Source organism: Panthera pardus, unplaced genomic scaffold (genome assembly GCF_024362965.1).
Source record: "Panthera pardus isolate Hobbes unplaced genomic scaffold, ASM2436296v1 HiC_scaffold_16, whole genome shotgun sequence".
Taxonomy (NCBI): Eukaryota; Metazoa; Chordata; class Mammalia; order Carnivora; family Felidae; genus Panthera; species Panthera pardus.
In genome coordinates, this window is record NW_026526721.1 from 3,064,306 (window position 1) to 3,203,214 (window position 138,909).

Sequence of the window (138,909 nt, forward strand, 5' to 3'; positions counted from 1 at the left end):
CAGTGAGGCTGGGCCCCCGTCTCCGCGTTGCCTGGTGCCGCATCCCTCCGCGGTCTCCAGGACTTCGGCGAGCTCTCGTCCCCCACCCCACCGCCCTCCCACGGGCGCCCGGTCCTCTGCACACCCGCCCCGCTCTCCCCGGGCCAGGCCCCAGCGCGGCGCCCCTCCAGCTCCATCCCCGCCGGCGAGGGCGGGAGAGGAGGGGTCGTCACCGAGGGCAAAGTGCGGGCAGGGAGCGCGCCTACACTTCCCGGGCTCAGCGGAACCCGCCCACGCGGTCAGGCACGCCCCGGCCCCGGCCCCGCGGCCTTCTCTCCGGCCGCCGCCAGCGCGCTCGGCTTCCCGGGGCCGGGGGGCCGAGGGGCCGAGCGCGAGGAGAGCGAGGGGTAGGGGCGACGGGCCTCGGACGGGGAAGGGGGCGACAGCGAAGAGCGCGGGCTCCCCGGCAAAGGGGACGCGGGGCCCACCGCGCGAGGAGCGCGGGCACCATCAGGGGGCGCCGGCGGGCGGCGCGCGGGCTCCCGGGGCCGAGGGGGCGGTGCCTCCCTCGCGCCAAGCCCCGCCCACGCGCAGGCAACGGCTCGCCCGATTGGGCAGCGCCGCCACGCCGTAGGGGCGGGGCGAGCGTCGTCGCGTCCGGGTGACGTCTCCCGCGGGCGTCGGGCAGGGTCGGCGGCGTCGGCAGCAGTGGCGGCGGCGGCGGCGGGTGGGAAATGGCGGAGTACTTGGCCTCCATCTTCGGCACCGAGAAAGACAAGTGAGTGAGAGGCGCCCCCCGGGGCTCCGGGCCGGGAAGGCCGGCGGGGCGCGCGCGGGCGCGGCGGCGGGGCGCAGGCGGCGGCTGGAGGCCCGGGCGGGCAGGCGGGGGGAGGGGCGCGGCGGCCCTTCCGGCCTCCGGAGCCGCGCGCCGCCGCCTCGTGGGCGCTGGGGCGGGCGATGGGCGCCCCGGCGGGCGGCGGGCTTCCGCTCGGGTGGCGCGGCCTCCCTCGCCTGGGGCTGCTGGGCGGCCCGCGGGCCGTCTGTTGGCGACCCGGACCCCGCGCCCCCCGCCTCTTGGAGCCGTCTTGAGTTGTGCTGAAGTTGTCAACGTTTTAGCCTATTTCCTCTACTTCAGCCTTTAATGTGGTGTCGGGCAAGTAGCATAAAGCCCGCCCGTGTTAAATCGTTAGATAACTTCGGGTCCCGAGTGTTGGGGTTGCACCCACTTAAAAAGCCTCTCGGCGTGTTTAAGCGACCGATCGGGCGGGTCGTGAGGACATTGGATTCGAAGAACTGTTACGACGAACTGGGTTATCATAAACGACAGCATAACCTGATTTTAACGTACTCGGAGATGTAATTCCAATATAAAAAACGTGGGGTCCCCCACCCCCCTTTTCACAGTTGCATGCCTTCCCTACCCAGTTGTTACGTTAAAAGCAAAAAAATTTAATTTTGATTTCGATTGCCCCCTTGGGACGTTTTCATTCCCAGTGCGTTGACTGAAGGTGAGAGTAAAGGGAAATGCCTTTCATTTAGGAGGTTAATTCTTACTTTGAGAACCTAAAGATTGAGCTCTGGCTTAATCTACTTTTTGGATAAGTAGTTACCATGTTAGGATTCTTTTGGCCTGTACAGGCTTATGTTAGTATGCATTCTTAATGATAAATCCGAGTTTGGCATAGATAATGTTTTAATACCACTTTTTCAAACACTGTATTTATTTATTTTTTTTAAAGATTTTGTTTTTAAGTAATCTCTACACCCAACGTGGGGCTCAGACTCACAACCCCAAGATCCAGAGTCCAACGCTCCACTGACTCAGCCAGCCAGGCGCCCCTCAAACGCTGTTTAAATCGTTTCTGTTTTCCAGGATGAGGTCCATCTTGTAAAATGTGTTGTTTAGAAGAGGGGGTTATATTTTTTAATAGCAAAACTGTAAGACAATCATCAGTCATTGTCACTCCGGAAACATTTCTTTGAGTGTCAACCCTAAAATCTGTATCTGTCGACTTAAAGATGAATAAAATTTGGATCTTGTTGCCAAGGAACTTGAGGGGAAGGGGTTGCTTGTCATTCAAAGGGTAAAATTAACGTAAATGCTCTGAAATTTCTTAAGTGCTGTGGAAGAGGCAGGCTGCCCGAATGCTTTGGGCTCGCAGAGGAGGCACCTTGGGGAACTTTGCCTGTAAGCACGATCCCAAATGAATGGGCCAGCTTCGCTGGAAACAGCCTTCTCCGAGTGTAGGCCAGGAAAACACATCGTTAGTTTCATTCTCAAGCTTAGAAATGTGGGCCATGACTTCTGTTCCATGAAGTTTTTATTCCTTATTCTTGTATAAAGCTGTATTGGGTGGGGTTTCCATTGTACTCTACAAAACTTTTAGTTTAGAGGTTTATTCCAATAAGTTTTTATATTCCTGCTATTAAATAGCCACATTTCAGCCTTTGAGAGCTGCATCATAAAAGGTGCATGGCTTTAATTCAGCAAACTTGATTATTTGATCTAGGTTACTCATAGGCTCATTTCAGGCAGACTTGTGAGGTTTTAGTTTCCAGGAGACCATATCAACTCCTAAAAAATGAAGACGATGATTCCTGCTAACTTTTTTTTTTTCCTCAAGCTAGAAGTGAAATGTAGGTGTGTGCCAATTAAAAAACTTTAGCTAGTTGTACATTTGAAGTTTTGGACGTTTTCTAAATCCAAACAAAGGTTAGTCTTCTAATATCTTCTCTGTGATAGTAAATCACACTTTTTGTCTTCTGTCTTGTTATTTCAGTAGTTTAAGTAGATCACTGAAAGTTTATCACTAGGAAAGTTTTGACTGATTAGTACTAAACTATAATTGAGTGGTATGAACCGAAAGCCATCTCTGAAGGTACAAGAACAAAGATTATTTTCGTTATATAGAAGAGTTGGGTATTGTTTGGGCAGGGTTTACCCATTCTGAGGCATTCTTGAAACGAGCTCTTCATTTGGGTGACTTTCTGAAGATGGAAGTCATATATTCAAGTCAGATCATATAAAGTGAGGCCTGTAAGATAAATTTGCAAATATGTGTAGTGATCATTTTCCTCCCCCGATAAATTCAGAGTTTACCATTTGTATTGCTACCTGAACTGCCAGTGGCCAATCGATCTTTGCGAACTATCAAATTTTGTTGAAGCCCTTTGATTCTAACTCTGGATTGGCTGTCTGAACTTGCTAAAAAAAACTGAATCTGCAGGGTAACCCTCCCACCTCTGCAGCTCTAAATCTGAATGGGGCCCATCAAGTAAGATTTCATACTTCATCACAAATCTAAGCCACCTGACATTGCTGTCACGATGGCTGGATTGCTAGTTTGATTTGATCTGGATCAAACTGGATCATCCAACTATTTGAACAGTAGTTAAGGGAGGACTTTGCGATAGGGACAGAAGGTGGCCTTATGTGGGAACACACCGCTGAGTTCCCCAAGAGCTTATTTTCGGTGCATTGAAACCAGGAGACTGCCTTACTTCAGACCTGTGTTTGGAAATTTCGTGGTGGTCTGGTGTCGTGGACAAAAGAGCATGGTCTTTGTTTTCTGTTTTGCTTAGATAACGATTGTGCTTAAGGAGCACTGTGTAGGAAGCACGCACGCACGGTATCTGACTCTTGGAACAATGCCAGCTTGGCATTTTCCTCATTTTACAGGTGGCTCCTGGGACCAGGAGAGGTGGGGTAACTTGCCCAAGCCCAGGTAGCTAGTGGCAGAGTCAGATCTTAAGTCTCACTGTGCTATATTGGTGTCCTCAGGAGAGAATTTCATCGCGGAACACTAAGAAACAGATATGTTTTAAGTTAAATTTAGTTTTAAACTAGATACTCCATTTAAGAAAAAACAGGAGAGCAGAGAACATAATGGGAAGTGGAGTGGATTTGGATGAGGGGGACCTGGGTGGAACTGAAGCCCTCTTCCTTGAAAGAGGGGCATGCTTGTCAGGCGGCAGGTTGAAGCTTAGTAGTCCTGAAGTACTACCAGGAAGGGGAGGTACCTGCTACCAAAGAAAACCACACGGCTGTGTTCTTGTGATGCGGAAGAAAAGTAGTTTGGTAGCGTATGTCGCGGTGTTGATGTAGTTCCGTTTGTCTGATCTGCCCAGCAAAATAATCCGCTTTTGTTTTCCCTTACAGAGTCAACTGTTCATTTTATTTCAAAATTGGAGCATGTCGTCATGGAGACAGATGCTCTCGGTTGCACAATAAACCGACCTTTAGCCAGGTTTGTTTGTTTCTTCTTTCTTTTTTCCGTTTTCATGTAAATTATCAGAATTTTAATACTTTACAGAGGCAGTTAATAATCTCCGTGTATCACCTAGAGTTTTTTTTCTCCAGTAGTTTCATTCTCTGTGTTCATAACTGAGTGTGTTCTTTTGTTTCAATGAGAGTGAGGCAGGGGAACCACCCCCAGGGGGAGGTCTACGAGCACAGGTCCCTCCTCTTACCGTTAGAGAAGCTTTGTACAAAGAAGTGAGTGATGTTTGCTGCCTCACCCCCTCTCTGCCCCTCTAATAGACACGGGTCCAGAGGGGGCGGCCATGCCAGCTTGGAGTCAGCTTGTTTCCCGGCACCAGGAGATGCAAAGTGGGTTTTCTGCTCTTTGCTCCCTCCAGGCAGCGGAGATGGCCAGAGCCACCTACAGGATGCAGTGGCACAGTTCTCAGCAGGCCCGTCTTGCCACATATGCTCAGGGTTCTCCAGGAGTCCTGAGTGTGCCCCCTCTGTTAGACCCCTGGCCCCGGGGTTAGCCATGACACTGTGTCATAGACACATTAAAAATGAAACTTACGTTAGAAGATGGGTGTTTACCTTCAGCTATTTGTAGCCAGTCTGTTCGGTTAGTTAAGGGGCACCTGTTACCTTGGGCTTAGGTCCACCATGAGTTCAGATCAGTCAGAAATTATGATTTTTGGAGTTGTTTTGTTTTCACTGAGGAACAGGAAAGGGTTTGCACCCTACAAGTGATCACTGATGAATTAAAGGGAGAAAGCACCTGTTGTAGGAACAGAAAACTTCCACCGTGTTTATCTGAACATGTGGAATTTGAAAAACTGTAGTCTTTCCGGACCGAGGGCTTTTGAGGTCCTTCGAACTGACCACAAAGTCTGAGTAAGCATCCTCTAAGTATTTAGGAAAATCAGCCAATTGCTGTAAGAGTCGTTAGTATTTTCTAATTTAAGCCTGTAGAAAACCCCATAATTTAATGTGTTTTTAGAAGGGAGGTGATGGCTTCCTCTCACCCATTATTCCACTGATACAGCGTGGTCAGTTTAACAAGAATCTGTCTTAATAACTTACAAACATGTCTCTTTTTCAAATTTCAGAATATTGGAGAACTTGCTTTAAATATTCTGTTTAGTGCAGTTTGCGGGGGGGGGGGGGGTTGGTTGGTTTGTTTGGGTTTTTTTGTTTTGCTTTTTGACCAGCAGGCAGAAGTTTATTAGATCAGAAAAGAAGAATAGTAGGAAAACTGTCTTTACAGAGAAGGGGACACTCGAAAGTGAAGGCCCCCTACTGCATTTAGATGAACTAAATCTCCTCAACTAAGCCAGTGGTCATAGATTGGGCAATAACCAAACGTCTTAAGTGTCCACTGAGTTTTTTTATTTTAGAGGGTTCCTTATAGATGTACCAAGTGTGGGGCTGAGAGACGTTACCCCGCTACAGAGTTTTCTCTAAGTTATCCAGGGACACTTGGCTCATTTTCTTTCTGAAGCATTGATGACCTCAGAATGTTAACATGAAGTGAATTTGAGCACCGTACGTCAGAAAGAGGCAACGATTCCATTAACATTCAGTGGGGTCGGTCGTGTGTATTAACTTGAGCATCTTGTTTTGATTTGCTTGGTTGGTTGGTCGGTCTTAGGTGATCCTGACCTCCCCTGATTTTAATGGAACTGCATTGCCCCCTTTGAGTTCTCTTTCACTAAACAGCCACTGCCAGCCAGATGACCTGAGTGAGACCGAAAATGAATTTCTTGTTGAGTATTTGGGCTCAGTATAGCTTTCTGTCAGAGTTGGAAACTGAGTCGGGACAGCTTTGGGAACTATCCAAGGCCAAGACCTGCTGGCTTGGGGAAGATACCAGGCCCTGAGAGGAGGGTCTGCGTGTGTTCGCATGTGTGGTCTGGCTATCGGATGTTTCTCCCATATGGGTTCCCCCCAGCAGGCCCTTTGGAAGCACCCACACAGCTGCTTCCTTTCAGTGTAGCTAGACATGAACTGGCGGGTTTGTAAAACCACTCACAAAACTGCTTTGGACCTATGTTGTTTTGAGACTGAACATTTAGTTTTCTAAATCCTGCAGTGTATTGGTTCAGCTTGTAAAGCTCAGTGTGGGTTTCTTTTTAAGCTTCTTGCAGTGATGTGGACGTTAAGATTCATGTAATATATTAGCCTACTAACTTAAACATGGTTTGTTTTTTCAGACAACTTGATTTTAAGAAGAACGGTACAATGTAAGGTTTCAAGTCTGCCTGATCCAGTTTAAAGCACAAGGGCTAAAAGGATTTTTTTCCCTTAAAGGAAGGATCGGAAAAGAACAAACGTTTAAGCTATTGTATTATGTAAACAGAGGTCCCACCGAGCAAACCTAAACGTGTGCTAGGTGACCGTGACAGTCAGGAAACCCCTGTGGTGCGCCTGTTTCCCGGGAGACCAGACAGCTTGATGGACTGCATACAGTTGACTTACGCGTTTGGTTTAAAAACGATAATAACTTTGTGTGGGGAATGTGATCCTGTGAATTTTTCCACACCTCGGTGTCTGCCAGCTTAAAGTATGAGAAGATGTTCACGTTCTGTTACGTGTTTTGCATCCCAGCACTTTAATAACGTGGGGCTACTGAAAATAACCAGTATCGTTCCTTGTTGGTCGCTGGCTGACGTGACCCACGTCACCGCTCAAACTCTGTTTCCATAATATGATGGTTTGGGTGTGCTCTTCCGAGGACAGGCGTCTGGCTTGTGGGAAGCAAACAAGGTTGAGCCATTTGCAAACAGGTTGTCTCTTTGCAATTGTCTGATACATGCACAGCAGCCAGTAGAATTCCCCTTTTTATTTTTTTTTCCCCGCAGACCATCTTGATTCAAAACATCTATCGTAATCCCCAAAACAGTGCACAGACGGCTGACGGCTCACACTGTAAGTCCCACAGTTGGAGAAATTTTTTTAAAACAATGGTGTTAAAGAGCCCACTCTTAATTGAGACAAATAATGTTGGCTTCTGAGCTGCTGACATAGGGCTGTTGCAAACAGGACAAGGTGATGGAGGTCCTTGGCGCCCACGGCAAGAACCTGGTACTTAGCCACGTTCAGGAGGCTGGCCTAGGCGAGGCCGCTGGGGAGGCCTCCTCCCTCGGTTGACGTTTGTTAACGAGAGGGAGGGGGTCTGCCCATGTGACGTTTGAAAGTTAGCCAGCCAATCACTGGTCTTTACAGTGACTGAACCCCCGGCATTTATTAAGTTCTTTCTGTAAAATTAAAAAGCTTAGGCGTATTTAGGAATCAATAAGGTAAGTTGCCCAATAAGTGTGGGTTTTATTTCACCATGACGATTTTTCCTCTAGGAAGTGGAGATCTCATGATATGTAATTATTGTATTTCTCTACCGCTGTGGCTTTTGTCGTCGGCTCACGCACGCGCTTCCTCAGTTCGTTACGTTCTTCTGGAACGTCTGAGCCCCCTTTGGCAGAAACCTGCCAGGTTGCCTGCACTCTTGGCTGGAACTTTGGGACGGAGAATCTTCGCGTTCCGCGAGCAGAAATACAATATCAGCATATCACGGGATCTCTGTCACGTCGCAGTGTTAGGGTGCTCCGAGACAGCCACCAGCTAAGAACGCGTCTCTGCTTCGAAAGGAAATAACTTGCTCTTTTTGCAGCACTGAGTCTTGACCGAAGCGATCGCCACAGGAAACCGGTGAAGTGTTTAAATTTAATTTTCCATAATATAAAGTTGTTGCGTTTTGTATTTCAGACCATTGCCCTCTTGAACATTTACCGTAACCCTCAAAACTCTTCCCAGTCTGCTGACGGTTTGCGCTGTAAGTTCATACAAGTTCCTTCCCTGGTTCCCTGGGCTTGCGTGTCAGAGCTCAGTGTCCACTCCACCTGGTCTGCCGCTGTAGGGTCAAGGACGGCCTTTCGCTAGACGTGTCGAGAGCTTTTGTCCCCCCACCCCCCCGGCCCCACGGATACCTCTGAGACGTGAACTCCTGCCCGCTGCCTCGCAAGAGAAGCAGTGACCGGAAAGGACGCCCTCCCGGCACCATAGCTGGGGGCTGCTGCTCTCCCTTTACCTAGACCGTCGTCCTCGGGGGGACACACTCGCAGTTAAGCGTGCAGTTATGTCCTTCCCCTCTCGAGAGCAGCAGCATCAGAGTTTCTCTCGCCTAAAAGAACCCAGATTGTTTGGAAATTACTTTTCAGGTTTCATTTCTTACTAGACTTCTTAAACTCTCATTCGGGAGATCATGCTTTAGTGGAGAGCATGGTTCGGAGAGTATTTCCCGAGTGGGGTCCCTCCGAGTCGCACGGACTCCGGAGTCCGCCCCAGCCCCAGCCCCAGCCCCAGCCCCAGCCCCATGCCAACTCAGTCGTTAATCAGATACTGTACGTAGCTGTCTCCAACCTCAGGAGTTAGTGTACCACATTTGGAAGATGAAAGGTGTGCTTGGTGGGGAAATAGGTCTGAACGGGGCATTTTGTAGACATTACGATTTCTTCCTGTACTGGGAAACATTAAAGTTAACTTCACGAACGTTGTATTTACTGAGGGGTAGTCTTTCAAGAACACGATACATAGCAGTACCCCTGGGAATTTCAGAAAGCTAAAGCGTATATTTTCTGGCCATTGGGCTGTGGAATCAATTCAGTCATCCGTAGATAAATTGAAACATATCCTAGACTCCTGTTAAAATCAAGGGGTCCGACCCCGACGCCTTGCCATTCGTTCACCAGGTGGTTTTAGAGCTACAGGTCAGTAGGGGGCGCTGTGTACATGTAACCCCTGCATAGCCACAGGCCTCAGGCAAATCCCCCTCTGGCCCGGGGCCCCTCAGTGTACAGGGCGGTCCACAGAGCGGAGCGGGCCCCGCAGCACCCCCTCCCCCTCGGGCCGGCCCCAGATGGGGAGGCCTCGCCTCTGCGCGCCTGTGGGTGCACAGTGCACGCGCCCGGGGAGGGGGCTCGTGAGGCTCTCCTGCCCACACGCTGTGCTTCCCGGTGCCGTGCTGACCCGGTAGCAGATCGTGTGTTTCCCTGAATCTGCCGGTGGCGGGATTGGCTTGGTAGCCCTTGTTTCAAAATACTTGGTTTTGCTTTGTTTTTTAAAGAACCCAGATGAGCAGGCGGAGGGAAATGCTTATATACGGACTTACTAGTTTTTGTAAGAACCCTGCCCTGGGGTAAAAGGATGGGAAGCTGACGGTTGAGTAACAGCAGTTAATCACTCTTTGCCCTGACTCCGTACTTGGGCACTGCGGGTGGGGGAGAGGGGGGCGGGGGGCTTCGCTGACAAAACAGTGTCTTAGTATTCTTCGTGTCTTTATCTGCGATCCACAGTACTCTTGTTTTGCGTATGCTACCCAAGGTTTAGCTGCACCAGATATTCCCGTCATGGGGCCCACATTCTACAAATGAAGTGAAATTCCGATTCTTCGATTTAGGAAGAAAATCAGTTTAAGCTGATGAACCTGCCGCAGAGCCTCCGAGTAAATTTCATCCAGCCAGGTTCATCCGGGTCCTAGATTCACAACCCTTGTTAGCATACCCTTCCATCTGTAGAAGTACAGATCCCAGTTTAGGAGTGCTTCCGTAAGAAAACTGGTATTTGGGGGACACGTTAGTTAAAATATATTGAGTCGTGGGGATGACTCTTCAGGTGACCAATTTCTTAATTGGTCATCTCTGTTCTTCTAGTCATTTGGTTGACTGAAAAATTTGAAGCAGAGTATAGAAGATAAAGTATGCCCATTATCAAGCATTGTCCAGTCGGACTTTCCAGGAGTTATTAAAATAAATGCTGTTCTATAGTAAGAGACTAACAGTAATTTAACCAGCACTGAGTCTCAACACTGCTGGCACTTACAGCGTGCAAATACCTTTTCTCATTTTTTTCCAACGTGGAGAGGGGAATGTAAACATTAAAATCTGCCCTTTGGAATGGCCTTCTCTTCTCCTGACTAGTTGTTCTGTTGTTTACAACCTGATTTCAACTCAGGGAAGGACGTTAAGTTCACGATAGCCACCTAGAGGAGTAGTTGTCGCCCGGTGCATTTGCTCACTTTGGGCTTCTAAAGCAAGCTGGGTTCCTGAAATACAAAAATAACTAAAAGGCAGGAATTCGCCCCTCCCCCGTGAATGAGAAAAATTGAAGCCATTCTCAGAATCAAAAGACTCAAGTGCTTGTCCTTAAAGATCAGGTTTTCCTGGGCCCTAGGAGACTGCTCCAAGGCGTAGCCTGGGCCCCCTGGCCTTCAGTGGGTGTGGCAGGTGAGGCCGCCAGTCCAAGGAGTGTGGCCTTGGAAGGTGACGACCGAAGGTTAAACTGGCCCAGCTTTGAAGCCACCCGCCTCTGTAGGCTGCCCCCACCTAGCTGTGTGCAACATTGGTTTAACTGACATGCCCGCTTTGTGATTTCTCAGATTTAGGGCAAGAGAATTCTAGAATCTGAACGGTAAAATTTTGTAGAGAGAATGATTTGGGGGATAGAATGTAAATTCGAAAAATCTACCCACACAATGGACATGATTTCGCTTAGTGCATGTGAATTATGAAGAATAAACTTGAAAATAGTCCTGGAATATAAAACAAGAATGCTTTCTTCAACAAAGCATTGTAACCATCCCTCTATCCAGAGGCATTCGAGGTACTGTGATTGAACTTGGTAATTATCCTACTGAGTATTTATGGTCATTTGGGTTTTAATCGCATCAGAAAGAATTCGGTAATAGTGTGTGGCTGATACTCTGTAAAAGAAATTAGGAACATTAGCCCTTAATCACTTAATCCTGATTTCTACTGTTACTTTAACGTAACGAAGAGGAAGAACATACCAGTGTGATTCCTTGGCCGCTATTTTAAACCGTAAAAGGAAGAAGACTTTCATTTAGAAGTATGTTGAGAGGAAACGATTTCCTTACATTTTCTGAAAGTGTGGCCCTTTGATGCTGATTAAAACTTGTCATTTTCATAGCCAGAATGGAGATGGTCATAAGGGGGCACTTAAAGACCTCAGCACACTTTAAAATTGTAACCACTGGCTGTCACGCCGCACCTCCGTGCTCCGGGAGAGTGCAGCTGTCGCGGCTCCTCTAGATAACTAACGTGTCACGGTGGCAGTTGGGGTGAACGCAGAGCCCTGCGGGCGGGGGCCCCGCTCTAACCAGCAAGGTGTCTGTCGTCCGCAGGCGCGGTGAGTGACGTGGAGATGCAGGAGCACTACGATGAGTTTTTTGAGGTGAGCGACTGGCACTTGGCAGGGGGGGGGGGGGGGGGGCGCGTCTCCCGTGGGTCGGGACCCTCAAGCCGCCATCCTCCTCTCCCCGCAGGAGGTTTTTACAGAAATGGAGGAGAAGTACGGCGAGGTGGAGGAGATGAACGTCTGTGACAACCTGGGAGACCACCTCGTCGGGAACGTGTACGTCAAGGTAGGAAGGGCGTGCCCCGTGGGCGTGCTCCCTCCCGACTGGCAGGAGGAGGAGGCTGGGGCCTTGGGATCTTAGCGGGAACTGGAACTGGAGTGCGCCGGCCGGCTTGCCCGGGCGCGGCAGCCGCCCACCCTTCAGGGTTGGGATCTTCGGAGGCTGCTGCTGACGGGCTGTCTAGACGCGGGAGAAGTCAGTCGATTTATACCTGTGGTTCTCTCCACCCCCCCCCCCCTCGCCCTTTTTTTTTTTTTTTTTTTTTTTTTAACTTCCCGGTCTAAACAAATCCTTGCGAATCCTTGCGTTTGCTCTTGTTAACCAACTGAGTTTGAAAACCAAGGCAGCGTTGGTACGATCTCGGATCATCGCGAAATTCAGTGATCCAGTTGCAAGTAAAGGACGATCTGTGTTTGACATGATCTAAAACGTCCTTCCCCCTCATTTGAGCCGCGTGAACGCGCATCCGTGGCTCGGTAGCCGGAGACCTTCCCGTCGGGTGGGGGCGGCAAGCCCTTTCGATCTGTCTTTCCAGTTCCGCCGCGAAGAAGACGCGGAGAAGGCCGTGATTGACTTGAACAACCGTTGGTTTAACGGGCAGCCGATCCACGCCGAGCTGTCCCCGGTGACCGACTTCAGAGAGGCGTGCTGCCGCCAGTACGAGATGGGGTAGGTGACGGGGGGCCCGCGGGGGCCGGGACGGCGGGGGCGTGGGGTGGGGGGCGGCCCGCGGCATGGCGGCCTCGTCTCCCCCGCAGGGAGTGCACGCGGGGCGGCTTCTGCAACTTCATGCACCTGAAGCCCATCTCCAGAGAGCTGCGGCGGGAGCTGTACGGGCGCCGGCGCAAGAAGTGAGTACTGCGGCGGGCTGGCTGCCGCTGGCGGCGCCGTCCGTTCTCGCGAAGCGTTTCCCGAGGAGAGCTCGGCCCGGGTGTGAAGGTCACCGTTGAGGACGTAGTGTGTGTCTTAAGGTCTGAGGACGTGCCCTTAAAAGGATGTCCCGCCCGCACAGTCCCGAATGAGGGAACGGGTGAGTGGGGAACCCTCGAAATTGGGTTCATGTGCGCAGCGTCTTTTGCCCGCAGGTGGAGTGACTTCCTTTACGTACTGCGGCTGTCCGTGGGTTTGGGCAGGTTTCTTTGGTTGGCTTGCGGCCACGGGCAGAAGGGGGAGCACGGTCCTGCCCGCTCCCGGTGTTTTGAGTGCAGACCGTGCTGTCCCGGCACAGAGAGAAACCCAAGGCGTCGGGAGACCGTCCCTTTCCCTGCTCGGATGGAGTTCTGACCCGGGGGGTTCTCACCCGTCCCCTGGTAAACACGTGCCCGGAGGTGCAGACGTTAGTGATTCCGTCTCATTGTCGACAAGAAGCATCGGGCACAGGAGGAGGGCGGTGCGTGTCCGGGCCGCCGCGGCAGGAGACCGTCCCCAAGCCCCTGAGCCGGCGCTCTGGAAGCACGGGACACGGAGGACGTTGTGCCCGTTTCCCTGACACGGGGCGTGTCTACACGGGACGTGCGGTGTGGCGGGCGCGACGGTCCTCCTTGATTGTGCCGTCCGTTCCGCGGGGTCCGCCCAGAAGCGTCCGCCCGCGTGGGGGCTTTGTTGTGTGCTTTGCTTTGGATGCCACAGCTTTGTTTCTTTTCCTTGGTTGCAGGCATAGATCGAGGTCCCGGTCTCGGGAGCGTCGCTCTCGGTCTAGAGACCGCGGTCGCGGCGGCGGCGGTGGCGGCGGCGGCGGCGGTGGGGGACGGGAGCGTGACAGGAGGCGGTCGAGAGACCGTGAAAGATCGGGGCGATTCTGAGCCACGCCGTTTTTACCGTATGTCTGCTAGGCAGTGTTGTAGTTGATTGACCAAACCAGTTCATAACGGGAATTTTTTTTAAAAAACAACAAAAAAACACAAAGATGGGTTTCTGAATAAAATTTGTAGTGATACAGTACTCGGTGTAGTCATTTCTCGCGGGCCGCCTCGGTCTCCTCCTTTGCAGCACTCGCCGTCCGTCCTGGGGGGGGAGGGTCTTGGGTAATAGACAGAACCACAGTGTTAAACTCATAGGGTGTGAGATGAAGCGCCCCGTCCGTTAAAGGAAAGAAAATTCACGCGAGCAACGGTCGTGCCCGTTCCCAGTGCCCGACGTGCGAGCGAGTAACGTGGCGTTTCTCCGCCGAGGCTGCCGGAGACCCTGCTGCGGGGAACCCGGGGTCCGCGCCCAGGACTTCCCGCAGGGTCAGTGAGTGACACTTGGACGGGACGGTGGCCGCTCCGGCGTCCGTAGGAGAGAGGGCTTTCAATCCGGTGCCGCCAGTGGCCCCGTCCGTGTCCCGTTTCTCTCACCCAGGAATCTTCTAGTCTCGTTCAAAGAGCCTCCGTGCTGTCCTGAAGCACAGGGCCTGTCCTGAAATGGGGCCTATACGTGGATGTGCCCAGAGCTGCACGTGAGCCGCCGGCCCCGTTCCCGTGTTCCACCCCAGCCACCTGCTCGTCACCAGCCTGCCAGAGTGGCTTGGGCACGGCCGCCCTCTGGTGCAGGGCTGCGCCCACGTCGCTGTCCCTGAACTGTAGTCACGATGCCAGCCGGCCGCCCGCATGCCGCATTTGACGTTGAGCGCCATCCGCTTGGTCTGGGTCCACCCACGCTGTGTCCTCCGAGGAGGTCGCCTCTCTGGCGCACCGCAGCTTGCTTCTCAGTGACTGTCGCCACCCCTGGGCGCCCGCGCACTGGGCTGGGAACCCGGCAGGGAGTGCGGGATGGGCGGCGTGCACGTGTCCACCTGCTCGGTCCGCGTGCCGGTCCGTCCGCCAGCTTGGTCTCCAGTTGCTGGGAGTGGCAGTTCGGGGAGCGAGGGACCGTCTCAGCCCTGCCCTTGGCCTAGGAGGAGACATCTTGCCACCGTGACGGCGCACGAGTATCGGAAGGAAATAGTTGACCAGCGTGGGCTTTTTTGTTTTGTTTCCCTTTTTCACGAAAGCCACTTTTTTTGTGATCAAATTTTTAATAGTGATTTTAATGATTAAACCCTAGTCTTGTTTAGGTTTGGTGTGAGTTTTCCTATTTTTTGCGTGGTAGTGAGCAGATGATTTGGGACGAATTCATGGCGGTTTTGAGTCGGCAATCCGGGAAGTTTTGTGTAAGTTCTCTCATTCTCCATCCTTCCAGGCATCGGTACCAGCACTATAGTTTTTCTGTCCAAATTTGGTCAATTTGTGAAGATTGTGGAATAATTTCCACTGTATCTGAAGGTGAAAATTTTTTACTTTGTATTTCTTAAATGTCAGAGAGACACCACATGAGTGGGGAGGGACAGAGAGAGGGAGAGAGAAAATCCCAAGCAGGCTCCTGGCTGTCAGCACGGAGCCTGACGCGGGGCTTGGTCTCATGACGTGTGATTTCGTGACCTGAGCCGAAATCAAGAGTCTGATGGTTAACCGAGCCACCAAGGTGCCCCTACTTTATAGTTCTTAACTGAGATTAGAATTCTCTTTTCCTGTGAAAGTGTCTATTAAAAACATACAGGAAAATCCCACCAAAGGAGCCTTTCAGTGTTGCCACTGACGTGAGAAAGCTGAAGTGACGGTGACCGGGAAGCCTGTACCTGTCCTTCCTCCGTGCCTGAGACTGGTCTGCAGTGGAGGGACATGGGGGGCTTCTGGTCCCGAACCCGCCGGTTCGGGTGTGCTGGGGCCGCGGTGGGCCGGGGGCAGCCCGGCACAGAGGCCTGAGCGGTCTCCCCGTGGCAGACCGCAGGTCCGTGGAGGTTTACGTGGGAAGAGTCATTGAAGCCCTTGTGATTTGTGATGAGCCCGGGCCCAGCACAGCATCACCGAGATGTTTCTTGTCCTCAACGGTCGATGCCGGATCTTCAGGCTGAAGCCAGACGGGAAGCAAGAATGTAGGTGAGATAAGGTCTCACGAAAGGTGTCCACACCCCTAACTCGGCAGCTGATGGTCCTGGGGTCTGCTTGCTGTTTTGACACAGTGGGCCTAACAGACGAGGTGACTGTGCGCCCGTGTTACGGTAGATAAAAATCACTGTAAACATTTCTGACATTGGCGGCTGGGGGCAGCCGTGCCTGGTTAACTGGTGATGGTTCACTTTTCGTTTTCACACGATTCTTTGTTTCTTGTTTTGTTTTAAGTTTATTTGAGAGAGAGTGAGTAGGGGAGGGGCAGAGAATCTCAAGCAGGCTCGGCACGGCAGAGCCCGACGCAGGTCTCGAACTCACCAACTGTGAGACCGTGACCTGAGCCAAAGTCGGACGCTTGATCGACTGAGCCCCCCCGGGCACCCCGAGAGTTCACTTCTTTTGAACGAGCTCTTATTGGAGAAATGATGGGTAACGTGGTAATTGAGGCAGCGTCCAAACTGAGTGATTAATTGTCCCTTTCTCACCTTCAGTTTGGGATTCCTTACAAAAAGGGGCTAAAACTCCCGAGTGAGTTCTAAAAATTGGAAAAAGTCTCGATTTACAGCACACAACAATGGTATTCAAGTTGGTTTCTAGAGCCTTTGCAGCGGACAGCCTCTCGCCTGGGTGGTGCCAGGCTGTCGCTTGGTGCGCGGCTGACCCTGGTGAGGCTTCCTCGGGTCCGGGGCCCCCCGCACGTGTGGCTCCCCCCCCAAGAAACAAACCCGATCTGCGGTCTCCACTGCTGATCTGCCAGGCGGGACTTGGACCGTCATTTCACAAGAGAGCATTTTCATTTTTTATTATGGAAAATTTTAAACACGCAGAGAAGCCGAGACTGTCGTGAGGCCCCAGGTACTTTAACCGCATATGCCTTAAAGTCTGCGTCCCTGACGTGTGGACTTGGCCACACTCCAGTTTCCGGAAAGGACGGCCCTTGGATAAGCTCACCTCTGGACAAGTCCCCCGGGGCCTTGTTTCTCGTGTTTGCTCGGGCCTGGGGTTTGGCAGCCACGGGCTTGGCCAGCACCATCTGGGTGTGCGGGCCAACGTGAGCGAACCGGGATGGGTGCCTGGCACTGGGGAGACGGCTCTGGGCGGGAGGTAAATGGGCCAGGCTGGCCCGGTGGGAGCGGTGGGTGCCGTTCACAACTGGGAACGACGGATGGGCTGTGGAGTCAGGTGTGACCAGGCTCCTCCGGCCTCCGCCCCGCGTGGGTTCGCATCGGGCAGAGAGCGAGGCGGCAGCCTTGAGTTGGCCGTGAAGGACCCCGCTCCCCCCAGAACACCCAAGTGTCTGATGCCCCGGTGACCGGATCTGGTGCGACTTCTTTTCCTTTTTTTTTCTTGTCACGTTTCTTGGGGATGGGCCGCAGGATGCGTACGGCAAAGCGCCAAAAACAAGGAGCACGTGCCAGCCAAGTGAGCTCCCCGCCAGCTCCCTGTCCCCCATGGGCCCTCACGCACAAAGCTCTTCTCTTCCTAGAGGAAACCGCTCTCGGTTTTGTCGTTCACGATCTCCGTAAGCTTCCTCAAACATTGCTGTTTTGCCAGTTTTAAAATTTTTCGTAAATGGAATCTTTATTATTTTTTTTTTTAATGTTTATTTTTGAGACAGAGACCGAGACAGAGCATGAGCAGGGGAGGGGCAGAGAGGGGGGGGGACCCAGAATCCGAAGCAGGCTCCAGGCTCCCAGCCGTCCGCGCGGAGCCCGACGCGGGGCCCGAACTCACGGACCGCGAGATCATGACCTGAGCCCAAGTCGGACTCTTAGCTGACTGAGCCCCCAGGTGCCCCATGGACGGAATCTTTCTGTGTAACTTGTCCTGCCCCTGCGCGGCTCGTGTGCAGCGCTCCGTGTGTTTGGGACACAGCCGACCTGCAATTTGCAGCTTCAGATGTCACCGCGGCGAGGAAGGAATAAAGTGGGGGTACCTCCGCCCACTTTACTGGCTGGGAGAGCAGGAGGAGGAAGGAGGGCGGTGGGAACAGCGCTTCCGCGCAGAGGGAACGGGGGGGGGCGGGTGCCCCCGAGGATGCTCCGGGGTCCCGTAGGCTGTAGGCTGTGCTGCTGAAACACGACCCCGACCTCTCGACTCGCCCTCCGCTCACCGTCGAGTCTATCTGATAAAGCTGCCCGGAGGACACGGGTTTGGGTTTTCAAGCCCAGAGAACCTGTAACACCACCTCCCGCCATGGCGTGACCTCGGCCAGGACACCCAGTCTCCAGGATGGCCGCCTTCCGCCAGGCTGGCGAGGAGGGAAAAGAGGTCCCCAAGTTTGCACCTTTGAGACGGATCCATGTTGTGTGCGGGGCAAGTACCATCAGGTCAGGGTCAGCCCGTCACCCACCGATCAGACACCGCCACGCTTCTCCCAGCAGAGGGAGGGCACAGTGAGCACAGGGGCAGGTGCGGCGGCATCCCCGGGGTGGGTGTTACTTCCCCGGGGAAACGAGATACTGAATTTTAAGGAATGTCACTCCTCCTCCCGGGATTCCTCTGTGTTCCCTCTCAGCCCACTGAGTAGGAGCCATCGGTGGCCCAATGTGGTCTGGGGAGGGACCAGCCCTCATCCGGGCTGCCCTCGTCTCATCCACTGCTCCCGGGGCTCCTCTTGGTTCCACAGACAGGTGGCTTCTGCCCCAAGAGGGTTTTGAACAGGCGAGCCCCAGGGCCCGGTGGCCTCCAGGGCCACCCTGCAGGCAAGGCCGAGGCCACACACACACACACACACACCCAGTGTCACATGACACCCAGACCCCTGTCCAGGGGTCTTCTCTTCCCGGAGGAAGTGCCGGAGACCAAGTGAGAACAAAGCCAGGATCTAAAACTGCTGGAACCAGGAAAAGACAACTCTCCTCCCACGTCAGATCCCTCGGAGAGGAATCATCCGGAGCCCAATCACCTTCCCCCTCAAAGTTCAGACGCTGGAGCTCAAAGTCTCTTCCTCCACTACGTCTTACGCATTGGAAGCTTCTCAGCCAAAGAGCCCCCGGGCCCACCGGGGGGCTGCCTTCCCGTGCAGCCTAGGAGCAGCAGGCTGGGCCCGAAAATAGAGCCGCTGTGAATCCACGTGGCCCGGGATCCGGCAGCCCAGTCGCCCGTCCCTCGTGGTGGGTTCCGACAGGCTGGATGCCTCCTGGGCAGTGCAGGGTGCTCTTGGGGAGGGGACCCACCGTTCGTCCCCTTGGGAGTTAACGTTAGAGCACATAGAGCTCTCATCCCCAGAACCGGGCCCCGTCCCAGGACAGACGGCATTCTTTTGCTCAGAAGATTCCAGGTACGTCCAGGTATACTTGGCTGCCTCGCAGCTGGACCTTCCTTGGGGAGCACATGAGGCTCGGAACCGTCCCACCCACACCTGGGGGACAAATATTCAGGCACCTGTTTCAAATCCCACGTCTTTTTTTTTTTTTTTCCAAATCACATGAAATTGCCATTGTTTGTAGGTCAAATAAGATCAAACATCAGCGATTTCACGTGGTCCAGCCTGACACATCCCAAGGTCAGGTTGATTGCCGTCACATGGTGGGGGGGGGGGGGGGGGCGGGCAACAAGTTCATTGGGGAAAAGCAGCAGAGATGCAAGTCCAAATCCTGGCTCTGCTCGCCACTAGAGGTAGATGTTGGGTAGGTCACTCGGCCTCTCTGTGCCTCACTTTTCTCCTCTGTGAGGTGACGATTAAATTGTGAGGATTCCATTTGTCGATTCAGGCAAAGTTCTCAAACGGTGCCCGGCACGTGCTCTGTAGGTGCTCGGTAACAATTAGTCGTCGTTGGTCGCAATGCTGCCAGTAACCGAAGGTGGAACGCGGGTGAGTGGAGAGAAAGACAAGTACGTGGGCCACTAGGAACCCAACCGGGTCTGCGTTACAAAGTGAAGAGCTGACAGGTGGTGTGAAAAACAGCGAGTGTAAAACTGAGACGCTGAACGTGACAGAACCTTGTGGCAAGAAGTAAGGTAGACCTAAATAGGCATCACATGTTCATGGACCAGAAGACTTACTCCCCACATCAGAAGGAACGAAAGGATAAATTTAATCAAGGGACTACAAGAGCCGTGTACCGAAAATGACAAAACTTTGCCGAAAGGAACTAAACAAGACCCAAACGGTCTCATCCTGTGTTCACAGATTGGAATATTTAACATTGTTAAGATGGCAATACGCCCCCATGGCAGCTGCAGATCCCCCGTAATCCCTATCACAGTCCCAACAGCCTTTTTGCAGAAATAGAAAAGCTGAGCCCAAAACTCATAGGGAATTTTAACGGCCTCTAAATATCAGCCAAGAAAATCTCAAAGAACGAAGTTGGAAGACTTGTACTTCTTGATTTCAAAACTTAGTTACAGCAGTAAAAATGGTGTGGTGCTGGCACAAGGGGAGACATCGATGGATCAGAATTGAGGGCCCAGAAGGAAACCCTTACTTCTCTGGTCAGTTGATTTTGATAAGGGCACCAAGACTAGTCAACGGGAAAAGAACAGTCTTTTCAACAAGTGGTGTTGGGACCACTGGTTATCTACATGCAAAAGGAAAAAGAAGTTGGATTCTTAGCCCACGCCATCTACAAAATATTAACTCAAAATGGATCAGAAACCTACATATAAGAATTAAAATCATGGGGGCCCCCGGGTGGCTCAGTCGGTTGAGTATCCAACTCTTGGTTTCAGCTCAGGTCATGATCTCACGGTTGGTGAGTTCAAGCCCCACGTCGGACAGCGTGGAGGCCTGCTTGGGATCTCTTTCTCCGTCTCTCTCTGCCCCTCCCCTTCTCTCTCTCTCTCAAAATAAATAAACTTTAAAAAAAAATGGCTGATTTCTGGAGTGCCTGGGTGGCTCATCAGATGGAACGTCTGACTTTGGCTCAGGTCATGATTTCACGGTTCATGAATTCGAGCCCCACATCAGGCTCTGTGCTGTCAGCACATATTTTCTCTCTTCCTTCTTGCTCTGCCCCTACCCTGCTTGGGCACGCACTCACTCTCTCTCTAAATAAATAAATAAACTTTAGTATAAGTAAATAAACGAATAAATGGCTGATTTGTAAAAAAAAAAAAAAAAATCATGAAACTCCAAAGACAACTTAGGGAAGATCTTAATGACTTGAATCTGACCATGGTGTCTCACATATGACACCAAAAGCACGAGCAACAAACGAAAAAACACGTGTGTATAAATTGCAGTTTATCAAAACAGATGAATCGATGCACTTTTGTGCATCAAAACACACTATCAAGAAAGTGAAAAGACACCCCACTTAATGGGAGGAAATATTTGCAAACCCCGCCAAGGGCCCCGGAATATGTAAAGAACTCTTAACAACAAAAGACAACCCAGTTTAAAAGGGGGCAAAGGATGGGGCGCTGGGTGGCTCAGTCGGTTAAGTGTCCGACTTCAGCTCAGGTTGGGATCTCATGGTTCATAAGTTTGAGCCCCGCGTCGGGCTCTGTGCTGGCAGCTCAGAGCCTGGAGCCTGCTTCGGATTCTGTGTCTCCCCTCTCTCTGTCCCTCCTCTACTCATGCTCTAATAATAAATAAACGTTTAAAAAATTTTTTTAATTAAAAAAAAAGGGCAAAGGATGCCAATAGACATTTCTCCAAGGAAGATGCACAAGTGGCCAATAAGGGCTTCTGCCTGTGGTGATATGAATGATCTAGGATTGACCGGTGACAGCAGCTCTGTGAATGTACCAAAAGTCACCAAACAGTACGTTTTCAATGGGTGATGACACAGTATTTGAATTGTATCAATAAAACTTACAAATAAAAAGTTACTGGAACAATACATAGCATTTATTTTAATCGTTTAGATACCGTACCCTAACCTCACGCGGCTATGGTGGAGGCGGACTGCCCAAGACATGTGAAACTGGCCAAGTTTATTTTTTTTAATTTTTTAAAATATTTTTACTTATTTTTGAGACAGAGCATGAGCAGGGGAGAGGCAGAGAAAGAGAGGGAGACACAGAATCTGAAGCCAGCTCCAGGCTCCGAGCTGTCAGCACAGAGCCTGACGCGGGGCTTGAACTCACGGAGTGTGAGATCATGACCTGAGCCCAAGTCAGACGCTCAACCGACTGAGCCACCCAGGCGCCCCTGGCCAAGTTTGTTGAAAAAGCGGCTGCTTCTGTGTGAGCTCTTCCAAAATGCATGTCAGCCCCGGTGCACATGTTAGCTCACGAGCGTGTCGAAGGCAGTTCACATGACCAAATCGAGCTGTAAATTTAAGCCTTTTGGACCGTCTTGTACAATCAGCGCTGAATTACAAAATGATTACAAAATTTGAAAAAAGAAAGTACTGTCAAAAATGAAATAAAACAGGTATCATCTGAAGTTCATGACTCAAGGCAAAGAAGTGCAGGGTATTATCCACATTGTGGAGATGCACACCATAAACAAACTCAAATTTGGCTCTGAGACCTGGAACCGGGGGTGGGGAGAGGGAGCCGCTTCTGCCGCTGCCCTTTGCTTTGTCATCCTGGCGGGACGTTTTCTCCCCGCCGCCCCGGCAGGTGCCTGGAAGTCCCCGCCCCTTCTGTCCTGAATCTCCCGGAAGTGCTCACACCTTCCCTGGCGGGGCCGTCACCTGCCTCTTCCTGAGCTGCGAACCCTTCTGATGTCTTGTGGCCCTGCGGGACCCGGGAGCTTCCGCGGCAAACGCCCCCTCCGTGGACACCTATTCTCTCCCATTCTGGAAGTCTGAGGTCAAGGGTGTGGGCAGGGCTGGTTCCTCCGGAGCCTGTCTCCTGGGCGTGCAGACGCCGCCTTCTCCCTGTGTGAGCTCAGCCCTTTGTCTCTCCCACTTCTTAGAAGGACACCAGTCAGATTGGGTTCAGGCCTGCCATAGACTGAATGTTCGTGTCTCCCCCCCCACCCCTGTCCCCCAAAAACCGTGTATGTTGAAGACCTGAGCCCCACTGCGAGGGTATTAGGAGGTGACGGGACGCGTGCCCTCAGAAGAAGAGACACAAAACAGCGTGTTCCCTACCCGCCCCCCACCATGTGTAGGAGGCAGGAAAAGAGCTCCCACCAGGCCTGGGCCTTATCTTGGGCCTCCGGCCTCCAGAACTGTGAGACGTAAATGCGTGTGGTTTGAGCCAGGGCCCCCTTCTTAAAGGAAACGATTCTTCTGACACTGGATCAAATGGGAAGAAAGGTTTCTTGTTTTTAATATTCAGTAATCTCTATGCCGAACATGGGGCTTGAACTCCCACTCGCCAGACCCCAAGATCAAGAGTCACTCTACCGACTGAGCCAGCCAGACGCCCTGGTAAGGAGGACTGTTCCTTCCAGACTCTTGCAGCGGGCATATTGCAGTAGGGAGAGAGTTGGGCCCGGTTGCAAATACAAGGACGGCTGGGGGCTGACAGCCAGGGAACAGGGGGTGTCAGTGTTGGGGCATCAGGGCTGGGGAGATTCTTGCTGGAGGCAGACCAAGGACTTGCACGCGGAGGTCAGAGTGGGGGTGGCCGAGGCACCGGATCAAGTGCTGAGAGTGATTACCTGCGGGGAGGGGAGGTGTCTGTCTATAAACTGACTTAGCAGATTCCTGCTAAAACCTGGCTAGGCAGGCCCAAGCCAGGGGGCGGGGGGGTTAGTGGAGAGGAGGCCCAGAGGAGCCTGGCCAAAGGTTGGTCCCCCTAATGGCCTCATTTTTGCTTCGTCACCTTGTTAAAGACTACCTGCAAACACAGTTACGTTCTTAGGTACGGGGGTTGGGACTCCAGCAGAAGAATTTGGGGAGGGTACTGTTCAGCCTGCAAAAGGAGCCCCTGGAGAAATGTCCCATCCCAGGGCTGGGGCGAAGACTCATCGTGGGCCCGAAACGCCTCGTGGGACAGAAAATAGAGGCGATGAAAGGCCTCGGGGAAACGACGAAAAGACACAGGGTCCAGCTTGATTCCTGATCTGGGGCCATTTCAGCATCAAAGCAATGATAGTGAAAGACGAGTAGCCTGTGTGACAAGGCGAGGCTTCCTGAGCCCACCACCATTTCCCACCACAGTAGCCACCCAGTCGGTGGCTCAACCTGGGGCTGCCAGGCGGGTGCCAGGGGAGCGGCAGCCAGGGAGGGGCACAGGGTCTCTCTGGAGTGACACAAATGCGAAAACTGAATTGTGGGGGCGGCTGTACGGCTCTGAACGCCAAATATTAGTGCTTGGGTACTAAAAACGATTGGCTGTGCACTTTCAGTGGTAGAATGGACGCTTAAAAAAAAAAAAAAAGGGTCCGTGAACCCAAACTGGAACAAATGCATGAACAGGCCCATGATATGCCGTAGTGGAATGCCACACGACAGACGCAGGAAGAGTCAGGGGTTAGAATTGCCCCTTGGCGACCATTTTCATAGAAACCGATTCAGGCAGACTATGCAGGGAAGCTTAAATCAGAGAGTGCGAGTTTGAGAAGTTTACCGGGTGTTTCCAAATGATCTCCGCAGGGATTCTTACTCGTTGTGAAGGGGAAAAACCATTCGTTTACAGTGGAGAAGGCGAAGTGCACGTGGCCAGATGGGACACGCAGGCACCCACTCCGTCAGTCATGTCACTCACATCACTCGCTCTTGTCACTCCAGCGCCTTCCAGCAGGAGGCACCCCCCCCCCAACCCCCACTGGGGCCAATCCTGAGGAAACAACGTCTCACGAACCAGCGACGTTCTATAAAACGTCTGGCCTGCACACTTCAAAGACACCCACGTCTCAGTCCAACAAATGGCTCTAGGGCACGGCCACTGGGTGCGGCGAGGTCCGGGATTTTGCTGTGACAGGCAAACTGAGTGAGGTCTGCTGATTAGGTCATGGATTTGTATCAATGGTAAGTTTTTTTTTGGTTTTTGTTTTGTGGTTTTTGTTTGGTTGGTTGGTTTGGTTGTTTTTTAAAGACTTAATTTTTTTAGGGGTGCCTGGGTGGTTCAGTCGTCGGTTGAGCATCCAACTTCGGCTCAGGTCATGATCTTGTGGTTCGTGAGTTCAGGCCCCACCTCGGGCTTACTGCTATCAGCACAGAGCCTGCTTCCGATCCTCTGTCCCACCCCACCCCCCCCTGCCCCTCCCCTGCCTGCACTCTCTCTCTCTCAAAAATAAACATTTAAAAAAAAACACTCAACATTCTAAAAAGACAATTTTTTTAAAGCAGTTTTAGCTTCACGTCTTGATTTTGGCAGTTGTCCTATGGTTATGGAAAACAGTTCTTTGTTTTTCAGAAATAGACACTGAAGTCGCCAGGGGTAACGAGAAACTGTCTGCAGCTTAATCTTAACCATTCAGAAAAACCAGACAGTTAGATGGTGCATAAGTGGTACAGACTTAGATTCATATTATAGACAGACAGGGACAGAGACATAAGTATGAAGAAAATACAATAAAAGTTGAATATTTGGGGGCACCCGACTGGCTCAGTTGGTAGAGCGGGCAACTCTTTTTTTTTTTTTTTAAAGTTTATTTATTGGCGGGGGAGGGGCAGAGAGAGAGAGGAAGAGAGAGAATCCCAAGCAGACCCCCTGCCGTCAGCGCAGAGCCCGATGTAGGGCTCCACCTCACGAACCATGAGATCATGACCTGAGCCAAAATCAAGTCAGACTCTTCCGACGCTTAATCTTGGGGTCGTGAGTTCAAGCCCCATGTTGGGTATAGAGATTATTTAAAAATAAATTTTTTTAAAAAAAGTTAAAATTTTGAAAATCTGAATGAAGGGCGTCTGGGAATATTCTTGCCACTTTTCTGACAGTCTAAAATTATGTCAAAATTAAAAAAAATTTTTAATTAACTCTTTTTAATATTCTTTGAGAGAAAGAGAGAGAATGAGCAGGGAAGGGGCAGAGAGAGGGAGACATAGAATCCAAAGCAGGCTCCAGGCTCCAATCTGTCAGCACAGAGCCCGTCGCAGGGCTCGAACCCACGAAATGCAAGATCATGACCTGAGCTGAAGTCGGACGCTCAACCGACTGAGCCACCCAGGCGCCCACCCCCCAAAATTTTTAGTACTTGGACCTCATAGCAAATTACCACAAACTCAGATGGCTTAAAACAACACAAATTTCTTGTCTCTCACTCCTGGAGGCTAGAAGTCTGAAATCAAGGTGCCCGAAAGCCCACGCTCTCTCTGCAGGCTCTGGGGGAGGGTCCTTCCTGCGGCCTTCAGCTCCTGGGAGCTGCGCGGTCCCTCATCTTGTGCCAGAATGACTTTAATCTCTGCCTCTGTCTTCACAGAGCCTTCCGTCTGTGAATGTGCCCAAATTTCTCTCTTCTTACAAGGACACGGGTCATATTGGATTTAGCACGGCCCCTTCTCCTTATCCAGTACGACCTCTTAAGTTGGTTATATACTCAGAGAGCCTATTTCCAAATAAGATCATAGTTACAGATTGCAGGCATTAGTAAAAGTTTAATGTTTGGAAATCTGGGCGAGTATCTGGGAATTCTTCTTGGCACTTTTATGACAGTCAGAAATTATGCCAAGATAAAATAATTCAGAGCATGATCAAAAACTCCCTAGTTTGAAACCTTCCGAGGGCCCTGCAGCACGAGGCAGGAAGTTCCAGCAGGAAGTTCCATCCTGGCCGGCCTGCAAGCCCTGGGACTCCGCCTCCCCTTCCACCCTCTGGCCACTGCTGTCCCTTGCTCTGGCCACTGCCCTTTCCTCCAGTTTTTCTCACCCCTGACTTGTTCCTGCCCCAGGCATTTGCAGTGGTGGTTTTCATCCCAGAACATTCCTCCTTGAGAATAAGATGTGGCTCCTCAGGTCAAATGTCACCTGTCCAGAGAGACTCGACCCCCTGACCTAATGCTAGCTCCTGTTCCCATCTTTACCTGTCTTCATATTTGTTCTCACTAGTGGAAATCCTATCACAAAATGATGTCTCGTTGAGCCCCCTCCCCTAGAATAGAAACGCTCCAGGGACAGAGGCCCTATTGGAGTTTCCGGTTTTTTCCAGAGCCTGGCACAAAGGCCCGCCTGTGGCCGGGGATGGCCAAATCATTGCTGGATGAAGCGAACCCACAAGGTGCTGGGCAGAGCCACTGATGGTTCCACATCTGTCCACACCTGGTAACACGGTTGTGACCTGTCAGTCACAGTCACTACAGGCGGGGAGAAGCACAAGGGTCTGCCCCAGGGTCCTCTAGGCTCTTTAAAAGCCAGGAGCACGCAAGTTTGAAATACTGATGACTGTGGCCCTCCCGGTGGCCCCAGGGTGCCCTGCTGGCCAGCAGCCTCCAGCTCCTGGATTTGGGGAGTGGGGGGAGTGGCCTGTGCAACACCTGTGTTTCTAAGCGGCTTTTGTGACTTCTGGCCGAGAGTCAGGTCTCAGGCGAGCCCTGGTTCTTTCCCAGTCTTGTGGGAGCTGTGGCCAGGCTCCGCAGAGGGGGTGTGGGAAGGTGAGCACTGTGTCTAGGGGGCACCTGCACAATGGGGGACAGGAAGTAAATCCCAGGAAACCCCGCCGTGGGGAACCCAGAGCCAGGGTACTGGGTGCATGCTGGGTCCCCTGACCTGAGGCAGTGGGGACCAGGGCTGGCGTGGGGGTGGGGGAAGGTTGGCAGGTGGGACGTTTGTGGAGGGTCATCCTCACGGTCCTACAAGCCCTTCCCCGCTCCAGCGGGCACACTGTACAAGTCATCAACAAATATTCACTACACTCCCGCAGGGCTAGCAGTTAACCAAGTAAAACAGAATCGGGACATCAAGCACAGAGCGTCCGCACCCCTGGAGTCCGCGATCCTGGTGGGGGGTCCTTGGGGCGCAGGGGGAGAGGAGGGCAGAGGGCCAGCGGATGCATCAAAGGGGAGTGGGAGCTGGTCCCGGCCCGCGGTAGGGCAGTGGGGGCCAGGAGTTGGGGGACACGGGAACCCAGACCTGAGGCCGGGGAGTTGGACGGAGTTGGGTGGGGAGTGGGGGTGGGGGAGTGCGGGGTGCGGGCGGGGGCGGGGGGGGGGGGGGGAGAGGGTGGAGGCCCTGACCTGAAGCCAGGCAGTGAGCGAGGAGTTGGGCGGTGAGTGGAGGTGGGGGTGGGGAGGATGGAGGGCGGGCAGCACGGGAGGTGCGGGGTCCCCAGCCCGCGCACGCCACGCCGGGACAGCTAGCGCGGGGTGGGGGTGGGGGGCGGGGTGGGGGGTGGGGGGCGGGGTGGGGGGTGGAGTTGGGTGGGATGAGGGAGGGGCAGCGCGGCAGGTCCGGGGTCCCCAGCCCGCGCGCGCCGGGCAGCTAGCGCGGGGTGGGGGTGGGGGGGCGGGGGTGGGGGTGGGGGACGGGGTGGGGGGTGGGGGGCGGGGTGGGGGGTGGAGTTGGGTGGGATGAGGGAGGGGCAGCGCGGCAGGTCCGGGGTCCCCAGCCCGCGCGCGCCGGGCAGCTAGCGCGGGGGTGGGGGGTGGAGGGTGGAGGGTGGGGGAGGTGCAGCGCGGGAGGTCCGGAGTCCCCAGCCCAAGCCAAGACAGCTAGCGCGGGGGTGGAGGGTGGAGGGTGGAGGGTGGAGGGTGGGGGAGGGGCAGCGCGGGAGGTCCGGGGTCCCCAGCCCAAGCCAAGACAGCTAGCGCGGGGGTGGGGGGTGGAGGGTGGAGGGTGGAGGGTGGAGTGGGGGAGGGGCAGCGCGGGAGGAGGGCGTCCCCAGCCCGCGCCAGGGCAGCGAGCACGGAGGTGGGGACGGGTGGGATGGGGGCGGGGACAAGCGCGACGGCGGGCGGCACTCGGGATTGGCCGGGCGCCGGCCCCCCGCCCCCGCCTCTCGGCCAATCGCCTGCGCGCACTGTCGGCCGCCGGGTCCCGCAGGCCCCGCCGCTCCGGGGTTGCGGCTCCGAGTAGCAGCTGTCGGGGTCGCAGGTCGCGGCGCCCGCACGCGCGCAGCCCGCCGCTCTTTCCCGCGTCTCCGTCCAGGTGAGCGCCCGCCGGGCCGGGAACCGCCCCACCCCTGGGCGGCGGGGTCGGGCTGTGGTCGACCGCCTCCGGCGGGCCCCGGGTCGCACCCACCCCTCCGCCGGAGTTGCATCATCTGCACCTGCGCGCGGCGGAGCAGGGCCGGCGTCCCGCGCCCCCCGCGCGTCCAGGTTTTGAGGCCGGGGATTCAGCGCCCACGTGGCCCCGGGCCTCCCCCCGCACCCCCCGCGGCTGTGGAGCGGAGGGGGCGGGGGGGCGGGAGCCGGGGTGCGATCGTTGATTTTTCGATGTATTTTGGAGGGGAAACGGCTGTTTCGCAAACTGCTCTTTTCCGTCAACTATATGAGATGGGAGTAAATATTCATGTAGTTGCGCGGACGGCACGTGAGGTGGGTGCCCGTGGGGGGAGGGGCGCAGAGCACACGGGGGTCGTGCCCTGGGCACATACTCGGATGCCCGGCGACCCCCACTTCCCCGGACCCTAGGGGAGGCGGATGGTTGAGCTGGGCGGGGGGGGGGGGGGGCGGTGGAGGGGCGGGAACGCAAAAGTTTCAGCTTCGCCAGGATTACTTGGGGGTGTTTGTCCCGAACTGCGCTTCCAGGCCGGCCTCCAAATCTACTGTAGAATCTCGATAGGCCAGCTGAAAACTCACACTTTTAAAACAGGAGTTTACTACCATTCGCACCCTTGACCCTGACCATCCCCGCCCCCCACACTGGGGCCAGCTGGTGCGTGTGTCTGCAGGGTGCACGATGCCCTTGGGGGCGTCGTGACCCCAGGAGGGTCTTGCGCTTTAAGACGGGGTTTCAGGTGGAGCGGGAACCGGCAGGGCGGCGCCAGGTGAGCCCGCCTCCCCGGGACGCACGTGCTTGGCCCGCGGGGCGCGAGCTGCGTCTCGCGAGTGGGAACCCGCGGGTTCGGACCGGTTGCCAAGCGAGCGCCTGGCCCAGGGCTTTTGGGGTCCGCGGAGACTCGGTCGGCTTCGATCTTTGTACCCAGCGGCTCCTTACCTCGCCGGAGGCTATGCCAGGCTAGGCAAGTCGCAGAGAAGGAGGCGCGGGGCTGCCCGCGTCCTTAGAGGCCGCTTCCGCGAACGGTTAGCGATTCTGGCCGGTCCTGCGGCGGGCGGCGTGCCTGCCCGGCCAGAGCGCTGCGGGGCTGCCTCCCTCCGATGGGGGGGAGGGTCTGTGACCCGGGCAGGGGGGGGCGGTTCTTGCACGGTGGAAGAATTACCGCCTGAGCGGGAAAAGGTGCTGGTCTCCTTAAGGGCGGGGGGGGGGGGGGGTCCTAAAGTTAGAGAAGGGGAGGGGGGCATCCTCGAGTGGCCTCAGGGAAGACTTGAAGCTTCCAAAAGAAGCCGGTGATCCCAAGGCTTGAAAGAACCACCGCCCTAAGGCCGTTGGGCAGGACAGCTGGGAGGCTGGCTTCTCTGGAAAGGGGCCAGCCCCACCGGCCTGGTGAATTTCCAAAGGATGTGACTTGCCGAGTGTCCCCAGGTTTCTAACTCCCTGTTCGCAGGCTCCGGCCTGGGCGAATGTGGCCAGCCGCTGGGCACTGGGCTGCGTCGGGCCACCTGCACTGGGGGAAATGGACCCAGCTGGGGCTGCCTCTGCCTTTGCTGATAACCAGCCTGGTTCTGCGTGCCCTGGAGGAGAAGGTCAGCAAGGGAACGCCCCGAAACTCTGGATTTACAACCTCCATGTGAGGAGCCCTTTACACCTTCAGCCCAGTCTGCTCGGCCACTCACCTTTTCACAGCAAAACTGCCTCACGAAGGTCTTGGGGAGCACAGGAGGCGTGTGGCTGCGATCTGGGGTCCGCCTGCTTCCCAGAGGGGCTGTGGGCCATCCTGAGCCACATCACCTCCCCTACCGTGACCTTCCGGGAGGGACTTCCCAGACCCGCAGGATTCCAGAGATTTTTTTCTTTTGTTCTTTCTTCTCTTGAGAGTGCAGGCAGGGAGAGGGACAGAGAGAGAATCTTAAGCAGGCTCAGCACAGAGCCCGATCTCTGTGGGCTCAATCCCACCACCCTGGGATTATGACCTAGACCGAAATCAGTCAGACGCTCAACTGACTGAGCCACCCAGGTGCCCCAGAGCACCCCCCCCCTTTTTTTTTAAGAACTGTTTTAGTTTTAGGAAAAATTGGGAAGACGAGTTCCATATGCCTGCTTCCTAACACTTTCCCTGAGTAGCCGAGCCTGTTGCATTAGTAGGTCTTTGTTACCGTTAGTGAACGCAGCTGTTAGCTGAAGTCCCTGCTGAACTCAGGTTCCCTCAGTTTCCCCTAACCCCCTTGAGCTCTTCCGGGATTCCTTGGAGGGTATGCCTCGTTTGTGGAGTTGTACCGTCTCTTGTGGGCACTTGTCGGTCGTCAGTCTGTGGAGGGGTGGCCGTGTTGGAGCCGGGCTCTGTCGTCCTGGTCGCTGTGGAGGTGGGAGAAGGGGGCAGAAGACAGGCTGAGTTCAGTCCCAGTCTTTCCGAAGATGAGGGTGGTGCCTGTTGGTTGTCACCCCAAAGGGGCGAGGCAGGCGTCCAGCCCAGTGAGGCCTCGCCTCTGATTGAGCCGGTCCCTGTCCGTCCGTCTGTCCTTCCTTCCGTCAACTTGTCTTATCTGTTTTAAGGTTATGTGTGATTTTTATTTATTTTTTTAAACTGTTTAATTTTTAAGTTCATTTATTTTGAGAGTGAGAGTGAGCACAAGCAGGGGAGGGGCAGAGAGAGAGAGAGAGAGAGAGAGAGAGAGAGAGAGAATCCCAAGCAGGCTCCACATTGTCAGCACGGAGCCCGAGGCTCGAACTCACAAACTGCGTGATCATGACCTGAGCCCAAGTCGGATACGTAACCCACTGAGCCACCGAGGTGCTTAAATTCATGAGAAAGTTTTTGTGACGTCCTCTTTATGGTTCTACACACTCACAAGGGCACAATTCCGTAGCATTAAGTACATTCACAGGTTGTGCAACCATCACCAGGATCTGTATGCAAAACGTTCATCAGGCCAAACCAAAACTCCTCCCCGTTCACCAGCGACGCCTCATAACCTCTGTCCTACCTGGTGAGTTTCCTCTGTGAATCTGCAGATCGTAGGCTCCTCTTTCCCGCAGGTGCAGCCGTACAGGGTTTTCCCTTCGTGTGGTTTGTTCACAAAGCGCAATGTGTCCGAGGCCCCCTCACCTCGTAGCGTGTATCAAAACATCATTCCTTTTTTTTTTTTAGGATAAATACATCATTCTCTCCATTTCTGATATCCATCATATAAACGTAGTCTTTTTCAAACAACTTTGAGGTAACAAAAGCCATATATATAGTCGACCCTCGAGCAGTGTGGGGGTTAGGGGTGCCGACCCCACGCAGTCAAAAATCCATATGTCACTTTTGACTCCCCCCAAATTTAATAGCTCACTATTGCCCGGAAGCCTTACTGATAACGTAAATGGCCAGTTAACACTTGTTTTGTATACAGCATGCATTTATGCTGTACTTTCACAATAAGCTGGAGAAAAGTGTGTTAGGAAAATCGTAAGGGAGAGAAAATCCATTTACAATACTGTGTTGTATTTGTCAGAAAAAATTTTTATATAAAAAAAAAATTTTAACGTTTATTTATTATTGAGAAATAGAGACAGAGCATGAGCAGGGGAGGGGCAGAGAGAGAGGGAGACACAGAATCGCAAGCAGGCTCCAGGCTCCGAGCCGTCAGCCCAGAGCCCGACGCGGGGCTCGAACCCACGGACCACGAGATCGTGACCTGAGCCCAAGTCGGACGCTTAACCGACTGAGCCACCCAGGGGCCCCGTTTTTGTTTTTGTTTTTAATGGAGTTGTCCTTATGTGTGATACTCACAACAGAAGCCCTTTTTACAACTTGCTGTTTTCATTTCACGTCTACGTTGTGCAAAGATTCCCCACTGTCAGGTAAACAACGTACCCATCGCCTCTGCGTGGGAACTTTTTTTTTTGTACATGCTCACGTATTGAGAAAATTTGAAAACTTTATTACTTTTTTATGGCCAAGTAATATTCCGTCGTATGGCTGTGCCACGTTTTGTGTATCCTGCGTCTGTGACAGATGTCTGGTGTGTTTCCACGTTTTGCCTCTTGTGAGTCGTGTGGCTGTGAACGTGGTGCACAGATGTCTCCAGCTCTTTGGATATATGCCTAGGAGCGCCATGCTGGCTCCCGTGGTGGTTCTGTTTAACCTTTCGAGGAACCGCCACACCGTGGCCACAGCAGCTGGCCCCGACATTTTTGTGCTTGTCCTTGTGCTGTTTGAATGTGTGGACGCCCCGCCCCCTGCCCTGCCCCTGCAGAGGGACCCTGTGAGCAGGATTGCCCAGGTCCCCAGCAGCAAAGCAGAGTCCTTGGCAGGTGTTTAGAAATGGCCTGAACCAAGTCTCTCCCCCTCCCTTTGCCAGATCCCAGCATGCCTTCCGAGACACCCCAAGCAGAAACGGGGTCCGCAGGGTGCCCCCACCTCTCAGGGGCACACCTAGGGAAAGGGAGCCTGGAGAAGGGACCTCCGGGGGACAAGGAAGCCAAGGAGCGCCTGTGGATCCGTCCCGATGCCCCAAGCAAGTGTTCCTGGCAGCTGGGCAGGCCGGTCACTGACTCCCCTCATCACCACACTGTCTTGTGAGTGTCGGTTTATGATTTATTATTATTATTATTATTATTATTATTATTATTATTTTAGGAGAGAGAGCATGTGCACAAGCTGGGGAGAGGGAGAAAGGGGCAGAGAGAGAGAGGGACGGAGAGAATCCCAAGCAGGCTTCTTGCTGTCAGCCTGGAGTCCGACGCGGGGCTCGATCCCACAAACCACGAGATCATGACCTGAGCCGCAATCAAGAGTCGGGCGCTTAACCGGCTGAGCCACCCAGACACCCCTGATTATGGGATTTAAAATCAGAACTCAGGGGCGGTAGGGAGGTGCAGGCCTCACTGGGGCTGGTAGAAATGAAAAACTTACAAATCCAGAATCCCCAAGCATTAAATGTGTCTGAGCACCGAGAGCTCAGGAGGCGACGGGCCCTCGCTGCCAAAACCCAGCCGAGCAGCGGGCGAAAGGCCTGTGTGAGGCTGGGGCAGCCGCGAGGGACCAGGTTCCTGCGGGCCCCTGAGCCTGTCACGCGGGAGGCCTGGGCAGAAAGGATGCCATTTGAACCGGGTTGTAAAGCAGCGTCACCCCTGCCGCTCCCCTGCTGGCCTCGTGACCGCCTGAAAACCCTTAAGGGGTCGCCGTCCCCTCCACAGCTGGTTCGGTCGAGGCACACAGTCGTGCGGGTGTTGGGGCTCACCTGCCGGGAGGACGCAAGACCGAGGCGGCCTCGTGGTGTTCAGGGAGCCTGGTGCCGATGGCACAGGTGTGATGAGACGAGGACAGGGTGCCTCGGCCCAGCATCCGGATAGGTGCCCTGGGCCAGCGCAGGGAGAGCTGGGAAAGGGGATTTGAGATGGTTCGGATGTGGGAGGGCTTAGAAGGAGGGCCAGGGTGGGAGCGGCGGGGAGGGGGTGAGGTTTACTGTAAGATGCTGTGGGGCTGCTCCCCACCCCCCGCCCCTCCCCCCCCACCCCCCACCCTGGTAAATTCTCTCCCCAGCTCCCGCCTTGATCACCTCAGACAAGCTTCTCTGGTGGCTTTTGCCCCCCGCCAAGCTCTCCCTTCGCCCTGCCTGCTGTGAGCTGCCCCCGGCCTGGCTGGGGGCGTCCCTTCCGCTCCTTGGAAGGCTGCTGTTGGAGGCTGGATCCCAGCTCGTTCCAGCGGAGGCCTGTTTGGGCCCCCAGGGTGGACCGCAGCCTCCGGCCCCCCTGGGGAGCTGGGTGCGCTGGGCCTGAGGCCAGGAATCTGGTCTTGCCGGGTTCCTGGAACAGAGGGCTCGCTAAAGTTCGGGAACCACGGAATGTAAATTAGAAATCCGAGGGCGTAGGAAGCTAAACCCAGGTCTGTGCTGCACATCCCCGGGCGGGTGTTTGGTGAGCACGTACTTGGCACGGACAGGAAGAAGGTATGCAGTTGGCATCGGGCCCTGAGGGTGAGGAGGGAACCGCCTGTGTCGTGGCTGACACACCATCGGGCTGTCCACACCCGACTGTCACCTGTCACCAGGTGGGAGAACGGGGAGAGGAAGCCAGTCGCTAGAATGCGAAGGGAGACAGCCGGTCGGCGATGAGGAATCCCACACTGAGCCTGGACGTCCACCTGGGAGTTCATGGTGACCTTGACCCCAGGGGCACCGGTGACTCCCCAAGGTCTTTGTTTTGTTTCGAGTAGGGTGCTTCAGTCACCCGCGCCTGACATTTTCTGAGTGATGCCCGGTGGCCGGTGCACCCCTTGTGGCCACTGTCCATCCCTGGTGGACAGCCAGGCAGCCTGAGGGGGCTCAGCTCTGGAGGAGCTTTTTTCATCAAGGAAAAGCTTTTTTCCTTTTTTCATCAAGGAAAAAAGAAGGACAAGGAATCCCAGGGGTCGGGTGCCGAGAGATGGAAGGAAGTGAAGGTCCGCAGAAAAGACTTTCTGAACGGATGCACCAGGCAGGAGCTGTTGAAGTCATGTTGTCTACTCTAGCTTCCGTACTTGGAAGTAATTTTTATTTTTTTTTTCAACGTTTTTTATTTATTTTTTTTGGGGGGGACAGAGAGAGACAGACAGAGCATGAACGGGGGAGGGGCAGAGAGAGGGAGACACAGAATCGGAAACAGGCTCCAGGCTCTGAGCCATCAGCCCAGAGCCTGACGCGGGGCTCGAACTCACAGACCGCGAGATCGTGACCTGGCTGAAGTCGGACGCTCAACCGACTGCGCCACCCAGGCGCCCCTGGAAGTAATTTTTTTTTAACATTCACTTGTTTTTGAGAGAGAGAGAGAGAGAGCAAGCAGGGTAGGGCAGAGAGAGAGGGAGACACAGAATCTGAAGCAGGCTCCAGGCTCCGAGCTGTCAGCACAGAGCCCGACACGGGGCTCGAACCCACGAACCGTGAGATCATGACCTGAGCCCAAGTCGGACGCTTAACTGACAGCCACCCAGGCGCCCCTGTACTTGGAAATAATTTAACATAAAAAGTTGCAGAAATAATACAGAGGGGTCTCGTGTCCCTTCCCCAAGCTGCCCTCTGACCCCGCCCCCTGTTGCCCAGGAAACGACCTTGATGGGGCTCACCGTTAGCTACACCGCAGACGGGGTTTCTGCCATCGGCTCACCCACCGGTGTCCTCACGTGTCACGTGTGCACACGTGAGCAGGAATGTGCCTGTGGCCTTTTACCCTGCGTGTAGGTTTGTGTAAATTCCCCTCGGATCCCTCACCCAAGCCAGTTCTTGGATTTGTTTCTTGGTTTATGTAAAACAGCGTGCTGGTGTGCCAAGTCTGAGTGATCGTGGACTTCCCTGTTTCAGGACCAAATCCCCCCAAATCTTGCCAGACATCCTGAAGAAGATCGGGGACACCCCCATGGTGAGAATCAATAAGATCGGAAAGAAGTTTGGCCTCAAGTGCGAGCTCTGTGAGTACCTGGCCGCCTCCCTCTGTCCCGCGCCTGCCCCAGCAGCAGCTCGGTGGGCCTAGGGTTGTGGGCATAGACCCCTGGGGCCCTCTGGGGGGCAAGAGGGGCCAGGCAGTGAGCCGGCTAATGAATGTCTGGGACCCCATCGGGTAATAGCAGAAAGAAGGCACGGTAGGGGGACGTGCCGGGGTGGCGGGGCACAGCCGGCCGCTCTGGTCAGGGCCCGAATGAGGAGACAGAGTGTGGAGACCCGGGGAGCGTGTTCTGGGCCAACGTGGAAGGCAGGACCCAACCAGGAAGGAGCTTGACCCTCCCCAGACCTGAGGAGGAGGAGACGTCACAACGGGGTCCGTCTTTGTGATGCGGGGTCTCGGCCGTGGGCTGGCCAGGAAGCCGTTGTCTCTGTGTTCAGCTGGTTCTGTGGGGATAGACCGTCCGTTATGAGGCGGTGGGAATCGGGGGAGCCACGTCCGGCCTTGTCCTCGGTGAGCAGGGGGGCCACCCGCACGCAGAGCCCCGTGTCGCTGGGCGAGGGCCTCTCCCGGTGAGCAGGCTGATGGGAGGCAGGCGTGGAGCGCTGGGCAGGCCCCAGTTGGACGGGGCGGGCCGCCCTGCCTCACACCGGCCCCCTGCTGCGTGTCCGGCTAGCCGCTCTCGGGCCCGTGCTGCCCCAAGGGGGGGCTTTTCCTAGCCCACCCACCCAGCGGGGGGCTCCTCACTTCTCTCCTTCGCTCGGGGTTGCCACTCGGGCTGGACGGCGGGTGGCTGGGCAGGGGGGAGTTTCCCGATGGGCGAGCACGCTGCTCCGGGCGCAGGTGGGGGCGAGAACGGAGGGGGGTGGTTTACGGTCCCCACGTGCTGGGCGCGTCGCATAATAGGAGGTCGTGGGGATCAGCCAGGGGGCGGTGGGGGGAGCCTCCTCCTGTCCTGATTCGTCCTTGGCTCCCAGTGGCCAAGTGTGAGTTCTTCAACGCCGGCGGGAGCGTGAAGGACCGTATCAGCCTGCGCATGATTGAGGACGCCGAGCGGGCCGGGACCCTGAAGCCCGGGGACACCATCATTGAGCCGACGTCCGGGAACACAGGTGGGTCCCGGGCCGGGCCGGGCGGGTCCCCTGGCCTGTCCGGCCGGCCTCCTCCCTCGACTCGCTTGGGCAGCACGTAATGCGTGCATTTGGAGGGCGGTGCCCAGGGGAAGCTGGGGGCGCCGGGTTCCACGTTTTCCCGCCTGCGTCGCTTCTCAGGGGGCACATCCCCTTTGCGTTTCTACCTCGGGCGTCCTCTGCCCCGACTCCCTCATCCGAGACAGAAGGGGGTGACCTCGGGCCTTTGTGGTATCTGAGTGCCCTCTCCCTGGGCCTTCCCGGCTGTGGGCACCCAGAGCGGGGTCTGTGGGGCGCCGTGGCCCCCTCTCACCCCATGCACTGTCCCCAGGGATCGGGCTGGCCCTGGCTGCCGCCGTGAAGGGTTACCGCTGCGTCATCGTGATGCCGGAGAAGATGAGCACGGAGAAGGTGGGGGCAGGGGTGGTCCCGAGGGGCCCGGCCCCGTGCACCGGGCCCGGGGGTAGACGCGGGCCTCCGTGCTCCTCCATAGGTGGATGTGTTGCGGGCCCTGGGGGCCGAGATTGTGAGGACGCCCACCACGGCCAGATTTGACTCCCCGGAGTCCCACGTGGGGGTGGCCTGGAGGCTACGGAACGAGATCCCCAACTCTCACATCCTGGACCAGGTGAGGCCGGGGTCTGGGGGCGAGCGTGCGCTCGGGGGTGTGGACCCACATCGGGGCGCCCCGGGGGGCGTCCGTCGGGGTCGGGGGCTGCAGAGGCGGCTGGCGTGCGGTCGCCGGCCTCTCCCGGCCTGCCCGGCGCTCCGGCAGGTGGCGGCCAGGTCCGCCGAGCCTTTGGCCCCCCGCCTCCCGGGCCGGCTCTGGAGGGCTGCGCTCAGCGCCTGGGCCGGCACGGCTTTGGCGGTGCACCCGGAAGCTGTTGTACAGGTGTAAAACGCACGAAAACCTTTTCCCCGGGGCTCTCGGCCTCACCCGTCTCCCCTCTGGGTGAGTTCAGAAACCGCACCTCCTGGAGGGCTCGAGTCAACGTCTTGTGCTGGTCGAGCTTCCTAAAACCGCCCGTGCCGCTGGCCGCTGGCTCGATCTGCCGGGATCCGCTCCTGCTCGCCCCGAGCTGTCGGCCTGACGCCCCGGGGCTGTTGCCCGTTCGGCGTTCCTGAGCCCACTCGGCCCCTCCGCCGTCTCTCCACACAGTACCGCAACGCCAGCAACCCCCTCGCTCACTACGACACCACCGCCGAGGAGATCCTGCAGCAGTGTGACGGTGAGTCTTCGGGCCCGCCCCTCTGTCCGCCTCCACGGCATCTATCCCTGCTTGCCTGGGAGCGTACGGGTCACTTACCTCTCCTCGGTAAACTCCTGTCCGTCCTTCAGAACCCAGCCCAAGTGTCCCCTCTCCGCGAAGTGCTTTCCAGCGCATGTCCCCAGAGGGGTGTCCCTTTTCGGACTTTGCCTATGCGTCGCCCGGAACACCAAACGTATCGCGCGGCTCTGCTCGTGCGCCCGGCAGTAGGTCCTTCCAGACCCGTGGGAGCTCCTGCGTGCGGGGAGCGAGAGCGTGGCAGGCTGGTTGGTGCTGGAGCCCTCCCTGGGCTCCATGCCGTCGAAAGCCCTCGGCATCAGGCCCCGGTCCGAGCGCTGGATCCAACACTTGGGTTTTCTCGTCTCCCGAGCCGGATGGTGGTGCCGGGGGTCGGTTTACTTCCCGTGCGGACATGAGCGTCCCTGGAGCCTTTGCACACGTTGAGAGCCAAGCCCGTGGGGGGGAGGGGGTGTTTCCCGAAGAGGTTTCAGGGAGAAGTTGCCGGGCGATGGGCCTCGCCGCTTGGAACCTGGTGCTGGCACCGGCCCACACGCGACCTCGTTCCAGGCCTAGGAGCCAGGCGGCAAGGGTCCAAGGGTGTGCTCACCCGGGTTTTACGTGTGAGAATTCTCTCCTTTGGCAAAAACAGCCCTCTGCCTCGGCACGGGTCTCCGCACCGACTTGTCTGCAGGATGCCTGGGCCGGCCACGCGCCAGGCGGAGAGCCCAGTGACTTTCGGGCCGAGCCTGAGGGATTTATTTATTTGCTTTATAATTCAGTTCACTTAGTCCTACCTGAAGCCTGACAGTGTAAGACGGGCACGGCGAAGGGCCTCCCCGGGCCCCGTCCCCGCGGCAGCCACCGCGCGGCGGGTCCTGGCAGTGCGTCCAGACGCCCTTCACAGCTTCGCACCAGATGGGGGCTGCGGTGGCCACGTGTCATCCAGCAAAGACTAAGCAGAGCCCACTGGCTCGCTGTGGCTGCGGATGCTTCTTTAAAGCTCTAGAACTGTCACGAGAGGCTGTCGAAATGTGACAACAGCTTCTCTCTGAACTTCTTGAGAACCGGCCTGCGTTTTGGTTGCGTCTTTACTTACTGCCGAGCGTGGCGAGCCGGCTGAGCTGTGGCCGGAGGGTGGCCCCCTGACACAGCTTCTCCCATCAGGGAAGTTGGACATGCTGGTGGCTTCGGCGGGCACGGGTGGCACCATCACGGGCGTCGCCAGGAAGCTGAAGGAGAAATGCCCAGGGTGCAAAGTGAGTGAGCCAGGGGCTGCAGACGGGTGTTGGAGGCGGGTGGGCCCGGACGTGCACGCCTCTCTCACCTGCGGCCCCATCTGCGGTCGGAGGCGGGACCATCGAGCTTCTGGGCCCTGGGTCCCCAGGGTGGCCTCTGCTTTAGAGCTGCAAGTTCCCCGTCCTGACATTTCTGCTTACAGCTTGTCTTGTACCTTGTGTGTCTGCCTCTTCTTGGGAGTGACCCATGACCTAGGTGCCCCGATGCTCTGGGGGTTGGGACAGTCGACTTGGATGGCCTCCAAGGATCGTTCCAGAAGCTCTAAGCTCTTAGGGTCACGTCCCACATGTGCTGTGCTTGGCGGAGGGGAGGGGACATCTAGATTTGGAGTTAAGCGTGGACCCGGCGAGGGGCTTGTAGAAACTTCCAACTGGGGGTCCTGAGCACTTTTCTCCTTCCGGCCATTTCTCTGCCATCCATCCCCAAAGGCTCTGGCTGCCCCCACAGGGGCAGTCAGGGCTTTCCTGGGGCGCTCTGCTCACCTGGTTCTCCCCTGGGAAGCTACCTTGTCCCCCCCGGCCACATGCCGTCCCCTCGGAGTACCCCAGGTGAATGTGTACCTTGTAATGTCCCCAGCACTTGGGGCCCGAGGCCTGGGGACACGGCCACACCCCAGGGCAGGTCTTCACCGGGTGCTTGCTAGGGGTGGGATTGGCCACCCCCATAAAAAGCCAGGCACGGCCAGATGAGACTGTCGCCCAACTCGGGTCCTCATGCCGCCCCCTCTAGATCATCGGGGTGGATCCCGAGGGTTCCATCCTCGCAGAGCCCGAGGAGCTGAACCAGTCGGAGCAGACGGTCTACGAGGTGGAAGGGATCGGCTACGACTTCATCCCCACGGTGCTGGACCGGACGGTAGGCAGGGCCAGGGCACTCCCAGGCACGGTTCCAGCCCTCTGGGTACGAACGCCCTTGGCCTGTTTTCCAACGGAGGGGCCGCGGAATAGTGGGGGCTGCGTGAGCAGGCGGGCGAAGCGTGGCCTCGCCGTCAAGGGTAGGTGACATTTGGCACCGTATCGAGTGTGTGCCAGGGCCCTGGTGGGCGGAGACGCTGAGACGGCCGTAGGCACGGGCCCGGCCCCCGCAGAGGGAGAGGGTGCGGGTGGTGAGGGCAGGGAAGCAAAGTGAACGATAAGGACCCCAGCCGGACAGGGCTCTCTTTCGGGACCCTAGAGGGTAATTCTGTCGGTGGGGGGGGGGGTTGTCTAGGGTGGACCTGTGGGGACAGAGCTGTGCGGCGGGGGCTGGCGGACAGTTTCGATGCCAGGGGCAGAATGTGTTGGACCAGGAGAGGTAGAAAGTTCTAGGGTTTTAGCCCTGAGACTCCAGTCGCGGATGTGGGGCCGGGCCACGTTCCGATGAGGGTCATGGCCTCTGGCGCACCTGTGAGGTTGCAGGCGCGGGCTGTGGCCACACCCCCACCACGGAAGGGCCCGGGCCCCTCCGGAGCTTTCCGTGTGGGTCCTGTCTGCAGGTGGTGGACAAGTGGTTCAAGAGCAACGATGAGGAGGCCTTTGCCTTCGCCCGGATGCTGATTGCACAGGAGGGGCTGCTGTGCGGTGAGTGCCGGGCGGGCTCTGGGTGCACTTGCCCCCTGCCCCCCTCCAGGCCACGTGTAAAAGACACCCTCGTTCTGAAGCCGCGGGCCGCGCCTGTCAGGTGCCGTCCGTCCGTCTGTCCCTCGGCAGGGCCGTCATGCTCACAGCAGAGGTGCCCTTCCGGAACATGGCTGGAGCTCCGGGTCTGTGTTCCTGGGCCCCTGGGGTCCTTAGGCTTTGTCTCGCTGAGGACAGGCGTGGCCCGCAGATCCGAGAGGGGAAGGAGTGTGAGCTGTGAGGGGCCTGGGGACGTAGCAACCCCCCAGTAGCTCAACAGAAGAAGAAAACAGCCGCCATCTCTGCGCTCCCGGCGAAGTGGGCAGTGGGGTCCGGGTACGAGTGGGCGTCTGCCTCCTGCCGGCCCCACCTTGAGAGGCGTCCCGGCGATGCCGTCAGTGGTTTGGGGGTGAGGCCAAAGCTTTTAGGGCTCTTGGTTTTTTTTGTTTTCTTCTTTAATGTTCATTTTTATTTTTGAGGGCTAGACAGAGCATGAGCAGGGGAGGGGCAGAGAGAGAGGGAAACACAGAATCCCAAGCAGGCTCCAGGCCCCGAACTGTCATCACACAGCCCGACATGGGGCTTGAACTCACGGACCTCGAGATCGTGACCTGAGCCAAAGTCAGACACGCTTAACCGACTGAGCCACCCAGGCGCCCTGTGGACACTTGTTTTCAGTCAAGCCCAGCCCTCACCTGGGGTCTGGGGCTGGCACAGGGTGCCGGGAATGCCCTGGAGAGGCTGGGGGGCATGTGTGACACGGGCCTCCAGGGTCAGGAGGAGATGGGACCACGCTCCCGACCGGCTGTCTCCGCTCGGAGCCCCAAGGCCCCCGAGGGAAGCGCTGGATTTAGGCCCCCAGGGACTGACGGGCCGAGAGGACACGCGGCTCGCTGTGGGGTGTCTGTGCTTCCTCAGGGAGGGTTTAGCGACCAAGCCTGGGCGGACATGGAGCTCCGTGCTGCCAGAGTGGTGTGGGTGCAGTGAGAAGCGGGGTCCTCTCCCCAGAGCCAGGCCCTGCGGGTGGCTCCCCAGGCTCCCCCCAGGCTAACACGCAGGTGCTCACGCCCCCCCCGCCCCGCAGGTGGCAGTGCCGGCAGCGCCATGTCGGTGGCCGTGAAGGCCGCCCAGGAGCTGCAGGAGGGCCAGCGCTGCGTGGTGATTCTGCCGGACTCGGTGCGCAACTACATGTAAGACGCGCCCTCCCCCTCCCGCGGCTCTGTCTCTGTCCTTCCGAGTCCCCCGCCCGCGTCTCTCTGTCCTTCTGAGCCCCACACGCCCCGGGGGCTCTCGCTGCCCGGCCTCCCCGGAGATCAGACAGCAAGGAGGCGGGAGGGTGGGGGTCCACGGGACCCCTGTGAGCTCTGCCTGCACCTGCCTGGCCCCCGGGCTCCCCGTCGGGCTCCCCATTGTGTCTCAGCCTGTCTTGGGGTCCTCTAGACACGCTTATGAGTCCGCGCACCTTCAGGGCGGCCGGTGCGTCTGGCAGAGCGCCCCCTGGAGGGGGTTCCTTGCCCACTTCAGCCCCTCCTGCCCCTGTCGCCCCTCCCGCCCCTGTCGCCCCTCCCACGCGTCTCCTGTGAGCTGCCCTCCCCACTCGCCCCCTTGCGGCCTCTACCCTCTGACTGAGGAGATCCCTGGCTGGGCTCAGACGGCCCTTCAGGACCTGCCGGGAAGTGTCTGGCCGGTGGCCCCCACGGCCCCTTCCGGCCCGATGGCACTGGGCGTTCGTGTGTGTTGTGGCCCAGCTCCGAGGGCCATAGGTCCAGCCGGTGGCCCCTGGGCCTCCGGCTCTGCCTGTGCGCCAGGTTGCTCCGCAGCAGGCTTCTGGGGGACGGGGAGCTGAGGACCCCCCTGGCCCCCGCCCGCCAAACCCTCACGATTCCCTCCATAGCCTGGGTGCTGGGGGTGCCCCGAGTTGGCTTCCCAGGGGCGCGGGGGTTCACAAGGGTTCCCACCGCCGAGTTGCCCTGAGCTGGGCTGCCCGTCTCCCCGTGAGCTCGACGGGCCTGCTGTGTGGGCATGTGAGCGTGTGCACGCTGGAGGGTGTGAGAAGCAGGGCGGGTCCGTGGGAGACGCGGCGGGTGGGTGAGGGAGACACGGAGCAGGGGTGCAGGTGAGAGGGCAGGTCCGCAGGGGGTAGAGAGGGTGGTGTGGTGGGGAGAGAGATGGGCTGGGGGAGGGGGGAAAGACAGGGCCGGTGGGGGGCGGGGGACAGGGTGGGGGTATGCGGGAGGTGGGGTGAACGGGAGGGAGACGGGGCGGGTGTTGGGGGGCAGAGAGATGGGGTAGCTGTGAGCGGTAGACGGAACCGGTCATGCGAAGGACCGAGCGTGTCCTCCCGCGTGTCTTGGTCACCGGGTGGCAGGTTGGGCCGGGTCCCAGGCAGGCAGCCCCGAGCCGGGGCCAGTGTCCTCAGCCCCTGGGAGCGAGGCGCGCCCTCTGTTCCTCGGCCGGGAGGCCGCCCCGGAGCCAGGAGCGGGCTTGCCGGCTTGGGCTCCGGGACAGACGCTGTGCTCTGCACCCCCGCCGATGCGGGCCAGGCTCGCGGGTCGACCAGGTGCCCCCACGGCACTCCCTGCTGGGGTCTCCCAAGGCCCGGCTCCCCGGCCTCACCCTGCCGTCCCCGCCGGCCGCTCGGGGTCTCGGCTGGAGCCACGGTGTCCCGCGAGTGGTGCTGGGCTCTCTCAGGACCGACCGGGCCCCAGCGGTTTCTTGATGCCCGTAGGTCCAAGTTCCTGAGTGACAAATGGATGATGCAGAAGGGCTTCCTGAAGGAGGAGGACTTCACCGTGACAAAGCCGTGGTAAGGGTGTCTCTGAGCGGAGACCGTGCTCCCAAGTCCAGGCCCCTGTGCTCCGTCCCGCACCCGGCTGGCCGTCATCCCTCTGCGCTGAGCCTTGCAGTGAGTGTACTTGTCCTCCCCTCCCCCCTCCCGGTTCGCGGCCGGCCCGGCGCCCTCCCCCCAGGTGGTGGCACCTGCGAGTTCAGGAGCTGAGCCTGTCGGCCCCGCTGACGGTGCTGCCCACGGTCACCTGCGAGCACACCATCGAGATCCTCCGCGAGAAGGGCTTCGACCAGGTGCCCGTGGTCGACGAATCAGGGTCAGTGTCAGCCACCCCAACCCGGGGCTCTGCCCGGAGCCGCAGGGCCCCAAGCTCCCGGACAGGGCGGGGCAGCGGTTGGCCCGTCAGACGACTTGTCCATGCGCACCCGCCACGCAAGCTCTTACGGCCCAAGGGCCCCTCCTGCGGCGTCCCTGCACTCTGGGCACGGGCGTGGGGGGCGGCGGGAGAGGACCGGCCGTGCCGTGGCTCGTGGCCAGCACTGGAAGGCCGTGGCCAGCCAGCAGTCTCCCGAGACCGTCCCAATTCTAGAACCGAGCCCACCACCTGGGACGGTTCCCCCATGATGCTGGTCAGAATGGAGGTGCCTGAGACTCACTGGTTTGTGGTGTCCCCGCACTGGACAGGCAGCCCCCAGGGCTGGGCGTCAGTCACTGCCATACCCACGCGTAGGCACCGCACTCCCTGGTTGAATTCTCAGAGAGAGATTCCACGTCTGGCCACGGAGCACAGCCTGAGCAGAGGGTGGCTGTGGGCGTGTTCTGTCCTTGGGAGGGAAGAGAGGTGCCCGCACTGACCCCTGACCCGTTTCCCAGGGCGATCCTGGGGATGGTGACCCTGGGGAACATGCTGTCGTCCCTGCTCGCTGGGAAGGTTCAGCCGTCAGACCAAGTTCGAAAAGTCCTCTATAAGCAGTTCAAACAGGTACGAGCTCTGTTTCGCTCGAGACCCAGGCCTGCCCTCGAAGGCGGGGCTCAGTGCTCCCCGTGTGAGGGTGCCGGGGCCCCCGCTGCACCCAAGCCCATAAACCCAAGGGTTTGCCCCTGCTCTGCAGGCGGCCCTCGCTGGTGGGGGCTCACCTGGGGGTCAGCATCCCGAGGCCGTCTCAGCCAAGCCGGGCGCCCGCCAGCACGGTCGTTTCGCAACACTGGGCCTGTGCCTTCTCTGTGCACGTTCGTTAAGAATGTCCGGCAGGCTGAGAACATTCTGGGGAGTTGCCGGGGCTGGTTGGGGCCCGTGGGCGTCCTTACATGATCACGGCCCCTCGATGGGCCGGGCAGAGGCCCCAAGGTGGTGCGGTCGGGCGTCCCCTCTCCCTGGTCCCTGGCGCCGACTCCCCACCAGCTTGTCCTGCACTTGGTGAGGGAAGGCGGCCGCTGGCCGTGTTGTATTTGAGGGGCTGAGTCTAGAGCCAGGGAGGAATTTCCCACCAGGCAGCTGACATGGCCCCGGAATCTGTGTTCCTTCCACTTTCGGCCATCACCTGTCTCACAGGCCCTGCAGGGCCCCTCCCGCTAGGCCCTCTGGGAGCCGCTGCCCGGCCTGGACTGTCACCCCCTCCTCCTCGTCCCCTGTCCTTCCTCCAACCTTGACACTTCCCGCAGCTGGTGCCCCCACTGCCCCCGCGCGATGCGTTCACCCTCTGTGCCCCAGGCCCCGTCACACCCGGGAGCACCGAGTGCACGAGCGTGTTTCTTGTGCGGAAGCTCCGTGAGGTGTCACTGAGCCCGGTGTCACGTGAGAGGGGCTGGCCAGCCGGGCCGAGCGTGGTCGCCCTTCCCGCTGTTCCCTCTACTGAGGCGTAATTGCCACACGGGGTCGTATCCAACCTGGCCCATTCGATGGTTCTGACGTGAATACGCACCCGTGAAGCTGTCCCCATGGTCATGAGCGCACGTATCCCTTACCCGGAAGGCTTCCCCCGCCCCCCCCCCCGCCCCCGCCGACGCCCCTCTCGTCGCTGCAGGCGGTATGTGCTCTGCAGACCCGTGCACACAGCGTGTGCCACTCGTGTGCCTTTCCCACAGCGTAGTGTGGTGAGACCCATCCCCCGGGGTCATGCACGCTGGTCCCTTCCCGCCCCGAGTGCCGCTGGCCCGCGCCGGGGCCTTCCACGAGCTGGCCTGGTCGGGGGAGCCTTCTCTCCGGTGGGGGCTCCGCTCCGTGGGTCTGTCTTCAAGCTGGCAGAGCCGGTGGCCGCCGCCTGGCGCCCGAGTCTGTATCTTGTTCCCTCCCTGAGAGGCCACACCTTCAGCCACGCCTCCGCCCCCAGAGCGCAGCCAGGCCCTCGGCGGGGACCCCTCTGGGTCTCAGCGCAGGGACTTCAGTTCTCGCCGCTGAGCTGCCGGGCGGGGCCGGAGGAGCCGACCGCGTGGGGGGCCGCCGTGCACCTGCTCCCCTCTGCCCTGCGCTCCCAGGGGCGGGTGTGGGTGGAGGCAGGTGTCTTCCTTCAGCAGGGGCTCCAAGCCTCTGCGTTCCAGATCCTGTCTTGAGAACGCAGGGGCCGCAGTAGACAGCCTGGGTGGGACCCGACATCTGGGCACAGCCGCCCTGCCGGGTGCTGGCCCTTCCTGCTGCCCCGTGGGGGCCTGGCCACCTGGGTGCGCTGTGGCTCCCTTACTACCTGATTCTTCGTGACCCCCCGTGGCCGCCTGACCACATCCAGCGCGTGGCCTACGGAAAGCGTTTGGCGGAAGCTGGCTTCCGTGGACCGGCGCTGCTGTGAACGCTTCAGCGTGCACTGGCGCCCGGTGTGGACGTGCTGGACCCCCCCCAGACCCACCCCCAGAGGCTCTTCCCCTGGTCTCCTGAGCCGTGAGCGCTGGTCTTTTCCCACGGAACCGCCCCCAGTACCAGAGTCCAAATAGGAAGGGCGCCGGGCTAGGTTCCGGTGTGGCTGACCAGGGCTTGTCCAGCTCGCGTCTGATGAACACTCCCCTCACTGTGTCCCCAGAGAGGGTCAGCCAGCCCGTGACCCCTCCCGGGGAGCTGATGGCAGTGGAGGCCGTGGGGGACAGAGGGCTCTCCGGGTCAGACTTTCCCGGGAGCGTAAAGAGATGGCCGAGTGCCGTGGCTTACACCAGGTGACCCCTGCGGCTGGGCTGCTGACGCCCCATCCATAACTAACCTGAGAACCTTGCGGTGTGAGCAGGTGGGAAGGAGGTCCCGCGGTAGAGCCCCAGCCCGTGTAGATGCCGGAGGGGGCCAGGGGCTAGGCTCCCTCCATTCTCCGAATGCCTCACCTCACCGTGTTCGCCTCTCTCTGCGGGTCATTTAAAACTAGGAAGATCTTTCAAATGGAAGTATGGCCTCGGGTGAGTTCAACTTGTAGAGGCATCACCTGCGTTTCCCGCAAACCTGCGTTCCCAGTGCGGGGATGGGGTCTGTTCTTGGGGAGTGCGCATGAGGGTAGCAGCCCCCCGAGGGCCGGGGAGGCTGAACTCATTGAACAGCATCCTCCGCTGATTTCTCAAAGAATGTGGATACAAAGACAGGAGCCCTTCAGGCCTCTTGCTGACAGCAGACCTCTTCCCTCTGGACGTGTGGTCACCGTGACTTCCGGGTTCCAGGCGGTCAGCCAAGAGGGCGTTGGGGGTGTGCCCGAAGCCCATCTCCGGTCTCGGCGGAGGTCCGAGCCGGGCGTTGGCGATGTTGGGGGCGAGGGAACACCTGGGCGCCGGGTTGGCGGGCGGCGAGCCACGGACCGAGCGGGGCGACAGGCCTGGTGGCCGGGGGGCCACCGGGGGCCAGCCTCGCTCCCGCACAAGGGCCAGGGTCTCCGATCATGACCGCTCCTCCAGCGCCCCCATCCTGATTTTCCCTCCTGGGCCTTCCGTCCATTTTGTGTCCCCCACACTCCCTTTCCCACCTGGTGGGAGCACACTTCTCGTGAGGCACGGGTTTCAATCCTCAGAAGGTGGCCCGTTTTTACTGTAAGTTCTCAGTTTGTCTTGAACGGGCGGTGTGGGGCAAGCACCCACGTCTGCCTTCACACAGCTCGCCATCGTTACCACGTCTTGCACTGGTGTTTGTTGGGGCAGGTGCCCGGTAAGTGCTAGTTTTCATAGGGATCTGTCTGTGCCTTCCACGGGCCCGGGGGTTGTGGCAAATGTATCTGTTCCAGTATCCCACAGACCAATACTGTGTGTAAACCCCCCTTTCCCCGTATCTCCCTGAGTTTTTTTTTTTTTTTTTTTTAACGTCTACCTTTGAGAGAGACATAGTGTGAGCGGGCGAGGGGCAGAGAGAGAGGGGGGCACAGAATCCGAAGCAGGCTCCAGGCTCTGAGCTGTCAGCACAGATCCCGACGCGGGGCTCGAACTCATGCACCGCGAGATCATGCCTTGAGCCGAAAGCCAAAGTTGGAGGCTTAACGGACTCAGCCACCCCAGCACCCCTCCCTGAGCTTCTCATTAGTTTTGCCTCTTCCAGAATGTCAGAGTTGGGGTCAGACTGTGGGAAGCCTTTCTAAATGGCTCTGTCCTGTGTCTTTCCAAGGACTCATGGTTCATCTAAGCGTCTTATGTGCACTGTGTCGCCCTCTGCGTCTTGCATTCGGTTTCTGAATCGGCAGAAGACTAGAGGAGAATGTTCTGGAGCGATGCCCAGCCTTTGCTTTGCTCCTTTCACCGTCAGGCCTGGCAGGCAGTGGCCCTCAGGCTCCGCCAGCTTGAGGCCTGGCGGGACTGTCCTGGGAGCGCTGACCGACCGCACTTTTTCTTCCAGATCCGGCTGACGGACCCGCTGGGCAAGCTGTCGCACATCCTGGAAATGGACCACTTCGCCCTGGTGGTCCACGAGCAGATCCAGTGTGAGTGGGCCTGCTGTGGGCCGGGCTGGGCCGGGAGCTCCGTGGGGCAATGAGGCCCTCGTCCCTCAGAGGGTGTCGGGAGGTTGGGGGGGGTGCGGGTTGGGGGTGCTGACCTCCAGCCCCCACCAGCCTGTGACTGTGGATCTCGGCGGGAGCCCTCCGTGGGCCCTGCCAGAGAGGCCACAGGGCTTTTGAACTGCCACGCACAAAGCCCCTTCCGGGCCTCTTTGGCGGGTCCCCACAGGCCGGAGGATGCGTCCGGTCCTGGGCGGGGACGAGGGCTGGAGAAGCGAGGAGGATCGGGAGGGGCCCAGAGTGCCCACCCTCCCGGCTGGGGCTGGTCTTGGGGCCCGGTCTGCCCCGAGTCTAATGCCCGTCCCGTCCTTGGCTCCACAGCGCGGGACCTGGCCTTGACGGGCGTGGTGGGGGGGCCCTCAGGTATGTACGCCCCCCCCCACAACCACCCCCCCCCCCCCCCGCCGCCGGAAATGGCTCTGTGGTCACAGTCGGAGCCTCCGAGGGCGGAGGAGGGCGTCCAGGCCCCAGGCTCGAGTGGGAGGGTTCTTCCTCCTAGGCTGTTGACTCACGTTTGAACTTCTACCAAAAAAAGGCCAGAGTCCCAAGTTCAGAGTCCGCCTGGCAGCATTTCCCCCGGCTGCCTCCTGCGGTGTTGGCAGAGGCGAGCAGTCGTAGTGGAGACCCCATGGCCCTTTTTCCAGAAAGCCTGCACGCCGGGCTCTGGATGGGTTTCTCCTGGAGGGTCTGCAGGGCAGACTGGAGAGGCCGCTAGAGGCCGCCGTCGCCTGCGGAGGTGTGCGGCCGTCTGTCCGTCCCGGTGCCTCTTCCTCTCCCGAGGTTCTCCAAGCACGCCAGCTGGGTCCCTGCCCCCCCCCTCCCCTCGCCGGGACCTCTGCCCTCAAAGGCACGAGGGACAGCCAGCCATAGGTGTGGTGCTGGGAAAGGGGGGGCCTGGCCCTGTGTGCGTCCGTCACGGTTCTCGGAGGGAAAGCGTCACCAGGATATGTGGACGTGGGGAAAGAGCTGTGGTATAAGGAGTTGGCTGACCAACCGGGTGACCAGGCCGGTGGGTCCCCTGCAGGGTGAGGGGGCAGGCTCAGGACCCAAGAGCCAGTGTTTCAGTCTGAGTCCAAAGACAGGAACGATGTTCTCTCAGAGAGTCAGCCTTTTTGTTCTCTTCGGGCCTTTGGCTGATTAGGTGAGGCCCACCACATTAGGAAGGATCCTCTCTCTCCTCCCTGTGCTCAAATATCACGTCTCACCCAAAGACACCCAGAGTGATGTCTGACTAAATATCTGGGCACCCCGTGACTTCGTCAAGCGGACACATAAAATTAACCGTCTCAAAAACCCTCTCTGCGCTTTGCACAGCGTGGTGGGAAGGGGCTGGTGTTCATTTAGGCCTGAGAGAAAGGCAGGGGTTTGAAGAGAGGCCGGGGGTGTAGTTCACGGGTGTGGGAGACGTTGGAACTTCTCGCCAAACTCAAGCATCGGGCGCCCAGGGGGACGCTCGGATTGCTTGCTTGGTGAGACCTGGGGCGTCCAGCCGGGCAGACGCGGGGCGGAGAAGCCAGCTTCGCCCAGGCGTCTCGTGTCAGAAGACCGCACGTGGCGTTGGGCCCGCGTGGGCCTCGGGCGGCTCCAGGGCAGGGCCTCCGGGGTGTGGCCGCCTCTAACGGGCTCCGCGCGGAGACCCCTTTACACCTGCTGTCTTGTTCCTCCGCAGACCACAGCAACGGCAAGTCCAGTAAGAGGCAGACGGTGTTCGGGGTCGTCACTGCCATCGACTTGCTGAACTTCGTGGCCGCTCGGGAGCGCGACCGGAAGACCAAGTCAGGAAGCCCCTCGGAGCCCAGACCTGCCGGGGCCACGGTACAGCTCTGACCGCGCCCGCGCCTCGCCTCGCCGGGGTCCGTGCTCTACCTTTTGTAAACACGGAACCCACACGTGTGATTTTTAACTGCCTGACGCTGGGCGTTGTTGTCAGGAGCGGGCAGCGGGTGTAGGATGCTTAGCCCGGGGCCAGTGTGGACGCTAGCTTCCCTTTGATTAACACCTGGCCGCCTCGGTGAATCCGTTCACGGTCTATTGGAGTAGATGCGTGTTTCTTTACCTTTCTTCTAAAACGGCTCAGCAAGAAAATCTTATCAAACAGGATCCAGCCAGGCTGGTGAGCCCTCGTGGCAAATGACCAGAGCAGGGTGGATAAAAGTGGAGGAAAGTGCTCTTCTGGAGAAGAACCTACGATGGGGAGCAGCAGAAAGGCGGCTAGGGAAGGATGGGCCTGTTTGGAGCCCTCACACGGAGGTGGTGTCTCCTGGGTACTTCAGTGTTCGGGGTTTCTTAATTGAGGTGAAATTCGCATAACCTTAAATGAACGATTTAAAAGTGTAAGTTTTAGGGGCGCCTGGGTGGCTCAGTCGGTTGAGTGTCCCACTTCGGCTCAGGTCATGATCTCGCGGTTTGTGGGTTCGAGCCCCGCATCGGGCTGTGTGCTGACAGCTCAGAGCCTGGAGCCTGCTTCGGATTCTGTGTCTCCCTCTCTCTCTCTGCCCCTCCCCTGCTTGTGCTCTCTCAAAAATAACATTAAAAAAAAACCCTTAAAAAGTGTATGTTCTCAGTGTCGTGCAGCCACCGCCTCGGGTAGCCAAGTCCCATGCACTTCGCACCCCCCACTCCCCCCACATCCACCCCCTGGGTTTGTCTCTTGGGATGCGCCATATAAACAGAATCCTACAGTCTGGCCTCTCGTCCGTCTGTGGCTTGTTTCGCTCAGCATCTGAAGTTCACCCACGCTGCAGCAGCTGTCAGTACGTCATCCCTATTTATGACCAGACTACACCCCGTCGTGTGCACGGATCACGTTTTGTGTGTCCTTTCCACAGCTGATGGACGTTTGGGTTGTTTCCACTTCTTAGCTGTTAGGAATTGTGCTGCCATGAACATGTGTGTCCAAGTATTTTGTTTCAAGGCCCGTTTTTAATTCTTTGGGTTATATGCACACGAGTGAACTTGCTGGGTCACGTGGTCATTCTGTTTCATTTTTTGAGGAGCCCCTAAACTGTTCCACAGTGGTTGTGCCATTTCACATTCCCACCAGCTGTGCACAGAGACTCCGGTTTCTCCAGGTCCTTGTCCACACTGTTGTTCTCTGGGGGGGGGGGGGGGGGTTCTGTTTTGCTTCATGACTGTGGTGGTAGGAAGTGGTTTTGATTTGCATTTCCCTGGTGACAGTGATGTTGAGCATCTTTTTATGTGCTTTTTGGTCATTTGTGTGTCTTGTCTGGAGAAACGCCGATCCAAGTTCTTCGACCATTTTTAAATTGGGTTGTCTTCTGTTGTCCAGTTGTAGGAGTTCTTCATATTTTCTAGATCCTTATCAGATACGTGATTTTTTTCCCATTCTGTGGAGTATCTTTTCCCTTTCTTGCTAATGACTTTTAGTGCATATTTTAAGTTTTGATGAAGTTTATCTTTTTTTTTTTCTTTTGTTGTACCTTTGGTGGCACATAAGACCCCCATTACCAAATCCAAGATCATGAAGTTTTACCCCTATCTTTTCTCCTGAGACTTCTATTGGTTTTAGCTGTTATCCTGGTAAATGATGTTCAATGATCCATTTGGAGTTTTCATACATGGTGTGAGGTAGGGATCCGGCATCCTGTTTTTAAATGTGGATGCCCCGTTTGTTGAAGAGACATGGTCTCCCATTGAATGGTCTTGCGCTCTTGTTGAAGATCAGTTGTCCGTAGATATAAGTATTCATTTCTGGACTCCGTGTTACTGGTCTCTATATCTCTCCTTATGCCAGTACCACACTATTTTGATGATTATGGCTTTATAGTAAGTTTTGAAATCAGGAACTAACTGTGGAGCCCTCCAGCTTTGTTCTTTTTCAGTATTTTGGAAATCATGATATATCTTGATATAGTTTTCTTCATGGTTCTTGTGCTTGGAATTCGTTGAGCTTCTTGGATTCCAGTATTTGACTAGAAATAGTTCCAGGGAACAGGGAAGGAAATCGCCAGTGAAACAATTCACAAAGCTGTCCCAGAACAAAAGGTTGAGAGGATCCACCCACAGGGGACAGGGAAAGACCCATACGGGACATCACTGTGCAATGCTAGATCACCAAGGACAGGATCCAAAAGCAGCTTCCGGAGGTGGGTGGGGAAACCCAGCTTACCCAGAGCCTCGGGAATGAGAAAAGCGTCTGACTTGATCGCTAGCAGGTGGAGGCTGGGAGGCGAGGGGGCAGAGCCTGAAAACATCTGGAACAGGAAGGCAGGCAGGCCACGCTCTCCTGTAACAGCAAACTGGCCTCCTGGCCCCAGAAAGCACTGGAAGATGTGCTCTGCCCGACGGGATCCTGAAGGGCACCCCCAGAACGGTGGGAAGGCAGGTCCCTGGCAAAGGGCTGGGCAGCCATGGGATGCAGCAGGACAGAGGGCTCCCGGCGATGCTCAGAGGGGGAGGGGACGTCACGGGCCTATACACACTCGAGTCACAGGCCTGGTAGGTAGAAAGTGGGGTTACATTAGTACCTAGCAAACACCACAAAAAGACTGTGTGAATGAAGGCTGGACAGCTGACCCTGGAGCAGCACAGAGGTCAGGGATGCCAGCCCTTCTCCCCCTGCAGTAGAAATTCTGTCACTTTTGTTCCTCAGAAACTTAACTGTGGGCAGCCTCCTACTGCCCAGTTGGTGCCCTCCTCCTGCATCACTTGCTGGTGATGCGTTAAATACGCTGTATTCTTATGTGTATTCTGCTGGGCACACAAATACCGTAAATACTGTATTCTTACAGCAGACGAAGCTAGAGGGAAGAAGACGCTAGAACAGCAGGAGGAGAAGATACATTTACGGTATTTACGGTACTAGACTGTGGAGAAACATCCATGCGTGAGTGGCTCTGCGCAGTTTAAACCTGTGTCCACGGGTCGGCTGTGGAAGAAATTCAATCACAGTGCAGGATGCAACTAAGCTAGGAGGGAAGGCGGCTTAATTAAGGTCATGAAAGCCTGAACATCGATCTGTCCAGAAGTTACAAACTACATAGAAAGGACAGTTGTACTGGGGGCAGGGCACGTAAGCTTCACCTTCCGATGTCACCAGTTAAATGAGCAGCACCATGAAGGCTTTGGAAATCCGCGGGCAGATCCCACGAGCGGCCGCTGGAGGCACCGAACCTCTGGGTGGCCAGGAAGGCTCTGGGACCCACTCTTTTCGTTCTAAGTCATCACCTAGAACTGTTTGACTCGTATCTGTGCATAACTGGTTAAAAAAAATAATCTTTTTACACAAAGCTGGTAAATCCAGTTTCTGGACCACAGGGAAAATATCTTGCTCGTATTTCTGAAACTCAACAGTGGCCGTATTAGGCCTCTGTGGGCCAATGAGCGGGAGGAGAAGACAGCCCTGTCTGGTGGCCCGTTCTGAAGGATCACAAGATTCCCAGACGGGCCGGTTTACTTTCCCCCCAACAGTGCTGGTATTGAACGGTTTTTAACACGACCCTTTCATAGCCTGGTCCCCTACACCACGGAGTGGACCGTATGCCGATGCTCGGCGTGGAGCCCAGAGCCTCCCCTCCGCCGTCCGCCCCAGCCCGGGCCTGACTTGGGGTCTGCACCGGAAGGCTGGTGGGAATAAACGTCCCTGGGGGCCCCTCCACCTTGTCAGGAGCCCGCCTACCCCTGCTGCCTACTTGGTGGCAAAAGACTGTGGCCCCAAGGGGCCTGCTCCCTCCCTCCTTCCCAGCCCCAGGAGCAGACCCGGTGGGCAGTGCCCGTGGCCGCAGGCGGTGGTTTTGGGGTAACTTCATGAGCTTCCCAGCTGGGCAGGGCCGTGGTGTAAGCAGCAGGCGTGGGCTCAGGAGCTCCCGCCAGCATGTCCCTGGCCGTCCCCGCTGTCACCTTCAGATGCTGCTCCTCTGGGGCCGTCCCCCGTGGAGCAGCGGGCCTTCCACAACAAGCCTCCGGTTGGCTGGCATGCTTCCCCCCCCGCCCCCATCCCCACAGCCTCTGGCACAGAGCAGCCCGGGTGCCGCTGGACACAGTTCCCTTGTCGTCCACACCTTGTCTCTAAGAGGAAGGCTCCTACCTGCAACCCTGGGCCTGAGCAGGGAGGGGCCACGCTCAGCGGGGCTGTGGCAGGAAGCCCCTCGCGCCGGGCACGGCCGGCAGGGGTCAGCACAGGCGGCTGCCGTGCCGACTGGACCAGACTCGGGCACGGCCACGCCTGGCTGCAGGGAAGCTGGCGTATGGGGTCTGTAGTCGGCCGCGGGCCCAGCTTAAAATGGCAGTGGGGGCGGCTAGTCCTAAGGAGAAAGAAAAATCAAACGTGAATGCTGACCCCCCCCCCCCCCCCCCGAGGGCTCGCTTTCTGCTGGAACCCCCGAAGTGACAGACGTGCCTCGGACACTAGTGTCCCGGCGAGCGAGCCGATGGAGCTCCTCGGGTCCTAACCCGGGATCCGCCCCGCACGGCCGGCAGGCCCCTTCCTCCCACGGTCACTCCGGGCCGTGCCCAGCAGGCGTGGTTCGCCTGGTCTCTGGTGTCTCTCCCGGTGGGAGACAGAGGCCGCCTTCCGAGCTGCAGACCAGGGAGCACCGATCGCTCTCCTGTAGCCGCTTTGCCGCTACGTGTGGGCACCTGGCGAGCTCGGCATCGGACGCACCACCCGGAGCCCCTGCAGGACCTGGGCCGGTGCGTGGGGGCAGCGCAGCCACGTCCACGGGTGGGGGCGGCCGAGCGCCTTCCGCCCCCTTCCTGGTGCGACCAGCTGTGGACTGGCGGCCAGCCTGAGCCGGGTCCTCTGGCTTCGGCACCCCCGGAGTCTGGCCTTCCTGGCAGTTTCCTTCTTGCTGAATGAGCCACGACTGCGTCTCTTCCAGCAAGAAGCCCGGAGAGGGAACGTTTCCCCCACGGCCGCCTGGGGGTGGCCGTATTCTCGGCCCTTCTGTCACAGCTGGGTGCACGCTGGATTCCCGGAGCCCAGCCTGTGGGAGGAGGGGCCGGCTGTCCTCCACGATGGCCGGCAGGTGCTGGAAGTAGCCTCTTCCTGGGTTTTGTCGCCTTGGCTTAAGATACCATCAGTGACACTTCACTCCTCGGGAGGCTGGCCTGACAGCTTGCCTTCTCATGTTCTCAGGGACACAGGCCAAAAGCAAGCTTCTTCCTGATCTACTGGATTAGTGACCATCAGGGGGAGAAAAGGCCCACGGTGGGGGGTGCTGGCCACCGCTGACCCCTAAGTGGGCAGGTATCTCCCCCTGTCCCGGGCATGGGCCTCTGCCACTCCCGGCAGGGGGACGTCGGAGCAGCCTTGGGGGGGGGGGGGAGGGGGCAGCCTGACAGCACAGAGACACTAACAGCTCGTTCTGCGCCCAGCAGACGTTACCAAGCACCCCTTCACGCCAGACACGGCTCCAGGCCCAGGAATCACAAAGGCCTCCACACCGGACCCCCTGGTGGGTGGGATCAAGGGCCGACTCCTGCTGCCGAGAAATTGGCGGGTGAAACGAGTGCGGTTTATCCACGTGGCGGAATATCACCCAGCCTTAAGAGGGAAGGACCTTCTGACACACGACATGGGGACGAACCTTGAGGACATTGTGCTCCATGAAGTAAACCAGTCACGGAAGTCACACTCACAGAGGCACCTAGAAGGGTCAGACCCATAAACACGAAAAGTAGAACGGGGGCCATCAGGGGCCAAGGGAGACGGATGGCGAGCGAGTGTATTTAATGGGGACCGAGTTTCAGTTTGGGGAAAACGGAAAGTTCTGGAGATGGACGGTGGGGATGGGTTGCACAACAATGTGAACATACCTAACGCCACAGAACGGTACGCTTAAAAATTTAGTTAAGATGGTGTATTTATGTTATGTGTATTTTACTACAATGACAGAAAAGAAAAAGCAGGAAAAGGGTTGCAGAGAGCGGAGAAGCAGGCTGAGCTGATGCCCACCGAAAGGGGACATTTGAGACTAGAAAGTTGTATGAGGCTGCCTAGCAGCGGATGGCAGGGAAGAATCCTATTTAGGCTTCAGGCACAGCCAGTGCAAAGGCCCCGGGGCAGAAATGTGCCGACAAAGTCACGACAGGCCCAAGGGACCAGGATGAGCAGGGGAGAACGTTCCAGAGCCGAGCCAAGGAGCTGCCCCTCATTTTGGGCTTGGTGCCTGTCTGATGCAGGAGCACTTTTGCCTGGTCACGGACAGACCGCCTCCCCAGAGCAGCACCCTCACCAGAGGCCGGCTTTGGTTATTCGGGTCAGCTCGCTGGTCTGGAGGTCACGCGTGACAAGTCCCACCCACAGACACGTGTGCGCTAATGCTCTGCATTGGGTGAGTCCCCGGCTTCCAAGGTCCCGGAGATGGTGTCCGGGCTCCTGGCTCTTACAGCAGAGGCCACGGGGTCAGGAGAACAGAGGAGCTTTACAAACCAGCGGGCGCGGCCAGGGTGGCCTGCCGATCCCTCTTAACCCTTTACCGGAACCACCGGGAGAGCGGGGAGAGGAGGGAGGCCTGGCCCGCTGACCGGGCAGGGTGAGGCAGACGCCAGCAGACGATGCCCCATCAGGGCACCACCCACCCTGGCGCCCGCTGGGGTCCCCGAAAGCTGGCCTTACGGCGGGAGGCCCGCTCTGGCTGCGCGGCGTGTCCCCCGGCTACCCGGGCAGGGTGCTCGTGGGCGCTCCACCAGGGCACACGCTCACCGGTGAGCAGGGACCCTGCGTGCTGCCTGGTGGGCGAGCTCGGCGGGCAGTGTGTTTGCAAGCTGATGGCCTCAGGATCGTTTGAGCCGTCTAGATTTTTTAAATTTAAAATTAAGTGAGAATTTAACGTACAGTAACAAATACGTGCCAGGTATTTCTAATTTAGTGAATAAAATCAAAAGTTGCATTAAAAAATTTTTTTTTAACATTTATTCATTTTTGAGAAAGAGACAGCATGAGTGGGGGAGGGGCAGAGAGAGAGGGAGACACAGCATCCGAAACCGGCTCCAGGCTCCGAGCTGTCAGCACAGAGCCCGACGCGGGGCTCGAACCCACCATCAGTGAGATCCTGACCGGAGCCGAAGTCGGACACCTAACTGAGCCACCGAGGCGACCCAAAAGTTGCATTTCTAAACAGGTATTTACTCCGCTAAAAGCTTACACCTTTAAGCAAAGGCAAAGGCAAAGGCAGATGAACCACGTGTGACGACCCTGAGAGACCGTCCAAGGCCACTGACAAGACGGGAGGGCCGGGGGGCACAGGGACGGGAGGGCCGGGGGGCACAGGGACGGGAGGGCTGCTGGAAACCGCGGAGGCCGCGGTCAGACAACTCTGGGTGACCCAGTTCTGACGTCACGGCGGGAACAAAACCTGGCCCAGGCTCAGAAGGGTCTCACTCAACGGCCAACGGCCCGGGAGAGCACGCGGGGCTGGAAATACCGCCGAGGCCACTGGGGAAAACTAAGCAGCCACCAGGCCCCGACACTGCAGAAAACGAACACTCCCGGGCAAAGATTCAGGATCCAAACGGTTACAGGAGGTCCACTCGACGGGCAGCGAACCGTGAAACAACCTCTCCGATCCCAAGTAACGATGGTTTGCAAGCCGCGTTTTCCCCTTCCCGATCCCGGCGTTAACTGCTGGGCCTCCCGAGAGCTGGCGACGGACCACACACACACGGGGTTCGGACAAGGCCCCGCGTCCCCGGCTTGGGACGTGCGTGTCCTGACAGGCCTGCCTCTGCCTCCCCCCCCTCCCCCCCGACCTGTCTTCCAACCTCACTGTCCGTCCTGTTGCCACCCTGCTCCCACTCCAGGCGGAGAGGCCCCGAGAACGTCGGCCTGACAGCACGGGCGGCGGGTAACCCATTGCATCCTACGTCTCCTCGCGCTCGGGGCTGCGGCTGTGGGGCTACCCGGTGACTGGATCCAAAGAGGGACAAACCCCTTCGGGGCGGCCCCCCTTCAGCAGAGCACCGGGAGGGGAAAGATGAAACCCGGACGTTAGGGGCCCGCCCCCCCCCCCCACCCCGGGAGGCCGTGTTCGCTCACAGGGGTGCTGGGGGGCAGGGCGGGGCCCGGGGAGACCCCCACCCGCCAGCCAGCCCGACCCTTCCCTCACAGGGAGCAAAGGCCCTAATCCACGAGGGGAGGAGCCACCGCGCCCCCTGAAGGCCCTACTTCTGGCCCGAGGCCCCCTGCCTCCCAAGACCGTTCCCCGACGGAAGGCAACCTGCCGCAGAGGCGCGAGCGGGCAGGGCTGAGAAGGGGGGGCCCTGCGCCCCGGGACGTGCCCGCAGCAGAGGCTGAACCCGGAGGACCCGGACCTCCACCTCTGGCCTCGCCCGGGCTGGTGCTGGGGGCAGGGGCAGGGCCTCGCCGGCTGGAGGGACGTGGGGGTAAAAGGCTGCCGCGGAACTGGACTCCCCCTGCCCTGCACGGACGACCCGACAGAGGGGGAGGCCCATTCCCGGGCCCCGAGGACGACCCGCCCTGGTCCCCCTGCCCCTCCACCGCCACGCGGCCTTCCGTCCGAGTCAGGAGGCCCGACCCCCTCGTCAACCGCGCCAGACCCGAGAACACCTGCTTGCCATGCGCACCTGGCTCATCCGCCTACAGCCCTGCACCCACCACCCCTCCCCTCTCCCCGGCCCGGGCGCCCAGGATGTCTCCGCAGAGGCCCTCAGGGGACCCTGTCGCGGCCCCCCGGCCGGGCCTGTGGGACGGCGCACACCGGGAGGACCCCGCGACGACGGTCCCGGTGAGGAGGGTCCTACCCCCAGGCCACAGGCCCCCATTTCCGAGACGGAGCAGCTTCAAGCCCTAGATCCCTGACTATGGTGAGCCACCGGCGGGCTGGGCAGTGTTCACACTGGCCCTTCGGGGACCTGCCCACGACGTCCCCTGCCCTGCTCTGGGTTGCCAGGCCTCTTCGTTTTGACTTGCAGGACTCTCCCCTCAAACGTAAACGTGGACTCCCCGTTGGTTGTCGATGTTAGAAAAGAAAAACGCTTGTCTCAGATTCCCACCTGCTCAGTGCACAGCGTCCTTCCCTGACACAAACGCTTCCTCTGGATCCGGCCAAACCCACTGGGCCATTTACGTGTCTGGGGTCTTAAAAGGCTTCCCACGAGGTGAGAAAGACGCCCCTCATAATGTCCCACCGACCCAGCGCCGTCCCCCCGCGGCCCCCGGACCGCTGGCGTCGGCCCTCCCCCCACTTCTCTCCACCTGCCCTGATCAGCGACCTCCTGGGGGCCCAGCCCCTCGTCCTCCACATGCTCAACTTCTTCTAGAAACACTCCTTCCGTGGCTGCTCTGCCTCCAGCTCCAGCCGTGTCTAACAGAACTCTGGTCTCGAGAGCTCGGGTCTACACTGGCAGCGAGCGTAAACGGTTACAGGCCTCACCGCTTCTTTCTGACATGACCGCCGTGTTAGTATCAGAGGAAACTGAGGTGACGTAAAGCAAAATATTTTAAAACGTACCTGATTTCTTTCTACACGCCATTCTCTAAAAACGTCTAAGCAACTAAAGCCATCGACATCTTTAACACGTGCCTTTTCAACCACACTGCAACTTAAGAATTCCTCGTTCATATTAAAGTCACCACCGGCTTTTGCAGGCTGACGTCCTGGGTTCATTTAAATGACGATGCGGGGGGACACGGAACCACCTGTGCGAGATCCTGCCTCCTAAATGCCGTCTGCGTGGAAAAGACCGGTCGGTCCAGTGCGCCACCCCAGGCAGGCCTTAGCTGAGAGCAGGCGGGCCGCCTCCTTGGGCGGCTGGGCCTGGGCCTGGGGACAGGGGGCGGGACCAGGCCGGTGGGCGCCCCGGAAGGCAGCCCCGGGCCCGCCGCCTGCCTGGGGTCCTCTGTCTCCCGGTCCCACGTGCCTCGACGGCTCTGCTCTGCAGCTTTGCAAACTCGAGCGTAAAAACGGTTCGGAGATCCTAGGCCTTAGTGAGGACGGCAGGGCCTGTTGTAAAAGGGCAAAAGTAACTGCCGCTGAGAACTGCTTCTCAGAACGTCTAGAGCACAGCACTCGGGCCAAACACCATGCGCAGAACGTAATGACCTCTGCAGAGAATAACCGAATGCAAACATTGATCCAAACAGGTCTCTTATTTTCAGGATTCGCCACGTCATCACTCACTTACTCATCTCTCCAGACAGACGGATAGGATTTTATTAGTTACAACATTTTCGACAGGAGGGGAGGTGGGTGGGCGGAGGGGCTAGATGGGTGACGGGCGTTAAGGAGGCACCTGTTGGCACGAGCACCGGGTTTCGTATGGAAGTGAAGAACCACTGGGTTCTCTTCCTGAAGCCAAGACTGCAGAGTATGTTAACTAACTTGGATTTAAATAAAACCTCGGAGGAAAATAAATGTTAATTTTTGAGCTAGAATAAACCTTATAAACCAATCTTTTCCTTTTACCAACAAAGCCCTTGAACCCCTCAAGGCGTCAAGGACGGGGCCAAGGTCTCACCTGGTTAACAATTCATGTCCGCCTCTCACCTCTGACCTAGTGGAGCCGGAGAGAGCACACAGGGGCTCGACTTGCCATCAAATTGCTCAGAACGTTTCCTAAAACGACAGACTTCAGAGCCGGCTCGTCGAGTCACCCGCAAGGCTTGCGATGAGATGCACTTTTTAAAAATACTTGAGTCCGCTGACCTTAGCCTCTAAGCAGAAACAGTGTGGGGGGAGTTCAAACACACTGGCCTACGAAGAAGAAACCTCGCTGAAAAGGCTTTAATGTGGCGCTTCGACGTGTCCAGGAGCGGCCGTGGGTCATTCCACAACACGCGCTACGTCACCGACGAAGCATTTTCCCATTACCGTCAAAATAATTACCTTTATGATAGACCACAGCAAAAAACAAACAAAAGCTTTCCAATTCTTTCCCGGAACGCCAACAACTAATGGAAGTGAGCAGTTGAAGAAGATTCCAGAAAACGCAAATGGCCCTGAGTGCTCCAGTGCAACCCTCCTTTTCCAACAACGTGCAGGGGTCGCTACGAGCCCCGCGTCACCAGCAAAACCTGTCAACAGTTTGAATGTTTTCCTTAAAATGGAAAAACAGCTCACGGTGACCCCAGCTTTACAAAATAACACATCCACGAAGCATGTTTCTATTTTTAATTTTTCTGCTTTGATAAATCAATTGCTTCACAAAAATCCCCTTTCGAGACAACAATCCAAGAAAACATATTGTTACAGTATTCACATTTTAAAGATTGTCAGTTCGTAGACCGAACACAACTAAAACAAAGGCAGATTGCTGGGTTATTTCCGTCCCTAACCGCCGGAGGTGGGCCTTGCCCACCGTCCAGGTAGGGTCGAGTTTGTCTAAAAGGCAAGGGCCCCGAGCCGGCTCACACAGGTAAGGGCCGCACAGAAAAGGCCGCCGCGACCCGCAGGTGCGCTCTGGTACCACCTGCCGCCCCACCGTGCGTCCCGGACAGAGACTGAAACGGACGTCACTACCTGCAGCCAGAAAACGGCAAGCCGGGTCCGGCGGCGGCGGCGGCGGCGGCTCGTCTGGGGACGGCGAAGCCGCGGGACGGGTAACGACATTCTTACTCTGGGTCTGGGGACACATCCGGAGCGTCCTTCTGGCGGGAAGTCAGGATCGAATCTGCTCCGTGAAAATGAACGCTCGAGGGAGTCCCATTTTCAAAGGTTCTCCTGAAGGTCCGAGGGCTGGAAGATGGGGGTTTATAAAATGCAAACCGACGACAGACACGCCGGGCAGCGGTTTTATGAACCGAAACGGCTTGCCACGCCAAGGTCGTCTCCGAGCACCTCGGTTATTTGCGGGGAGAGTGGGGGGGAAGCTCGGGCCTGTCCACGAGCGCCCTGTCTCTGGACGGCTTATCCTAGTCCTCCGAACCCGGTAAGAACTTCGAGCCTGAGGAAACCGGCTTCAGCCGCAGGGAGCGCGGTGCGTCACCGGGCACGGAAGGCCGATCTCGGGCCAGCGAGGGCAGCGGGACCCCGCACGGCCCCCGTCTGTCTCCGGACGGGCAGTCTGTGCAGCCCTCGACTAACAGGCTCCCGCAGCTCAGTGAACGTGACCCCTGGGGCGGCGGGGGGGGGGGGGGAAGCAGTGACCTGCCTGTGAGTCCACATGCACCCAAAGAGCGGGCAACTAGAGGGACTGGGGGGGGAGGAAGGTGGCTGGCTGGTGTCCACAGCTCCTGGTTTCAAGAAGTCCAACCAAGTTCGATTTAGGTCAAGTTAAAATGATCTACGAAACTTGTGTAGGCTTACTGAAAATGTTACAAATTGTTTATAAATAAGGAACGCAACTGTTGCTTAAAAGTGTTGTTCTCACTGCAAAAGAGTTTACTCCGCTTTTTCTTTTAAAGCTCCTGAAGTATTTTTCAAAGAAAATTCTATGTATTTCTTACCGCCTCCTAAGTTACCTAGGAAATAAGTCTTCTGTGATTAACTGTAACTAACCAATTTTGGGGGGGGGGGGGGGGATCAGTTCCAGAAAAAATCTGCCCCAGCTCCAGATATCCTGCAATGTAACCTTGGTCCGTAACTAATGACGGCTGTTGAATCTCCAGAACTGGCGACCTTCCCAAACACCAAACCACCTTTTAGAAACACGAACACTGGGCGTCCCCTTTAAGACGACACAAAGGCTTGACGAGACAAGGTGGCTTGTCTTCTGAGCAAAAGCCCCACTTGCAAATAAATGAAAACAAAGGCAACAAAACCCAGTCTACTCTTTTGGTCTGCCTTGTCGCCGGGAAACGGAAGTCCTAAAATTACTCCAAACCTCATGTGATCAAGTCGGGGTTGGGGGTGGGGGTGGGGGCCCGGGAATCCCAAAGCGACGACGTACAGGGAGAAAATACTGACCCCGGGACCGACGGCAGACGCGTGTGAGCTGAGGCCGGAGAGCCCGCCCGGGGAGCTGTGTCGCTTTGGGGACGTGTTAATTGCGAACAGCGCGGGTGCCGGTTACTGGGTCTCACTCTGGGCCGGTGGCACAGAGGACATCTTATATTAGTTTATGATAAACATTCTATGCATAACATAGGGCTGACTAAAAACTTCTAAAACAATACACAGCTAACTGGCGCAGTAACCATTTAACTGTAGTCGAGTTTAAATTAGACTGACGTGTGTGGTCACAGCTTCGGACTACTGGTCACCACCTCACTTAACTCACCTAAGTCCTATTTAGCAAACACCTTTAGATACAGGTTCAGATCAAGTGTGAAAGGCAATCTGAGCTTTTACACATACACTGAAGTCTGGAGGCGTCAAAATTTCATTAGACACTCGTTTCTTCTACGGTGCTACATGCCAATCACTCCCCCGGGACGGTGGAGAACCGTGGAATGCTAGCTACCTTTGGGCAGGTTCACTAAATTTGGTCAGTTCAGAACATTCCAAATTGAAATAGTAAGCACGTGTGTTTCTTCTCTAGAAATTTTATCCTCAATATAGTCATAATCCAATTCATAGCGAATTTATAAAAATAGCTTTTTATCCAATAATTCCAGCAAGGTAAAAATAGGAGTTTCTTTTCATATATAGCAAATGAAACAGGCTCACCAAGTCCGTGGGGACCTCGGCGTATGTCCACCAGAGCACGCTCACCACGGGCCACACGCACTTTGTTGCCGTGGGCGTCTACCTCGCACTGGCAGTTTTAAGGTGCAGAAGCTTCTCTCCAATCCGTGGGCGACACAAATCAATCAGCCCACCGGGACCTGCTTCGACCACAGAACGAAATTAAAACTGCATAATTTTCTAGAAAATGGCAGCACTATTCCTTAACTAATTAGGGGCTCACGGGGGTGTCTGTCATTCATCACATTTTTAGCGTTAAACCTTTAAAGAATCTCCTTAAAAACCCGCGCACGCACACACGCACACACACGCACCCCGGAAAGTCGCCGCGCCCGCGAGGGCGCTCTCGAAGCTCACTATGAAATACAAAAGTGCATTCTTCTCCATCTACGTATAAAACATGTCAGAAATAAAAGTGTGTAAAATGTTTGCTGTGCAAACTGTAAAAAGTCAGGCCCGCCCCGCGGTTCTGGGCTGTGCCGGCCCTACTGCAGGGAGTCACTGTTCTCCAGGACCAGCCCGCTGATGTGGGTGGGGGCGAGCGCGGCCCCGCTGTCCCCCGTGCTGTCCACAGACTCGTCCTCGCTCTGCTCCGCCATCATGACCTGCTGTACCGCCAGGGTGGCGCCGTCCGAGGACAGAGACTGCAGGCTGTCCACGTTCATGCTCACGGGCGTGGTGATCGTCACGACGGCTCCTGCGGCAGAACGTTCAGATTAGCGCCCGCCCAGGGAGACGCTTCGTGACCCAGCCGGGTGCCGTTCGCTCCTCTGACCTCGTGTCGGGGCCCCCACGCGAGTCTCTGGGACGATCGCCAGGGGTTAGGAGACGTCAGACCCTCCTCCGCTAATACGCGGCGCAAGTTCCTGGTCTGCAGGCGGTCCGTAAGGGGCTATACGGACGCGGGTGTGCAGGGCAGAAGCAGGAGCCGCAAGGGAACAGGAGACCAGGACGCAGGACAAGGGACAAGACGAGGAGCAAAGAGACAAAGGCAAGGGGCCAGGGTCGCAGTCGGGGAGACCGTGTGACAAGGGGAACAAGGAGGACCCTGGGACACGCTGGTCCCCAGCAGCCCAGGGGGCTCACACGCTCGTCCCTGAAGGTCTCCAGGAGCAGCGACAAGTGACGACGGCAGCGGGAGACAGTGTCGGGCGGTAGAATGTGGGAAACGCTTTTAAAGAGATTCACTCATCCGTCCTTGCCCCCCGCACAGTACGTCACGTCATGTCACAGATGCGCTGGGAGCATATACGGGAGACTGGTGATAAGGACGCTTTCTGGAGAAGATCAGAAGCCAAGACGGGGCAGAAACTTACTGGTCACTGGCAAGTCTTGCTTGAACTTCTCCCCCAATACACAGGCACTGCCTTTTCCAAGGCCGGAAGGAGGGAGAGAAACCTAATACTAATCCTAAGTAATTTGGATTAAAAGACAAAACAAGAACTGAAAATATAAATTACTTAAACCTAAGGCCACCGCATATCAAAACCCAAACGATGAAGCTTCAAATGCACACGCCGGCCCTCAAGAAACAGAACGAAGCGCGATGCACAGCCCGCTGCGAGGGGCCCGTCCCAACCGCGAGGCCGGCACATCTGTGGACAGCCCGGCTCGTCCGTTCGGTGGAGGGAGGTCCGCACGGGCGGCAGGAGACAATCAAGCCCCGGGGAAGAACCAGCTGGAAAGATCGGAAGACGATGCCCAGGCCGGGCGGGTGGAGGGGCGTGGGGGTGGGGTGCCACCCGAGGTCCGGCCTTGGTTGCGGGGGGTCTGCCCAGGGCTGAGCACCGCTGGTCACCAAACGAGGGCCGACCACCGAGCAGGGCACGAGAGGGTCCCTTCAGGGCTGGAACAGAGCTCGGGAGCCTTGCCCCCATGCAAAAGCACCCGCCCCCAGCAAGGTGGCATCCACAAGGCCTGCCATCCAGTCCAGGATCACCAGGCAGGAAAACCACCCACAGTGAGCAGAAAACCGGGTCACCGGAAACCAGCCTGGGGCTGACAGATGTTAGAACCAGCAGAGGAGGCCATCAAAGCGGTTGTTGTGACTGTATGCTACGAAGGAGAGCCACGAGCGCCGCCAAAGACTGTCCCGAACTTCCGGAAACGCGCACTAGGATGTCTACCCTGAGACACGCCCGTGGTGGGACCGGTGGCAGCTTAACCACGGGAGAAAAGGTTAGCGAAGCCCCAACACAGACGTGGAAACTATCAAAACGGAAACGAGAGACGGAATCCCAAACCCTAGAAAGAACAGCAGGACAGACGGGGACCTGGGGGCCCGGAGGGGGCGGGGCGGGGGGGGTGGCGTCAGAAAGTGTTTGAAGACGTAAGGGCCGCGAACTTTCCTCGGGAACAGCAAACTGCTGAGAAAAACAGGAAGAACGAGACAGTGGGGACGGGCTGGGAACACCACCTACACACCGAGAACCACACACACCCAGACAGTCCACACCTGGGCAAGGCGTGCCCACGGAAAGGTGCTTATGGAGCATGCGGGGACGGGGGCCTGTGATGAGGGAGAGGGACACCGTCAGAGGGGACCAGCCACGGGGGCTCACGGGGAAAAGGGGTGAGATGCCAGGTGGTGGGGCTGGCAGAGCTCCATCCTGAGCTCCGAGCTCCCAGGGACAAGAAACACAAAAAGGGGCAAAAGGACAGAACGCACAGGACACCGGGCCTCCCAGACGCACCGCGCTCCGTACGCGATGCCTCCCTCCCGCGTCACGCGCGAAACACGGCAGCCGCCGCGACCCAAGGCTCACGGCTGCCACCGCAGTCAAGGCCGTCCCTGCCCACACCCCTGCTGCCCCCAAGCAGCCAGGCCCTCCCCCAGCCTCTGGGCCCCCCCCCCACGGCCCCCCTCCCCATCCCTGTCCCCACCGCCCCCCAGCCCCCGCGAGGCCCACCTTCCGACATGGCCAGCTCGCTGGGCGGCGGCTGTGCAGCTCCCGAGGCGATGGAGTCGGGCCAAAACCTCTGGACCGGTCTGTTCTGAGCTGTCTTCTTCTTAGTTTTTGGGGTTTCTGAGCAACTGGAATCCAACATGGGCTGAAGAATCCGTCTTCTGGCGTTGATGAACCTGGGTGCGGAGGGCGACACCAGAAGCGGTCACTGGGACAGCAAACGTCCCTACAGGGGAGGCGTCAGAGCCAGCCTGGACCTCAGGTGGCCCGCGCACCTCTCCCCCGGCCCAGCGCACGTGGATGGCAGGTGGGGCGCCGGTGTCCCCGGGGAGGGGGCCGGGGAGCGGCCACACTGCACACCCGGGGGTCCTGTCCCGCCCTGACCTCGTGGTCACCTCCAAGCACGGCTCCGGGGCCAGACCTGCGACCCTGCACGCCGCTCACGACGGGCCAGTCCCAGAGGAACTAAGTTCCTAGGTCACTAACCGCCCCCACCACGAGGCAGCTCAGAAGCGACTCACCACCCCCGCGGGGACCCGACCCCTGACCCCACACGTGCACAACCACTGCTGCGGGAGCCTGAGGTCGGCAGGGCAGGCGGCTCGTAAGCGTGTGGACGGAAAGCCTGCACCCCTGCCGGCACCCGGGAGGGGGCTCTGTCTCCCCGCGCCCCCCCACCTGCTGTGACCGCAGCCTGCGGGACGCCCACGGCCGCTGGCGAGCTCGGACCGCACGCTCCGACCGGGCCACAGCTGCACTGGCCAGGCCTCCTCCAGGAGGACAGCGACAGGGGCTCACCTCTCGCCGCAGCCCAGCCCGCTAACCCCCGCAGCGGGACCCTGACAGCAAGAGAAAGACAAGCACCAGCGGACACGCGGGCTCTACCTCTGTCCCGGTGCTGTGCCACCACACGCTGCTCTCGGTGCCCCCGACACAGAGCAGAGCTGGGCCCGGACCAGTGACAAGGTCACTTAGCGTTAAAATCCTAACGGTCCTGGGTGCCTGGCTGGCCCGCTCATGATCTCAGGTCGTGAATTCGAACCCCACGTTGGGGGCAGAGATTACTCAAATACAGTTTAAAAAATATAACCCTCGGGGCGCCTGGGTGGCTCAGTCGGTTGAGCGCCGACTTCGGCTCAGGTCACGATCTCGCGGTCCGTGAGTTCGAGCCCCGCATCGGGCCCCTGTGCTGACAGCTCAGAGCCCGGAGCCTGCTTCAGATTCTGTGTCTCCCTCTCTCTGACCCTCCCCCATTCATGCTCTGTCTCTCTCGGTCTCAAAAATGAATAAAAACGTTAAAAAAAAAATTTTTTTTTAAATAAAAAAAATATATAACCCTCGCGTTCAAAACCATCTACAATTGCAGGAAAATACGCTCTAAAAACAGAAACAAGCAGGAGCTCCTGGGTGGCTCTGTTGGTTAAGCGTCCGACGTCGGCTCAGGCCATGATCTCACGGTTCGTGGGTTCGAGCCCCGCGTCGGGCTCTGTGCTGACGGCTCGGAGCCTGGAGCCTGCTTCGGATTCTGTCTGTCTGTCTCTCTCTCTCTGCCCCTCCCCTGCTCGTGCTCTGTTTCTCTCTCAAAAACAAACATTAACCAAAATTAAAAAAAAAAAAAAAAAAGTTGAGGTCAAACCTTCTAGACAAGACAATTCTGCCAACAGAGCTCAAGGAAGTCAACCCTGAAGAAAAGTGGGAAGGCCGGGCAGCGGCAAAAGCATCACAATGTGCAAACAAGTGTCTCTAACATTCACCCCCAACGGATCGACCACTGGTAGGACCGAACCGAGACAGGACGTGTCACACGAGGGGACAGGAGGAAACGGAGCGTGTCCTAGGCCGTCACGAACGTCACAGCGACAACACGTGTGAAACCTCCGTTTCTGCTAACGGCATTTCAGGATTCCACAGGAGACAGTTCGAGGACTGTGGTCTATCACCGGCTCCCAAAACCGCAACAATGGCCCACGCAGGATACCGGAGATGTTTGGTGCCGTACCTGAGCACACGTCCCGCACAGACGACTGCGTATGCCGGGAGACCCCGTCACGTACCCCGGAGCCCACCTGACCTTCAGGTGTAAGCTCTAACGGTATTTCCGACTGATAGCACGTGTGCTCTCTTCTCTCCTACACGGGCCCGTTCTGTAAGCTGGACTCGCGTCCACACGTGCGCGCGTGAACACGAAGGACACAAGCGACAGGCGCACAGAACAGAAGCGCGCCCCTGGAGCCCAGCGCCATTGCCGACGGGAGCGGCCCTGATTTCCGGGACACGCGGTCAGGGCTCAGGCATCCACGACAGTACGCGACACCGGGGTTAGAACAGGAGGACGTGTCATCAACGAAGTCGACCTGTCCCAGGCGTGTCCCTCGTAGGGCCCCGAGGTCCCCACAGGACCCCGCTGCGGGTGGGACCACCACCTGGACCCCCACTCAGAGCTGAACGAAGTGGCACAAGGCTCCCAAAGGTGGGAGAGCCACGGGGGGTGCCCCCGAGGTCAGGATGCCTCGTGGCGGCCGTCACCACCCGGAGGAGGTTACCCACGAAAACAGGCCATCGGCACTGAGCGTGGGGGCTCGGGGCGAGAAACACGGCGGGGACACGCGAGTCTAACTGCACAAGCAGCGTGTGGGCAGAGGGTCCACCGCGAGGGCCACTGATCCCCGAAAGCCGAGAGCGTGCGCTGATCTCTTCCCAAGCCTCCCGCCACCGATCCCAGTCCTGACGACAGCGCTGCTGGTCACGAGAACTCAGGAACCTTCAGCCAAATTCCGCTATTTATTAGCGTCCGTACTTTCAAGGGTTCTGTCGCGCCGACTGGCACGACCCCGGGGAGCGGGCGCATCTTACCAGTTGTTAACTTGGAGTAGTGTCAAATTTGTCTGAGCAGCGATCTGTTTTTTCTCATCTTCTGTCGGGTAGGGGTGCTACGAACAAGAAGAAAAGTTACCGTGAACCTCGGTGTTTACACAGGAAGTCCGGCTTCTCTGGGTAGCCGAGAAACGCGTGAACAGTCCTTAGTGAGACCGCTAAGTAGTGGGGCGCCTGGGCGGGCGGGTCAGTGGGTTCAGCGTCCAACTCCCCCCGATTTTGGCTCAGGTCGTGATCTCACGGTTTGTGAGCCTGAGCCCCGAGTCAGGCTGACGGTGTGGAGCCCGCTTGCAATTCTCTCCCTGTCCCTCCCTCTCTGCCCCTCCCCCTGCGTGCGTGCTCTCTCTCTCTCTCTCTGTCTCTCTCTCTCTGAAAATAAATAAACATTAACGAAACGACTGGTGAGCAGCGACAGTGTTCTGCTAAAACGCCTTCAGCCTCACAAACTTGTCTTAGAAACGTCCCGCACAGAATGCAGCGTCTCCCGGAGCCGCTCAGCGCCAACGCGGCGGTTGGGGCACAGACAAAGGCGGGCTGCGACAGCCGGAGGCTCACAGACGGCACGAGTGGCGCCCCCACCGCCAGGAGCTGCGGCCACCGCGGGGGTCACTGTCCCAACCACGTGATACGGCCGCTAATTTAGGGACCGCCCCGCCGAGGGTACGTTAGGAGCACACGCGCGGACACAGGCTTGAGCTCTGACCCGGCCAGGCGGCACGGACATCAGGCTGCACGTCCTACAGGGAACCGCTTTCCTCGGTCACTTCTGAGACACGGCGGTCATCCCCATTCTACAGATGAGGAAACTGAGGCAGGAGGGCACACGCGCTCCCCATCCGACGGCTGGGTAAACGGGAGGGCGCGGGGAAGGGGCAGGGCAGGCTGTTCCAGGCCCGTCCCGCGGGGTGACACGTTTCTGTCACAGGTGTCGTGAGGAGACACCGACAAGGGGCCGCGCGGACGGCTTTTCGGGAGCCGCCCCGCTAGGTCAGCGTGTGCGGTCAGCGGACCGAGCCACCGCTGGGGATGCGCGGGTCTGCTACGTCACTCCTTCCCTTGTGATTAGTACCTTTCACTTAAAAAAAACAGCATTAAACCAGAAGTACCTACCAAAAGTCACAGAGGTCCCAAAGGAAGGTAATTCCCACCTACGGCACAAACGGTTTCTCCAAGACTGGTTACCGTCCGCACGCAGAAACCGGGAAGACGTTTACTCTCAGACCTACGCGCACCCACGTCCCTTGTGGACGCCCCGGGGCCCCGGAGAGCACACGGGGGGCAGAGGCTCCCGTGAGTATCACTCGGTGGGCGGGAGTCACGCCGGTGGGGCGCCACGCTCACCCCCACAGCGTGCCTGCTCCCTCAGACGACGGCGGTTCGATCGGTCGGCCCACAGCACACGGCCGGAGGTAGAGGCCGTGCAAATGCAAATACCGTACTTGCGGGGCGCCTGGGGCGTTCGGTGAGTTAAAGGCGTGACTCTTGATTTCGGCTCGGGTCATGATCTCAGGGTTCGTGGGTTCGGGTCCCGCGCTGGGCTCTGAGCTGAAAGAGCAGAGCCTGCTTGGGACTCTCTCTCTCTCTCTCTCTCTCTCTGCCTTTCCCTCATTCTCTCTCTTTCTCTCTCTCAAAATAAATAAACTTAAAAAAATAATAAATAGAAGCTGATAAAATCAAAGGGGGCAGGAAACCTAAGTGCTTTCACCAAAAACAAAAGAAAAGACAAAGAAAGCCATCACACAGCAGAAAACGCTATCCTAGCGTATTGGGAACACCACCGGAGAGGATGCGATTTCCGAGACATGAGGGCAAGAGAGACAGAAAATGCTTCATGGGGGGAAACAAAGGAACATTTTACTTCAACCTTATCACAGGGTTTACTGTTTCACAAATCATTACGACGTTAAAGGAAACTTAAAACAAAAACACTGATTCTACCACCCGTCTGTAGCGTGACGACCACGCATCGGCTGTGAGATCACAGTGGGCTCAGACGTGGGTACGTCCCACCCTCAGTCCCTGCCACCTGCCCGAACCTTCCTGGCGCCCCAGCTCTCACTGCCGACTTGACCAGCTGTGTAACGGTCCGGCAGACGGGTGTGTCCTAAACCCCACGCCCAGTCTTCGCGTCGGGATACCCAACATCGCTGTGCCCGTCATCCATAAAGCCTCTCCTCTTGACGTGAAACCTTTCGGGACACGTTTCCAGGTGTGGCCACGCCGCTCAGAGACAGCACTGTCCTCTCTGACACGTGTTGCCGTGTCCTGCAGGCGGGGGTGGCTAGCGGAGAACAGGACAGCAGAGCAGGAGGGAAGCGGGGGCCCGGCTCCCTCAGGGCCTTCCCTCCAGGAAAGGGAGAGGGGTCCTGCCCCCCTCCCCGTCCCGACTGCTCAGCGACATCACATGCCGGTTCAAAGCCTCGAGCCGGCTGCTACTTTGGACCGTCACCTCCCGGGTAGGGAGCCTGACGCCAGTCAGAGAAAAGGGGGTGCCACCCGGCCGCGGCAAGGGCCAAACCCCAGAAGACGCGGGATGACCGAGATGGACGCTGGCCTCGTGGCTCACAGCCGGGGTGAGGACGGAGACCGGTCCCGGGAACAAAGGCAGGCCGCGGGCCCAGGCAGCGGGCTTCCCGGTGGATGCAGGGAAAGGGCGCGAGGAGCCCTGGGTCCGACAGGCACCTCGCTGACAAGCACGGCACGCTGGGATGCGGACGGGGAGCGCAGGGCAGGGAGGAAGAGGCCGGGCAACCAAAGGCACGAGCAGGCGCCCATGGCAGCGACGGAGAGGGGCAGAGCCAGCCCACGGCCACGGCAATCGGGGGCGCGGGCGCTCCGTGTGGTCGCGTGGAGGCCGGGGCCGCGGGGGCAGGGGGCGCGTGCACCAGAGAAAACAAGCCGGGATGAAGGCACCCGGCCGCGAAGCTGGTTCCCGAGGCTTCCGGGCAGCTCCCTGCTGGACCTCCCGACCTCCCGTCCCTCCTCACTACACAAAGGCCCCTCCTTCCGCCGGACGTGGCTGTAACACAGCACGTGGTGTCCACTTTCCCACCTCGGTCTTGCCACACGCTCCCCCGAAAGCCAACCTGGTCGCTCCCGGTCCCGGCCAGCAGGCTGGGCGGTCACTCCTGGAAGCTGCTCCGGGCCACACGCCTCCCGCAGGCTCAGGGGCACGCGGGCTGAGGGTGTCCCCCGCTGAACGGAGCAGCGAGTACGTGCTTCCCGGGAGGGGCCACCTTGCGGAGACGACGCGGCCGTGACCCAGGGGAGGAAACAGGCGCGCGCACACAACGTGGATGGGCGGGTGCTGTCTGTGGGCCCCACTCTGTGTCACGTGCCCCCCCCCCCCCCCCCGTCCACATCGCGATCTTCGACCTTCCCACCTCTTCCTTCCAAGTCCAATACGTGCGACATCGCGCCGCCTGCCCGGGTTTTGCCCCGACCCAGCCTCTGCCTGCCCGCCTCCCTAACTGACCTCACCCCACCTCACCCCGTCATCACTCACGGGGAGCTGGCTCTCACGCACGCACGGGACTGACGTGAGCTGAAGGGATTCCCTTTTCACCGGGGGTGCCCTCCTGTTTAAGTCACTTCAGGGGGTGACCTCCGGGTTTTGGTAACCCTCCTTCCGTCCCGCACTCCACCCCGACGTCTAGACGGTCGACAAAAGACCGATACTTCACGCCGGGCCTGCTCGCGCAGACCCGCACATCTTTCCCGGGGAGCGCGCCAGAAAGCGAGCAGCTCGGGGCGTGGCTAGCGGTGCGGTCACTTGCGTTCTTACCCCTATGTGCTGGAAGAGCCAAGACCTCATCACGTTGGTGGCATGCTTCGGCAAAACGCCCCTTTTATTCTTGGATGAGCCGTCATCTTGATGCAAGATGCTGAGGTCTTGGTTTAACTGTAACTGGAGCTTTTAAACAATTGAAAAGAAAATGTTAGAAAGCACAGAAAATCATGACACGTCCAAGCGGCTCAGGACTTCGGATGGAGACCATAGCCAAAGATCTACGGGTAAACGACTTGTCGCTAGCAGGGGCACGTGCACTGGGGCGGGTGCAGGCTATTCGGGGCGGGAGGAGGATCCCGGGGCATTGCGGCCACGGGCACGGCTGTCTCGCTGTCAGTGGCCCCTCATCTGGCGAGGCAGGTGACACGGGCACCGACAGGTCCCCGGGGTCGCTCCCCTGTCGACATGCCAACCCCACGGCCCTCTCATCCACTGCCCGTTTTCGCCTTGCGTCCTCTGGTAAGGGACGTGACAGAACCCCGCTCGCCCAGCCGAGAGCTGTCAGGCAATCAACGAGAACGGGCAGGAAGGCTTGAGGGCCGGAGACGGCCCGTCGGCCGAGCAGGGGGCAAAGGCACACACAGGAGCAGACAGAAGCATCACAGAGCGAGGGACGAGGGACCGCCGGCAGCCCAGACGCCTCCGCAGCCACGACAGATGCCCCCACCCCCCGCGGAGAGCAGGGAACACGCTCTGTCCGTTGCCTTTCAAAAGGAAGGACGGGCAGGGCACCGCGAATGTCCTGCACACAAACGAAAGAGAGATCTGATGTCTGTAAGGACAGGCCTCAGGCCCCGGCAGGTCCCAGGCGCCGCACCTGATGCCCAGCACGCCCGTGGGGACGGTGTCATCAGTGCTCACGACACGGGCAGGGGACGAAAGCGATCACCACTCACCAGGGCCTCACACACACAGCAGAGACCTCTCTACTGTTACACTTGAATTTAGAACTTATGTATGAAACGGACTCCACAAGAAACGAACATCAACTTCAATGTGATGCATTCATAGACACAGTTGATTCACCATGACCTGAGCCGAAGTTAGATGCTTAACTGACTGGGGCACCCGGGCGCCCCCACAGACACAGTTTAAAGGATTTGGAACTCGGGGCGCCTGGGTGGCTCAGTCGGTTAAGCGTCCAACTTCGGCTCAAATCATGATCTCACTGTTCATGAGTTCAAGCCCCGCGTCGGGCTCTGTGCTGACAGCTCAGAGCCGGGAGCCTGCTTTGCATTCTATGTCTCCCTCTCTCTCTCTGCTCCTGCTCTGCTCGTGCTCTCTCTCTCTCTCTCTCTCAAATATAAACATTAAAAATTTTTGAAAAAAATGAAAGGATCTGGAACTTTACTTTGGAGAGGTCACCGTATTATCTGTGCTTCCTCTGGATTTATATCACTTTGGATACATTCTTTAAAAGCCTCAACAATATCATCTAAACAGAATTTATGACTTAAAAGAGATGTTAAGACACTGACTGTACCTAAAATATCTTAAAACTAAAGACTGTTATCCAGGGCATAAGAGTTTTCGGAAACAGGTTTCCTAGTCGGAGGCTGAAAGCGGGTGGTGTCGAGCGCCCTCTCCGTGCTCCTACGCGGGCACAGGGAAGAGTGGGAAGTGACCTTCCAGCAGGAGTTCCCAAGCACCAGGGGCCACACTTCAGCTTGTCGCCTTATTTGTCTCAATTAACGTGTCATGTCCCTCATGAAGCTTGACATGGGCTCAGTGTCGCTTTTCTTGTGCAGGGCTGAAGCAACCGTGGGCTCAAAAATAGGCCCAGTGACGGCTGGCCGTGTGACTAGACCCCACGGATGGCGTCAACGGGGTCTGAGAGGGCCGGCGAGGCTGCGTGAGGAAGCAGACCGAGGGCCTCGGAACAGACCAGCCGCCGGCCCTGCGGGGCTCCAGCAAGGCCAGGGACTGGACGGGAGGGGGGTGAAAAGCCTAGGAAACTGGCCGGAAGTTTGCTCAGGAAGCAGAGAGAGCCCCGGACCCTCCCCATCATTCTCCGCAGATGACCCATCTGTCCCCCGGCCCGCAGGAGACGGAGGACGTGTTGAGCGCAGCTGGACGGTGGGAGTGAGGGGCAAGGAAAGCCTCCACGCGACACGGGAGACCCCAGCCCGTCCCCGCCCCTGCCGCCAGGCCTGTGCCCCGAGCGAGAAATCTGAGAGTCCTTCTCTGGAGTCTTCTTCCCGAGTGAAGAAGACGCTCCAAGGCCGGCCAACGGAGAGGCCCGCTTGCCGCGGCCCACGCCCCACGCGCACCCAGTGGCTTCCTAGCGGCTCAGGTTCCGAGGACAGGCAACTGTCCCCAAATATCCGAAATCCTCCATCTCATGGAACTGGACAGGGCTGTGCTGACGAAATTATTCGGGCAGAGAAAGACAGACATCATATGACCTCACCCGTATGAGGACTTTAAGAGACAAAACAGGTCTGGGGCACCTGGGTGGCACAGTCGGTTAAGCGTCCGACTTCAGCCAGGTCACGATCTCGCGGTCCGTGAGTTCGAGCCCCGCGTCAGGCTCTGGGCTGATGGCTCGGAGCCTGGAGCCTGTTTCCGATTCTGTGTTTCCCTCTCTCTCTGCCCCTCCCCCATTCATGCTCTGTCTCTCTCTGTCCCAAAAATAAATTAAAAACGTTGAAAAAAAAAAAAAATTTAAAAAAAAAAGAGACAAAACAGGTGAACCGAAGGGAAGCCAGAATAACATAAAAATAGGAAGGGGGACAAAACAGAAGAGACTCTTAAATACAGAGGACAAACAGAGGGCTGCTGGAGGGGCTGTGGGAGGGGCGATGGGCTAAGTGGGGGAGGGCGCATTAGGGAATCTCCTCCTGAAATCACTGGCGCACCACACGCTAACTAACTTGGATGTAAATTAAACATAAAATAATACTGATAATAATTTAAAACATAAGTGAAAGTCTCCATCACAAAAAGCAGACACCAGCGTGAACGAACATTGAGGCGCAGAGGAAGAGCGAGAACACAGAAGCTAAAGACAACTGCAGCCACCCTTGGGCCAAAAACGGGAGCTTCAACGCAGAGCACAGAGGCCGAGGAAGGGTCTGGAAAATCCCTGCTCTGCTGAACACTTTGAACTTCGAGGACGGGCGGAAGGCGGTGGGGGGAGGGGGCGCAGAGAGAAAAGTCAGTCTCTGAGAACGAGACAATGGGAGCACAAACACACAGAAGTCCAGAGACTCTGTTCGGAGGGTCCGATGCTCAGTTAGCAAAGGCTCTAGAAAGAGACTGTGCGTGCCGGGGAGGGGGCAGGGCCGTCTCGGGAGACTCCGAGTACACGTCCCCGACTCAAGGACACGAGGTTTCGGGAAGGCGCTGCAGCAGCACGGAGGAGAGAAGCATCCGACGGGAGACAGAAGACGCTGGCCTCCTCCCCAGGCGATGTGGCCACGAGGGCACAGAGACGCCGTGGCCTCCAGCCCCGGTGACAGTCACCTGCATGTCGGAACTGCACTTGGACACAGATTGCATCACGAGACCGAAATAAAGTCATTCTCAGGTTTGCAAAGTCTCAACAAAACGTACCTCCCAGCATATTTCCTCTGGACGTTTTCAAAGTGGGGAATAAAGCTAAGAAAGCAGAGGGTATACGCTGCAAGAGAGGGGACTCCTGAAGGTGATGTCAAAGGAAAGTTCAAGAACATGCCCTGTGCCTGGCCCAGAGAGAGAGACGAGCCCCTGCGAGCAGGAGACGGAGAGCTTCTGGGGGCACACAGCTCCGATGTGCCTTCTGGAAGGCAGGGCGTAGGGGGATCAGCACGAGGGTGTCAGCCACGGCCCCACGAGCACTCGGCCAGGGGACTCAGCAATGCAGTGGTTCGCTCGGGCAGAAGCAAACACGTGACCCAGAAAAGTGTTGTGATCACAGTTACACACTCAGCTCGGCACAGACCCGTATTTACACAGTCAGGGTAACATTAACACCGAGCAGGGGTGTGGCCACAAGGCCAAACACACAGGGAAGATGGGGGAAAGCCAGAGCGAGCAGGGGCTCCTGCCACGACAGCGAGCCCAAAGCAGGTGTGTAAGGGGTGACTTAGTGTTTAGAAACGGGGAGGAAGACAGCAGAAGGAACGACTGTAAGGTCAGGAAGCAGGTGCCTGACACGAGAGGTGGGAACAGCGGGCGGGAAAGGCGGCGGTTTGCTCCAAGCCTCTCAGCACCCTTGACGCTGAGCTGGGCACGCAGCTCGATATCAACTTGATTTTTATATCAAAGCAAAGTGAGTTAGAGAGTAGAATGGAGGCAAAAAACCTTGTCACAGGCCAACCAATAGCAAAACCCTAAAATATACAAATAACGATCGTACAAATAGACTCTCCCAGGAAAGGAGAGGAGATCAATGAAATCCCCTGGTTACTTCTCTTTTCTCAAAAAAATGTTTTTAGGGGCACCTGGGTGGCTCAGTCGGCTGGGTGTCGGACTTCGGCTCAGGTCACGATCTCCTGGTCTGTGAGTTCGAGCCCCGCGTCGGGCTCTGTGCTGACAGCTCGGAGCCTGGAGCCCGCTTCGGATTCTGTGTCTCCCTCTCTCTCTGTCCCTCCCCTGTTCACTCTCTATGTGTCTCTCAAAAATAAATTTTAAAAATGTTAGGGGCGCCTGGGTGGCTCAGTCAGCTGGGTGTCGGAGTTCGGCTCAGGTCGTGATGTCGCGGTCTGTGAGTTCGAGCCCCGCATCGGGCTCTGTGCTGACAGCTCAGAGTCTGGACCTGCTTCGGATCCTGTGTCTCCCTCTCTCTCTGCCCCTCCCCTGCTCATACTCTGTCTCTCTCTGTCTCTTAAAAACAAATGTTAAAAAATTAAAAAAAAAACAAAAACACTTTTAGAAGTATAAACACCTTTCCATAGAGACGCCCTACGAAGAGGGCAAATCCCACCTCCTGACGGGCACTAAGTCAGAATGCGGCCCATGGTGGCGGACTCTCTCCTGGGCGAGTGTGGCCGTGTTAAAATCCCCCGTGTGTGCACCTGAGACCCAGACAGACACTGGGCAGCACGGGGGCGAGCATTACGAGGGCTCAGCCGTGACGGCCATCTTACTGCCGCTGAGATTCACCTGGGGGTCATACTGGCCAGAGCAACCACATGAGCCGTGACAGTGACCAAATGAACCGTGACAGTTTCCGACACAAGAACAGACCCCGTCATCGGTAAGTTGTCACCCTGATTATCTGCAGCCCAGAAAGAACCAGCCCCACCCCCCCCCAAAAAAAAAGAAAGAGCCCAGAGTAGCCCAAATAGCTACAAAAAAAAAAAAAAAATCGAATGCACCACGTACAGGCTTCATCCAAAGCACCTGCACCCAAGCCCTCGGTCAATCTGGTCACTCTTCTGTCAGGAACCCGGGCAGCCCGTGTCTCTGGCCTCCCAGCCCTGCTGACCTAGAAGCCATACATGGAGGAGGGGGACGGGGAGGGGACAGGCGCACGGTGGGCTGCAGGGCCACGAGGACCGGAACAGAAACAGCTCACAGGCAGCAAGAAAGGGGGCTGCGTTCGCCAGCCCGCCTCATGGGGCTGGGGGCGTCACAGGCGAGAGTCTGTGTGAGAAGGGGTTGCGCTGAAACACACATTTGCTAGTTAAACTAGTCCTCTGTGTGTCTAAGAAAATTCAGTTAAGCAGCAACTTCCTTCTTAAGCATCAGGACAAATAAACCTCTACTCCAGAAGGAAGGCAGCGGACTCTAAGGTGTCTTTCTCTGAGAGCGGTTCACGCTGGCACTGGGACGCGCTCTACCGACCAGGGGCCGCCCATGTTCATGGCTGTGGCACATGGGGAGCTCCAGGGACAGCGGGTTGGATGGGGAGCCCAGGGACAATGCTGCTGGGGTCTAGCTCCTCCTCTACCCCTCGCGGGCCCAGATGACAAGGCCCCCAAGCCCAGCCCAGCCCAGCTCTGCCCGTGAAGTGAGAGGCGGCAAGTCCCGGATGGGCCGGGCCAGCCCCCGCCGCCCAGGCCCTCTCGCATCTGCTACCCGATTAAGGGAAACACGAACGTCTCCAAGGCTGGGCTGCCAGTTGTCAGTGAGGCTGCAGGAAACATCCGTGCTTCCAGGAAACAACGAATCTACGTTCTTAGTGTGAGCAGCTAACAGAAACGTGGTCTTTCGGATTTAAACCGAGCTGCGTGTAAATGACAAGACTGTACGTGTGTGTGTGTGCGTGTGTGTGTGTGTGTGTGTGTGTGTGTCTCCACAACTTAAAGGGGGCGGGCAGTCCACCAAGTTCAGCCTCCCCTACCACAAAGGCACGGAGGGCGTAGGTCGACTGCAAGGTCACAGCACAGAACAGCATTTCCACCTGCTGCTTCTGCCCCTGAGGCGGCCTCCTGTGCTCTCGAAGCTGGTGTTCCCAGGAGGCGGGGGGCCAAGTGGGGGGCGGTGCCTCACTGGGCGCCTTGGAGCGGGGGAGGGGCAGCCCCGGCTCAGCTCTCCCCTCCGGTGGGTGGGCGGATGTGAAGCGCGCACCCCGGCCACCCCACCGGCCACCGGCCACTGGAGGGCGAACCTGAAGCGGTGCTCTGGCCCATCAGGTGCTCAGCAGGAAGGCCTCCGCAGGGTCTGAAAGACCTGCCTGCTGGGTCCGCTGTGAACCTCCACGGGGGCGGGAAGAGTGCGTCTACACTGCCTCAAGTCTCCGGATCCAGAGACAACTACACCACCCGATGCTAAACTGGACAACGGGGTTGCTTCGCGGAAGGGGTGATGGAGGACCTTTCTGCCGCTTCTTCGGACTTTCTGGACTCCGCAACTTTCTTACGGTAAAGGAAACGGGGAGTAAAACAAGAAACGGGGCTGACACTGAGCTGAACTGGGGACCGGCACGGTCTTCAGGCAGAGGAACACCCACGCCTGGCTCTCCCGTGCCCGCACGGCCCCGCTCGCCCCCAAGCCCTCCCCCCGGAATGGCACACGCACCTGGGAGTTCTGGATCCTGATGGTGCCGGGCGACAGGGCTTGTGTCACCACCTGGCCTTGAGGAGTGACAACCGTGACAGGCTGATACACCGTGCCACCTCAGGAAGGAAGAGATCAAAACGCTCTTGAGTCTCAGTGATATAAAACCATATTCTCAATACACTCAACGTACATCACGAAAGGAAAACAAATCTCTGGTGTGACGAGGTTTTTAAGCCATGTCGAACGATCAATACCCCGCTGGCGGACTTGTCACCATAAACTATTAAAACGACCGGTCCCGGACGAGCCGCGCCCCGGGAGGGGGGCGGGGGGCGGGGCACCGGGCAAGGGGCAGCGAGGCGTCCCATCGCCACGGCGCTGTCAGCCGCTGTCAGCCGGGGCGGATGCTGCAATTCCCTTTCTTTTGCTCCATTTCCCCCACAACCAGCACATGTGAAAGGACTTGGCCAAGGGGGCGAAGGAGTTTTCATCACAGTATTTTGTTGCTCGAACGTGCTTCCATCCTCCTTTGGAAGCTTCCCTTCGCACTATCCTGCGAGGGTTTCTCCCCGCCCTGCGCGCCCCGACTCCGTCCTCACGATGGCTTTGTATCTGCGATGCTGGAGACGCGCCAGGGACCTGCAGACTCTGTCCCCTCCCCGCGATGATTTCTGCCATGCAAGTAACACCAAGGCTGAGAGGGAGTTTTGTTTGTTTGTCAAACATTAAGGGCACGACTTAAGGTTTCCCAGATGCTGCCAAGAGTACAATTAAAAACTAGGTTATCTGCAAATCACAACTCAGTTTTTGCTATATATTTTCAACTCCCATATAAAACCCTTCTTCCCCGAAGTTTTTGGTAGGGACGCACAAGTTGCATAAAATATCTGTTACTGAGAATGAAAACAAGAGACGGGCCTTCAATTCTAAGGGGTCTAGTTTTGCCACCCCTGTCTCAGGAACTGGCGTTAATCAGCAATTGCACTGACGGGCTTCTCCGCTCTCATATAAAGGACTTTTGCACAAAAGCTCAAGGAACGAGTGTCCTTTTCTCCGTCAGCATACCTGCCACTGTTGCCATGGTGACGTTCCCTTGCTGCAGCGCGGATGCGGGCACCACGATTCCTTGGGGGCTGAGGGTGCCTGAGATGGCACTCTGAATCTGCTGTGAGTCAAAAACACACGGTGAGCAGTGAGCGGAAACACAAAAGCCACGTTTAAAACTTTAAACCAAGTGGCATGGTGCCACCACCAGTGAAGGCCAGGTGCTCGGGACAGAGACGCAGAGGACAAGCCTTCCGGAAGGCGCGCCTTCCTTATCTGCAAACCAAGAGACCCCAGACTGACCCGCTATTAAATACGACCGTCAGCACCGAGATTCCAGCTTCGACCTGGCTCCCAAACGGTCATCTTTCGTCTCATCATATTAGACTCGCCTCGAAGCCCTGGAGGCGTGACGAGGAAGGCCGGGAGGACCTAAGGTCATCGCACAGCCTTCCCACTCCATTGGCTCACTCTAGAGCTTTCCAAGAACCAGAGTCCCCCTACAGATGACGCCACAGGCTCAGGAGGCTCCATGTGGTGCCAGAGAGTCACCTGCGGCCGCGGCCAGCTCTGTCCCCTCACCAGAGCACGGAGCACATCGGCTCCCCCCCTCCCCCAGCCCCCGCCTCGGGTGTTCAGGTCCGTAGAGTGCTAGGTCTGGGCCTGGCCTGTAGCCGGTTGCACAGAAAGAGCGTAAGACCACATCGAGATCCCAGCCATCCCAAGTCAGGTACAAATGGGCTGTGACGGCTGGGGCAGGTGGCCGGGAAGGGGGCTCTGTGCCGGGCGTCTAGGCACAGGGTCTGGCACGCCACCGGCACGCAGGTATTTGAGCAATTAGATGGCATCGGTGTGAAAACCCAAAGACGATTACTCTGCAGGCTGCCGCACCGATCCGAATGCGTGTCCGAGCTTTGATAGGGACACACAGCATCTGCCACATGAACTTGGTTAGAATAAAAATTAATTCATCCTAGAAGAAGAGGGACAAAATGAAACCAAAGCAAGCAGAAAGAAGGGAGTAATAAAGATCAAAGCAGAAATCGATGAAACTGAAAATAGAAAAACAACAGAGAACAACCAATGGAAAAAAGAGCCGGTTCCCTGAAAAGATCAAAATACTGACAAACCCGCTAAGACAGGAAAAAAGAGAGGTGACAAGTTGCCAGCACCAGGAAGGGGACGGGGGGAGGGGGGGTGGGGGGCGCCACAGGCCCTGCAGACGCCGACGGCAGGAGGGGCTCTGGCGACAACTGGGCACACACACATGTGACGTCTAGACAGAAGCCAACACGAAACACACCATCCCAACAGCCCGGTAACTGTTACGGACGCGGAATTTGTAGCTCGAAAACTCAAAAAAGAAACCTCCAGGTCCAAGTACCGTCACTGGAGAATTCTATCAAACACGTAACGAAGAATTCACACCAATTCTACATAATCACTTCCAGAGAACAGAAAAGGAGGGAATACTCTTCATCTCATTTTGTAAAGTCGTATTATTCTGATACGAAACCTTGGCAAAGACTGTAACAAAAAAGAAACCACAATCAGTATGGACACGCAAACGTCTCACAACATACAGCAAACAGAATTCGGGAACCTATATAAAAAGAATTAATGTGCTGCGACCAAGTGGTATTTAGTCCAGGAATGTGAGGCTTGTTCGATATTCGAAAAATCAAGTAACGTGATCTACCTCCATGTTAACAGAAGAAAGGAGGAAAATCACATGATCACATCAATTCATGCAGGGAAAGCATTTGAAAAAATTCAACATAATAAAAAAAAACTCTCCGGAAAAAAAAAAACAACAGGAATAGAGGGGAAGTTCCTCAACTTGATGAAAAGCATCAAGAAAAAACCTTCCAGTAAAATTATAATTAACAGTGAAAGGCGGGGGCACCTGAGTGGCTCAGTCGGTTGAGTGTCCGACTTCAGCTCAGGTCATGATCTCATGGTTCGTGGGTTCAAGGCCCACATCAGGCTCTGTGCTGACAGCTCAGAGCCAGAGCCTGGAGCCTGCTTCAGAGTCTGTGTCTCCCTCTCTCTCTGCCCCTCCCTCACCCGCACTCTGTCTCTCAAAAATGGATAAATGTTAAAAAAAAAAAAAATTAAAAAAAAAAAACCAAACATTGGAAGGCAGAATGCTTTCCCCCTAAGACTGGGAACAGGGCAGGACGTCCACTCCCACCAACTGTATTCAAGATAGCACTGGATGTTCTAGACAATGCAGCAAGGTAAGACAAGGAAATAAAAAGCATACAGATCAAGAAGGAAGGAACGGACTATTCCTATCTGCAGATGATTCAACTTAACAAGGAGGAAATCCTAAGGAATCTCTGAGAAGGACCTCCTAGAACTAACAAGTGAGTTCCGCAAGGTCGCAGGATACGAGTCAGACACACAAAAATCAACTGTGTTTCTAAATACTGGCCGAGACACTGAAGTCGAAGCTAGAATGCCATCTATGACTGCTCAAAAAAATGCTCAGGTGTAATTCTAAAAACACACGTGTAGGACTTATAAGGCAAACTTACGAAACGCTGATGAAAAAATCACAGAAGAGTAAATAAATGGAGAGACATATCATGTCTGCGGACCAGAAGAGCCAACACAGGAAAGATGTCGATTCGCCCCGAAACGATACACGGGCTTATTGCCATTCCTGTCAAAATCTCAGTAACGTTGTTTTGTAGATACAGACAAGATCACTTCAAAATTTACACGAAGAGGAACTAGAATAACTGAAACCATTTTGAGAAAGAAGAATAAAGTGGGACGATACAGTCTACCCAGATCTGAGACTTACTAAATAGCTCCAGGAACCACGGCTACACGGTGGGAATACATCCAGCAGCGTGACAACAGAGGGGACAGAAACAGACACAAACAGACCGACATTGTGACAGTGTCACAAAAGCAACTCAATGGAGGAACTTCCAGAAGCAGCCTCCACCTAAACCCTCACGCTTCGTACAAGAGTTAACTCAAGGTGGGTCGTGGACCCAAATGTGAAACACACAACTTGCAGAAAAAGGACTGGAGAAAATCTTGGGGCTCCAGGGCTCGGCAGAGTTCTCAGACTTACCACCAAAAGCACAGCTCATCAAAGGAAGAGCTGAGATGTGGGACTTGATCAAAATTTAAAACGTTTGTTCTGCAAAAGACCCTGCGAAGAGGATGAAAAGATCAGCCACGGACTTGGGAGAAAATATTTACAAACCACACAGCCAATAAGAGACTCGTATCTAGAATACTCTCAAAATAACAGTTAAAAAAAATCTAGAAAACGGGCAGAAGACACGAGCAGACGTTCTACCAGAGAGGCTCTCCAGATGGCAACTAAGCCCACGGAAAGATGTCGGCGCCGTCAGCCATCAGGGAAGTGCAGGTTTCAAGCACACGGACCACCGCCTGCCGCCAGAACGGCCCAAGGGCACCAGTGCTTCCTGTGGGTGGACCTTGAGCCCACTACGCTCCACAAAATACGCCAAACACAGAAGACAACTACTGTAGGATTCCCCTTACATCAGGTACCCAGACGAATCAGATTCATAGACACAGAAAGTAGAAAGGTGGGAGCCAGGGACTGCGGAGGGGAGAAGGGGGACTTAGTAGTTAACAGGGACAGGCTTTCAGTTTGAGAACGTGGGAAGTTCTGGAGACGGAGGGCGGGGACGGTGCCACGACAGTGTGGACGTGCTTCAGCCACGGACCTGTGCACGTAAAAACGGTTAAGATGAGGGGCACCTGGGGGGCTCAGCCGGTTGAGGGCCGACTTCGGCTCAGGTCGTGAGCTCGCGGTTCACGAGTTCGAGCCCCGCGTCGGGCTCTGTGCTGACAGCTCGGAGCCTGGAGCCTGGAGCCTGCTTGGGATTCTGCGTCTCCCTCTCTCTCTCTGCCCCTCCCCCACTCATACTCTGTCTCTGTCTCAAAAATAAATTAAAACGTTAAAACAAATTTTTAAATGGTTAACATGGTACATTTATGACACGTGTACCTTACCACACTTTTAAGAAATAATGAACAAAAAACATACTTTAAAAAAGAAGGAAAGAAGTGAACGGTACTCTATCCCCCAGAAGGATGGGATCCGGGGCACGGTACACAGACCGAGGCCTCACTTCAGTGGCCGCGTGATGCCCGGAGGGACCGTCTTTCGGGCTTGAGGGAATTCACTGCCAGCCCAGGCCAGGCTCAGAGATCTAGAAGCCTCTCTGGGCAGGACGGCTGTAGACGGCCCAGACGTTCTGAAAGGGCTGTCGGTCTCCGGACTGACGGCGACGAGCAGCCGTCCCCTTGCGGACAGGACGGTAACCGAGGAGCAGAGCGGGGCCCAAACGTAGGTAAATACCTGGGACTGGACGGGGGAGTACGGGCTCCCAGGCTCCCCGCTCAGGAGGGTCTCACTGTTCATTTTCGTCTTTAGACAAGCAATGTAGCGACTGCAGAAGTCTTTGCAGAGCTCGTTAACCTTTTCCAGCTCAAGAAGATGAATGCGCAAAACCTGGATTGCTTTCACCATCTAGAAGCAGAGACAGCGGAGGCTCTCAGACAAGCAGACAGGAGCACAGCGGCCCGTTGGTGCCACCAGCGCGGGACCGCTCCCTGACTGGCCCGAGCCGCGTCACCACGACCGTCTGCACCGCCGGGGACACAAGGGGAGTGGCGTCAGAAATCAGGCCAAACAGTAAGTCACCCCAGCGCCGCTGACCTCTCGTACTCCGGCTGCATCCGGTGTGTGGGGACCCAGGTGGTCCCGGGGCCGCCCTCGGGGAGTCGCTGCAGCGGGAGACAGCAGGGCCTCGGCCCGGCCCCACGGCCGACCCGCATCACAACCAGCGAGGTGCTTACCTCCCGCTTCTTCGTCTGCAAATGGGGAGGAGTCCGTGCCCACCGCACAGGCGGCTCTCCATTTGGACAAAACTCCAGTTAACCGACTCTGCCCTTTACGGATTGTGCTTTCGGTGTCGAGCCCGAGAACTCCCCGCCCAGTGCCAGACGCGGGCTTTTACGATTTTCCCACAAGTTTTACAGTGACTATGTCAAGTCACTAAGTTCTGGAGTCACCTGCCCCACAGCGGTAGATAGCGGTCTCGGATAGAAACCACCACTTGCCGTGAATCCACAACCCGGAGCCCGGCCCCTCCCCCTGTGACCTGGGTGGCAGCAATTCACATGTATTTGTGGACCGAGAGTGACCACGAACCAAACTCTGCCAGGCCCTGTGCTCGAACACCGGTCAGGAGAGCCCGGGGCCACTCTGGCTGTACCCGCGGCCCACGCACTGATGGCTGTATGACAGAGATTCAGAGGCGGAGAGAGCTTCTGAGTCTCACCCCGAGAGGGCGGGTGCTGCTAGTCCCATTTCAAAGATGAGGAGACTTACTCAAGGTCGGACAACTCATTACAAAATCCACTAGGCAGTGAGGGCTGAATGTATAATGAGAACCTTAAAGAGCAACAAAGATCCGGGCAATTTATTCAGGGAAAAGTTTTCTAAAGATGCTTTTCTGCCGCTAAGGGCCCTGACTAGGGCTCGGGGCTGGGAGTCAGCGTGCTCTAAGGAAACCCGGCGAAGGAGCAGGCCCCCGGCCACAGGCTAACGGTTCTCCACCAGCACAGACAGGCCCCGCTCCCTTCGGGTCCGGCACTGACGTTCACTCCAACAAAGTGTCCGCTCCCTTGAGAAAGCACACACAGCCCTGAACCTCGGGGCCGGAGCCGGAAGGAGGGCGCCAAGGTGAGACCAACTGGCTTCGAGCAGAAAGGCCGAGGGAAGCAGCAGGGAGCCCGGGAGCCCTTTGGTAAGCCTGCCTCGCTCCGTTCACGGGCCTCCCCGAGCGCACGTACAGCCCTGCCTCCCGCCGCAAATACCAGCCTCAAGACTGAGCATGAGGTCCGTCTGTCTCGGAGAAGAAAGTCGTGTGTCCGTGACCAGGGAGAGGCCAAGAACTGAAGCGGCGCCCAGACATGCTGCCCGAGCAGCCCGGCGCGGGAGCACGCCGACTCCGGCGGACGTTACAAACGTTGAGGAGAGAAGTGGATCCCCGGCCCCTTGCGATGCAGGCTCAGGTCCTGTCCTTGGGTTCTTACATAAGGTCACTGGAGAAGCTGGATGACGTAGGGACACTGAGGTCACACATACAGGAAGCGATTTCACGAACTGTGTGATGCTCCCCTTTAGCAGAACTACGTTCTAAAGTTCTAATTGGAAGCTTAACATTTATTGGTCAGATTTGAAACTGGGAAGCAAGAAGACGTAAGAATAAAACGTTTCTTTTACTTACTAAATTGTCGGTTTCCGGGTCTTCGCAAAAGAAGGGTTTTCCTTCTTTCTCTTGCTTTCTTACAAAATTTTCAATATCTACATCAAAACTGGCAGAGGTCGTGCCTTCTGAGCCCTGGGTAGATTGTTCGCACTTTTCGAACAACAAAGCTAGTAGTGGAAATAGTGGATGCCTGGGGGGAGAAAAGTTTTAAACGTATGTTCCACATTTTCAGGAGAATATTTTAGTATGTACGTATGCACTGGCTTATATAACAGCGTGGCTGAGAGACAGTTCCTGTACGAAACAACATCCACTCTAAAGTGGACGATTCAGTGGTGTTTACTATACTCACCACCAAGGCAATTTTACAACATTCTCATCGTCCCCCAAGAAACCCTATTGCCATTAGCAGCCACTCTCTGTTTTCCCCCAAACCCCAGTCCCAAGCCGCTGCTAATCTACTGTCTGTCTCTACGGATTTGCCAGTTCTGGACATTTCGTATAAAAAGAATCATGGATGGGAAAGCAAGCTGGTGCAGCCACTCTGGAAAACAGTGTGGAGGTTCCTCAAAAAACTAAAAACAGAACTACCCTACGACCCAGCAATTGCACTACTAGGCATTTTACCCACAGGATACAGGTGTGCTGTTTCGAAGGGACACAGGCACCCCCATGTATAGCAGCACTATTGACAATAGCCAAAGGATGGAAAGAGCCCAAATGTCCATCGAGGGATGAACGGATAAAGAAGATGTGGTATATATACACAATAGAGTATTACTCGGCAATCAAAAAAGAATGAAATCTTGTCATTTGCAACTATGTGGATGGAACTGGAGGGTATTATGCTAAGCGAAATTAGTCAGAGAAAGACAAAAATCCTATGACTTCACTCCTATGAGGACCTTTAAGAGACAAAACAGATGAACATAAGGGAAGGGAAGCAAAAATAATACAAAAACAGGGAGGGGGACAAAACAGAAGAGACTCATAAATATGGAGAACAAACCGAGGGTTGATGGAGGGGTTGTGGGAGGGGGGATGGGCTAGATGGGGAAGGGGCTTAAGGAATCTACTCCTGAAATCATTGCTGCACTATATGCTAGCTAATTTGGATGTAAACTTTAAAAAATAAAAAATTAAATACACAGATAGATAGATAGATAAAAGGAATCACAGGATACGTGCCCTTTGGCCTCTAGCCTCCTACACTTAGTGACACCGTTTTCAAGGACCATCAGTGCTGTACCGCGTATCGGTACGTCATTCCTTTTTATGGCTGCATGATACTCCACTGTGTGGAGAGACCAGTTCTACAGTTGCAAGTTTTACCCTGAGATCTATGCTCCATCTTGAGTCAACTTCTGTATAAAACGTGAGATGAGGTCGAGGGTCTTCTTCCAGCAGGTGAACGTCTGACTGTTCCAACACCGCTTGTTGGAGAGGCTACCTCCACTCCACCAAACTGTGTTGGCACCTTTGCAAAGGTCACATAAATCATGTTTTTGCACACCTACTTCTGGACTATCCGTGACGCTGATCCTAGCCCTTCACCAGCATCACGACATCGTCATTACCGTAACACCCGAGTCAGCCTTGAAGCCCGACTGTAGTCTTCCTCTTCAACACTGTCTTAGCTGGTCTAGTTCCTTCACCTGCCATGTCAAATTTAGAACTGGCTTATCTATATGTACAAAAATATCCCGCTGAGACCTTAATCGCAATTGTGCTAAACCTGCAGATGGATTTCAGGGGAAATGACGTCTGTGCTGTGCTGACTCTTGCAATCCATGAACATGGTATGCCCCACCACCTAGGTTCTCTCCGATTGCTTGCGTCAGCATTTACAGCTTTCAGCATCAAGTGTCTGTGTTTTGTTAGATTTACACCTGTTTTGGTGCTCTTGTAAATGGTATTGTCTTTCTAATTTCCGTTTCCAATTGTATATTACCGGTATAGAAATAGGATCTGTTTCTGTGTGTTGCCCTTGTAACCTGTGACCTTATTAAACTCAGTTCTGGGAATTTTTTGGTGGAGTCTTTGGGATTTTTGATGTAGACGACCGTGTGGTTGGTGCACAAAGCCAGTTTTATCTCTTCCTTTCTAAGCTGGATGCCTTTTCTTCCTTTTTCTCGCCTTACTGCACTGGCTATGACTTCCATTACAGTACTGAACAGGGGGAGGCCAAGTGGACATCTCTGCCTTATTCCCAATCTTACAGAAAACAGTCTTTGGCCACTAAACATAATGAGAACTATAGATTTTTGGAGGTTGCCCTTCATCAGGTTAGGAAAGTTTCCCTCTATTACCACTTTGCTGACAGCTCTTAACCATAATTAGCTGTTGACTTTTCTGTGTCAACCGATACGAGCGTGTTGTGGGTCTCACTGGTTGAACTTTGACTAGTGAATCAGTCTTGAGTTCCTGGGATAAACTCTACTTGGTCACTGCAGGTTACTCTTTTTATATGTCACTGAATTTGATTTGTTAATACTGGATTAACTATTTTTACGTGTAAGTTCGTGAGGCACACTGGTGTGTACTTTTCCTTTCTGTATTGTCTTTGGCTTTAGTATCACAGTGATGCTCAATTCATAAGCTGAGTTGGAAAGCCTCCCCTCTTCCTTTTTCTGGAAGAGACTGTGTAGACTTGCTGTTTTTTTCTTCTTTATTTTTGGTAGGATTCCCCAGTAGAATTGTCTGGGCTCGAAGATTTCTTCTTGCAGGGTTGACTAAAATATAGATTTAGATTCCAAAACTTTTTTTTTTAAGGTAGTAGGAATAACATCTTAATTCGAGAAACTGCTCACCCTAGTGGTTATCACACCATACCTAATGCTCTGCCTAGCATATTCCATTTAACAAGTTTCTCTGCTCCTCTTACCCCTACTAAAACCCACGCGCATCACATCTCATCGCTACCTATAAATGGCCTGCTTGTCTGCGTCCATTGGTGTCTGGGAGCCCGCCGGGGGAGGGCTCACTCCTTCCACATCCGGTTCAGAGCAGTTGGGATCTTGCTCCGTTTTTAACTCTGTTACTACTTGCATCTGTGAAAGGAGGAGGAGAGTTTTTGTTACTAAACACAAAGTAAACTGCTACTAAGTATTCTCTTCTCAAGCAGAAACAAGGGGACTGGTAAAGTGGGAGACAGTTGGATGGCTGGCCAGAATCCATCAAAATTACCACCAACAAAACTCCTTTGAGTCTGATACGTTTTGCAAATGGCTAAAACAACGGTTGAGTTTCCAAATCATCTTGAAAACTGAGGGCCGATATCTGTGAACTGTGTGCGATTTTCAAAAAATATGCCACCTCCAGAGCGCCGAGGGGATTAAGTCACCTTACTGTGTGTGTCTCTTCCTGCCCTAAACCCTCACACTGAGCAACGTCACAGCTTGAGAGGTAGAAACAAACAGTCCAAACTCTTCCTATCTTGTCACGAAAACAAACGTAGTCATGGCAGGGCTGAAACTCTCCCCTATCTATTCTTAAATTTCAGGAATACGTCATCTATAAACATTTTGAAAAAAAAGTCACTGTATTTAGAAAGTAAAGACTGGCGGTGTTTAAAGAAATAGCGTCTAGGTATTATCATTTAAATTGCTTTAAACTAAGGGGCGCCTGGGTGGCTCAACTGTTTGAGCCTCCAACTTTGGCTCAGGTCGTGATCCCACGGTTCGTGAGTTCGAGCCCCGCGTCGGGCTCTGTGCTGACGGCTCGGAGCCTGGAGCCTGCTTGGGATTCTGTGTCTCCTTCTCTCTCTGCCCCTAACCCACTTGCACTGTCTCTTTCTGTCTCTCAAAAGTAAATAAATAAATGTAAATTGCTTTAAACTAGCTATTTTGGTTTGTAACTTAGGTGAAAAGTCTTTAAATCCTTAAACATAAAGAATTCAGTTTACAGAAAAAAAATTCCAACTTGCTGGGGGGCTCTGGGGGGCTCGGTCAGTTAAGCATCCGACTCTTGCTTTCGGCTCAGGTCATGATCTCAGTTGTTAGATGGAGTCCCAAGCCCGACTCTGTGCTGACAGCACAGAGCCTGCTTAGGATTCTCTCCGTCTCTCTCCCTCTCTGCTCCTCCCCCGTCTCCCCCCCCCCCCACCCCGTCTCCCCCCCACCCCGTCTCCCCCCCACCCCGTCTCCCCACCCCCGCCACCCCGCACCATGCACTCACTTGCTCTCAAAATAAATATTTAAAAAAACTTAAAAAAAAAAAAAACTAAATTGCTGCAGCAAACTTGTAATTATCCAGGAGCAGATTACCAGTGCCCTCAGCTGCTTCAGGACCGGAACCCACCTGCCCTGCCTCCAGCTGCCATGACTCTGCGCCCCGGGGAAGCAGCTGGTGGGGGCATTCGGGGAAGGGGCTCGTCCCCAGGCAGGGAGAGAGCCTGCTCCCTGCCATGCGACCCCCCTGACAGCTGGGGGTAGTCGCCCGCCCGCCTGGCGAGGGAGCCCCTGTCCTGCGGTGCAGGCTCTAGTCTGTCAGCCCAGATGTGCAGGGAGACCTGTGTCCCACTGCCTTCAGATGGCGCAGAGCGCCTGGGAAATTGTTTCTCTCTTGAAAACACGAAGCGCTAAAGCAACTAACAAGCCCAATCGAACACAACCTTTCTGGAGGGAAATCCGACAGTATTATAAACAAGCATCAAAAGATGTATTTCAGGTCTTTGGGTTTGTTTGTTTCTTTCTTTAATGGTCGTGAAGGAAGGGAAAGCTCGCTGTCCAAGTGTGGAGGGGAGGCAGAGCCACACCGTGGGACAGTCAACGCGTAACATAACGTTCACGAGTTTTGCGTGTCGTGGGAAAGAGCTTGGCTGTTAAAAGCGAGGCTCTGTCCCTCCCCGTGCCTGGCACTGCACAGGAAACGACCCCATCAGGGCACCAGGACACCCGCCTGCCCTGCGGGGGGAGGGGACTCGGAACAGGATCTGCCAGCAGGTGATCAGTGCCACAAAGGAGAAGGCTTTGGTGGGAGCAGGCTTGGGGGGGGGGGGGGAGTGCCGGGCGGGCAGGGGAGTCTTCCCAGGAAGGATTTGCGCAAAGATCTGCCAGACAGGAAGGCACTGGCCCCCCTGCTGCTTGAGGAAGAGCCAGGGCCAGGCCCAGGGCCACAGGGCAGGGATGCGTGGGAAAGAGGGGTTCCCCCCCCCAAACCCGGGCAGCGTTCAGCACAGGGAGAGTAAGGGACAACCTCAGCTTGGTGTTTTAGAAACAAAATCACTTGGAAACATCGCGGGGCTTCCGGATGCAGAGAGCAGGCTGAAAGGGACTCCCCAACTCAATTCCTGTAAGAAGCTCAGACCCTGAGACATTTTTCAAAAGCCCACAAAAACCAAGTCTGTGCCACAGGAACCAAGCCAGGAAGGGCACGAGACCGGCCACCAAGGAGAGACACGAGGGAGGCCGCCTCAGGTCCTGGGCGCCCACCTGGAGCCTCACTGAGGCGGGGCTGTGACCTCATCTGGGGGAGGCCACCGAGCCTGATCAGTTGGTCGGGCCCACTAACTAGGATCTTCAAGTAGGGAGAAAAGAGAGCCTCTGGGCATCCCCGCACCGCCTCCTGAGCGCAGGAAGCAGGGGCAAAGGCAGGCTGGGAGGCCTTCGCTGCACGGAGCTCCAGGGCTCGAGGGAGACGGGGGTGGCCCCCACCCCCACCATCAGCAGAGGCCCCCACCCCCTCCTCCCGAGCGCTTCGGGGCACACAACACAAAACCCGGCCTTCCCGCAGCTGCAGCTGCGGAGGCAAGCCAAGGCCACGGACAGTGGGAGGGCGGTCAGGACACCACCCACACGGTGTCAGAGACAGCCGTCCGGGCACAGCCGTGCGACGTGAGCAGACGGCACGGCATCCGCGCCGCGCCGTCCATCGGGACGGTGCCCTCTGCCGCCCACACCACGCCTCCCGCTGAGCTCAGCAACCTGGGGCCCGGCTTTTGGCAACGGCACCCCGCTTTTCTTTGAAGGCAGCGAGCCTCTCTAACACAGACGCTAACAGGGCACGTCCCCGCGAAACCGTGACTTGGGGACTCAAAAGCACTGGCGGCCTGGTGTCCCCGGGGGAAGCGACGCGAACGGTTCCACCGCTGGCCTCTCCGGGCAGCAACACGTACGAAGCGCAGGGTGCACTTGACATTGGACCTGCAGCTCGATGGAACCGAACTGTAACTAACGGAGAAAGCAGAATAAAGCCCCAGCGCTCACTTGTTGCCCGTCTTGGTAGCTGTCTATGCTTAGTGTCTGTGTAGCCATCATGGTTAATGGGCTTTATAGGAAAACATCAAATCATCTTGAGTCAAAAGCAAATGGCGTCTGGGGAAACAAAAGCAGAAAAGCGTCAGTTAGTAACTGCAGAGCACTCTGGGCCCCCCCTTCCACGGCACCCGGGTACTTCTCAAAAACACGTACTTGCGCACGGAGAGGGAAACCCCACCCTGGCGTTGCCGTGAGCCGACCCCCCTCAGCACCACCCCACTCACTTAGCGGTCACGTGTTTGTACTTGCCCCGGGCCCGGACTGGCTTTCAGGTTTTAGCCACCTGGGTTCATTCATCCACTCAGCCAACAAGCATCTAGTAACCGTCTACACCCGCAGGACAGCGCTGTGGGGCCTGGGGCACCACAGCGAGTCGGTGAGGCTCGGCTTTCCTGGGGCAGCCAAGGCCTCAGGGGTGTGGGGCGGGGGGGGGGGGGGGGGGGGGCGGTGGCCACAAATACAGGGAATGTCAGAGAGCACACGTGCAGCGGGGGGCAGGATGCAGGGCCAGCTCTCCCAGCCGGGTGACGGGGCGCCCTTCTGGCCACGCGCCCCGGACACAGAGCCCAGCGACCGGGGGTCCGGAGACCGGACCTCAGACGGGAGCGGTGGAGGGCACTCCCCTCACACAGGTGTGATACACAGGTGGAAAGACGGTTCATTTACTTGAGGACAACGCAAAGTGACTCACTACAGCGGCGGGGGTGGGGGTGGGGGGCTAGGAGCACCTGCACTGTGGCATGGGAAGCGGTAACGTCCTGGGGCGGCCAGAGAGGCTCCGACAGCCCAGGCCGTGCGGACAAGTCACAAGGTCAAGGGCAGTCATTCCGCTTGCTCTGCCCTGGCTCGGCCACCGAAGGTCACCGGGGGAAGCGACGCTCTGGGAGACTGTGCTCACTGGAAAAAATCCAGTCGAAGACCAGCAAGCCGGGGGCGGAGTGAGAAGCGCGTCCCGAGGCCCAGCCAGAAGGAGCAGGGTGTCCAGCCCACGGCCCGCCCCGGGGGAGGCTCTCCTGGGGGGCCGTGCTACCCCGAGGAGCCCGAGTAACAGGGCCTCCCCCCTGCCCAGGGAGCCGGCATGAGGTGGGGGGCTCACGACGTGACCTCATGAAAAGCCAAGGGGCAAACGAGGTTACCCTCCTTCCTTCAGCAAAGGCTCCTGTCTCAAGCCCTGTCCTGTGCACTGGCGGAGCGTGGGTCCGGGGCAGACGGGCACAAACCGGTCACCGTGCACACAGGTTCGGGTAGGGGAGCCGGGGGGGATGGGCACACAAAGCAGTCACCGTGCACACGGGCATCAGGAGGCGATGCGGTGAGGGCGACCAGGCAGGGACACGGAATACTTGGGGCAGGACCGCTGCAAGTGCCCGTGGGAGACACCCAGAGGCAGGGGGACGGGAAGGAGCCGGGTGGTGTGTCTGGAGGACAGCTAGCGTGGCTGGGCAGCGTGACAAAGGAGAAGGGGAAGGCAAGGGAGCGGGAGGCACAGGACCAGGTCCCACACACCCTCGTGGGTCACAGTCCCCCGCGTCAGGGGGACAGGGACCCACGGGAAGGTCTGAGCAGCAGGGTGACGACACAGGGGCACAAGGACAGGTGTGCAGCCACAGACAGGCTGGGGGCCGTGGGGATGCCCACCTGAGCAACTGGCCGAGCAGAGCCACATGTCCCGGACTCAGCAGTTGGATCAGAGCAGGTTCTGTGGCCTGGGAGGAGAGAGCAAGAGTCGGGACGTTTTAGGTTTGAGACGCTGCTCCTACAGGTTCTCAATAAATGAGTCTGTGCCAGAAACGCAGACTTGGTGGGGCGCCTGGGGGGCTCAGTCGGTTGAGCCTCCGACTTCGGCTCAGGTCATGATCTCACGGTCTGTGAGTTCGAGCCCCACGTCGGGATCCGTGCTGACGGCTCGGAGCCTGGAGCCTGCTTCCGATTCTGTGTCTCCCTCTCTCTCTGCCCTTCCCCTGCTCATGCTCTGTCTCTCTCTCTCTCTCAGAAATAAACATTAAAAAAAAGAAAAAAAAAAAGAAATGCAGACTTAGTGACCATCAAGCATGGCTGGTGCATGTAGGGGCTGAACAGCGTCCTCCAGGAGATGGCCAAATCCCAGCCCCTGGGCCCTGCGAATGGGACCTTCTCTACGAAATAGGGTCCTTATGTGTGGAATTATGTGAAGGATCTTGAGATGAGATCATCCCGGATTTAGGGGAGCCCTAAATCCAGTGACTGGTGTCCTTTAAGGGTGGGAGTGGGGAGAGCAAGACCCAGGGCCTACAGAGGGGACGCCATGTGAAGACAGGGTGACACTGGAGGGACACGGCCACAAGCCAAGAACGCCTGGGGCCACCAGGAGCTGAAAGAGGCAGGAGGGACCCTCCCCTGGAGCCTTCAGATTGCAGGTTGATTTCGGAGCTGCAAGAAAATCCGTTTCCGTGGCTTTCATCTACCCGGGTGGTGGGACTTTGTTTCGGCAGGACACCGAGACAGTCTGGAGAGCCCCCAGATTGGCTGAGTCCACCCAGGGGGGACGGGGTGGGAATGTGGGGCACCAGCCCAGAATGGGAGCCGCGGCCAGCGGGACAAGAGCAGAACCAAGTGGTGCCGCTGAAACGGTGCAGGAGGCGGGTGGGGCAAGGGGCGTTGGCCATGTCAACGCGGCGGCTGAGCACGGCCACCGGGACCTGCAGGGGTGTGTCCGTGGGCCGGGGAGGGCAGGAGAGAAGGGCGGGATGTGGCAAGCCCACGGCTCGACTAGGAACTCCTGTGGAGCCGCCGCTGAAGTTGCCCTCTGTGCCCCTGGCACCCCCGATCCTGAGACGCGGGCACACCTGTCACTGAGCGCCTCCCAACCGTCTGTGCCTTGACCAAAGGCTGGCCCTCCTCCTGGGCTCCCCCTCCACCCCAGGCCGCCGGCCCCAACCTTGATCACCGGCAGGGCTCGTGTGAACCTCGGGCCTTCCCCCTCCTCCCCTCCAGAGTCCACCTTTCAGAAACGCAGTCCTGGTGAAAACCCCCCTGCAGGGCAAGTCCCTGGCCAGCCGTCCCCTACTCGGAGCTGTGTCCATGTCAGGGAGCACCCGCCTCGTCCTCAGGCCGCACGGTGCTCCCCCCGCGCTCCGGCCTCCTGGGGGCCTGGCCGGCACCCGCACGCGCCCCATCACCACGTCACCGTCCCCAGGCGGCCCTGCCAGTGCCTTGCCCTCGCCTGCCGTGCGCAGCTCTCCGGGGTCCCGCCGTCCACCCCGGGCTCGGCCCCGCGGCGCCTCGGGGTTTCTCCCGCTACACGGTAAGGGCCGGCGAGGGCCCCGTCCTGCCGCGTCCCCCACGACCGGCACGGCGTCTGGCCCCGCCCCGAAGTGCTCACCGTTGACGGGGCGCGTTGGACACGCGAGTCACCCCAGCTCCGCGGGCCCCGACACCCACGTGTCCTCGCTGTGCTTTTGAGCCCTTCCTCCTGTCACCGTTACTTCCGTGGCCGCCGGAACGAGAGCAGCTCGCGGCGCTGCTCCGACGGGGGCTCAAAGAACAGCTCTGGGGGGGGGGGGGTCCACGTCCTCAGCACACTTCCCGCCAGACAGACAGTCGACGCCAGAGCCACCCTCCCTAGGGAACACCTGCAGGACGGGGCAGAGGTTGCGAGTAACCCCCCGGTCACACGGCTTCACCCTCCCGGCCGCGGAGACATCGGGTGAGGCCGTGCGGAAACGCGCGTCCGTGTCGGGGCCTCCTCCACGCCTGTGGTTTCACGCAACCCCACACGCAGGCGGCGAGGGGGCGCAGGCGTCGCCTCACCGACGAGCCGACCGAGACCAGGAGACTCGGCCGGCGGGTGTCGGGGCCAGCACGGGCCCGGCCCGGGTCCCCGGGGGCCCGTCTTCTCGGAGCTGCGCAGCCACAGCGGGGAGGGAGGCAGCCCCCCCCCCCCCCCAGCCATCTGGACGTCTGACGCTATTCACGGCGGAGAAGGAGTGGTCCGCAAACGTCCGTCTAAAGAATAGCTAACCTGAAAGCGACACCACCCTCCTCTCCGCGGACGCGTCGCCCCCCAGGCCGGGCCGGCCGCGAGGCTGAGCCGGGAGCGGCCTCCGTCAAACGTCACCGAGGCACGTCCGCCAGGACGCGGTCCGGCGCCGAGCTTGGCCGACAGCGCGCAGCCCTCCATCACGGTCCGGGGCCAGCCGTGTCGGGAGGCCTGCACCTACGCGTCCACGGGACGGCGTCAGAACGGCCCCTGACTCTTATGCAGGTACACCGTACTCCCAAAAGAGGGTGCGGGCCCCCGCGTGGGCTCCCAGCTCCGTCGGAGGGTCCTCCCCTGGGCGAGCCCCGCCGCGCGTGCAGGTGAACACGTGGCCCTCGGTGCGCCGCCCGCGGGGACTCGGGCACAGGAAGTGGCGCCGATCCGAGGCCCTGCGTCCCTGCGCCGGCCCGCTCCTCTGGAACAGACGGGACGTTCGGCGGCGGCGAGGACGCGGGGCGGCCCTGCTTCCACCCGCGGCGCTCCCCCCACAGGCCGGCGGCGCCCTGCCCTCAGCTCTGGAAGCGCCCTCCCTCACTGGGCCAGGAGGAGGCCGCCCCCCCTCGGGCACGGACCCACGACACAGCGGATGGACGAGCCTCTTCCTGCAACACCCCACTGACTTCCTGACTTAAAAGGTACACTTCCTTGGGTTTGATAAACAGGCAGATGCTTCGTGAGACTGGGAAGACACGAATACACGGGGAATAAGCACAGGACGGTCGGTGACAGAGAAGGGGCCCCAAACACAGACAGGGAACGGCTCGGGGGGACCCCGCCCTGCTGGAACGGAAGTGGAGCTGTCGGTGTGAGTTCCTGTGCATTCAACACACACACACACACACACACACACACACACACACACACACACACGTGTGCACCTGCTTCAGCCCTGTCTCCCGAGAGGGTGGAGAAGCAGCGACACCCGGTACCACCCAGACCCTGGGTGATAAATGTCACTCCCCAGAACAAAGAATCGGGGCTCCGGAGAGCAGTGGCTGACGTGATCCCAGGGCTGGGGCAGGGAAGGCACAAAGTGACCCGGAGCCTGTGCTCAAAAATTACGGGGACACGCCAGAAGGAGTCAAAGCAGCTTGCAGAAGCTCTCACGGGCCAAACGTGGGACAACGGGCAACGGGTATGACAGTACTCGAGAGGAAAAACAACAATCGGTGAGTCCAATGAGGTACTCAGGAATCAACCTATGCAAAGAGGCGAAAGGCCTGACTCTGAAAACTAGAGGAAGCTTTCGCAGGAAATCGGAGGTGACTCAAAGAAGCAGGAAGACCTTCCGTGCTCATGCGCTGCAAGAACAAGCACTGTGACAACGTCGACGCTGCCCAAAGCCGTCCGTGGTGATACGCGCACAGAAACGAAGGACAAAGTGGGGGAAGGCACAGCTCTGAATTATGGCGCGGTCCATCCAGTAGGCAGGGGCGGATGCAATGCCGTCGGGCTGGCGACAGGCACAGTAACCCGAGCCTCGGGCGGCACTCCTCGGGGAGGTCCGCACGAGGCCCCGAAGAGGAAACGCACCTGATGTCAGCACACCTGCCCTAACGTACCACTGATTACACGGGAAAACAGTAGCTTCCCAGTGAAGACACCCGGCAGGCAACACGTAACCAAACGGTGAACATTCCGATAATCAGTAAGGAGACAAAGGAACATCACAGCCCTCCCGAGAAGGACGCCGAAGACTTGGGAGGAGTCCTGCCCGATCCCGAGGCTGCGCTCACCGTCCGAAACTGAGGGGCAATCTACGAAGTGACTGGCCCGTAAGCTTCCAAAGCGGGAAGGTGCAAGAGGCCGATAGACTTCTCCAGTAAGTGAAGCGACAGGTGTGTGTGGTCCTCAACGGGGGCCTGGGCCCCCCAAATGCTCTTTCCTTTTCGCCGGTAGCGAGACAGTAGCTCATTCGTGAGACAACCGGCAAAGTTTACACAAAGTCAGAGAAGGTAAGAGTATTTTACCAGTCACTTTCCTGATTTTGATAACTGTGCTGTGGTTAATGAAGACAGTATCCTCGCTTTGGGACGCATACGGAAACACTGGGGGGCATCACATCTACAACTTACTCTCTCAAATGTACCCACACACATACGTGTGTGTGTGTATATGCACACATGTGCACGCACACACAGTGAGAGAGAGATGAGAGACTGGGCATACGTTTGGTAAAATGGGAACACTGGGGAAGGTACGTGGCAAGTCGGTACAGTTTTTGCAACGTCTCTGCAAGACTGAGATTCAAAGTAAGAAGTTTTTAAGTTTAACACTTGTAGGGGCGCCCGGGTGGCTCAGTGAGTTAAGCGTCCAACTTCAACTCAGGTCATGATCTCACAGTTTGTGGGTTTGGGCCCCGCGTCGGGCTCTGTGCTGACAGCTCGGAGCCTGGAGCCTGCTTCCGATTCTGTGTCTCCCTCTCTCTGCCCCTCCCCCACTCATGCTGTGTCTCTGTCTCAAAAATAAACAAACATTAAAAAAAATTTCGTCTTTCAGTTTAACACTTGTAGGCTTATAAAAAGGATGAGGGACTGTTCCGGGCTCAAAGAGACCGAAGGGGCGACAGCCAAATGAACACATGACGAAAGCTGTGAGAGGCGACGGAGGGGCTCTGGGGGGCCACACGGAGCGGACAGGAGCCGACCCTGGAGACAGGGCTGCTGCCCACGTGGCAGTGCTGCTCCTTCCCAGGAAGCACCTGTCAGCAAGGGCTGCGATGTTTAGGGGTGTGGTCACGAGACGCGCACCTTTGAATGGTCACCAGGCGCTCCCATGCGGCCAAACACGCTGTGGCCGGAGTCAACAACTGATGAATCCAGGTGGCGAGGGACCCCCCTGCCACTCGTTCAGCCCTTTGGTTTCAAAACAGGGGCACCGGGGCGGCTCAGTCGGTTAAGCGTCGGGAGTCTTGAGCTCAGCTCAGCTCTTGATCTCAGGGTCGAGTTCGAGCCCCGTGTTGGGCTCTGCGCTGGGTCTGGAGCCTAGTCGGTTAAAAAAAATGAAAAAACGTCCATAACAAATACTGGGGGAAAGTCAGAATTCTATTTCAAAACCATCTAGACTTACAGTCCTTCTATCAGACCTTGTTAAGACTACAATGTCTGATGTAAGTAGCACAGCCAGTCTAAAGGGAAAATCGGGAATTTGTGCCACAAGCTTTGAAAATATGTGCTCTACAATAGAATACTATGCAAGGAACTTTTTTTAATTTCTTCATTTTGAGAGAAAGAGAGAAGGAGAGAGAGCATGAACAAGCGGGGGAGGGGGGCAGCGAGGGAGGGGGCAGACAGAGAGGGGGAGAGAGAATCCCAAGCAGGCTGCGTACTGTGCTCGAGGAGCCTGATGCAGGCCCCGAACCCACAAATCGTGAGATCCCGACCTGGGCCGAGATCATGATGGGACGCTTCACAGACTGAGCCCCCCAGGCGCCCCTACGCAAGGAGTTGTTCACAAAGGGTCACTCTCTCCGACTGACACACTGCTGGGTGAAACCAGGGGCGGGGCAGAGTAGCAAGGTCACCCACAGGTCACCCACGGGACAGGACACCACAGGGTCGCAGGAAGGTGCCAGCAGGTGGCGCCATTTGCCCAAGAGGTTGAAAGCGGCCTCGGACACGGGGCGGGAGACTCGTGCCAACGTGTTGCTCATAATTTTCGGAGCCCCCTTCCAAATTCCACTCCCCAGCAAAATGCCCCACCACCCCCGGGCAGCGGGGCCGACTGGCACCTGCACGCGGGCAGGCCAACAGCCCCAGCAGAGTTCAGGCCTCGGTGGTTCAGGAGGGGGCAGTCTGCTGGCTGCAAGCCGGCTCTGCGGCCGGCCAGGCCGCGCCAGGCCCAGGACGGAGTCTGAGTGCCCAAGTGAAAGCTGTCATTACCCGCGAAATAACTACAGCATCCAACCCCAGGACGGACAGTCAGCAAGGCTCCTTTTTACCAAAAGCTGGTTTTGCTGGCATTTTGTAGAAACCAAGGCTAGCCGGAGATTTAGAAACAATCAATGAATCCCTATTTCTTCCCTCCATTACACAGAAAGAGAAGTTCCTATCAGGTTCACACTCAACACTGCCTTAACTTCTTAACGCACAGAGCTCCAAAATCCAAGTTGAAGAATGGCCAGCCCAACGTACGTATGATATCGTGGCGCTGAGCCGTTGGAATAGCTTTGCCTGGTTTATTTCTGGAAATTTCATCCCATAAAAAAAGGGCACGTCACGTACTGAAGCTGTCACTTTGGTGCCCGCTCAAGAGATCTGGCCGGACTAAGACAAATGAGGAAAACACAGCCTTCTGATTCTCACGTACAGAAATATTACAACTCACTAGTCACGAAAGAGATACAATCTCTCAACGAATAATCCTTTTTCATCTAGCGATTTAAATTTAAAACAAGAGTGCTACACTATGTTGGCAAAGATGGATGAAACCCGGGGCCCAAAGGGGTCCTGAGCCTCCCGAGCCGTGTGACTGGTGTGCAGAGAAACCTGACCACGTGCACAGTTGGCCACAGAACACGGTACACTCTTCTCAACGCAGTGTAAATGCTGCACAACACTCAACGTGGCCCAAATCCACAGGCAGGCATTTTCGTGTTTGCAAACATTCCCATCCAGGCTGACGGGATGCAGGGGTTTAGTCTTTCAGAAAAGAACAGGTATAAACAGATTCGTTGAATCCCACCGAGTGTTGAAGTCCTCTGTGGATGGGTCTGGGAAGGGTCCTGCGGGCTGGGAGGTCTGCAGAGGCCAGAAGCGAAGGCAGGAGGTCGGGGGCAGAGGGCAGGCCCTAACAGGGCCATAGCCTGTCCCCTGGCATCCAAGCCACAACCCCCCCCTTTCCCCCCCGCCGATGTGGGTCCCACAGGGGAGCGCCAGGCTGGGAGACTCAGTTACTGCCAGGGAGGTGGCCGTGAGGCCTGTGGAAGATTTAGATTTGAATACTTTTATGTTAAGTCTCAGAATAAACTATGTATTTGACCTTTAGGGTGTTTGTAGTATTTAAGAAAATTTGGCAAATTAATGTTACATATTAGCCGGGACTCCAATATAAATGTATAATTAAGCTTCTAATTTTAGACACGATTTTTTTTTTTTTTACTTTACTGAAAAGGTATAAAAGAGACATTTATAGAGATTATCAACATTCTTTAATATTTTTTAACATTTATTTATTTTTGAAGGAGAGACTGAACAGGGGAGGGGCAGAGAGAGAGGGAGACACAGAATCCCAAGCAGGCCCCAGGCTCCGAGCTGTCATCACAGAGCCCGACGTGGGGCTCGAACTCACGACCTGCGAGATCATGACCTGAGCCACCCGGGCGCCCCGAGAACATTCTTGATCTACGCAAGCACAGGGATTGTTGGGCACTCTCGTAGCCACTGGGAATACAGCAGGGAGCAAAGCCAAGTTCCTCACCCCACAAAGCGTGTCACTTCCGGACAGCCAGGTTTGGAAAGAACTTGACATTCACCACGTAGGTAACTTTGAATTATTAGACCTACCTGAGAAAGTTTTACTTGTTTGGCCAGATGTTCCCCGTGCCTAAAATGACAATTAAATCCAGTACACTTAACACCATAGGGGCGCCTGGGAGGCTCAGTCGGTTGAGCACCTCGACTTCAGCTCCGATCATGATCTCAGGGTCTGTGGGACTGCGGCTTGCGTTGGGCTCCGCATTGGGTGTGGAGACTGCTTAAGAATCTCTCTCTCTCTCTCTCTCTCTCTCTCCCTCCCTCCCTCCCTCTGCCCCTCCCCTGCTTTCTTTCTCTCTCTCAAATAAATAAGCTTAAAAAAAAAAAAAGAATGAAAACTATGGCTCAGAATGTATAAGGGAAGTTAAAGGCTCAGTCAGGTTAAGCATCCAACTTTGGCTCAGGTCATGATCCCGTGGTTCGTGAGTTCGAGCCTCTGTGCTAACAGTGCAGAGCCTGCTTGGGATTCTCCTCTCTCTCTGCCCCTCCCCTGCTCATGCTTTTTCGCTTTCAAAATAAATAAATAAAAACTTTAAAAAATTAACCTCAAATAATCTTTTCTATGCTGAAAAGCCTCATTTCAAAGGGCATTCAAAACTTACAGCAACAAATGCTAGATGTTGACAATGTTTTTAAGCCACCTTAATAAAAAATGGAAACACTGGGAATGCAAGCTGGTGCAGCCACTCTGGGTGCAGTACAGAGGTTCCTCTAAAAACTAAAACTAGATCTACCCTACGACCCAGCAATTGCACTACTAGGCATTTATCCCCAGGATACAGGTGTGCTGTTTCGAAGGGACACATACACCCCCATGTTTATAGCAGCACTATCAACAATAGCCAGAGTATGGAAAGAGCCCAAATGTCCATCGATCGATGGATGAATGGATAAAGAAGATGTGGTATATATACACAATGGAGTATTACTCAGCAATCAAAAAGAATGAAATCTTGCCATTTGCAACTAGGTGGTTGGAACTGGAGGGTATTATGCTAAGCGAAATTAGTCAGAGAAAGACAAATATCATATGACTTCACTCATATGAGGACTTTAAGGGACAAAACAGGTGAACATAAGGGAAGGGAAACAAAAATAATATAAAAACAGGGAGGGGGACAAAACAGAAGAGACTGAAATACAGAGAACAAACTGCGGGTGGCTGGAGGGGCTGTGGGAGGGGGACAGGCTAAATGGGCAAGGGACATCAAGGAGGACACTTGTTGGGATGAGCACCAGGTGTTCTACGTAGCGGGTGAATCACTGGAACCTACTCCTGAAATCATTGTTGCACTAGATGCTGACTAACTTGGATGTAAATTTTAAAAAGTTAAAAATAAAATTAAAAACAAAAATGGAAACAGAACCTTCATGTCCTCCCCAAGGGATGGTGACATCAACTACAGTCACCCGTCATCGATCATCGACAGGATGGTTACATCCCAGAGCAGCCTGGAAAGGGCTCCCAGCAACCCGTCCGACGGGAAGGCAGGGCACACGTTTGCTGTGCACCTGACCGTGCCCTTCCTTCCGTCCGCAAATATTTCCCGGAGCTCTTCTCGGTGCCAGGCTCTGCTCTGAGTGCTGGGGGTGGAAGGTCCTGGCTGTCAAGAAACCACCTGATAACTGTGTCAAGCGGGTATCTACGGGTCAACGTGGGGAGAAGACACGTCTCTCAAGCACCGGGTCACCCCACCCAGGAGCACCTCTCTTACGATGTTTGACGGTCTCTGTGGAGGTCTTCTGGACTCTTGGGGAGACTGACTCCTAAGTAGCTCACGTTTTCCTCTCGCTGCCCAAAGTACCTCATCGTCCTTGTGCCTCCGGGCGGGCCGCTGGACGGGAAGGAAGCACGCCCGGGGTGCGCAGGCCAACCTTGCAGCCGCCCACTTGGCCAGCGGCTTTGCTTCCAGCAGCTCGCGGAGAGTCTGCTCACTGTTCTCGGAACACGTCAGTATCCCAGCCAAGATCCGCGGTGACTTTCAGAAACTCAAGGGACCTGTTCTCACACGCGTGCAGAATGAAAGTCCGCGAGTAGCCGTACTACCCTTAAAAGGTCTAAGAAACACCGACGTCGGAATACCCCACTCGGCCACAGCAACAGCAGAACGGGCAAACACGCAGGCCAGCGGAACAGAAGAAGCAAGACACCAGACTTGCCAGGGCCCGAAGGAAAAGCACCCCCCAAAAGGCACAGAGCTTTGCGGCTTTGACGCTTTTACAAACATCCCGCAACTCGCTCAAGTCCTGCAAGGCGCTGGTGAAAGGGGCCACCGTCCAGGCGCCCGTGCACACGCACAGGGCGCACGCCAGCGGCACGCTCTCCCGTCCGGCCCCGGCACGTGGCCCCTTGACGACCGAGCCGGTCGCCGCAGAAGCACCGAAAGAGCAACTCTGCACACGGCTCTGCAAGAACGGGGCTCGAGCCTCCGCGCGACGGTCCTACTCGTGCAGCCCGTGCCAGCGCACACACGCGCGGAGAACTCGTTCTCAGACGCTCGCCACTCGTTTTGTGCAAGGACGACAAGGGAAACCGAGAGGAGAAACGTCATCTAGAGTCTGCTCTGCGTTGCGGCCTACGTGAGGCACTGTTTTATTTTTTAATGTTTGTCTATCTTTGAGGGAGAGACAGAATGTGAGCGGGGGAGGGGCAGAGAGAGAGGGAGACACAGAATCGGAAGCAGGCTCCAGGCTCGGAGCTGTCGGCACAGAGCCCGACGCGGGGCTTGAACCCACGGACCGAGAGATGGTGACCACGAGAGCCAAAGTTGGACACTTAACCGACTGAGCCACTGGAGCCCCTAGACCTATGTGAGGCACTTTTTTTTTTTTTAATGTTTATTTATTTTTTACAGAGAGTGAAGGCAGGGGAGGGGTACACAGAGAGGGAGATGCAGAATCCAAAGCAGGCTCCAGCCTCCTAACTGTCAGCACAGAGCCCGACACGGGGCTCAAACCCATGAGCCGTGAGATCGTGACCTGAGCCGAAGTCTGACGCTTCACCGACCCAGCCACCCAGGTGCCCCTACGTGAGGCCCTTTTAAAACACATCCCCAAATTCGCTGATTCCTCCCGATGAGTGTGGGGTTCTGTCCCCTGCTCTTGAATCTGGGCTGACCTTAGTGACTCACTTGGAACCCCGAGAAGGCAGTAGAAATGCTTTGAGGAAACTCCCCAAGACTCCAGCCCTCAGCCATCATGCCGCCACCGGCCTGGGTCATCCTAGCTGAGGACCCCAACGCTGTGGGACGGAGACAGGCCGTTTCCGCTGGACCCTTTCCAGATTCCCAACCCACGCAGCCGCGGGCGTAACCAAATGGTTGTTTTGCCCCCACCGACAGGGCGATCGGCTTCACGCTAGTCGTTAACCAGAACGCTCTCGCAGATCATTCATAGCAGGGTCCTCAGAGGTTGCCTACTTCCCTGAGGTCGGTCTCTGTGGCTCTGAAGCCCCGCTGTGTCGTTGACATGTTATCTCTGAGAACACAGTGACCCTGCGTCTAACACAGATGTAGAACCCGCAGGGAAATCGGTACAGGAGCGGGCAATCTTACAACCTGGATGCAACAATGTGGATGTTAATTCATTAATGCCGTGAATTCAATCTATGAATTATGGTGTCAGTCAAAATGGGAAACGCCGAGAGCGGATGAAGGCGGCGGTCCGTGGGCAAACAGGGGTGCCTTTCAGTGACAAGCAAGGATGTCACGCGGGATGCTGCACACCCATGTAGCTGCTCCGTGAACACGAACCAGAGTCCAAAGGAGAGGAGGGCTCAGGTGCAGAAGCCACGTCTCCCACAGTGCAGGCGTGAGAGTCCGCCAGCCCCAAAATACCACAACGCCAATGACTACAGAGGACAGAACTCCTACCTCGTGTTTCATCAACACATGGAAGAAATACACAAAGTAGCAAATGCACGTGGATAGCACGTGAAGGATTCTGGGTACTACTCACGAGCACGTGAGGGTTAAACTGTGGGGTGTCACAGACTCCAGCTGCAGCCATGAAGATCATTCTCCAGAATTTCACTTTGGAGAAGAATCATCTAGCGTGTATTCACCGAGTTGACAGGAACGATCACCTCACGGAAGAGGGGGCGAAGGACCCCCCTCAAGTCTCCATTTCCTGACCTCCAGCCACGCCTCCAGATCTTTCTCCCAGGGCCACTCTTCCCAAGCCCCACGCCAAAGCCCATTCTCCTCCCCGCAACCCCGGTGATGGGCTTCCTTAAGGCTTGCTTCTTTCCCTCTGGTTGCCGATTTTCAGAATGATGTGCTGCTTCCCCGGTGGTTTCCACCGGTGACCAGTGAGGCTGTTTGCAGCACATTACGATCTCGGTGGTTTGAACAGGTGGAGTGAGTACAATTTTACATAAACGTATCTATGTTTTCATGTTACAAATGACCCCATCTTTGGCCAATGCAAGCCCCTTTAGTAACCTCCTAGAGCCCTTAACACACCCTACGAATTCTCGACAGCTCTTTGCTTTCAGGTAAAACAAGCTACTCCAGGCTCATCTTGTCCATTTTCGGCACCGGACTCTGACTTTGCCGTTCGTTCAAGGGGCTCTGATTCCTTTCGGTGAGAAATGATACGTAGAGACCACAATCCAGGTGCTATGGGTGCTCACTGCTCCTGGGTGCTCACTGTGTCCAGGCCTCTGCAGGAGACACAGGAGATGTTTTCCCATTAAAAATTTTTCAGGGGTGCCTGGGGGGCTCAGTTGTTTAAGCATCCGATTTTGGCTCAGCTCATGATCTCACGGTTCGTGGGTTCGAGCCCCACATCAGGCTCCACACTGACAGCTCGGAGCCTGGAGCCTGCTTCAGCTTCTCTCACCTCGCTCTCTCTCTGCCTCTCCCCTGCTTGCACATATGTGCACACACTCTCCCTCCCTCTCTCTCAAAAATAAACATTTAAAAAAAAAAAAGAAGACAATCTTAAAAAATTTTTTTTTCAAAACAAGTTAACACTGATATCTACAATTCAAATTTGGGATTACAGGGTATTTACCTAACAGCTTTAATTTCATATTTGTGTATCTTTTATTTGCCCTGAAAACCTTCACCATGTGACATAATAACATACAAATTTTTGTTTCACTAATGGTTGCTACAATTTAAACACAAACTTTGATCTAACTCACACGGTGGTTCCTAGTGCCTTTTAAACAGATACATCATTGGCTACTTTCTCAACTTCATCTAAAGTTGCTGGTCTGTACAGGTTTTCTACCTCCAAGGTCCATTCTGGTCTCTTATACCTTCTTCATAAGCCACCCACAGTTCTTCAAACTTATTGCCATCAAATTGTACGCGGCGTATTCTTATTTAGAGATCTTCATACGTGCCGTTATATCCCTTTTGGAAGTACTGTGCTCTCATTTCTTTTTAATCAGATTTGCAAAACGCAAAAATAGATTTGCCTCTATTGTCTTTGACTTATCTTATTCTCCTGGTTTCTTGAGTTGAAAGCTGCATTCGTTTACTTCTCTTGTTCTCTAACACATTTAGGTCATACATTTTCTTTCTCCCGAGAACTGTTTTTCCTGATCCTAGGATTTTGGCATGTAGCCCTCTGCCATTCCCTTACAGAGAGTCTGAAAGGAGTTTCTGATCTCCTCTTTAACCCAAGGGATACAATGAGGGGGGTCTTAACATTCTCAGGGAGACGTTCTTAGCTACCCTTTCACTCTTAAGCTCTAACTAGGTTGCATTATGGTCTGAGAATCTGGCCTACAGGATTTACTTTTTTTTTTTTTTTTAATTTTTTTTTTGACATTTATTTATTTTTGAGAGACGAAGTGAGACAGAGCACAAGCGGGGGAGGGGCAGAGAGAGAAGGAGACACAGAATCCGAAGCAGGCTCCAAGCAAGCGTTCAGCATCGAGCCCAACGCGGGGCTCGAACCCACGAACCGTGAGATCATGACCTGAGCTGAAGTCGGTCACTTAACCGACTGAGCCACCCAGGCGCCCCCAGGATTTACTTTTTGAACACTTGGGATTTTTCTTTGTGGCCTGTATGTAGCCAGTTTTGTTAAATGTTCCACATAAAGGAAGAAAATCTGTGTTTTGTGGCACCTGGGTGGCTCCGTGGGTCGAGCGTCTGCCTCTTGGTTTCGGCTCAGGTCACGACTCCGGGGTCGTGGGACTGAGCCCCGTGTTGGGTGTGGAGCCTGCCTAAGATTCTCTCTCGGGGCGCCTGGGTGGCTCAGTTAGTTGTCTGACTCTTTATTTCGGCTCAGGTCACGATCTCACGGTTCGTGGGTTGGAGCCCCGTGTCGGGCTCTGTGCTGCTGGTGCGGAGCCTGCTTGGGATTCTCTCTCCGTCTGTCTCCGCTCTATCCCTGCTCATGCCCTCTGGCTCTCTCACCCTCAAAAATAAACTTTATTTTTTAAATTTTTATTTATTTTTGAGAAAGAGCGGAGGAGGGGGCAGAGAGAGAGAGGGACAGAGGATCCAAAGTGGGCTCTGTGCTGACAGCAGACAGCCCGACGTGGGGCTCGAACTCACAAACCACGAGATCACGACCTGAGCCAAAGTCCGTTCGTTGTTTAACCAACTGAGCCACCCAGGCTCCCCTCAACATTTTTTTTTTTTTAATTTTTATTTATTTTTGAGACAGAGAGAGACAGAGCATGAGCAGGGGAGGGGCAGAGAAAGGGAGACACAGAATCTGAAGCGGGCTCCAGGCTCTGAGCTGTCAGCACGGAGCCTGATGCGGGGCTCCAACTCATGAACCGCGAGATCATGACCTGAGCTGAAGTCGGACACTTAACCGACTGAGCCACCCAGGCGCCCCAACATTTTGTTTTTAAAGACTGTCTCTCCCCCCTACCACTCGCACACTCTGTCTCTAAAATAAAAAGGAAAAGAAAAAAGGAGAATCTATATTTTACGTTTGTTGGGCGCAAATTCCTGTACACATCCGGTGACCACATCATTTGTATCCTTTATAGCAGCGGCTCTCAATTGGGGATGCTTTGGGTCCCCAGGGACACTTGGCAAAGTCCAGAACTCTGGCTATCACAAGGAGGGGGATGGGTGGCCACTGGCGTCTAGTGAGTGCAGGCCAGGGCTTCTGTGAAATACCCTACAGTGCACAGGTGGCAAAGAATGATCTGGCCCCAAACGTCACCGGGACCAGGTTAAGAGCCCCCTCCACACCCTTTCTTCTTCCTGGGTCCTTGGCTGGCAACTTGCAGTCCCTTTACAGCCAGCCTTCCCCTGTACATGTAGAATGGTCCGCTTCTCCGGTTTTGGAGAGTATGACTCTGTCTCACTGTCACATTAAGTGTGCGATCATTAACCGTGCCTTTGAGTGACAAGATGTGCTCAGAGCTTTGTAACTTGAGCCTAACTATGTCTGGTTCAAAGTTACTAAACCTGCTTTCTTTCTGTTAGGACTCATATACATTCCCATCCCTGTTTCCTACCTTCTTGTGTTCTGGGTGTATCACTTACATACAGTATTTTTTTAATGTTTATTTTTGAGAGAGACAGAGCAGGGGAGAGGCAGAGAGGGGGAGACACAGAATTGGAAGCAGGCTCCAGGCTCCGAGCCGTCAGCACAGAGTCCAACGTGGGGCTTGAACTCACAGACCATGAGATCATGACCTGAGCCAAAGTCACATGCTTAACCGACTAAGCCACCCAGATGCCCCTCTTTTATTAAAAAGAATTTACCTTAATAAGAATAAGGCATACTATATATGGTCATCCTAAAAACTATTTAAAAATTTTTGTTTTATGTTTATTTATTTTTGACAGAGAGAGACAGAGCATGAGCGGGGGAGGGGCACAGAGAGAGGGAGACCCAGAATCGGAAGCAGGCTCCAGGCCCTGAGCTGTCAGCACAGAGCCTGACGTGGGGCTCAAACTCATGGACCACAAGGTCACGACCTGAGCCAAAGTCGGACGCTCAAGTGACTGAGCCACCCAGGCGCCCCTAAAAAATATTTCTAAAAAATGTTCAATGTTTATTTATTTTTGAAGTTAAGAAAGAGTGTGAGCAGGGGAGGGCACAGAGAGAGGAAGACCCAGAATCGGAAGCAGGCTCCAGGCTCCGAGACGTCAGCACACAGCCCGACGCGGGGCTCGAACTCACGGATCGTGAGATCACGACCAGAGCCGAAGTCAGACGCTTAATCGACTGAGCCCCCCAGGAGCCTTCACTTATATGCAGCATGTAGCTGGATCTCCAGTTTTCTCCTAAATCTGGAGTCATCACGTGGGAGGTCTAAACCCACTGACATGAACCGCAGTTACGGACACGTCCAGACTTCCTCACGCCAGCTCGTGTCCGTTGTTTCTTCACCAAGTAAGCTTCCTTGTCGTCATCTTCTTTTTCCCACGCTCCTGTCTTTAAGTACACCCGACGTGGGGCTCCAACTCACCACCCTGAGATCAAAAACCACACGTTCCAGCAACTGAGCCGGCCAGGCGCCCCTCTTTCCTCTCCGTTGAGCGAAGCTCTCCCTCTGGCGCTTTGGGAATTACACCCCTACCTCAGGCCTCTGCTTCCCCACCCCTTCCTCCGATCGGCACTAACCCACAGGCCCCGCTTCTCCAACAGCCCTCATTCCACCAAGGATGGAAGCGCCCGCTCCCCGGACGCCCACACCGGAATCTGCCCTCGGGACCGGCAGGGACTGTGACTCTTTGTCCTTCGAGGCTCAGGGCTGGTTGCACACACACGACAGTCTGGGAAGGCAAACGCACCCAGGATCAGCTTACAGTGTTTAGCCCCTTAAGAGGAATTCCAGGGCATTTAACGGTTAAACTTTATGGTGGGTGTGTTCCTCTTGGCTGTAAATGCTTCATTCCCAGTTAACGCCACATAAGCTGTATTACACCACGTTTACACTGACAGTTAGTACTCTGCACACTCATTAGTACCACGATGCCCCCGTTTAATGAGGAACCACACCACACATCGCAGAGCACAGTTCAGTACCTACTTTTCAACACCTGATTGTCCTGACTAGTCTGGACAGATTTCAGATCATTTTAATGACACCCTGCCGAGAATACACAAAGGGAAAATATTTAAATGTTTTATTTGTACCGTAATCATCGCTCTTGGTATTATTCCCTACATGGAAAAAAATCACATTAGGAAAACATTCTCTTAAGCTTGGAAGACAGAGATACCGGGAACGTTCCGCTATGTGCATTGCACTCCATGCAAATTCTATGAACTGAATTATCCACTTGGAGAACAGCTCACATAGAATAATTTTTTAGGGGCGCCTGGGGGGCTCAGTCGGCTGAGCGTCTGACTCCGGCTCAGGTCATGATCTCACAGTTCGTGGGTTCGAGCCCCACGTCGGGCTCTGTGCCCACAGCTCAGAGCCTGGAGCCCGCTTCGGATTCTGTGCCTCCCTCTCTCTGCCCCTCCCTTGCTCGCACTCTGCCTCTCTCTCAAAAATAAACATTAAAAAAATCTTTTAAAAAAAAAAGTAACTTTTTAAAACAGGGAAAATAACAGACACAACGAGAGAGATTTTTAAAGTTCAAAACAGTTACAGGGAATGTGAGGACGTCCTGGGCTGAGGCGACAACTGAAACAGAAACCCAAACTCGAAATAACAACAGGGCAGGTGTACCCTCAGGCAGGCTGACCTCAGGGTATCCAGAGGGTCAAAGGGTCCAGGAGAAAAACAACCATCTTAAAAGAGGTGAGGATCATTCAGTCCCTTTTCTTATTCCTTTTACGAAAGAAGAAACCCTGAAAGAGATGTGGAGACAAAAAAGCAGGCGGAGATTCTAGGAGGAAAACAGGAGCCCCTACAGCCCGAAGGGAGGGCGCCCGGGTCCAGGCCCCGGCCCCCTGCCCTCGGCCCCCTCGCCTGGTGCTCCGGAGCCTGGCGGGCCGTCGCCGGGAGCGCCGCCCCACCAGGGAGCCTTCCTTGCTCCCCCAGGGGCATCAGGGGTCTCGGAACAAGCGCTCCTGGGCCAGGCGGAGGCGGCGGCCGGCAGGAGAGAGAATCCGACACCATCTCTGACTTCATCAGCGACGCGAGGTTCCCCAGGGCTCAGATGCCAAGGAGAGAAAAACAAGGGAGCCCAGAAGCGACAGGAACTCGTCCTGAAAGCAGGCTTCTAGATTTAGCTCCCAGCGTGTGGTCACGTGGAGGCCTCCGCGATTCTAATTCTGGCCGGGGAGCTATTTACACAGGCCGGGTTTTCACAGGGTGACGTCGCAGACCGGCCCCAGCAGGGCCCAGTCCCCCGCGGGGAGCTAGCCCGCCCCCTCCCTTTCCTCGCTCGTCTTTCCCCGACGGTTATGCAACCCGATCGCCTGCACCCAGACCGGCCTCCACGCGGTCCGGCCGTGAACTGAGGGAGGTCAGCAAACGTGTTCCGCGGGGGCCACGTGGTGCTCCCTCGGCTTTGCGGGCGACCCACCTTCTCTATCACACAGTCTCCTTTCTTCTCGTGTGACCCTCAAAATGCAGAGCGCGCGGCCCCAGGGCCGGGCGAGGGCGGCCCGCGGGGGGACTTGGCCAGCGGCCTGTCGTTTGCCAGCCCTGGCCTAAGGCCCAGCTGTCCGAAGAGACACATGTGACGCTTCAGAGATCGAGCCGTCCTCTTTGTGACCCGTCTAAAAGCGGCGAGCGCGGCCTGGGGGACATCAAGTGTTCTGCGTTTTCCGGTTCATCCGCAAACAGGCCTGTGGCAGGAGCCGCCACCGCCACCCCGTCCCCCCACCCCGGCTCCCACGCGTCCTACAGGGTCCACTCTCCCGGCCGGACAGGTGCGCCCGCTGCAACTAACGACCACGAGGAACACGATCGAGTCCACCGACAGAGACCAGACGTTCTAGGGGGACCTTAGCTTTGTTGTCTCCGGGAGCGACGGTCACAAAGCCAGAGACACTCGCAAACTACGAGTCCCTTTTGCTCGTTTTTCTGCTTACTACTATTTTCCAGAAACGTGTCACTGAGGATCCCCTTTCAAACCAAACCTATTTATTCAGAAAGCTCAGAAAGCTCTCAAGGAATCCGAGACAACTGTCAGATCTTTTCCCAGATCTCTTTCAGGAAACTAACTGTATGTCGCTCCAATTCGAGGCATCTTAATTTTGTGTGTGTGGGGGGGGGGGAGGGGGGGTCTTCAGGGACCGCGCCTCGGCCACCTGTCCACGTCCACGGTCTTCCACACTGGCTCACATCCCCCCCACCCCCACCCCCGGCAGGTATTCAGTCAATAACTCATTCTGAAGAAAACATCTGTCAAGAGATCACTTTATTTTTCACACAAGTTTTGGGGAGATACCTCTTTAACATTCAAATAAAATCAGGGGCGCCTGGGTGGCTCAGTCGGTTAAGTGTCCAACTTGAGCTCAGGTCATGATCTCACACTCCGTGAGTTCGAGCCCCGCACCCCGCGTCGGCGCTGCGCTGACAGCTCGGAGCCCGGAGCCCGCTTCGGATTCTGTGTCTCCCTCGCTCTCTGCCCCTCCCCCGCTCGCTCTCTCAAAAATGAATGTTAAAAAAAATTTTTTTTAAAGAGTTAATGTTTTATGAAAAGTAAGAACCCCAGCTGTTCAAGGCCAGGACCCTTTCACATGGACAAGCCTTTTCCCGGGGCACCGTATGCTCCAGGACAGAGCACCGTAGAAAGGGACCCAGGGGCGTTACCCCTCCTACTCAGTGCCCTGCCATCTGGCTAGCACTGAGCTTGGTAGGCCAGAGGATGATGGAAGAAACACAGAGGAAATATCAAAACCTAAATGCTCAAAGGCTCCGCAACACCAGCCACAGCCATAAAGCAATACACGGAAAAAAAAACAAAAAAAAAAACGAGAACTGGGGGCTCCTGCGTGGCTCAGTGGGTTAAGCGACCCACCCGGGATTTTAAATCAGGTCATGATCTCACGGGTCATGAGCCCGAGCCCCAAGTCGGGTTCTATGCCGGCAGCCTGGAGCCTGCTTGGGATTCTCTCTCTCTCCCTCTCTCTTTGCCCCTCCCCTGCTCTCTATCAAAATAAATAAACTTTAAAGAAAAAAACCAGAATCACAAAACTGTGTGAAGATGTTAGCTAAATATTTTAAGTGAAAAATATGTGAGTTATGTAGGTAGAAACATACATAATAATACCGACGAAAACTCAACCACAAAATAACTGACTAATACATGAAAATGGACACACAGCCCATCAAGCTCAAGTTCCACAATATACATTTTGGGGAATGCCGTTTTAGATCAGTTCTCACCCAGGGGTGACTTTTGTCCATATTTGTGACTTCTGTGACATTGGCAGTATCTGCAGACATTTTTGGTTGTCACAGCTGGGAGTGGGGGTCCCAGTGGCACCCAGTGTGTAGAGACCAGGAATGCTGCTGACAGCCTACCGTGCACAGGACAGCCTCCACGATACAGAAGTGCCCGGCCCCGAGGGTCAACAGTCCCGCAGTGTCACAGAAGTGTCTGTGCTTGTGCTGCAAGAAATTCTGCCGAAGTACATCCTGGGGGGTTGGGGGGAGGCACCCATAAACACACACTTTAGAAGAACACAAAGCTGGGCGCCTGGGCGGGGGGATCAGTCTGCTAAGCGTCCGACTTCGGCTCAGGTCATGATCTCCCGGGTTTGTGGGTTCAAGCCCCACATGGGGCTCTGTGCTGACAGCTCAGAGCCTGGAACCTGCTTCAGATTCTGGGTCTCCCTCTCTCTCCGCCCCTCCCCCACTTGCACTCTGTCTCTCCCTTTTTCTCAAAAATAAATATTTAAAAAAAAATTTAAACATGCAAAGCTAAATTTGTAAATTTTTTAATGCAAAAAAAAAAATACAAACCTTGATCAACTATCTCAGACAACATAAAACAAGGTATATTGAGAACTTACCAAGCTCTCATTAAGGCAATTATTTTTGCAAAAGTCTGGCCAGACTGTTCTGAGTGGAATCTGCATCACAGTACCTACCAGTTCATGGTCCCTTTAGAGGGACCCGGCCCCACTGCAGTTGTGGGAAGGCAAGAGCCCAGCCCTCCCAAGGACGGGGGGGGGGGGGGGGGGGGCAGCACCCAGCCCGTGGGGCAGCGCCTGGAAGGTGGCGGAGGGAAAGAGCTCAGTCACTCTCCCCGTGTACCCTGGGGAACAGGAAGAGCACGAGGCGGGTAGGCTGTGGGGAGAGAACTTGCAATCAACAGTGTGCAGGGCCGGCAGACAGTGGGGAGCGACAGTCTAGCTGAACCGAGAAAGGCCCAGACTCGCGCCCAGAGTTCAAGCTGTACTTCTGTGAGCCCCAAAGCCCGGCACTAGAGCTTCCTGGGGTCCCGCCAGGTTCCTCTTTTCCTTATTCCTGTGTAACCCCCTAAGCCCCCCGGGCTTGGGGGCAGCCCGGTCCCTGCCACCTGGGGACCCGACCAAAACAGCTACTCATTCTGGGTCAGTCACAGCTGGCAAACAGTTACAGCACCTGCAGCGAGCGTGCCCTGCGGCCTCTCACCTGCACAGGGGTGCTCATTCGGCCACAGAGGGCACATGCCTGCCGGCTGACGGGGAATCACACCCTCCCCCCAGACGCACCAGCGCCCCGTGCTGAGCGGCTGACCGTGCAGGCAGAGAAGGCAGGGCAGGCCGTGGCGGCTGACCTGGCGGACGGCTGGGTCCTATCATTTAAAGGGAAGACTCGCGACCCTAAGATGAGTGCGAAATTTTACTCCCAGGCTCTCAGGCGTGCAACCTGGGAGCTCAGCTGCTTTCAAGATTTTTGAAAACACCGTAGAACCTTCTCCCTACAGAATCCAGCACAGAACGAAGAAGCTGTTGTGTCCCCTCAACGCCTGCCCCCGCCTCCCACAGAACCACCGAGCTTTGGAGCCACTGGTTTCCAACTACCTTGTCAGACAGCACGTTTGCTGTGACACCACAGAGCCTTCTGTGCACGAACTTTCCAGAAACAGCGGTGGGGCTGACAGGCCACAAGGGGCGGCTGTTACTATGGCAGGGGCGGCCTCACGTTCCCGGCTTTGCAGCCAGGCCTTTCCAGCAAACGACCAGGCTTCCCGGCCCTTCAGCGTTGATTCTAACAATTTCCAGGCTGAACTCTCCCTACACGGTGCTTCCACCGTCCGAGACAAAACGGTAACTTATCACAGTTGCGAGCCCTCCCAACCCGTGTAGGCGGCACTCCCCACGTGGCCGCTGCAGCTCCCGGCCCGTGGGATGCCCCCCGCCCCCAGACGGCTAAGCCTGGCGTCCCCTTCCCGCACCCTTACTTCCTCACCCCCTTTGCCAACAGTGCAGCCACTTCAGGAAGGAAAACAAGGACACGTGCGTAGTCCTACTATGGGTGGGTCTAGGGTAAACTGACTTCTAGTGCACCGGTTCTGACCTTGGTCTGTGAACCTGAGTGAGAAAATGCATCACATCTTCGTTTGCAGTACCCTCTGGCTGAAATTTAGCCCCCACTCAATTATGAAGAGAGACAAGAAATCCCGGGGGGTTTAGCACCACCTGTGTCTTTTCCACCAACAGAAACTACAGATATGCTCACAAAGCACCAGAATTGCTACAGAAACGCCAGACTGCTCCGAAAGTCACTAACGCCAGGGCCCCACCTGGTACCAAGTGAGGCAATGAAGGGCACATCGGCAAGTCAAGCATCAATTTGTTTCAATACCTTGGTAACTATTTCAATATGATATATGGGCTCCGTTCTGGGTCCTCTTTTCTCTAGGAGGAGCCCGGGTGAAGCCCAGAAAAGGCCCCAGGACACATTCTCCCCCCCCCACCCCCACCCCCACCAGTGGCTTCAGGGTTTCTTCTCAACAGTTTCAAATGCTTCAACAATTCGCAACAAAAGTGAAAGTCACAGCTACAATGTTACTATTCAAATGCAGAGTTCTTATGTTGTTACTTTCGGGGAAAGTTACAATGTGCTACACACAAATGCAAATGTGTGGAAACCAGTGGTCAAGATCCAACAAAATGTGTCCGTATTCCTATCTTTAACCACCCCGCTGACACTAAAATCTTAAACGCTGACTGTTAATCTTTCAAATCCGTTTTCACCCACACATCTCATCAATTCCAATTTCCACTTTTAAATCTCTGACGCGGGAAGCATCCTACTTCGGCCTAAGAATGCGCCCGGTTAAGTGACGTCCTGCAATGGTGCACTGTGGACTCAATCAAATATTCTAGATGAATCCCAGATCGCTCTCCACCTCAATAAACTAAAGACATGAAAGGCAGATTTGAGGCCGGCGGCCACCCTCCAAATAATATGCCCACAACTACCTTTGAGTGCATCACCCATCACTGCACTGGCAAACGGTTCCCTTTCGCTTCAATCCTCCCTGAGAATATTTAGAATGTACCATGCAAAGCATTATATAATTTGCCAAAGAGGATGTGTTACATAAATGTATTAAATATTTCCTTTTTCAGAATACGCCAGAAAAAAATCATAAACTCACGCCCAACTAAAACTCAGGATTTTATTCACCCCGAAGTGGAACGTACTCCCTTCCTAAGGGGAAAAAAACAGAACACAACCCAGTAGCTGTTACAGAAAGCGAACTCTTACAGTGCAAGTAACTACTTTCCCCTTATCCACGCCGACCACATCCCGGTGCTTTCGAGTCTGCGATCCAAGCCACAGACGCACGTGTGCTGGTGCACAGGTCCCCCCCCCCCCGCCCCCCAGCCACGCGGAGCCGGCTCCAGACGCGACAGCGCGCACGCGGGCCGCACTGGTGGGGTCTGGGGACCACCGACAGAACGGGGCACTCCAACAGCCACGGCGATGAAATAAGGCAGACTCAACTTTTCCTAATTCCTCTCGAGTGACTCACGATCTCTGGCTGAAGGAATGTGAGCGCCAGCGAGCGGCCTCACCGTGCCCGGCACCTCCAGGCATCCACTTCCCCCCCGTCCGACCACTACCAGCCACACATCTGGAGCACCCTGCCCTGGGGCAGGAGGGCGCCCGCCCCGGCTGCCCCCGACGTCCGCCTCCAGGGGGCTCCAGGGGGCTCGGCGCCCCCGCCCCTCGCACCCCGGCGCCGCTCCCTGCGGGCGCCCCCACCGCCAACCCCGCCTGCCCCCGCCTGCCCCCGCCGCCAGCCCCGCCCAGCACCCCCGGTGGCCGCGGCACCGAGCGCGGGGCGCGCGCCCCCATCCCGGCCCCGCGAGCGCGCCCCCCGGCCGCCCTCCCCCCCACCCCCACGCCCCGCGCGCGCCCCCGCGCCCCCCCCCCCGCCGCCGGCCCCGCCCCCGCGCGCCCCCGCGTCCCCGCCCGCGCAGGGGCGCGCGCCGCGCTCCGAGAGGGACGGTTAGGAGCGCGCGCCTCGCAGCGGGCCCCGCGCGGCACCGGCGGCGCCTTCCAGAAATTTCCGCGTCCCTCAACCCACACCGAAAAACAAGCGGGGCGCGCCCCCGCGCCGGCCCGGCGGACAGCGCCCCTCCCCGCGGCCTCGGCTCCCCTCCCCCACCCGCGCCCCCTCCCCGCCCCCTGCCCCGGGTGGCGGGTCCGGCGCGGCCCTCCCGGGCGGCGGCGGCCCGCGGAGACCCGGGCGGCGGCGGCGGGGCGGCGGCCGCGGCGCCTGCGGGCCGGCGTGATTGATAGGGACGGGGCGGCGGAGCGGCGGCGGCGGCGGAGCGGTTGAGTGACAGCTTACCTGGGTGCCAATCTTCATCACACTGACAAGCGGCTGCAGCAATCGGGACCCGCAGTGCCGCGCCCGCGTCCAACCGTCACGCCGACGCTGGGCCACGCGACACAGCCTCGCTCAATGGGAGGAGGGCGACGCCGACGCGCGCCGCATCAATATTCAGGGAGGGGGCGGGGCCTGCCGCACCCGGGCCCCGCCCCGCCCCTGCGCGGCGGCGGCGCGGGGCGGGGCCCGCGCACCGGGGGCGGGGAGCGAGGCGGGGGCGGGCGGCGGCCGGCCCCGCCCCCGCCTCGCGCCCGCGCCGGGCCCCGCCCCCCAGCAGGGCGCGCCGGCGAGCGAGGAGCGGCCCGCCCCGCCGCGCGGGCCCAGAGCGCCGCCTCATGACTATGCATCGAGGGGCGTGGCCCGGCGCGCGCGCACGCCACGCCCCCTCCGCCGGCCGTCGGGCGGGGCGAGGTGTGTGGAGCGGCCTGGGGTGGGCGGAACCATCCGCCGCAGGGCCGCGGGGAGGGCGGGCCGAACCATCGCGGGAGGAGGCGCGGGCCGCTCTGGGCGCGACCCGCGGCAGGTGGGCCCCCGCCGCCGGGCACCCTGCGCGCGCCCCTTTGTGTGCGGTGCCCGGGTGGACGCGGGCGCGGGCGCTGCCCCGGGGACGGGGCCCCCTTCTGCTCCCGCGCTCCGCCTTGGGTCCACCTGTCCCCCCCCCCCCCCCCCCCCCAGCCCGCCCCGGGCGACCCGCGCAGGCCGGAGTGCGGGTGAAGTGGCCTCCCTTAGGGGGACACGAAAGTTGTGTGTGTTGGGGGTGGGCTTTCGGGGTCGGGTGCGGGGCGCCCGCAGACCCCGCGGGCGGAAGGGCAGCGCCTGCCCGCGTGCAGGCCGGGGGGTTCATTGTTGCGGAAACAGTCCCGGCGAGCGGGGAGCGCGGTGCCCACCCAGACCCGGCTCGGAGCAGGGCCGCGCACCGGCGCCCGCGCTGCCCGGGGAGCACGCCAGCCCCGGGCTGCGAAAGTGTGGCTGGAGGGCGCCTGGGCCCGGGCACCGCTAACGGCGCGCGGCCCCGGGCCAAATGCCGTGTGGCTCGGTGGGACCGCGTTTTACAGAGAGAGGGTTGTGGCCGGGCCCGCGCCGGAGGGCGGCCAGCGAGGGGACCCCGGACCAGCTAGGCATTGTGCGGGGCCCAAAGCAGAGCGGAAACGCAGGGTCCCTCGCCCAGCAGTCACCGAGGACTTGAGGACAGGGGCAGGAAGAACTTCACACCACGTGGGCCCGGCTGGGCGCAGGCCTGTGCGACTGTGCCGGTCCCACCAGCCGCCAGACTAGCCCTGGCCTCTCCCTTCCCCCTCCCCCTCGTCCCGGTCCCGGTCCCGGTCCCGGTCCCGGTCCTGGTCCGAAACTTTGTGTTCTCCTCGTGGTTTTGTTTTTAGTTACCCTGGAGTTTATTTTAACTAAGAAGGAAAGGTCGTAATGTTTTCATGCAATGCACATTTGGTTCTTTAAATAACAATCGTGACAAAGAAGGAATTATGGAAGGCTGCGCTCGTGGTCCCTACAAAACAGCAACATTTTGGATTGTATGTAATGTAAGGAAACGCCTCAAACACTGTTGGAAATGCTGTAGCCAATACCTAGAGGCCTCAGGTGGGCCTAAGAAAGAGAAATACCACACTGGAGCTACCCAATTTCTTCAAAGTCCCTGAGCAAGAAAAACGACATTGAACTCCCCTACTGATCTGACACAACTTCGATACAGTACCTTGGCTTCAATCCAAGAGCACGGTAAAGTTAGATGACTCTCCCCACCCCCCACCCCCGATTTTACCTGGGAGTGACCTTTTTAATTTTTAATTTAAAAGCAGGCAAGTTTGGGGTGCCTGGTTCAGAGTTGTGCTGCCCACTCAGTCTGGAGCCTCTTCCGATTCTGTCTTTCTCTCTCTCTGCCCCTCCCCCACTCATGCCTCTGTCTCTCTCAAAAAAAAAAAAAAAAAAAAGATTTAGGCAGGTTTGACACTTTTATCCTGATGTCACCAATGTTAGTATTTCTTGGGGTCTCGGGAAGACTCCTGTTCTGTGCGGCTGATACAGCACGGGCTGGAGCGCCCACTGGCCAGAGTGCTGTGGGCTCCCCTCTAAGTCCCGGACATTGGTCTCCAATCCCATTCCCCCAGCCACCATTTCTGCAACGATACTGTGGACCTTGGGGCACCTGGGTGGCTTGGGGCACGTGGGTTAAGCGGCCGACTCTTCATTTCAGCCCAGGTCATGATCTCCCGGTTGTTGGGTCTGAGGCCCACATTGGGCTCCACACGGTGATGGCACCAGGCCTGCCTGGGATTCTCCCTCCCTCCACCTCCGCCCCTCCCATGCGCGCTTTCTGTCTCTCAAAATAAATAATAAAAAGGATACTGTGAGCCTCGTCTACGTGGAAAATGAAATCCAGCTCCCATTTTCAAAACACGTGTCTAATGTTTCCACAAATATTTGAATAAGATCTAAAATGCCAAGTTCGCTTTCTGAAGAACCTACACGGAAAGGATACAGTGTTACATAATGTCTATAAATCCGTTTGCTGTCAGATCCTCCAAGTCACGTAGGGCGGGGGGAACTTGGAGAGACGTGCTTCCCCCGGTTGGTGAAGGTGAGAGTCACCTTGATCCAGCGGAGCCGGGCGCAACTGGTGGGCGCCCGGGGCCAGGGAGGGGCCGGCCTTTCTCCCCACCTGCCCCCGCCCCCTGGCGGACGAGCTCAGCAGGGGTCCCGGGACCTGGAGGGAGGAGCTGGGTGTGTGGGGTCACGTGAGAGCCCATACCAGTCACAACGTCCACGAGGCCCAGGCCAGGCCCACCCACCCTCTGGCCTCTGTGCCCCGGCCTCTTCACCTGTACCCCCTTGATCTGCTGGCCTTTCCTCCTCTCACCGCGCTATCTCCAGGGAAAATACGGCAAGAGCCGGGAGCGCCATCAGTGATCACCTCCAGTTTCTGTGGCCTTGTGGCTCACACATTTGGGAGTGGGAGAGGACTCTTCAGGCAGAATAAAATCAGGCCTGGGGCTCTGGGGGACAAAACTGCCTTCCTTCCCTTCGCCTCCACCCACGGCTTCCACCCTAATGTTGAGGGCCAGGTGGTTTCCAAACAAACATTCGCAGGTAAGCGGCCATTCTGGCTATTTTTCCTTTTTTTTTTCTTTTTAAGTTTTTAATCTATTATTTATTTTTGAGAAAGACAGAGAGTGCGAGCAGGAGAGGGGCAGAGAGAGAGGGAGAATCTCAAGCAGGTTCCACGTTGTCAGCACAGAGCCCAATGTGGGGCTCGAACTCGAGAAACCACGAGATCATGACCTGAGCCAAAAACAAGTGTTGAATGCTTAACCGACTGAGCCACCCAGGAGCCCCTCAACTTTTTTCTTTTTTTTTCTTAACGTTTTTTATTTATTTTTGAGAGAGAGAGAGACAGAGTGCGAGTAGGGGAGGGGGAGAGAGAGAGAGAGGGAGACACAGAATCCGAAGGAGGCTCCAGGCTCCAAGCTGTCAGCACAGAGCCCGACACGGGGCTCGAACTCACAGACCTTGAGATCATGACCTGAGCAAACATGAAGAGTTGGAATCTTCAGGAACTGAGCCACCCAGGTGCCCCTCCATTTTTTTTCTACAGGTTTGTTACTATTATTCAGTAACAGTAACAGATATTAGTAACAAATACTAACATTTGTTACTATTACCAAGGACCATGTTTAAGCGTGTGAAATGAAAAGCCACCTTCCACGAGAAATTGCTCGTGGAAGTAGTCACGTGACTGGGGCGCCTGGGTGGCTCAGTCGGTAGAGCGTCCGACTCGATTTTAGCTCAGATCATGACCTCGCAGCCTCGAGATCGAGCCCCGCTTCGAGCTCACCGCTGGATGTGGAGACTGCTTGAGATTCCCTCCCTCTCCCTTGTCGCCTCCCTCTCCCTGCTCTCAAAGAAAGAGCGAAACCTGCAGGTGACAGCAGGTGCCCTCATACCGGGAGGCGGTGGGGAGCAGGACGCGGTAGGTGGGGGTGGTCAGGGGGGTGGAGCAGTGCTTTGAGAAAAGCCACACGGAGAGGCAGAACCGTGCCAAGGTGCCGGCCAGCCTGCCGAAGCGGTGTCCAGGGTCGGTGGGGACACGTAGGAGAGAGGCAAGACTCGGCCCTGCCGGGCAGAACCCGTGGTCCGGTGTGCAAAGCAAACGGCAACGCTACGAGGGCACAGAGGTACCCGCTGCGTCGCGTGGGGAAGGGTTTGAGGTTCAGGCTGGGGGGGGAAGGGAGGGGCAGGGCTTGAGCTGTCCTTCCGGAGGGGCGGGGATCTGGAGACACCGGTAGGACACATGAGCTCCAAAGCCACTCAGAAACACGGGCAAGTCTCTTGGCTTATTAAGGCGGCCAGTGTGAGCTGTCTGAGCTGCCCGGGTTCGCATGGGCGGGCAGGGGCGGGAGGTCACCAGCAATGATGGGATGCAGCCATGGGGACGAGGCTTTATAAATCAGGGGCGGGCCCCTGGGGGGCCCAGTCAGTTAAGCGTCAGCCTCTTGGTTTGAGCTCAGGTCGTGATCTCACAGTACTTGGGATTGAGCCCCGCGTCGGGCTCTGTGCTGACGGTTTGGAGCCTGCTTGGGATTCTCTCTCTCTCTCTCTCTCTCTCTCTCTCTCTCTCTCAAAGTAAATAAGTCAAATCACATCACTGCTCCGCTCCACCCCTCCAAGAGCTCCATCAGATCCAGAGTAAAAGCGAGTCCTTACAGGAGCCCACGGGGGTCGACACAGTCCTCTCTCCCTGCACCTCTGACCTCAGCTCCCTTCACCCTCCCCTTCACCCCAGCTGTTCCTCTCACTCCCCGGCCTGATTCAGCGTCCGGGCATTTGGGCTGTTGCCTCCTCCCTAAGCTCTTTCCAAAGATATCTGCTTGGCTTTCTCCCTCACCTCCCTGAAGCATTTCTCAAAATCCCTTTCTCGTGAGAAGTTTAAAAGTGCAAACGCCCAGCTCACTCCCTACCCACCCCGCCCGCTTCCTTCTCCAGCACACTTGTGTAGCTACATGCAACGTACCGTGTAACTGTATTAACTATGCAACTCATTCACTGTGTCTACGGTTCAACACACACTCCACCCCCCACGTATATACAAACTCTAGAATGTATACTTCAGAAGAGCAAGAATTTTACTCTGTTTTGGTCACCGATGCGTGCTGAGCACCTAGACTGGTGCTTGGCAAATCGATATTGACGGAATGCTTGAAGGAATGTTTCTGGGACAAGATGTATTGGAAATCTGTTGCTTTGTAACAGATCGTCACAAAACTCAGTGGCTACAAACAGCACACATTTATCATCTCACAGTCTCTGCGGGTCAGGAATCCAGACCTGACTTGACTGGGCCCGCTAGGACTGGGGTCTCATTTGACGGCTCGACTGGGGACGGATCCGTTTCCTGGTTCACATGGTTGTTGTCGGGATTCAGTTCCTGGTGGGCAGATGGACTGAGGGTCTCGGCTCCTTGCTGGCTTTTGGCTGAAGGTCGCCTTTGGTTTCTTGGCACTTGGACGTCTTCATGAAGGAAATCAGGACCTGGCAGCTTGGGTCATCAAAGCCAGCAAGGAATAGAGTCTGCTAGGAAGACAGAATTTGCATTCTTGGAGACAGTGATCCCAGAGGTGACATCCCATCACCTGTGCTGTAGGTTATTGGTTCGAAGCAAGTGGCAGGCCCTGCCCACGCTCAGGGGGAGGAGATCACACCGAGAGATGAACAGAGGAGAGGATCCCTGGGGCGTGTGAGAGGCTGCTCAGAAGAGCCCAGGGCTCACAGCCCCAAGTCCACGGTGGATAGCCTGGCTTTGCCACTTACCACGTGGATCCCAAGGAGGCTGTTTCATTCCCCGAGATCACTTACCTCCGTCTTCAGTGGGGACAGCAGTGCCTCTCAGAGGATTACACAGAGGAGGAGTCAAGGCTGCCTCCGGAAAGTGGGGTGCCCAAGCTGAGAGGAGCCCGTGAAGAGCTCAGGCCAGGATGCGGTGGCGGGGGGGGGGGGGGGGGACCCACAGACGATCGTTCCTAAGCTTTGGTTTTTTTCAAGAGAACAATTCCAACGATGAGGTCCTAAAAGATTAGGCGTCACTGTCCTCACCACCAACACGTCCCCCTCAAGCATCCCAGCAAAACGTCCCAGGGAAGTGGCAGCCACAGCCAGATTTGGGGCCGATCGGTGTTTTAAAAAATAAAAAAAAAGTGACGTTGGCCCAAGAAGGAATCGTGAGTCTCACGCACACACACCATCGGCATCTGCCAAACGCTTTACTGAACGAGGGAACTGGTGAGACAGGACAACCAGCTCACAGGAAGGCGTGAAGGACGGACACGTTGATGGGTCAGGAATATCGGAGCGGACCTGCAAATTGCGCAGAACTGCCTCGGGAGGGGAGCACGGGGTGAGGGTCGCCCCCACCACTCCATCGCTTTCGTGTCCACGGGCAAAAGCCGTGTCCATCGTCGTCTACCCTCTGCAACTGGGACTGCAGAACAGCACAAAGGCAACGAAAAGCTAGGACAAGGGGACGTCTGGGTGGCTCAGTCGGTTAAGCATCTGACTCTTGATTTCAGCTCGGGTCATGATGCCACGGTTTCGTGGCTTCAAGCCCCACGTGGGCTCTGCCCACAGCACGGAGCCCACTTGGGATTCTCTCCCCCCTCTCTCTGCCCCTCCCCTGCTCACTCCCTCTGTCTCTCTCAAAATACATAAATATATTTTTAAAAACCAATTAAAAAACTAAACGCTAGAAAGAGGGGGGGGCGCATCTGGGTGGCTCAGTCGGTTAAGCATCTGCCTTCAGCTCAGGTCATGATCTTTCAGTTTGTGAGTTCGAGCCCCACATCGGGCTCTGTGCTGTCAGCACAGACCCTGCATCAGGTTGTCTGTCCTCTCTCTGCCCCTGCCCCGTTCACACACTCTCTCTCTTAATAAGTAAATAAACTTAAAAATTATTGAAAAGAAAAGAAAAGCTAGAAGCAGACAAGCCAGAGGCTGAGCTCCACAGGATGCAACCTCCCACCGGAGACACCCAGGGATCCTTCCTGCTTATTCCAAGTCTCCCTATGCCTGGCACAGGGCCTTGGGAGGGCAGCCGTGACTGAGTGCCACAAACACGGCCGCTGAAACAACAGAAATGCATCCTCTGGTCGTTCTGCAGGCCAGCCACCCAAGATCAAGGTGTCAGGTCAGGAACTTCCATTCTGCTCCCCGGGAAAATGTCTGTGGAGCACGCGCTCCAGAGAGGAGCGGTGCTGGGCCCTGGCCTCCAGGGCTCACGTCTGGCAAGGCCTGCTCGCCCGTGGTGCCAGCCAGCGCTCCCGCACGCCGCCCCGGGCCCCAGCCAGTGAAGAGCCTATGTTTGTCCCTGCCACCTGCCCCGCAGCCACCCCGTCCACGTCCAGACGCTCCTCCCGTGTCTCCTATTTCACAACAGTTGTATCTTCCTGGTGGCCTCGGGGTCACGTCGCGGCGGCTGCCCAAACCTCAGAAAGCTGACGGCCTGGAACCCGCTCCCGGGAGGGCTGGGCTTTTCTCCTCGGAGCCAGACTAGAGCTGGCCTGCTCATCCAGAGCGACCCTGATGCTTTCTTGCAACCAGTGGCTCCCTGAGATGGCTTCAACGCCCCCTACGCTTGGGCCGCTTTTTCTTTCCTTTTCTTTTTTTTATGTTTATTCATTTTTGAGAAACAGACAGACAGAGTGAGAGCAGGGGAGGGGCAGAGAGAGAGGGAGACCCAGAATCCGAAGCAGGCTCCAGACTCCGAGCCGTCAGCAAAGAGCCCGAGGCGGGGCTTGAACCCTGTGAGATCATGACCTGAGCTGTAGTCGGACACTTAACAGACTGAGCCACCCAGACACCCCAGGGCCGCTTTCTAAATTAGGTTCATAGTCAAGGGGCATCGTCTGATGTCATTTTTGCAAAAATCTGCTTCTCGTTGAAATTACAAAACAAATAACACAAAAGCCTTCGTGGGGCCTGCAAAATGGAACCAAAAAGCAGAAAGGAGCTTCTCTTTGTTGTTTGTGACAAAGTGTGATCCAACGTAGACATTTCTCGAAGGCCTCTGGCTTCTTCACTCAAGTTTCCTCCGAGTTCTAGCACGGGACAGGACAGCCTTCTTTAAAAAAATTTTTTTCTTACTATTTTTTTCTTTTAATGTTTATTTTTTAGACAGAGAGAGACAGAGCATGAGCAGGGAAGGGGCAGAGAGAGAGGGAGACCCAGAATCCAAAGCAGGCTCCAGGCTCCGAGCTGTCGGCACAGCCCGACGCGGGGCTCGAACTCACGGACCGCGAGATCACGACCTGAGCCGAAGTTGGACGCTTAAGCGGCTGAGCCCCCCAGGCGCCCCTGCATTTCGCTGATTATTAATGATGTCGAGCAACTTTTCATGTGTTTGTATGTCTTCTTTAGAAAAATGTCTGTTCAGATCATCTGTCCATTTTTTAACTAGATCGTGTGGGTTTTTTGTTTGTTTGTTATTGTGTTTTATGAGTTCTTTCTGTATTTTGGGGTGTTAACCCCTTATCCGATATATGACTTGCAAATATCTTCTCCCATTCAGTGGGTTGTCTTCTTATTTCGTTAATGGTTTCCTTTGCTGTGCAGAAGATTTTGTAGTTTGATATCGCCCGACCCGTTTATCCTTGCTTTTGCTTTTGGTGTGAGATCCAAATATTTATTGCCAAGACTGATGGCAAGTAGCTCACCACCTATGTTTTCTTCTAGGAGTTTCATGGTTTCAGGGATTGTATTCATGTCTTTAGTTCGTTTTTAGTGAATTTTTGTGCAGGGTTAAGATAGTGGTCTGGTTTCGTGTCCTTTTCTTTCTTTTTCCTTTCTTTCCTTCCTTCCTTCCTTCCTTCCTTCCTTCCTTCCTTCCTTCCTTCCTTCTTCTTTCTCTTCCTTCCTTCCTTCTTCTTTCTCTTCCTTCCTTCCTTTTTCTTTCTCTTCCTTTCTTCCTTCCTTTTTCTTTCTTTCTCTACCTTCCTTCCTTCCTTTTTCTTTTCCTTCCTTCCTTCCTTCCTTCCTTCCTTCCTTCCTTCCTTCCTTCCTTCCTTCTTCTTTCCCTTCCTTCCTTCCTTCCTTCCTTCCTCTTTCTTTCTTTCTTTCTTTCTTTCTTTCTTTCTTTCTTTCTTTCTTTCTTGCATGTGGTCATCCAGCTTTCCCAGCACCATTTATTGAAGACACTGTCTTTTCCCCAGTGTGTGTTCTTGCCTCCTTTGCCTTCATTGATCTTATGTGCACAATCTTACTTCTAGGTTCTCTGTTCTGTTCTACTGATCTGTGTGTCTGTTTTTATGCTACTGCCATACTATTGTGATGAGTATAACATTGCAATATAGTTTGAAATCAGACAGGATAATATCTTTCAGTTTGCTCTTTCTCAAGATTTCTTTGGCTATTCAAGAGCATCTGTGGTTCCATACACATTTTAAGATTGTTTCTTCTCCAGGCGCCTGGGTGGCTCAGTCGGCTAAGGGTACGACTTTGGCTCAGGTCATGATCTCGCGGTTCGTGGGTTCAAGTCCCAGGTCGGGCTCTGTGCTGACAGCTCAGAGCCTGGAGCCTGCTTCGATTCTGTGTCTCCCTCCCTCTCTCTCTCTCTCTTCCCCCCTCTCCCCTGCTTGTGCTCTGTCTCTGTCTCTCAAAAAAAAATGGATAAAAATTAAAAACATAAAATAAAATAATTTGTTCAACAAAAAAGATTGTTCTCTTCCATGAAAAATATTATTGGGATATGGAGGGGCTTGCACCTGATGGGGCACGAATGTGTAGATTCCTTTGGGTAGTGTGGACACTTTAACAATAATAACTTCCAATCCACGAGCACAGTGTGTCTTTCTATATCTTTGTGGCTTCTACAATTTCTCTCATCCCTGCCCTATAGTTTTCAGTATGGATTTCCTTCCTTTCTTCGGCTGAATAGTACTCCATCGTCTGGATATTCTATATTTTCCTTATTCCATGGACACTCGGGTTATCTTCACCCCTGACTATTGTGCATAATGTTGCCACGAACACGGGTGTACAAAAAAAATTTGCTTTTAATTTTAAGTTTTATTTGTTTTATTTTGAAACAGAGAGAGAGTGCATGCACTCGAGAGCAGGGGAGGGGCAGAGAGAGAGGGAGAGAGAAAGAATCCCAAGCAGGCTCCGTGCTGTCAGCACAGGGCCCGACGCAGGGCTGGATCTCACAAACGGTGAGATCATGACCTGAACCGAAACCAAGAGTCTGGTGCCCAGCCGACTGAGCCACCCAGGCACGCCAGGAGGTTAAGTTTATAATGTAAGAAATGTCCTAAATATGAGGAATTGGGAAATTTAGACTTGCGTTTCCCCAGAGCAGTTGGAACGAGTCCCGCCCTGTGCCAGGCTGCCCTGTCTCGCTTCCCAGCTGGTTTTCAGTTCGTGAAAGCCTATGGTATTAGAGAGCAAAACCAAAAATTTGCTTTTAAAAGGTTGTTTATTTATTTCAAATTGCAGGGACACTTGGGTGGCTCAGTCAGTCAAGCATCCGGCTCTGGGTTTTGGCTCAGGTTGTGATCTCACAGTTCATGCGTCTGAGCCTCGACTGGGCTCTGCACTGACAGTGTGGAGCCTGCTTGGGATTCCCTCTCTCTCTCTCTCTCTCTCTCTCTCTCTCTCTCTGCCGCTCCCTGACTCACTTGCGTGCACACTTTCTCTCTCAAAAGAAATTAACTAACTAAATAGAATAAAATAAAATTGCATTAAGAGGGGCGCCTGGGTGGCTCAGTCAGTTGAGCATCTGACTCTTGATTTCAGCTCAGGTCATGATCCCAGAGTTGTGGGATCGAGCCCCACATTCAGCTCAGCGCTGCGGGTGGAGCCTGCTTGAGATTCTCTCTTCCTCTGCCCCGCTCTCCCGCTCACACTCTTTCTCTCGAAAACAGAAACTAAAATAAAAAATAAATTAAAAAGAACGTCATAAAATTTGCATTAAGAAACCTATTCCAGGGGCCCTGGGTGGCTCAGTTGGTTAAGTGTCTGATTTCGGCTCAGGCCATGATCTGGTGGTTTATGGGTTCGAGCCCCACGTGGGGCTCCGTGCTGACAGCTGGGAGCCTGGAGCCTGCTTCACATTCTGTCTCTCTGCTGCTCCCCAACTCATGCTCCTTGTGTCCCCAAAATAAATAAACGTTAAAAAAAAAAAGAAACCTATTGCATATTATTCTACGATCACACAAAGTGTATTTTATGAAAAATAATTCTCAAAATTAGTCAGAAGAGTGAAATTGTTTCACACTTTTGCAAATCCCCTTCGTGTGTAGCTTAAGAGAAGCGAGCTGGACTGTCATGTCTGTTTCTGTGCTCAGTCGGTCGTGATACATTGTTTCAGTTGACCCCAGCCAAGAAACTTTGGCCTCCGAGGCGGGGGCCTGAAGTTGGACATGGGAGGAGTATTTATACGGATACTCCACTAAAACCACAGGTAGACATTTCTGAGAGGTCTGTGACCAAGGGGAGCCTGACGCCACATCGACGAACGTTTTGTGCCATTGGCCTGAAATCCATTGCTCTCTCTGGCGCTTCCAATGGATGTGTTGCCCACACGTGATCTTGTCACGCGGCCACTGGGTCATCTGAAAAGTATTCATCCGCTGACATACACATACAAGTGTTGATACACCTCATAAGGCAGCGTAAGAAACCCACAGCTGTGAACGTCCCCACCCGCCTCACGGAAAAGTCCCCAAGGACTGGGACGGGATCACAGGTGATCACAGCGGGGAAGTCAGCTCAAACCATCAAAGTTTTCCCCCAGGTGATCACTGCATTGGGGCGGGGGACCCTGCCTCCAAAGGGACTTGGAGGGCACCCCCCCCCCCGTCCTCACATGGATATTAAATAATTTTTTTTTAACGTTTATTTATTTTTGAGACAGAGAGAGACAGAGCATGAACGGGGGAGGGTCAGAAAGAGGGAGACACAGAATCTGAAACGGGCTCCAGGCTCTGAGCGGTCAGCACAGAGCCCAACGCGGGGCTCGAACTCACGGACTGCGAGATCGTGACCTGAGCTGAAGTCGGACGGTTAACCGACCGAGCCACCCAGGCGCCCCTCTCACACGGATATTAAAAGCTGCTTATTCAGTGGTCAAGACTTAACAAAATTAATCAATACATTCTGCCCCATCAAGGACACCTGTCCTGTTTTGACAGCGAGTGGGCCCGGGTACAGAGCGCGGTGACCAGCAGTGGGTTTTGGTGCCATGCCTGGATGCTCCGCGCTGACGAGGCGCATGTGACGGGGGAAAGGCAGGTGGCATCTCGGGGCTGTTCGATTTCGAGTCTATAGTCTGACAGAAGCCGGTTCTTCCAAGAGAGCATTTCTTGATGGAATCAGTGAACAGTCGAAACGCGATCGACGTGAGGACAGACGAGGCCGGCGCGTGCGCTCAGGTCTCGAGGGATTCAAGAGGATCTGAAGTCCTGCGAAGCGTGTCCTCGCCCTGCAATGGAACTAACGTACCGGTCAGTAAGAGAAACATGACTAAAAATCCCCACGTTTGGGGGAACTACGTAACACGCTTGTGATAAAACATGCGTAACAGAAAGTTTGCCGTTTTGACTACTTATAAGTGAGCGGTGACCTCGGGCGCTCACTGCCGAGCTCCGGTCCCACCGCTGCCCGCAAGGTGCTTCCGTCTGGGGAAGCAGGGGCCCCGTGACCCCTGAGCAGTAGCCCCCGGGCCCCGGGCCCCTGGTGCCCACAGCTCTCCTTGCTGTCTCTGACACCTTCCAGGCTCCTCCCACGAGAGGAATCACAGCCTTTGTGCTGGTGTGACCGGCTTATTTCAGTCGATGTGGTGTCCTCTGGGTTCATCCGGGTTGTGGCACAGCTCAGAACTTCCTTCCCCTTTAAGGCTGAATAATATTCTACTGTATGTTTAGAAAGAGAGAAGTGGGGAGAAAGAGAATTTCTCGACCAGGTCCATGATCCGTCAAAACGTAATCACCAGCAGCAGGCAAAAGCGGGCCAGCAGGGGATGAGGCCACACTACAGAACAGAACAGAAGCAGGCTGGGGTCACAGACACACAGGAGACCGTGCGGGGGCCAGATGGTGTGCCCCCGCCTTAAGGGAGGCTGCTAGCGTGCTCCGACAGGTTGAAGGAAGCACAACGAGCAGGAACCGTGAAACGTCCCCAGTGTGTGCAGCTGGCTGTGGGCGTGGGCTCTAAACCCAGGCAGGATGCTGAGTCCTGAGCTTTGGCACCCGGGATGGTCGGTTTTATATGTCAGCTCGGCTGGGCCGTGGTGTCCGGAGGTGTGGCCCAACACCAGTCCGGAGGTGGCTGTGAAGGTATCTTTTAGATGGGATTAACATTTAAGTCAGTAGACTTTGAGTGGAGTAGATTACCCTGCAAGGTGTGGGTGGGCCTCATCTCATCAGGTGAAGGTCTTGAGAGCAAAGACAGGTCCCCCAGGAGGAAGGAATTCTACCAGCAGACGGACATTGGTCTCGGACTCAAGCTGCACCAACTCTTACCAGAGTTTCTAGCCTGCTGGCCTGCCCTGCGAGTTTCAGACTTGCCAGCCCTTGCAATGGCATGAGCCAACTGCTTAAAACCTGTCTACTTTATCTATCTATCTATCTATCTATCTATCTATCTATCTATCTATCTCTCTATCATCTAAAATCTCCGTCTTATCAGCTCTGTTTCTCTGGAAGGCCCTAACTAACAGTGCCCCTTTTCATTTCTATTTAGGTCTTAACAATGGCACCTTGAGGCCATCGGGAGAGCAGCCTCCCTGCATTTATTTATTGCCCCGTGGCCACCAAAGCTGCTGGGAGATGGGCCTGGAAGGCCTGTTAGCCATTCACCCCCGGTTCTTCCTGGAGGGATTATGTGGTTGAGACTCAGCTTCAGAAAATGTGCCTTCAGGGGCCCCTGGCTGGCCTGAGTCAGTAGAGCATGTGACTCGATCTCAGGGTCGTGAGTTCAAGCCCCACATAGGGTGTAGAGATTACTTACAAATAAAATCTTGAAGGAAAGAAAGAAAAAGAAAGAAAGAAAGAAAGAAAGAAAGAAAGAAAGAAATAAAGAAAGAAAGAAAGAGAGAGAGAAAGAAAGGAAATATGTCTTCAAATCCTACCTCCTGCTTCCTGTCTGCCCACAGCGGGAAGGTTGCCCTCCCGCTTGTGGAAGTCCCCAGGACTTAGACGCTCCTGTCTGGAGGGGAGTGCGGGGCAGAGGGGGTGGCTGCAGCCGTCTCCAGCCTCCCTGCCCGCCAGCTGGCCCACTGGCCCCTGCAGGGACCCAGATCTGCTCTCGCTCGTCTGGGTGGGGGCGGCTACAGATGGGTGTCCGGGGGGTGGAGCTGGCCCTCCGCCCTCCTGTGCTCGGGGCGGCACAGAGTTAGCAAAAAAGACACGTCATGCCAAAAAATGTTTCTTTTTCTTCTTGCCCCTCCTTCCTGGCTGTTTTCCTAATCTTGCCAAAATGATTACCATCTCTCGAGACATCAGGGAGCAGAGCTGCTGTTTCTGCAACATCTTCTCAATGAGGGGAAAAAGAGAGAACAAAGCCTGGGCCGGACCTCGTGCGCCGGTCAACAGCATGCCTTCCGTGGCGGCTGTGTGTCTGTCTTGCTTGCCACCGGTCACACGAGACACACACTCTTCTTTCGTGGCCTCCACGACATTACAGGTCTGCAAACAAATGTACTTGGGTTCTGCGCAAATCCTAGCCACGATGCACGGAGAGATTAGAGAACAGACTTGTTTCTGGAAAACGGAATGTGCCTAATATGGGTCTTTGGAAGGTTGTTTAACAACGGGATGGAGGGGCGCCTGGGTGGCTCAGTCGGTTGAGCGTCTGACTTTGGCTCAGGTCATGATCTCGCGGCTCATGAGTTCGAGCCCCACGTCAGGCTCTGGGCTGATGGCTCGGAGCCTGGAGCCTGCTTCCGATTCTGTGTCTCCCTCTCTCTCTGCCCCTTCCCCGTTCATGCTCTGTCTCTCTCTGTCTCAAGAATAAATAAACGTTAAAAAAAAAAAAAATTAAGGGGGAGCCTCGGTGGCTCACGTTGGTTAAGCGTCCGACTCTTGGTTTCAGCTCAGGTCATGATCCCAGTCTCCGTGCTGACCGTGTGGACCCTGCTCGGGATTCTTTCTCTCTCTCTGCCCCTCCCCCACACGCTCTCTTTCTCAAAATAAATAGACTTAAGACATCTTTTTTTTTTTTTTTTTTTTTTTAAAGTTTTTTATTTATTTTTGGGACAGAGAGAGACAGAGCATGAACGGGGGAGGGGCAGAGAGAGAGGGAGACACAGAATCGGAAACAGGCTCCAGGCTCCGAGCCATCAGCCCAGAGCCCGATGCGGGGCTCGAACTCACGGACCGTGAGATCGTGACCTGGCTGAAGTCGGACGCTTAACCGACTGCGCCACCCAGGCGCCCCAAGACATCTTTTTAATTAAAAGTTTTTTTGGGGCGCCTGGGTGGCTCAGTCGGTTAAGCGTCCGACTTCGCTCAGGCCACGATCTCACAGTCCGTGAGTTCGAGCCCCGCGTCGGGCTCTGGGCTGATGGCTCAGAGCCTGGAGCCTGCTTTGGATTCTGTGTCTCCCTCTCTCTCTGCCCCTCCCCCATTCATGCTCTGTCTCTCTCTGTCTCAAAAATAAATAAACGTTAAAAAAATTTTTTTTTTTAAATAAATAAATTAAAGGTTTTTTTAAGTTGAGGTCTTGAGCTGCAGAATAGTTGTGCATACATTTGCCCGCTAGTATTAGCAAGACCCATATGGCCTTTCTTGGTGGCTGTCCTTTCTGGAAGCAGTTCTAGACCCCTGCTGAGCACATGTGTGCTGCCCCCCCTCCTCCCCGCCCCCCCCCCCCCCCCGCAGGTCTTTGAGGAAGCCCTCTCTTCCTTCCAGGGGGTTTCACGCCAGATAACTCTCTCTACACTATTCTAGAAAGCTCAGGGGGTTGCCAGAGGCCAACAGCAATGTCTTTGCAAGTCTGCTCCTTCCACGGAGGGACACGTGTGTTCATGTGTACTAACGTGCAAACCTCAGCAGCCCGCTTTTCGTGGCTCTGTCTGCCACCCCGCACCTCAGATGCTCTCCTCCCAATCTCCACCTCGCGTTACGGGGGCCACGGCCTTTCTCATCGGCCCGCTAATTCCCCAAACTGGGTAAACCACCACCTGGCGACGGGAGTCGCGTTGCTGGAAATTGACCAGCTTCTCTCCATTCGGTGTGTGCGTCTGCCTCTGGGAACCGGTGATTTATAAATAAAATTTTATTATTTATCATTTATGAGCCTGGAAATGTGACACATATGGAGCTCCGGAAATAAATTGTCAGCTACTGGGCAACATATTTTTGATATATTGCGAATTTATTTCCTACATCACCGATCTGCCCAGATGGGCTTTCGGTCTGTCATACTCACATGAAATCCGCCGTGCAGCCTCCGACACTTTGAAAGTTTTATCTTTGTGTTTCATAGCCGGTCTTCCCATGGGCCCCAATCTATTTTCTGGCTCCCTGTCAACGATACCTCCAGGGGTGATACGATAATTTGAGGGCCACAGAGTAATAACTCAACGTGTTTATGTGGCATCCTTCTCCGAGACGCAAAGGTACTCCGAGGACAGTGCTGAACGTTAAGGCATTCCTGCGTGGCAGACAGGGGCAGGTGTTATTGTTGTGGGCTTCTCTGACTTATTATTTTGGAGATTTTCACATGCACAAAAGCGGGGAGAAAAGTGTAACAAACCTCTGTGTGCCCATCGTTCAGCTGTCAAATCATTAACGTTTCCCACATCTCACTTCCTCTCCGTCTCGTCCTCTTTTCCCCCTTGAGTAGCTTAAAACAAATCCCAGATATGCTGTGCCACTGGTGCAGGAGAAACTGTCATCAATCCCATTTTATGGCGAAGCAGGGGCACCATGAACGTAAGGATCTCACCGGAAGCCTTACGCCGAGTCTACGGGGAAGACAGGCACCAGAAGTAGGTCTCGGGGTGCCTGGGGGGCTCAGTGGGTTACGCGTCTGACTCTAGATTCGGCTCAGGTCACGATCTCGCGGTTTGTGGGTTCGAGCCCTGCGTCGGGCTCTTTGCTGACAGTTCGGAGCCTGGATGGAGCCTGCTTCGGATTCGGTGTCTCCCTCTCTCTCTGCCCCTCCTCCACTCTCTCCCTCAAAATAAATAAACATTAAACATTAAAAAAAAAAAAAAGTCAGGGGGGTGGGAGGGAGGGGAAGGTGGGTGATGGGTATTGAGGAGGGCACCTTTTGGGATGAGCACTGCGTCATGATCTCGCGGTTCAGGGTTCGAGCCCCGCGGAGCTGCTTCGGATTCTGTGTCTCCCTCTCTCTGCCCCTCCCCAGCTTGCACTCTGTCTCTGTCTCTCTCAAAAACAAATACACGTTAACACAGAAGTTTTTTTTAATTAAACAAACAAACTAACAACAGAAGCAGGTCTCCCTGCATCCCGACACCGCGTTCCTCAGAACAGAAGCGGGCTGTGCCTCCCAGTGATGTGCTTGGTTACATATGAAGCATGCCTTCTACTACACGGTGTCAGCTGTGGCAAAGATGTTTGAGCAGATTAAGAACACAGACGGATTTATCTCAGTCCATAAATATTTAAATACGTTAGAAGAGTTTACTTCCTGAAACTATCAGAGTCCCTGTAAAGAATTAACGACAAGCTAAATCCCCCCAAGTTCATACATTTAGTCAGAGAGCCATTTGAAAACCCGGACATATGGAGTCATAAGGAATAAACGTGTGACCTCTTGGTCACTCGCAGCTCGGAACATATTGCATGTGTCTCGTGCTGTTGCGTTGGCGAGGCCGACGTGCCCGCCAGGAGAGTTCACGGCCAACGCCATCTCCCGCGAGGACATCTTAGATGTCTGGCTTCTCTCCTGGGCACCTGGGGCCATCAGGGGAGCCTTGCCAGACGCTTCGGCACCCTCTGGTTTCCGCCACAGGAGAGCGGCTTCCAGGTGGTTCCGTGGGTCCCCTGTTGTGCCACTGGGAAGCCTGAAGAATTTGGCAGGTTTTTGTGGCTGGTTCCTGGGAGAGGGCCTCTCAACCGTCAGACCGCATCCAGGTGTAGGCCAGTGGGGTGGCTGATGGCCCCTACGCAGCTTCGGGACGGGCGCCCTTCGTGCCACAAAGACCAACATGGGTTAGAGGGTTGGGACTTTGGGTCAAGTG

General features: G+C 56.0%; 3 protein-coding genes across 15 annotated transcripts; 2 read left to right on the forward strand and 1 right to left on the reverse strand.

Annotated features, from left to right (window-relative positions):
- The first annotated feature begins 445 nt into the window (after positions 1-445).
- Positions 446-13,589, forward strand: U2AF1 (U2 small nuclear RNA auxiliary factor 1). 6 transcript variants are annotated; one of them, XM_019432695.2, is made up of 9 exons: positions 1,246-1,487; positions 4,139-4,226; positions 7,081-7,147; positions 7,982-8,048; positions 11,415-11,464; positions 11,556-11,654; positions 12,184-12,317; positions 12,407-12,499; positions 13,303-13,589. In XM_019432695.2, exons 5-9 carry the CDS (start codon positions 11,435-11,437, stop codon positions 13,448-13,450), a joined length of 504 nt encoding a protein of 167 aa, XP_019288240.1. In that variant the 5' UTR covers positions 1,246-1,487; positions 4,139-4,226; positions 7,081-7,147; positions 7,982-8,048; positions 11,415-11,434; the 3' UTR covers positions 13,451-13,589. The 6 variants fall into 6 exon arrangements, with proteins under 6 accessions (XP_019288235.1, XP_019288238.1, XP_019288237.1 ...); XM_019432690.2 differs by lacking the exons at positions 1,246-1,487; positions 7,081-7,147 and adding an exon at positions 446-757 and having other exon boundaries at positions 7,961-8,048; XM_019432693.2 differs by lacking the exons at positions 1,246-1,487; positions 7,982-8,048 and adding an exon at positions 450-757.
- Positions 13,590-22,513: 8,924 nt separating this feature from the next.
- CBS (cystathionine beta-synthase) lies at positions 22,514-51,184 on the forward strand. 4 transcript variants are annotated; one of them, XM_019432632.2, is made up of 18 exons: positions 22,514-22,830; positions 24,136-24,375; positions 32,847-33,063; positions 35,823-35,929; positions 36,879-37,013; positions 37,363-37,442; positions 37,525-37,659; positions 38,191-38,260; positions 39,464-39,555; positions 40,325-40,450; positions 41,070-41,154; positions 42,275-42,380; positions 43,919-43,996; positions 44,160-44,294; positions 44,852-44,960; positions 48,762-48,846; positions 49,243-49,284; positions 50,591-51,184. In XM_019432632.2, exons 3-18 carry the CDS (start codon positions 32,855-32,857, stop codon positions 50,746-50,748), a joined length of 1,752 nt encoding a protein of 583 aa, XP_019288177.1. In that variant the 5' UTR covers positions 22,514-22,830; positions 24,136-24,375; positions 32,847-32,854; the 3' UTR covers positions 50,749-51,184. The 4 variants fall into 4 exon arrangements, with proteins under 4 accessions (XP_019288177.1, XP_053758994.1, XP_053758995.1 ...); XM_053903019.1 differs by lacking the exons at positions 22,514-22,830; positions 24,136-24,375 and adding exons at positions 28,218-28,428; positions 29,948-30,086; XM_053903020.1 differs by lacking the exons at positions 22,514-22,830; positions 24,136-24,375 and adding an exon at positions 28,218-28,428.
- A 13,124-nt stretch (positions 51,185-64,308) lies between these two features.
- On the reverse strand, positions 64,309-120,802 carry PKNOX1 (PBX/knotted 1 homeobox 1). Of its 5 annotated transcripts, none has more exons than XM_053903025.1 (12): positions 120,669-120,794; positions 96,178-96,245; positions 94,489-94,596; positions 91,205-91,332; positions 88,301-88,472; positions 86,365-86,535; positions 82,029-82,125; positions 80,982-81,079; positions 74,031-74,159; positions 70,226-70,302; positions 67,376-67,548; positions 64,309-65,163 (listed from the first exon to the last, which is right to left on the reverse strand). In XM_053903025.1, exons 3-12 carry the CDS (start codon positions 94,537-94,539, stop codon positions 64,952-64,954), a joined length of 1,308 nt encoding a protein of 435 aa, XP_053759000.1. In that variant the 5' UTR covers positions 94,540-94,596; positions 96,178-96,245; positions 120,669-120,794; the 3' UTR covers positions 64,309-64,951. The 5 variants fall into 5 exon arrangements, with proteins under 5 accessions (XP_053759000.1, XP_053758996.1, XP_053758998.1 ...); XM_053903021.1 differs by having other exon boundaries at positions 82,029-82,128; XM_053903023.1 differs by lacking the exon at positions 120,669-120,794 and adding an exon at positions 119,816-120,020 and having other exon boundaries at positions 82,029-82,128.
- Positions 120,803-138,909: the final 18,107 nt, after the last annotated feature.

What these genes read in the sequence shown, in the direction of transcription:
- U2AF1 (XM_019432690.2), top strand. Translation starts at nt 714, where the DNA reads ATGGCGGAGTACTTGGCCTCCATCTTCGGCACCGAGAAAGACAA. An exon ending in GTCTGCTGACGGTTTGCGCT is followed by an intron (nt 8,049 to 11,414) that starts GTAAGTTCATAC and finishes TGTCGTCCGCAG; the next exon opens with GCGCGGTGAGTGACGTGGAG. An exon ending in ACTACGATGAGTTTTTTGAG is followed by an intron (nt 11,465 to 11,555) that starts GTGAGCGACTGG and finishes CTCTCCCCGCAG; the next exon opens with GAGGTTTTTACAGAAATGGA.
- CBS (XM_053903019.1), top strand. Translation starts at nt 30,017, where the DNA reads ATGGACCCAGCTGGGGCTGCCTCTGCCTTTGCTGATAACCAGCCTGGT. An exon ending in ACAGGAGGGGCTGCTGTGCG is followed by an intron (nt 41,155 to 42,274) that starts GTGAGTGCCGGG and finishes CCCGCCCCGCAG; the next exon opens with GTGGCAGTGCCGGCAGCGCC. An exon ending in TCTATAAGCAGTTCAAACAG is followed by an intron (nt 44,961 to 48,761) that starts GTACGAGCTCTG and finishes TTTTTCTTCCAG; the next exon opens with ATCCGGCTGACGGACCCGCT.
- PKNOX1 (XM_053903024.1), bottom strand. Translation starts at nt 94,539, where the DNA reads ATGATGGCTACACAGACACTAAGCATAGACAGCTACCAAGACGGGCAA. An exon ending in ACTCCCCCGTCCAGTCCCAG is followed by an intron (nt 82,129 to 86,364) that starts GTATTTACCTAC and finishes TTTGACTCACAG; the next exon opens with CAGATTCAGAGTGCCATCTC. An exon ending in GGCTCTTCCAGCACATAGGG is followed by an intron (nt 70,303 to 74,030) that starts GTAAGAACGCAA and finishes TCTTGTTCGTAG; the next exon opens with CACCCCTACCCGACAGAAGA.